Raw genomic sequence first — 144,179 nt, forward strand, 5'->3', positions numbered from 1 at the left:
GACTCTTGTTGAGATTTGGGTTTGTATTTCTTTAATGATTCATGTGAGAAGTAAATCATCATGCCACTTAAGAATTATTTTCCTTTCAGCATGATGTTGTAAATTTTAGATTAGTTTGCTATTTATTTTTATTTTTCTCTCCTTTATTGCTAAGGGACTAGCAATATGTCGGTTGGGGGGAGTGATTACTACTCAAAAAGTGCTATTTGATAGCCTTTAATTAATCCTTTTTAACACTTTTGAGTAGTAGTTTAGGCCTTTTAACTCAATTGGCATGTTAAGGATCCTTTAAAGCAATTTTGATCACTTTGTGCAAGTTTTGGTGTTTTTGTTAGTATTTCGATCACCAAAGCAAGTCAAGAATGAGGAGAGCTATGAGGAATCTTGGGCAAAGCTTAGAATTCAATTGCCAAGAGTGAATCCGGATTGCAAGGAGAAAAAGCAAAGAGGATCAGTCATGGAGCATATTCTTGATGACAGTCGTAGCAGCCACTTTTGGAGCACTTTCTGAAGTCCAAATGATGCAAGCTATATACCATTTCAAAGCTCAGGAAGTCAACAATCCAATGCTTCAAACGGTGTGCGATTCGGAATTGAAACGAAGAAGTTGCAGCCATTACAAGCCAGACACTCTAAAGTGTTGCGGAATCAGCCATGTGTTGCGAGAATTTCGCAGCACTTTTGTACAGTAAGGTGTTTCTCCTTCTAACGATGCACGAACCATGCCGCGAGAAGGGAGCTGGAAACTTCAAGATGGAAGCCAACTTTGCAGCCTAGTGAAGATAGCTCGGTCTTGCAAGATAATTTCGCAGCCCTCTTGGGTGTCTGCGAAATTTCGCAGGCCTCATTTTTCACCTGCGAAATGGCTCCTGAAGCCTCCCGAAGCTTGCTACCGACATTGGGAGATATTTTCCATTAGATTTTTGTTGTCTAAATCCCAAAATACTCCTTGTAAACCACCAATTACATGATTCCTTAGTTTTTAAGTTAGTAAAAAGACCAAATATCTTTGTAACAATTAGTTTTATATTTTGTTGTTATAAATACCTCTCGGGAGCCTGTTCTCAGGGAGGAGTTCCTTCTGTAAACGTTTGGTAAGCAAGTAAAGTCTATTTTCTTTCTACTGCCTTACCTTCTCACTTTGTATTTTCATTTTATTTCTAAGTTATGAATTCTCTGAGGAGTTTTCCCCAAAGAATGAGTAACTAAACCTCCAATTCCTTGGAGCTAAGGTTGCCGGGGAAGGTTCCAAGTGCAAGAATGCAAAGCTCTGTGGTTTTAGCTAGTAATGAAGAGGAAGTGAAATCCTTTAGTGATTTCAATGTTTTTAGTTAACTTAAAACACTTTGGAGTCACCTGGGCCAACACTTGGTAAGGCAAGTGATTTCCAACCATGGAAATGCACTAGTTTACCCCTTGCGAGCCTCTGGTAGGTGACTTCAAGGTAGGATTTTCTGGAATTACCAACACTTGGTAAGCTTTTGGACTCCTAGGAGACATCCATTAGTTATCTCTTGCGAGTTTGTGAAGGGAATCCAAGGTTAAAGATCACCTTGAATGGTAAGTGCTCGTGAGAGGCATGAACCATTGCAAGTTGTATCAGTGAGAGAATTAAAGTGAAATCTAATTGAAGGAGTCTTTGTACATCACCGGTTAGAGAATTGACTATAAGTTGAATCTCTAATGCGAGGAAATGAACCAACTGACCAGAGCCGTGTCTTTTGCATGAGGAACCACCCCAGTGAACCTAAATCTCCAAGGAATGTTTTTTTCTTCCTAAATTATTCCAAACTTCTGTTAAGTTAGTTAGTTTAAATCTCAACCTTTACAAATCAAAGTTTGTGTTTTATTCCTTAAGCTAACCGTGAAATGAAACAAGACCAATTCACTTGGAATTGGTATCATTGATTGCCTGCAAATCATTCCCAATGAACGATCCTAGAGCCACTATACTATAGTAGCTTTGTATTTACTACCCTAGTGTATGGTGTTATAGGTATAAATTTTGTTGATCACTTCCTCAATCAAGGAGCACCAGCTGAACACAAATCAGCTGAGACACCAATTAGGCATGAGTCAGTCATCTCCATTATTGTTTTATTTTTTCTTTCCACCACCCCATTTTGTTGTGGGGTGTATGGTGCAATGAGCTGGTGATCTATGCCTGCATCTTCACAAAATTTGTTGAATTTTTCTGAAGTATATTCTGTACCATTATTCGACCTTATAACCTTGATTCTGTATTCACTTTGATTTTCAACCATGGCCTTATATCTCAAAAACACATCAGCAACCTCAGCTTTGTAAGTGAGAAAATAAATCCAACAAAATCTTGTGAAGTCATCAATAAATGCAATATAGTACTTACTCCCTTTCAAAGATGGTGTCTTTTGAGGTCCACTCACATCTGTGTGAACCAATTGTAGTTTCTGTGTTGATTTCCATGCTGCTTTTTGAGGAAAAGGAAGTCTTGTTTGCTTCCCATATTGATAGGCTGCACATATAGGAAGTTCTTCTTCCAAATCAGGGAGTCCTTCTACAATCTAATTCTTCTTCATGTAGAGCACGGTATTGTGGTGGAAATGCCCTAATCTTTTATGCCAAAGCATTGTATTGTTCTCGTGTTGTGCAGCAGTAATTTGCTCATCTTCTAACATATTTAAGGCAAAACTTTTGCCTTTCATTTTTATGTTGAACACCTCTTTGCCTTCAGCATCCTTGATTATGCAATTTTTGTCTTCAAAACAAACTTTAAACCCTTTCTCAACAAGCTGTCCAACACTTAGCAAATTTTGGTCAATGTCAGGCACAAACAAAACATCAGAAATGAGCTTTAAACCTGTTAGGCTTTCAATAGCTAATGTTCTTTTACCTTTTACTGGAATATACTCACCATTTCCTATTCTAACTTTGGAAATAGTTGTCCTATCAATCTCCCTAAAGCGATCTTGATCATGTCATGTGGTTTGTGCAACCACTGTCCACGAGCCAGCTTTCAGAGGTGCTACCGTTTGCAAAACATGTTGCTGAAAATAGTTGTTCCTCCTGGTATTGTTCAGCTGCTACATTGGTTTCTCCCTGCTGCTGCTGAGTTCTACAGATCCTTTCTATGTGTCCATGTCTACCACATTTGTTGCATTTCACATCTGGTCTCCACCAACATTTTTGTTGAGGATGATTTGTTTTCTTGCAATGAGGACAGGGTGGATAGGTTCCAGTTTTTTTATTGTTGTTGTTGCTTGGCTTATTGTTGTTCTTTTTGTTCTTCCTCCTTCTTGTGTTACCTTCATTGGTCTGTGTCTTTGCTTGAAAAGCTCCTTCTACAGAACTTCCTTGCCTCATGAGTCTTCTTTGTTCCAAAGCTTGTAAAGCATTTAGTAGTTCTGCCAAGGTGATACTTGACAAATCTTTTGTGTTTTCCAAAGAAGAAATTGTAGCTTCATATTTTTCAGGAATTGTGACAAAATTGTTTTGAACAACTCTTTCATCAGAAAACTCTTTACCTAGCAACCTCACCTTGTTTGCTATGGTAAGAAGTTGTTCTGCATAATCTTTTATGGTTTGAGACTCTTTCATCCTCACCATTTCAAATTCTCGAATTAGATTCATTACCTGCACATTTCTGACTCTTTCATTGCCTTGATATTCTTCCCGTAGATGCTTCCAGATTTCTGCAACAGATTCAAGTTGCATGATTCTGGTGAGAATTAATGGTGAGACTACAGAAAATAAGCAAGCCTTGGCCTTAGCCTTCCTCGTCTTTTTCTCCTTATGGTTTTTCATCTGTGACACAGTTGGATTGGCTCCAAGTGGAGAAATTTCATAATCTTCCTCTATTGCTTCCCAGACATCAAGAGCCTGTAGATGAACAGTCATCCTGACAGCCTAAGTTTGGTAATTTTCTCCATTGAAGACTAGTGGTGCTGCTGTGAAGCTTGCTTCTTCCATTTCTGCAAGGTTTTCAGATTCAGGTTTGGTATACGGTGTTTAGGCTCACACACCTCACTGGTCCCTCAAGACAAAAATTGCTCTGATACCAAACTGTTGGAAGCAGGCGAGGTTAACACACCAAGCAACAGAGAACAGAGATATGCTGCTACTGATCTATATTTTTTATTTGATCATAAGGCTGAATTTATACAGATTGTGTAACATATATGACCTCAAAAAAAGCATCAAATCAAGCTACTTGTTGAACAAAAAACTACCTCCTACAAAATAGCATCAGAATTTAACTTAAAAGCAAAAACATAATAATAGCAACAGCAAAAACAGAAACATAAAAATAGCTTCAACATTCTAGTAATCTCATTGACTTCAATTGCATGTGGTTGACGATTTCAGCCTTTTCCTCAGCAGCTACTAAGGCATAACTCTCAACAGGGCCTCTTAATTTCCATTCTGGCATCTATATGACCTGATAAATAGAAAGAAAAAAAAACAGAAGAAAAGCGGCACCTGGGTTCATAGTAAGCATCAAGACAGGATGCTGAAAGAAGGGAGAGAGGAGATTGCAAGTCCAATCCTGATAAAATATCAACAAAGAGTATTAAATGGGGCCAACATAAAGACCCATTAAGGTCAGCAGATGGCATGGCATTTTTCTCCTTAAGTTTTCCATGATTAGGCTTGAAGTCAAAATTTCACATGTAAATTTGTATTTCTACATTTCCCACTGACGACACCCAACTTCAACTTGAGTTAGAATAACATTGTGTGAACTTATCTGGCCCTCAAAATTTACTGTGAAGTGCTTTCTGCGTGTGAAGATTCAGAAAAGCACCAAGGGAACATGTATGGTCTGCCTTTTTCTGATGTTATGTTTGTCTCTAATTCTGTTCCATGTCATGGTAAATGTTCACATTGCTTGTATGGAACACACCAGGATCACTTTTTCAGGTTTAGGGGGATACAAAAGGCTTCATATTGGGTTCAATGCTTTTAATGTGTTCATTGGACAAATCTGAATTATCATACGCATTTAGATAAGAACAATAATGTGAAACCCTAGTTACACCTCCCCTGCATAACCCCAACCCTGCTTGCTCTATTTCAGTTTACTCACAAGTTTTACTGGTTCTTATAAGTCAAGAAAAGGCAACTGATGTTGGATCGACTCTCTTCCATGTAAAAAATGCAACTTTTATACATATAAAAGAACTTCTTCCCCTCACCAATGTGGGATTTCATAGATTTATTCTGGAAACACATCAAAGGAACATCTTTTCTCTTGGGTGACCCTAAGTGGTGAGTCAGATCATTTGCATGCCATTGAGTTGCACAGTTGGATAAATGCACCTGCCTCCTGGGCTCCAGAGTTAAAAGGGTGGATCCCTGGATTGCAACCCTCTTGGCATCTTGGTTTCTATTCCAACATCCACATGACTTGACAAAACAAAAAACAGAATAAAATCAGCACTATATTCATGCTAAGCACCAATACATGATGGAAATCATTGCTTAAAGATTTGGGGTCGTTTTAGGTTTTGACTGCCTCCTACCACCTCACCTAATGACAAGTTTTTATGCTTACAAATCAAATATCGTTCTTCATTATATTAAAATCATTTTAAGATTTCAGATCCATCTGCTAATTATGATTATGATAACATTTATTCACCTGTGCTTCTCATTTTCGACACACAAGGCATCTAGGTTTGCAGGATTTCCTTATTAGATGAGATAAATGAGTACGTATGGTTATGTATCCAGCATTCATTAACCATGGTATGTGACATTTAGAATTAAGATAGCAAGCAAACTTTCCCTGCAGCTAGAGTAAATTGTGATTTCTTAGCCTCTATGAGTGGTTCCCAAATCAAATTAACATAGTGAAATATACGTAGTCCAGTGAAAGGAAATGTAAATTATAAACTAACAGCACTACACTACTGGTAACAATCGATACTCTCTATATAATGCAATAAACAATGTCACAATTGCCTACAAGCAAGGCACAAACACTAGAACAAGTAAAGCACAAACCTTTCCCAACAGTTCCCAGTGACTGATGCATATCATACCCTCAACTCACAGAAGGGGATGATATCAGTGCACTGCAGCACTTATTTTACACATACTACCACTACTACTACTACTACTACTACTCATTAGCCAAAGTCACTCAGTTGGGATGAGTGTGAGGTAGAGGTTTGTGGGGTGCTATGTGGAAAGGAGTTTGGCTTCTTCTCAGGAGATGGTAGCTTCTTTGCAGGAGTTGAAGGAGGCTTAATCTTCTGTGGTGGATTGATTGTATGAGTCTTTGGCACTCTCTTCTCTAGTACAGGTGAATACCCAGGGGTGCATCCATAATGCGGTGGCTTCTATCCCTTAGGTGGTTTGCCAAATTCAAAATCGAAGGATTTTTTTTTTTTAAGTATACGTATCTTTGAAAGCTTTTATTTTGTATGGCAAATGGAATGAGAGGAGCAGTCATATTCTATTTGGCCAGAGCAACATATCACAAATGAACAAGCTATTTACTGCCACACTGGGCAAAACATACATAATCCTTGTACTTCAAACATCCATGAATTCTCATCATTTTCAGGACACGTTGCATGGTCTATCATTCTATATGTCGGCATAGTAAGTGCAGCTAATAAGCCTATTCAGAGCTGAAATTCAAAATCTATTCACAGGATAATGACCTTATTATTGGATTTTGCTCACTGTCATACACACATATCAGATAAAGCCCCACATGCTCATAAGCTACAAGCAACCTACAAGCACTAAAATGAGTGTTAGACGTATGAAACATTCCCCAATACTAGTAGTATTACCTGTTCCATAGAACACTAAATTAGAAGAGAGAAGATGTGAGACTCCAGCTTTTCTTTCTACATATTACTCATATCAAGTTGGAATAGTTAGGCGGTAGAGGCTTGGGGTGGCTTGTGTAGGGGACTAGGCAGCTTCTCTCAGGAGTTGATTTCGTCTTATTCTGGATGTCCAGGTTTCGTCCTTTCGAATTTCCCATGCAAATCAGCATTCTCCTTGGGAAACTTCACTCCGTTGGGAAACTTGTGTGAATCTTTGGCATTCTCTACCAGAGAAGGCCCAGGGCAGTGACCATAAGGTGGTGGCCTTTTTTCAGGTGGTGGCTCCTCTCCCACTGGAGGCTTGTGGTAATCAGCAAGAGAGGCAGTGGAGAGAATCATCACCCCAAGGAACAGCACTAGCAAGTATTTGTGAGCCATATTTGGGATCTGATGATGAAGACTAGAAGATAGGAGTTGCCTCATATAATGGGTTGGAGACTATATCTCAAGGGGACGTGTATTTATGCATATGATCTATATAGGACCATCCTCCTAATATTTTCAAAATAATGTTATTGTCTCTCTTGGGTGACAGTTTGATTTGGTCTATTTCCATGCCACTGAGTAGAAAAGTTTGACAATTGGCTACACCACCTACCTGGATTACATGGTTGAAAGTGAAGATCAGTACAGTGTGATCACACTTGACCTCTTGTTCCCCATTCCAGTATCTAATTAACCTGACAAAAGTAAAAGGAAAGGAAAAAGGGAAAAAATAGAATAATGTTCAAATAAAAACGAGAAAAAATAGCATAATGTTGATGAATCATGATAAGCATCAAGGCATGATAGTGAGAGAGAGGAAAGAAGACAGTGTAATTTGCAATCCTGATAATCATTATATAGCAGTAACTTTAATCATTTTTCTATCACAGGGAACATGACACTCATCTTCCTATGGAGATATTGCATAAGTTTTTTTCTTTGTATGTCAACACTAACCAATGAAGCATGTTAGCTGGTTTGAAACTGAAACTGTAGCCCTCTGTTTGGTTCTTGAAAAACTTGAGAGAAAATGGAAGTAAAGTTAAAAGGAAAGAAAAAGTGAAAAAAAATAAAAATAGATTGAAAGTTAACAAATTATTTTTACATGTTCCCTCAAATTTCTTTCACTTATTTTTCCTTTTCTATATAAAGATTAAATGATTTAAAAATCATAAATTTCTAACTAATTATAACTATATTTGATTTTCTTTCATATTTTCCAAGATAAAGTCAGACATGAGAAAATCATTTTCCTTAAAAAAGAAATTCTTTCCTTTACAGTTTCTTAGAACCAAACCTGGCACAAAAGTCCAAATTGGGGTTTCTCCATGTTCCATTTTTTATGGCTACCTTTATGGACCATATAATATAGAATGTACTTCTGCATACCTTCAAGATCAAGCTGAACTATAAGAAAAAGACAAGCCATGGCCCACGGAGCAGGGATACCAAGCTGCCTTCTCCTAGATTAAGTTCCAAGATTTCAGTCTTCAAACCTGCTAAAAGCTAAAGGCATGTTTCCAGCCTGCGGCAGATAACATGCACTGTCCAACAATAAATTGCAAACACATTCGATGCAGTTTATTAGTACAATAAGATTAAATCCACCAAATCTTTTACAGTTCAACCAACACTTGAACTAGTAGCTAGCTTCACTACTGGGTAATAATATATAAACCAAACTCTTGATAGGAACCAACCTATCGCAGATCGAACTTCTTACATCCACCATGAATTACTGAACCAAAAGAAGAATCGAAGAGACTGCCAAGGAGGAAAGCCTTCCTATAACTAGATATTTATATTCCAAATTAGGGAGAGCACCCACTGCCCAGGCCTCGCCCAGCATAAACAGATAGTATACATATACATGCAAAAAGCTCCAACCTTCAAGATTTTAACTATTAACTTAACACAATTAAAAATGTATCCAAAAAGCAAATCCCCTTGAACTCCTGAAGCAATTACTCCAACCAAATAAAGATTTTAAGAGTTCCATGTTCATATCCTGCAAGGAAATCATTCAATGTTCAGACCTCTAATTTCTGTCTTTCTAAATGCCCAGCCAAAAGGCATAAAGTATCATCCAAATTGGATGCACAGCATATGTTCTTAAATCATGGGATTTCACCATAAGTTACTACACTCTAACAGGGCCCAGAAATTGACCTCCAGATATGCCTATCAAAAAATTATCCCCACATACATTTTTCTGCTGAAAAGACAATATTGTTACATTTGACATTCAACCACTACTTGAACTCAACAACCAGGGAAAAGAATATAGTATTTCTACCAATGAGGATGAGAGGGGCTGGTGAATTAACAGGTAAAAGTTTGTTTTGGGTTCATTGTTTGCATAATAATGTAAAAATGGAGTAGTATATTATAAATTAATGTAAAAATGGATTAGCATAACATAAATTGCCATAAGAGAACCACAAACTACAAAGAAACTTATTTTCCAAACAAGGAAAATTATTCATAGCCATTATTACATAAGAAAGGAAATTGATAAAATTATTATCCAGTTCCCCATCAGGAAATATGAAAGTACTCCTAAAAGCCTCAATTCTAACCAGAAAACCATAGAAATGTATTAGAAATATTGTACAGGGTTCTCTCCAATATTAGCTTCAGTTGCTAAGGAGATCAGAACCTTGAAAGTAAGTCACAAAGGTCGTGTGGGTTTCCCAGAGTCTTCAACAACCAGTATTCACATATGTACACATTAAAATTAAATAAAGCAGGTATCAATTCCACAGGCTTTAAGATTTGAATTGCTTCTCCCTGGAATCATACACCACTCATATTGTCACTGACTTTCAATTACTTCTCCCTGCGATCATATGCCACTCATATTGTCACTGCCTTAGGGAACAAAGTGAAAATCTGCAATTTCAATTAATTCCAACATAAAAATAAAAATCAATCCTCAAAAAATGGATTGCCAGGAGGTAAATATAATAGAAGACGAACAACTCTCACAACCAAGTTAAAGAAACCAGCCGCTAGGTACCTTTGAGTTCTATACTACCAGGAACAAATTGGATGAGATTATTTAAAGGCTATTCCACAGTGGAAATTCATTCGTTCAAAAAACATTTGTCATGCATATAGGCAATCTATCCTATGCATTCATACATCATGGTCTCATGCAATCTTAATAAAAGTGGTCCTGGAAAAAGAGAGAAAAAAGTAATTACAAGCCTGTGCGACCAGATTTCTTTTGTTTTTTTTTTTTTTCCTTTGCCAAACAACCATGTTCATAGTTTCAGAAGTTCATTCTGTCTTTAAGAGACCCATGGCAGTGACTTGGCCATTCAGCTAAGAAGGTGAAACTTCACATTTTCACACATAATCCATTTCTTTCTCTAACATAATTCAAATGAAAACCCTTAACAATTGGAGTACGAAGTTCAAATGGAAAACTTTCTGAAGAGAGGCACCCTAGCTTTCATCTATGAAGTAGCATGAATCCATCAACCTAATTCCTAGTCCAGCAAGGATATCAATTATCTGAAGATCTTGTGTTGCAACAGATACCATTTCCATGAAAAAGCACAAGCCATGGAGTAGCCTCAAATTGTTAATCCCTGTTGAGATACATGTGCTTTATGTCACACTCGATAAAAGTCGAACAAATTTGTGGAAATCCGGAGGAAATCCAGAAGGTACAGCTGTGTTAGAGCTGTATCACAGCTGTGATATAGTTGTTTCCTATTCTAATTTCATTTCCTGATTTTATGAGACTTTCTCCTAAAATCAAGGATTAGATTTCTTTTTCTAAGGCAAATGACCTCAGTCATTCATGTATAAATATCAATGCAAGAATCAATTTGAAAGATGAGAGAAAAATAAAAGCTCCCTCAAATTTCTTCATCGTATTAGAGCTAATTCTAACCCATTCAATCTGTCCATAACCAAATACGGAATGGTCACCAAGGACTCCTCAACCTCAAAATAATAGAGAAAGTCTAGGACACCATGTCACTACTGAGGACAACCCAACACCACAACATTTCAGTCCGTTCAAAAAGAGTAATTGGAATTGTTGCAAAAAATGTTCAACTAGTCCCAACAGGAGGCAAATTCCTCCATTTCTTCATCGGGTCCGGATCCTTTGCTCAAAAAGGTAATTTTCTTACTGCCCTAAAAGAAAAAGGGAAAATGTGAGTCATTGGATTGTTGACTCAGGAGCTTTTGATCACATGACTAGAGTGCCACAATTTTTCAAAATTATACACCTTGTTTTGGGGATGATACAATTCGTATGGCTGATGGTTCTCTCTCAAAGGTGACTGGTACAAGTTTTATTGTCATCTCTAAGGACCTAACTCTTGACTCTATTCTTTTGGTTCCAAACTTGGATTGCAATCTATTGTCCATTAGTAAACTCACTTATGAAAAGAACTATGTTACTAAATTTTTCCCAAACCATTGTGTTTTTTAGAATTTGAATTCGGGGAAGACGATTGGCAATGTTGAAGTGTGTTTAGGACTCTATGCCTTCAAAGTGAATTATTATATTGAAAGACAATCTTAACCAACAGTTGGTGAAAAATGGTGTCTTTTTGTCTTTAGTTCTAATAAAGATAGTGATGTTATGTTATAGCACTATTGTCTAGGACATCCTAGTTTCTTATATCTCAAAAAACTCTTTCCATGGTTTTCAGTGTGAAATTTGTCAACTATCCAAGCATCTTTGCAAGCCCTATCCATAGTTTTAAAAGACTTAAGGCACACCAAGACGCAAAGTCCTCTTGGAGCCTTAGGCGCAAGGCACACCTAAGGCGCGAACTTTAGTAAAGTGAGGTGCATCCTGTTTTACATATATATTTTTATATAATACAATCAAGTGCCCGAAAATTTTCCTCTAATTTTCCCCTTCTTCTTCATCCTCTTCTCTTCTTCACATTGTTCGGGAGGCTAGGACATTTTTTTTTTTTTACATGTCTAAAACAAGCATATATTGGGTTTTGGAAGAAGAACAAGCCAAAATGACATCGTTTTGGAGCCTAATCTTTTAAATAAATAAATAAATAAATAAAAACCAGCCAAAAATGACACCGTTTTGGCCCCTGTTCTTTTAAAAGAACAAACCAAACAACGTCATTTTGATCTCAGGAAATTAAAAAAACAAAACCCTCGTCATTCTCCCTTTGCTACTCTACAACTCATCGTCAAAGGGTAAAAAGATGACCAAAAGAAGAAGAAGAAAAAAAAAAAACGACGACAGAGGATAGAGGTGCACCTGTTGAGGGCGTTGCGCCTAGCCAAGAGGCGAGCGCCTTGCACACTTAATCAACGCCTCTGTGAAGGGGCGGCTCCTGCAATCAGGCGAAGCGCTGAAGGGTGATGTCACATCGTCTAGAGCCTAGGCGCACCTTTCACAACTATGACCCTATCCAACTCAACCATACAAACCATCTCATCTTTTTTCCATACATAGTGATGTTTGGAGGTCATCTAAAATAAAGAACATAACAGGGACTAGATGGTTGATGATCATACTAGAATTTCTTAGATATTTCTAATGAAAAAAAAATCAAAAATTAGTCAAATTTTCTAAAAGTGGACCAGAATTTCTTTATTGAATTAAAAAGTTGAAATTAATATTTTGGAAAAGTTAGGGCCGCTCAAGAGGTAGAAATAGCGCTCGAGTGGTAGAAATAGCGCTCGAGTGGTAGAAATAGCCCTCAAGTGGTAGAAATAGCGCTCAAGCGCTAGGACCGCTCAAGCACTTAACTAGCGCTTGAGCGCTCATATAGAATCTGCCAGAATATGGAAGAATATTTTTTGGATAATCATGAAAATTGGATTTGGAAACTTTAGAATATCAATCTCCTTCGGCCTAGAGGTTTATATAAACCCTATTATAACCCTTTAGGGTTAAGAAATTCACCAAGTGGTTTACCCTAACTTGTCATACCATTCCCGATCTCTCATCAAGGAATCAAAGTGTTTAATCTTGGGTTGTTTGAAGACCTGCATCCCTTCAACAAGGCTAAGGTGTATTCACTAGAACAATTGAAATTGTTGCATTGCGGACATGAATCAAGTTGCAGGTTCTAGAGAGTAAGTCTTTAGAATAAAGCAGACAAAGAGTTCTATGTGACTTTATCTCATATAGTGGATTTAGCTTTGAGGTCTTAGACCTCGTGGGTTTTTATCTCCATAGTTAGTGTGGGGGTTTTCCACATAAAAATTATTGTGTCTCTTGATCTTATGTTTGATTTTAGATATTCTATTTATCCCTGATATCTCACAGGTTAACTTTAGGTTAAAAATTCAACTCCCTATTTAATAATTTTTAAAATACACCCATTCACGAGTGTTATCCTACTGGACATTGGTTTTTCACCATATATAACACTCATACCAAAACCCATGCAACATGGACTCCAACCTTAAGCTTAACTTTCTACGAATGGAAAAAAAAAAAGACATAACATAAATAGACAGATTTAACAACATGCTCCTAATCAAGGTGAATGTCCCTCTTTTTGAAAGATATGACCTTTTCCATACGAGGAGCTTTCTTTAAAATTTCACCTCTACCAATTCCCATGCCTTTACAAAGTTGTGGAAAGCTCCAAAGAGAAGGCCCAGACATGTAATGGGTAGATTCCCTACCTTAGAACCTTACACCAAAGCTAAACCCCTAATATTTGTGACTTCTATAAGAATCAATTCATTTTTTTCCATATTTATTTCTAAATCAGACATTGCCTCAAACCACATGAAGTTATAACTTGGATGTTACAGATGCTCTTAATTAGTGTCACAAAAAAATAGGGTATCATCATCAAACAAGAAATGTGACACTTCCATCCCCTCCTCCTGTCTTCCTCCCACTTTGAAACTTGAGATGTAACCCCTTTTATCTAATTCTCCTCAAAATTCAATTGAAAGCCTTCATTGCCAATATGAAAATGTAAGGGGAGAGAGGATCTTTCTACCTCAAATCCCTTGAGCTCTCAAAGAAACTGAATAGGACACTATTTACTAGAATAGAGAATTGAGTAGTGGAAATGAACCATTTGATCCACCTCACCCACTTATGATCAAAGTCCATTTTATCCAACATCATTAACAAAAAGTTCCAATTTACATGGCCATCGTCCTTTCCAATGTCTAACTTGCAAATTACCCCACTATTGGGACTCTTTAACCTTGAATCTAGAGCATCATTTATGATTAGAACTGCATCTAGAAATTGTCTGTCTTCCACAAAAGCATGCAAATAAACTAAAACTATTTTACCCACCACATTTTTTAGTCTTTTAGCCAAGACTTTTTCCAATAGCTTGTACAAAAAAACCCCCAACTAAGCTAATCAATGTAAAAAATTTTAGGTTCTCTGCTGCACCTATATTAGGGATCAAGACCAAGAACATGACATTTAAATTTTGCTCAAAGGAACAATTATCAAAAAACTCCCCAAGCTCATTTGCCAAAATATTATAATAAATCCATTTGGCCCCTACAGCTTTATCCCCACTCAAGCTAGACAAGGCAACAAGAAATTCCTCATCAAAGAAAGGTAACTCCAATTTCCTAGAATCAGCACATAGCATAACTTCAAAGGTCATCCCATTAATGTTGAGTCTCCACTCGCCCATATCAGATAGGAGATTTTGGAAGGCCCTAAACTCCCCTTCCTTTATATTTGCTTCCCAAGCAACCATTTTGCATTCACTCAAATTTTAAACATGAAGTTTTTTATTCTTTGGGCATTGACCATTTCATGGAAAATTTTGGTGTTTTTATCCACCCCCTCTTTTAACCAAATTTCTCTTTATTTTTGCCCCCATACATATAGATTCTTCTAACAAGGCCCACTTGCTAAACTCAATCACCACTAACCTTTGGCCTCAACGATTTCAAGAGATAAGGTAACTGCTCTCTACTTTGAGTCCCAGAAGTTGATCCAGTTTAGCACCTCTAGGTTTTTTGTTGAGACATTCCCAAAACCTTCTTCATTCCAAGATTTTAAATCTCGTTTGACAGCCTTTAGTTTAACTTCCAAAATATGACCATACAAGCCATCCACATTATAACCATCAACCAACTCCTCACAAAATCTTTTAAGCCTTTTGTTTTAGGCTACATATTTTAAAATGTAAACTGTGTTTTCCCACTCCTTATCCTACCTCCATCTAAAACTATGGGGTAATGACCAAAAATTGGTTTAGGTAAAATACTCTAGATTAAAGTAGAAAAACGATTCTACCAATCATCTGACACTAGGAAATGGCCAAGCTAGCCTTGAAGAAGACAAAAGATTATGAACACCACTCCAAGTGAATAGCCCTCCAACTAGCGAAAGATCCCAAGGTCAAGTCCTCTATGTCCTCTGAAAAGAACCTCATATCAAACAACATTCTAAGGCAATTCCTCCTTTTCATGGGGAACTTGACCATATTAAAATCCCCTCTGAAGCACTAGAGGTCATCCCAAAGGCCTCTTATGGCACCCAACTCTACCCAGAAATCCACTCTTTCTCCCCTTTAAACCAACCCATAAACTCTTACGTATACCTAGACAAAGCTATCTTCACAATTCATAGACAAGCAATAGAGAATGCTTCCACCTCCTTACCAATTAACTCTAATACCCTACTATCTTGGAAAACCAAAATGCCTACTATCAAGCTTCTAACTTCCAATACCATTTCAAAAATTTTCCTACTCCTAAACTCCTTACCAGTTGAACGAACATCTATCGAACCTTGGTTTCTTGTTAACAAACTAGATCAACCCCTTGAGACCTTATCAATGACTTTATTATCATATACTTTTCCTCATCATTTGCTCATTTGACATTCCAAGACAGGATTTTTAGCTTCATCATGCAACCTATGTTGGATCCTAACTGCTACTCTTGGAGCCCTTTTCCTTTTTGTTGAGCTTTTATAATTGACTAAGCATCCCAACTTGTTGAGGTCCCTCTCAAACCAAGATATCGAGGTTAACTTCCTCTTCACCTCCAACGAAAAAACAGAAACCCCTCTCCTTAGCCTGCCACACAAGGGAAAAGATCTCTTTTTCAAATCCATCAACTGGCATTCTTGAGAAACTATTGAAATTTGCCAACTTACAAGATATACAATTGGAGGAGTGCTTCTCTACCAAACAACTACTAAAATTCACCTCAAAGGTGACCTTTTCCCCTGATCTCTCCCCGGCCTCCATACCCACTGACCCTTTCACAAAATTTTCTAGAATTTCCACTATCAAGCCGTTACGGAGAACCATCCTCAACAAACTCCTTTGACTAATGTGAAAAACCCCACCCAAGAGCATCTTCCAGAAGTTAACTTACAAGATTAACTATAATCTTGTGAAGACTCGTTACCTAATGGGTAAAAAATTTGAAATTCTATTAGTATAATTCTTTTTAGGCACAAAAGCTGTGAAAATAGCATTGGTGCTCTAATTAATAACCCCATAATTATTAAGCAATAAAACAACTTTTAATAAATTCTCTTTCACCACATCCCACCAATCCTAATGCAAAAAAGCTAGGAAAAAGTCATCATTGCTCTAAGCATTTCTCCTCACTAGTTGAAAGACTGCTTTATGAACTTCCTCTTCGACAAAAGGACAATCCAACCAATTAGCACCATTTTCCAAAATGAGAGACCAACCCCCACTCTTCTATCCTCTAAGGATCTTCATATAACCATTAATGCCTTTCTATACCAGCTAGTATATATCGGGTTTTGGGCAAGTCCTATAAATTGGTTTGAGTAAGATTTTTAATTACCCTGTTCTTTCTTTTTAGTTGATAAATATGCATATATGTAGTAATTCATACATCAGAAAAGATTTTGCTAAAACAAAAGAATTGACATGCAGATAGTGACTTCTTGATAAGAGTAATAGCTTAAGGGAGGAAAATGAACTCCTCCAGTGGCCCCAAAGTGGTAAGTTCCTTCAGATCCCATGTTGCTATTCTGCATTTCTTTGTGTTTTGGCATCAGCCCTCTTAATTAATTCACTATCCAGCTTCTCAAATTCCTCGGATTCTTCCCTTGTTCTTGTGGAAACATCTGCATCTTGTCCTTGCATTGTTATGGATTGGTGATTATCATTCTTTGAGAACTGTGTGGCAGCTGCTCGTGCACCAGCTATGGCTGCAAGGAGACCTTCTGGTTTCTTGTCTTCAGCAGCTTTGGAGCCATCAAAGCAAGAAACAAGTAATCCTGGTTTCAAAGAGAGGGGATCTTGTGGTTCTGGAAGCAGAAACTTGACAGGTAGTGGAGCTTGAACAGGACGAAGACCCCTAACTGCTGCCTCATATATCTGCAACAATTTCAGGGGGGATAAGTAATTAAAAATCAGTCACTCTATTGCATTAGTTAGACTTGCTTTCAATGCGATAGCAAAGAAAGAATCATCAATGAAAAAAGAAAAAATAAATGAAAAAGAACAAAAAGGAGAGGGAAAAAAAAATGATGGGTGCTCAATTTGTACTTTTCTTTCCAGGTTATAAATACGTTGGTACCCGCGCATCTCAAATGGTATGATTAATTTCTGCATCAGGTCAGGAGAACTAAGTCCATCAATATACTAAAAAGCAAATATACCAAAAGGCAAGCAAAAATGTTTAACCATCTTGAGTGTCAAACTCTCCAAGAAACTATATACTTTTAGCTGAATGAAAACACATGCCTGTGGTTGCTCACAGAGCCAGCAAAACTCTGTTTGCGCTTCTAGCCTTACCTACAAATAGAGTTTAGGTTATCCAACCAAAATGGAGATACATCACACAAAACAAACTGTACCTAATCAGTTTACGAAGGGGACGGGGGGAAGCAAAAAGCAAAAGTAAATTTCTAAGATGCCCACCCCTTCAGGTACCTCCTTCCAGCACGCCAGCTCTTCACATTTAACACAACCAACTACTTCAATACAACCTGTGGCAAGAATAGAGTTTGTTGGATTTATTGTAGCATGCCATACAGAAAAATTTAGCATTTCAGTAAGAATAAGAATAAGAGAGCTACTTTCCACTAAAATACGAATCACCCATCAACTGTTGCAAACAGACAACAATGTGAATAACAGGTTTTATATATATATATATAGAGAGAGAGAGAGAGAGAGAGAGAGAGAGAGATAGATAGATATAGAGAGAGAGAGAGAGTCAAATAATAATAAAGGACAAAAATATTTCTTTGAGAAAGACTAATTAGAAAGAAGAAACAAAGAACCCACATGAAATCAATTTAGATAAGAGAAATACCTTTAAGAATCTAGTTCTTTTTGCAAATTGCAACTTAGAATTGGAATGCCACATATTATTATAAGGTATCACAAGAGATTATTGCTTCATTTTTTTTCTTTGCCAGATCAGTTTTAATAAATATAAATATAAAAATATAAGCATGTACACACACACACGCAAACACATTATGTGTGTATGTTTATGGATATGTAGATATAGGTTTTTAATAATAGAGCATGAAAACATATCTAGTCAGAAATTCCAAAAATCCAAAACCATTAGCAACACCTAACAGTCTTGAAACTGGGTAATGTTCTGGAAACTTGAGGTCTGCTATCCCATTCACAGCATAGATCTCCCTGTAGAAATTCTCCATTGCTTTGATTGTGTCTGAATCTGGGACCTTACTAGCAGCATGAATCCAGAGTCGGCCTTCATAAAACAAAACATGTATATTAAGAAATATCCTTGTAGAACAGTAACATTTTTGCCAGCATGCAATTCGTGTTAATAATCCTTGGTTCTCACCACTCATTGTACATTACAATGTAAAGACCTAATAAGCCCTAATATAGGTAGGTGTCTGTGCAGAGAGAGAGAGAGAGAGAGGGGAGGGGGGTGAAAGGAAAGATGATTATAGAACAAATACAAGTTGAATCTCCTGAAATAATGTCCATCAAGTTATTTCCTAGCAACAAGTACTGATTATGCTTTTCCTGATAACATGATTTTCTTTGCTAACAACCATACTATATTTTATCAAGAAAGAGTAGTGCATGTGGCGTGCATCAAGACCCATTAGAGTTCCGCTAAACCTATAGTTCTGTCAACGTTATCATTTACGTTTCCTCTAGATAATGGCATTTTCCTCTAAAACTCTTGCACCATTAGGCTTCAAGTCAAAATTTCACATGTGAACTTTGGAAATTTTCTCCATTTGCCCCTAAGGATACAGTTAGAATTGACTTAAAATCCTGATTGATGTATACTTTTAACCGAAGAATATTGTATATAATAATTGAAATATTGTTGATTCATCGTGGAAATACATTTTGTAAGGAAAGTTGTTAAGAATTTAGTATGCTATATGGAGAAAAAAGTCATGACTTAAGGTTGAGTATGTATATTCTATATCAAATATTAGGTAGGAATGTGGAAAAGAGCAGAGTGTAATTATAAGAAACAAAGAAATATAAGATATTCTTGAAAGTGGAAAATGTAAAATGGCTAAAAGTCAAATTTATGATGCATAAGGGGGATCATGTCACATAAGAAACTCATGGCATACCAAATACGTGTGGTATGGAGTAACAATTTTGTTAAAATAAGTTTCTCGTTGGAGTACATTAGGTGACAATTTTTTAATATCAAATTAAAGAGTCAAGTGCATCAATGAAGTCATATGTAGAAAATTTGTTTGTGACATGTACCATAAAGATAAGATTGACTTGATATAATTTAGTCCAGGTAGGAGTTGTTAAAGGTGTCTCAAATTTCTAATTGATATATATTTTTTTCTAAAAAAATATTATATAGATATTTCAATAAATGATTAATTCTTTGTAAAAATACTTACATAATAAAAAACATCATTAGAAATATCTCTATAAATATTTTAAATCACAAAAAGAAAAAAAAAATCACTATGAGATAATTATAAACATGCAACATTGTACCAAGTAAACAGAAATGTGATAAAAAAATTTTGAGAAACACTAAATAAAGGAAGGGCTTGTATATCAAGATGTAAATATAGAGAGCAATATTTTTAATCATATGATAGAATTATTTTCTCTCATTCATGATTATAAGCAAAATTGGGAACCATTATAAAATCTTGTACACCTCGTGTAAATTGATGTTTGTCTTCATATTTTACACCAACAAATGACATTGAAGTTGTCATTGATAAAAGGGAAAAGGCATGGCCTCCACACCATGTGCTTGAATCGTATGGTTCAAGTTTAAAGAATTTTCTCCATAATTTGAAGATCTAAAACATTTTCACCTTTAAATTTCATTTAATTATTAATATCTACAAAAAATAGTTAAATACTCTTTCTATTTTTGAGTTGTTGAATTTTTTGAAAGTTTTTATATTTGTTATCAAGAATTTATATTTTATTAAGTGTGAATATTTATAAATAAGATATTATATAATATTTGGATAAGAGAGAATGGTGGAATATAATAAAGTTTTAATCCTTCCCAATTTTTATCTTTTTTTTTTTTTTTTTTTATAATCGCCTTTCTCTTTCAATCCTATTATCAGGTACCTTATATTTGCTGATGCTATCTGGAACTAAATTCCAATCAGACATTGTCCAATTACTAATAGGACAGATCATGTCTCTCTGTTTCTAAACTAACATGTATCGTAATGTGGCCTCATAAGGAAGGCTAGGAAGATGGAGGATTTTGTGGGAAGCGACCAGAATCAGATGGAAGAGAGATAGCCCTGTTGACCTAATGGCTGTAATAGGAGAAGCGTGTGGATTTATGGGACTTAACTGATACTAAACCTATATGATGCTTGGAGTGGTGTTTCTTTCATTTTGTTAAGAAAATATGGCAGCATACATCCTTTCAATTGAGTGCATCAGAGCATCCATAATAGATGGTCTGCAACCCTAGGTGCATGCCACTTTCTGACTGATAATGAAACTGTCAGGTACTTGGCCTTGACTAAGCTCAACAGCATCACATAAAAAGAAGCTTTCATACTTAGATTACTGTTTAAAGCTTTTGCTTATTTGCTTTCTTAATGCCATTATGACATTATTGTTTCAATTCTGCTACCGATTTTCGAAGTTCTGGGCATCTACTGATTGCATCATTATATGAGAAGTTGCATGAGTTTATGTATCCTGTTATTGCTCCTTTGCGATTTCACTGCTCACGGGACTAACCTCTCCATTCAGTCGAAATGAATTGTAATTTCTTTACTGGTAGCAGTAGTACTTTTCATAGCAAAGATAATAGTAAATATGAAATATAAATAGAAGGAAATCTGAATTGTAGATGGCACTATAAGTAACACTCAATATTCACTACATAATAAAATAGACAGTGTTACAAAGGTAGAGAAACCTACAATGAGTACTCATCACCATTCTCAAACAGAAACATAGCAGCGACTTATACATAGAACCTATAGGCTTGCAGGGAAAGAAGGGAAAGAGTAACATGATAAGTTCACAGCGGGTAGCAGCTCTTATTTTACGTATTACTCAAAATCTCAAACTAACCAAAGTCACTCAGTTGGGATGGGTAGGAGATGGTGGTTTGTGGGGTGGCTTCTGGGTAGGAGCTGGTGGCTTCTTTGTTGGAGTTGAAGGAGGCGTAATCTTCTGAGGTGGCTTGTATGAGTCTTCGGCACTCTCTGCAGGAGGGTGCCCAGGGTTGTGACCGGAAGGAGGTGGCTTCTGTCCCTTTGGTGGTTTGCCTAATGGGCTTGGTGGCTTGTGCTCCGGGAGTTGTTTCTCTCCCTCGAGTAGGTTTCGAGTTTTGTCAGATGGCTTGTGTTCTGGTGGTGGCTTCTCTCCCTGGGGTGGTTTGCCGAATGGGCTTGGTGGCTTGTGTTCGGGGAGTGGCTTCTCTCCCTGGAGAAGGTTACGAGTTTTGTCAGATGGCTTTTGTTCTGGTGGTGGCTTCTCTCCCTGGGGTGGTTTGCCAAATGGGCTTGGTGGCTTGTGTTCGGGAACTGGCTTCTCTCCCTTGGGAGGTTCATTTGGTGGCTGGTGTTCCGTAGGTGGTTCCTTCACCGGCGGCTTGTGCTCCGGAAGCGGCTTCTCTACCTGGAGAAGCTTACGAGTTTTGTCAGATGGCTTGTGTTGTGGTGGGGGCTTCTCTCCCTGGGGTGGTTTGCCAAACGGACTTGGTGGCTTGTGTTCGGGGAGTGGCTTCTCTCCATTGGGAGGTTTAATTGGTGGTTGGTGTTCCGTAGGTGGTTTCTGAAGTGGGGGATGCTTGGGGTAGTCAGCAAGAGACGAGGTAGTGAGAACCACCAGTCCCAGCAGCAACACTAGCAAGGATGTGGAAGACATCTTTGAGTTCAGGCTGAGATCTGTGCAAGGATAAAAGATTTAGGTGGCCTTTTATAGAGGGATGGACCCAACACCCATATGACACGTGTCATGCACTCATGGTGACACATAAATTCTATGGAACCATTTGGGTCCTACAGAAGTTGCAAAGTTGGACTATTGAGGTGTGATCACAACTTTTGTCCTTCTTGCTTTCTCTGCGGCCATTGCCCAATTTCCTTTAGCATCATTTTCTTGGCTAAATAAGCGTATTATATTTGTGGCAGACCGTCCACGTGTCATAGACAGATATATTATAATAATGTAGTATGCTTTTCTTCAACGGAACATGACACTCTTCTAAGTCTTGTTTTAAATACTGTGCAGTATTACGTTATACGTTGCTTGTTCCAAGTCAAAATTGGTGGGCAAACGTTGGCCTTTTTTCATTTTCCCTAAGATTAATGCTCACCTGGGATAGGCACTACATGATATATCTGCTCTTTTACTGTGAAGTTGCTTTGTGCATGAGTTACACCTCCCCTGCACACCCTCAACATTTGTTGCTCTGTTTTCCTTGTGTCCAGACGAGGATATTAATTGGAGGCTGACAAAACGACTGCTAGCCAAGGATTTACAAGGTCCTGGTTTGACGCTTCCGCGAAAGTATTTTTGAAAAGATACACATAGAGATTGCGCGTTCGGTGCAATGCAACAATGTGAGCCATTCTGAAGTTTTTAATTTCAGATTAATGAATGCTACAAAATTCTAAGAAGGGCCGTTTCCAAATATTTGAGTTCATTTATCCGAACATCGGATAAGTAATGATCATAGATTATTATCTGACGTTCTTATAATGGTTGGCATTATAAGAGGGTATATGCTTCTTTCTCTAGCCCCTCCTTCAAGGGAGGGACAATGTGATCTGTATCGTTAGAAGCTATTCCATGTCATCATCTTTGGGCTTAAGTCAATACTAAAATATATGGGCGGGGCCCCTGTCATTTTATATTTCTTCTAGAAGGTTTGTTCTGGAAATCTTTCACCGAAACATATCTTTTTCTTCTCTACGTGATCCGGTTTGAAAGTTGGAAAAATGGGTCCGTTAACAAGACACCGAGTTGAAAAGTTGGAAAAATGGCAACACCGCCAACCTCTTGTATTCGATGGTTAAATAAAAGGTCACTGGAAGTGAGATCCCTTTTGGCCTCTTGATTTTCATTCCAGCATCTCTATGGCCTGATAAACTAAAAAACTAAAAAAAAGACAGTACGTGGGTTGGTGTTAAGCATCAAGAGTCAAGACATGATAATGGAGAGAAAGGATATTCAAATTCCAGTTCTGACAGCATGATTTTCTTTGCTGAACAACCATATTATATTTGATCAAGAAAGAGTAGTGCATGTGGCCAGGATCAAGACATACATTAATTTCCACATGATCAAGACAGTTTCTTCTAAAGCTCTTGCGCCAGTAGGCTTCAAGTCAAAATTTCCCATGTAAACACTGGTTTTTCTTTAATTGCCACTAAGGATGCAGTTAAAATTGACTTAAAATCCTACGTGATATATTTTTTTAACAAAAGTATATTGTATATAATATTTGAAATAATGTTGATTCGTTGTGGAAATATGTTTGTAAGGAAAGTTGTTGACAATTTAATATAGTATAAGAAGAAAAAAGCTATCAGCTAGAGATGAGTATGTAAAGTGAGGCTCCCGATTCAACGCGTAAATATAAGATATTTTAAGGCTCAATAGTTATGATATCTATTTTATTTTTTGTATCTCATATATTCAAAGATATAGTAAAATGATTTTATATATATAAACATAGCTGATTGTATCATGTTAAAACCTGGTATGACTTTTTGTGCCAATTGATTTTTATCTTTATTTTGTATATTAGTAATTAGTATTAAAGTTTTTACTAATATAATAACTAATATAAAAACTTTTTCTAAAAGAGTCAACAGAGCAAAACATTTATTGTAAAAAAAAAATTAAAATATTATTTTTTCTATTTAGAAAAAGTTATATATTTTATTTTTTCTATTTAGTAAAAAGTTTATAATAAGTCATAAAAAAAAGTAGAAAAACAAACCACCTAAATTCTGAAAACAAATTATTTTCAATAAAAAGTCAAAAAAATAAACACTATCTTAACTAAACAAGCATATATTATATTTGGTTAAAGAGTAGAGTGTATATGGCACACATCAAGGAAGAGAAACAAAATAAGTGGAAGACAATCAAGGGAACATGTATGGTCTGCCTTTTTCTGATGTTATGTTTGTCTCTAATTCTGTTCCATGTCATGGTAAATGTTCACATTGCTTGTATGGAACAAAGGCTTCATATTGGGTTCAATGCTTTTAATGTGTTCATTGGACAAATCTGAATTATCATACGCATTTAGATAAGAACAATAATGTGAAACCCTAGTTACACCTCCCCTGCATAACCCCAACCCTGCTTGCTCTATTTCAGTTTATTCACACAAGTTTTACTGGTTCTTATAAGTCAAGAAAAAGCCACTGATGTTGGATCGACTCTCTTCCATGTAAAAAAAAGCAACTTTTATAAATATAAAAGAACTTCTTCCCCTCACGAATGTGGGATATCATAGATTTATTCTGGAAACACATCAAAGGAACATCTTTTCTCTTGGGTGACCCTAAGTGGTGGGTCAGACCATTTGCATGCCATTGAGTTGCACAGTTGGATAAATGCACCTACCTCCTGGGCTCCAGAGTAAAAGGGTGGATCCCTGGATTGCAACCCTCCTGGCATCTTGGTTTCTATTCCAACATCCACATGACTTGACAAAACAAAAAACAGAATAAAATCAGCACTATATTCATGCTAAGCACCAATACATGATGGAAATCATTGCTTAAAGATTTGGGGTCGTTTAGGTTTTGACTGCCTCCTACCACCTCACCTAATGACAAGTTTTTATGCTTACAAATCAAATATCATTCTTCATTATATTAAAATCATTTTAAGATTTCAGATCCATCTGCTAATTATGATTATGATAACATTAATTCACCTGTGCTTCTCATTTTCGACACACAAGGCATCTAGGTTTGCAGGATTTCCTTATTAGATGAGATAAATGAGTACGCATGGTTATGTATGCAGCATTCATTAACCATGGTATGTGACATTTAGAATTAAGATAGCAAGCAAACTTTCCCTGCAGCTTGAGTAAATTGTGATTTCTTAGCCTCTATGAGTGGTTCCCAAATCAAATTAACATAGTGAAATATACGTAGTCCAGTGAAAGGAAATGTAAATTATAAACTAACAGCACTACACTACTGGTAACACTCGATACTCTCTATATAATGCAATAAACAATGTCAATGCTCATTGCCTACAAGCAAGGCACAAACACTAGAACAAGTAAAGCACAAACCTTTCCCAACAGTTCCCAGTGACTGATGCATAGCATACCCTCAACTCACAGAAGGGGATGATATCAGTGCACTGCAGCACTTATTTTACACATACTACCACTACTACTACTACTACTACTACTACTACTCATTAGCCAAAGTCACTCAGTTGGGATGAGTGGAAGGTGGAGGCTTGTGGGGTGCTATGTGGAAAGGAGTTTGGCTTCTTCTCAGGAGATGGTAGCTTCGTTGCGCGAGTTGAAGGAGGCTTAATCTTCTGTGGTGGATTGTATGAGTCTTTGGCACTCTCTTCTCTCGTTCAGGTGAGTACCCAGGGGTGTATCCATAATGCGGTGGCTTCTATCCCTTAGGTGGTTTGCCAAATTCAAAATCGAAGGATTTTTTTTTTTTTAAGTAAACATCTCTTTGAAAGCTTTTATTTTGTATGGCAAATGGAATGAGACGAGCTGTCATATTCTATTTGGCCAGAGCGACATATCACAAATGAACAAGCTATTTACTGCCACACTGGGCAAAACATACATAATCCTTGTACTTCAAACATCCATGAATTCTCATCATTTTCAGGACATGTTGCATGGTTTATCATTCTATATGTCGGCATAGTAAGTGCAGCTAATAAGCCTATTCAGAGCCGAAATTCAAAATCTATTCACAGGATAATGACCTTATTATTGGATTTTGCTCACTGTCATACACACATATCAGATAAAGCCCCACATGCTCATAAGCTACAAGCAACCTACAAGCACTAAATGAGTGTTAGACGTATGAAACATTCCCCAATACTAGTAGTATTCCCTGTTCCATAGGACACTAAATTAGAAGAGAGAAGATGTGAGACTCCAGCTTTTCTTTCTACATATTACTCATATCAAGTCGGAATAGTTAGGTGGTAGAGGCTTGGGGTGCCTTGTGTAGTCTAGGCAGCTTCTCTCAGAAGTTGATTTCGTCTTAATCTGGATGTCCAGGTTTCATCCTTTCGAATTTCCCATGCAACTCAGCATTCTCCTTGGGAAACTTCACTCCATTGGGAAACTTCACTCCATTGGGAAACTTGTGTGAATCTTTGGCATTCTCTACCAGAGAAGGCCCAGGGTAGTGACCATAAGGTGGTGGCCTTTTTTCAGGTGGTGGCTCCTCTCCCACTGGAGGCTTGTGGTAATCAGCAAGAGAGGCAGTGGAGAGAATCATCACCCCAAGGAACAGCACTAGCAAGTATGTGTGAGCCATATTTGGGATCTGATGATGAAGACTAGAAGATAGGAGTGGCCTCTTATAATGGGTTGGAGACTATATCTCAAGGGGACGTGTATTTATGCATATGATCTATATAGGACCTTCCTCCTAATATTTTCAAAATAATGTTATTGTCTCTCTTGGGTGACGGTTTGATTTGGTCTATTTCCATGCCACTGAGTCGAAAAGTTTGACAATTGGCTACACCACCCACCAGGATTCCATGGTTGAAAGTGAAGATCAGTACAGTGTGATCACACTTGGCCTCTTGTTCTCCATTCCAGTATCTACTTAACCTGACAAAAGAAAAAGAAAAAGAAAAAGGGGAAAAATAGCATAATGTTCAAATAAAAACGAGAAAAAATAGCATAATGTTCATGAATCATGATAAGCATCAAGGCATGATAGTGAGAGAGAGGAAAGAAGACAGTGTAATTTGCAATCCTGATAATCATTATATAGCAGTGACTTTAATCATTTTTTTATCACAGGGAACATGACACTCATCTTCCTATGGAGATATTGCATAGGTTTTTTTCTTTGTATGTCAACACTAACCAATGAAGCATGTTAGCTGGTTTGAAACTGAAATTGTAGCCCTATGTTTGGTTCTTGAAAAACTTGAGAGACAATGGAAGTTAAAAGGAAAGAAAAAGTGAAAAAAAAATAAAAATAGATTGAAAGTTAACAAATTATTTTTACATGTTTCTTCAAACTTCTTTCACTTATTTTTCCTTTTCTATGTAAAGCTTAAATGATTTAAAAATCATAAATTTCTAACTAATTATAATTATATTTGATTTTCTTTCATATTTTCCAAGGTAAAGCCAAACATGAGAAAATCATTTTCCTTAAAAGCTGAATTATTTCCTTTACAGTTTCTTAGAACCAAACATGGAATAAAAGTCCAAATTGGGGTTTCTCCATGTTCCATTTTTTATGGCTACCTTTATAGACCATATAATATAGAATGTACTTGTGCATACCTTCAAGATCAAGCTGAACTATAAGAAAAAGACAAGCCATGCATGGCCCACGGAGCAGGGGTACCAAGCTGCCTTCTCCTAGGTTAAGTTCCAAGATTTCAGTCTTCAAACCTGCTAAAAGCTAAAGGCATGTTTCCAGCCTGCGAGAGATAACATGCACTGTCCAACAATAAATTGCAAACACATTCGATGCAGTTTATTAGTACAATAAGATTAAATCCACCAAATCTTTTACAGTTCAACCAACACTTGAACTAGTAGCTTCACTACTGGGTAATAATATATAAACCAAACTCTTGATAGGAACCAACCTATCGCAGATCGAACTTCTTACATCCACCATGAATTACTGAACCAAAAGAAGAAGAGGCTGCCAAGGAGGAAAGCCTTCCTATAACTAGATATTTATATTCCAAATTAGGGAGAGCACCCACTGCCCAGGCCTCACCCAGCATAAACAGATAGTATACATATACATGCAAAAAGCTCCAACCTTCAAGATTTTAACTATTAACTTAACACAATTAAAAATGTATCCAAAAAGCAAATCCCCTTGAACTCCTGAAGCAATTACTCCAACCAAATAAAGATTTTAAGAGTTCCATGTTCATATCCTGCAAGGAAATCATTCAATGTTCAGACCTCTAATTTCTGTCTTTCTAAATGCCCAGCCAAAAGGCATGAAGTATCATCCAAATTGGATGCACAGCATATGTTCTTAAATCATGGGATTTCACCATGAGTTACTACACTCTAACAGGGCCCAGAAATTGACCTCCAGATATGCCTATCAAAAAATCATCCCCACATACATTTTTCTGCTCAAAAGACAATATTGTTACATGTGACGTTCAACCACCACTTGAACTCAACAACCAGGGAAAAGAATATAGTATTTCTACCAATCAGGATGAGAGGGGCTGGTGAATTAACAGGTAAAAGTTTGTTTTGGGTTATTGTTTGCATAATAAATGCAACCTATGACACAATGCTTCAAAACCAAGCTAAGTCAGTCACATGGATGGGCAGGATGCCATTTAGGATTTGTCCAAAAGCATGAAGACCACTTGAGTCAGCCTGGTTGCCCTCAATTCAGAAATCAGCAAGTAATACAGTGTAATTCAGCTTCATCACTGTAAAATAACTATTTATATTCTAGCTAAAGTTACCAAATTGTAATTCGTCTTGCGTATTTTTCCTCATTCTCAACCTATTTGATGTACCTATTACATTTCATATATACATTTGTTCTTTTAAGATTTTCAATCACTCCAATTAACCAAAATTTTCAGAATTTAATACACCAGGCAATAATAGAGTAATTCCATTGTTGACCAAAGGCACAAAGGCATCAGCGCTATTCAAACTTCATGCTCTTTCTTATGCTATTGAGTAGTATATTATAAATTAATGTAAAAATGGATTAGCATAACATATATTGCCATAAGAGAACCACATACTACAAAGAAACTTATTTTCCAAACAAGGAAAATTATTCATAGCCATTATTACATAAGAAAGGAAATTGATAAAATTATTATCCAGTTCCCCATCAGGAAATATGAAAGTACTCCTAAAAGCCTCAATTCTAACCAGGAAACCATAGGAATGTATTAGAAATATTGTACAGGGTTCTCTCCAATATTATCTTCAGTTGCTAAGGAGATCAGAACCTTGAAAGTAAGTCACAAAGGTCGTGTGGGTTTCCCAGAGTCTTCAACAACCAGTATTCACATATGTACACATTAAAATTAAATAAAGCAGGTATAAATTCCACAGGCTTTAAGATTTGAATTGCTTCTCCCTGGAATCATACACCACTCATATTGTCACTGACTTTCAATTACTTCTCCCTGCGATCATATGCCACTCATATTGTCACTGCCTTAGGGAACAAAGTGAAAATCTGCAATTTCAATTAATTCCAACATAAAAATAAAAATCAATCCTCAAAAAATGGATTGCCAGGAGGTAAATATAATAGAAGACGAACAACTCTCACAACCAAGTTAAAGAAACCAGCCGCTAGGTACCTTTGAGTTCTATACTACCAGGAACAAATTGGATGAGATTATTTAAAGGCTATTCCACAGTGGAAATTCATTCGTTCAAAAAACATTTGTCATGCATATAGGCAATCTATCCTATGCATTCATACATCATGGTCTCATGCAATCTTAATAAAAGTGGTCCTGGAAAAAGAGAGAAAAAAGTAATTACAAGTCTGTGCGACCAGATTTCTTTTGTTTTTTTTTTTTTTCCTTTGCCAAACAACCATGTTCATAGTTTCAGAAGTTCATTCTGTCTTTAAGAGACCCATGGCAGTGACTTGGCCATTCAGCTAAGAAGGTGAAACTTCACATTTTCACACATAATCCATTTCTTTCTCTAACATAATTCAAATGAAAACCCTTAACAATTGGAGTACGAAGTTCAAATGGAAAACTTTCTGAAGAGAGGCACCCTAGCTTTCATCTATGAAGTAGCATGAATCCATCAACCTAATTCCTAGTCCAGCAAGGATATCAATTATCTGAAGATCTTGTGTTGCAACAGATACCATTTCCATGAAAAAGCACAAGCCATGGAGTAGCCTCAAATTGTTAATCCCTGTTGAGATACATGTGCTTTATGTCACACTCGATAAAAGTCGAACAAAATTTGTGGAAATCCGGAGGAAATCCAGAAGGTACAGCTGTGTTAGAGCTGTATCACAGTTGTGATATAGTTGTTTCCTATTCTAATTTCATTTCCTGATTTTATGAGACTTTCTCCTAAAATCAAGGATTAGATTTCTTTTTCTAAGGCAAATGACCTCAGTCATTCATGTATAAATATCAATGCAAGAATCAATTTGAAAGATGAGAGAAAAATAAAAGCTCCCTCAAATTTCTTCATCGTATTAGAGCTAATTCTAACCCATTCAATCTGTCCATAACCAAATACGGAATGGTCACCAAGGACTCCTCAACCTCAAAATAATAGAGAAAGTCAAGGACACCATGTCACTACTGAGGACAACCCAACACCACAACATTTCAGTCCATTCAAAAAAGAGTAATTGGAATTGTTGCAAAAAATGTTCAACTAGTCCCAACAGGAGGCAAATTCCTCCATTTCTTCATCGGGTCCGGATCCTTCGCTCAAAAAGGTAATTTTCTTACTGCCCTAAAAGAAAAAGGGAAAATGTGAGTCATTGGATTGTTGACTCAGGAGCTTTTGATCACATGACTAGAGTGCCACAATTTTTCAAAATTATACACCTTGTTTTGGGGATGATACGATTCGTATGGCTGATGGTTCTCTCTCAAAGGTGACTGGTACAAGTTCTATTGTCATCTCTAAGGACCTAACTCTTGACTCTATTCTTTTGGTTCCAAACTTGGATTGCAATCTATTGTCCATTAGTAAACTCACTTATGAAAAGAACTATGTTACTAAATTTTTCCCAAACCATTATGTTTTTTAGAATTTGAATTCGGGGAAGACGATTGACAATGTTGAAGTGTGTTCAGGACTCTATGCCTTCAAAGTGAATTATTATATTGAAAGACAACCTTAACCAATAGTTGGTGAAAAATGGTGTCTTTTTGTCTTTAGTTCTAATAAAGATAGTGATGTTATGTTATAGCACTATCGTCTAGGACATCCTAGTTTCTTGTATCTCAAAAAACTCTTTCCATCATTATTCACTAAAAGCTCAGATGGTTTTCAGTGTGAAATTTGTCAATTATCCAAGCATGTTTGCAAGCCCTATCCATAGTTTTAAAAGACTTAAGGCGCACCAAGACGCAAAGTCCTCTTGGAGCTTCAGGCGCAAGGCACACCTAAGGCACAAACTTTAGTAAAGTGAGGCGCATCCTATTTTACATATATATTTTTATATAATATAATCAAGTGCCCAAAAATTTTCCTCTATTTTTCCCCTTCTTCTTCATCCTCTTCTCTTCTTCACATTGTTCGGGAGGCTGGGGCTTTTTTTTTTTTTTTTTTTTTTTTACAAGTCCAAAACGAGCATATATTGGGTTTTGGAAGAAGAACAAGCCAAAACGACATCATTTTGGAGCCTAATTTTTTAAATAAATAAATAAATAAAAACAGGCCAAAAATGACACCGTTTTGGCCCCTGTTCTTTTAAAAGAACAAACCAAACAACGTCATTTTGATCTCAGGAAATTAAAAAAACAAAACCCTCATCATTCTCCCTTTGCCACTCTACAACTCGTCGTCAAAGGGTAAGAAGATGACCAAAAGAAGAAGAAGAAAAAAAAAAAAACGACGACAGAGGATAGAGGTGCACCTGTTGAGGGCGTTGCGCCTAGCCAAGAGGCGAGCGCCTTGCACACTTAATCAACATCTCCGTGAAGGGGTGGCGCCTACATTCAGGCGAGGCGCTAAAGGGTGATGTCACGCCGTCTAGAGCCTAGGCACGCCTTTCACAACTATGACCCTATCCAATTCAACCATACAAACCATCTCATCTTTTTTCCATACATAGTGATGTTTGGAGGTCTTCTAAAATAAAGAACATAACAGGAACTAGATGGTTGATGATCATACTAGAATTTCTTAGATATTTCTAATGAAAAAAAAAATCAGAAATTAGTCAAATTTTCTAAAAGTGGATCAGAATTTCTTTATTGAATTAAAAAGTTGAAATTAATATTTTGGAAAAGTTAGGGGCGCTCGAGTGGTAGAAATAGCGCTCAAGCGCTAGGACCGCTCAAGCACTTAACTAGCACTTGAGCGCTCATATAGAATCTGCCAGAATATGGAAGAATATTTTTTGGATAATCATGAAAATTGGATTTGGAAACTTTAGAATATCAATCTCCTTCGGCCTAGAGGTTTATATAAACCCTATTATAACCCTTTAGGGTTAAGAAATTCACCAAGTGGTTTACCCTAACTTGTCATACCATTCCCGATCTCTCATCAAGGAATCAAAGTGTTTAATCTTGGGTTGTTTGAAGACCTACATCCCTTCAACAAGGCTAAGGTGTATTCACTAGAACAATTGAAATTGTTGCATCGCGGACATGAATCAAGTTGCAGGTTCTAGAGAGTAAGTCTTTAGAATAAAGCAGACAAAGAGTTCTATGTGACTTGATCTCATATAGTGGATTTAGCTTTGCAGTCTTAGACCTCGTGGGTTTTTATCTCCACAGTTAGTGTGGGGGTTTTCCACATAAAAATTCTTGTGTCTCTTGATCTTATGTTTGATTTTGGATATTCTATTTATCCCTGATATCTCACAGGTTAACTTTAGGTTAAAAATTCAACTCCCTATTCAATAATTTTTAAAATACACTCATTCACGAGTGTTATCCTACTGGAAATTGGTTTTTCACCATATATAACACTCATACCAAAACCCATGCAACATGGACTCCAACCTTAAGCTTAACTTTCTACGAATGGAAAAAAAAAAAAAAAAAAAAAAGACATAACATAAATAGACAGATTTAACAACATGCTCCTAATCAAAGTGAATGTCCCTCTTTTTGAAAGATATGACCTTTTCCATACGAGGAGCTTTCTCTATAATTTCACCTCTACCAATTCCCATGCCTTTACAAAGTTGTGGAAAGCTCCAAAGAGAAGGCCCAGACATGTAATGGGTAGATTCCCTACCTTAGAACCTAACACCAAAGCTAAACCCCTAATATTTGTGACTTCTATAAGAATCAATTCATTTTTTTCCATATTTATTTCTAAATCAGACATTGCCTCAAACCACATGAAGTTCTAACTTGGATGCTACAGATGCTCTTAATTAGTGTCACAAAAAAATAGGGTATCATCATCAACCAAGAAATGTGACACTTCCATCCCCTCCCCCCGTCTTCCTCCCACTTTGAAACTTGAGATGTAACCCCTTTTATCTAATTCTCCTCAGAATTCAATTGAAAGCCTTCATTGCCAATATGAAAATATAAGGGGAGAGAGGATCTTTCTACCTCAAATCCCTTGAGCTCTCAAAGAAACTGAATAGGACACTCTTTACTAGAATAGAGAATTTAGTAGTGGAAATGTACCATTTGATCCACCTTACCCACTTATGATCAAAGTCCATTTTATCCAACATCGTTAACAAAAAGATCCAATTTACATGGCCATCGTCCTTTCCAATGTCTAACTTGCAAATTACCCCACTATTGGGACTCTTTAGCCTTGAATCTAGAGCATCATTTATTATTAGAACTACATCTAGAAATTGTCTGTCTTCCACAAAAGCATGCAAATAAACTAAAACTATTTTACCCACCACATTTTTTAGTCTTTTAGCCAAGACTTTTTCCAGTAGCTTGTACAAAAAACCCCCCAACTAAGCTAATCAATGTAAAATTTTTCAGGTTCTCTACTGCACCTATATTAGGGATCAAGACCAAGAATGTGACATTTAAATTTTGCTCAAAGGAACAATTATCAAAAAACTCCCCAAGCTCATTTGCCAAAATATTATAATAAATCCATTTGGCCCCTACAGCTTTCTCCCCACTCAAGCTAGACAAGGCAACAAGAAATTCCTCATCAAAGAAAGGTAACTCCAATTTCCTAGAATCAGCACATAGCATAACTTCAAAGCTCATCCCATTAATGTTGAGTCTCCAATCGCCCATTTCAGATAGGAGATTTTGGAAGGCCCTAAACTCCCCTTCCTTTATATTTGCTTCCCAAGCAATCATTTTGCATTCACTCAAACTTTAAACATGAAGTTTTTTATTCTTTGGGCATTGACCATTTCATGGAAAAATTTGGTGTTTTTATCCACACCACCCCCCCCCCTCTAACCAAATTTCTCTTTATTTTTGCCCCCATACATATAGATTCTTCTAACAAGGCCCACTTGCTAAACTCAATCACCACTAACCTTTTGGCCTCAACATTTTCAAGAGATAAGGTAACTGCTCTCTACTTTGAGTCCCAGAAGTTGATCCAGTTTAGCACCTCTAGGTTTTTTGTTGAGACATTCCCAAAACCTTCTTCATTCCAAGATTTTAAATCTCGTTTGACAACCTTTAGCTTCACTTCCAAAATATGACCATACAAGCCATCCACATTATAACCATCAACCAACTCCTCACAAAATCTTTTAAGCCTTTTGTTTTAGGGCACATATTTTAAAATGTAAAGTGTGTTTTCCCACTACTTATCCTACCTCCATCTAAAACTATGGGGTAGTGACCTAAAATTGCTTTAGGTAAAACACTCTGGATTAAAGTAGAAAAACGATTCTACCAATCATCTGACACTAGGAAATGGCCAAGCCTTGAAGAAGACAAAAGATTATGAACACCACTCCAAGTGAATAGCCCTCCAACTAGCGAAGGATCCCAAGGTCAAGTCCTCTATGTCCTCTGAAAAGAACCTCATATCAAACAACATTCTAAGGCAATTCCTCCTATTCATGGGGAACTTGACCATATTAAAATCCTCTGAAGCACTAGAGGTCATCCCAAAGGCCTCTTATGGCACCCAACTCTACCCAGAAATCCACTCTTTCTCCCCTTTAAACCAACCCATAAACTCTTAAGTATACCTAGACAAAGCTATCTTCACAATTCATAGACAAGCAATAAAGAATGCTTCCACCTCCTTACCAATTAACTCTAATACCCTACTATCTTGGAAAACCAAAATGCCTGCTATCAAGCTTCTAACTTCCAGTACCATTTCAAAAATCTTCCTACTCCTAAACTCCTTACCAGTTGAACGAACATCTATTGAACCTTGGTTTCTTGTTAACAAACTAGATCAACCCCTTGAGACCTTATCAATGACTTTATTATCATATACTTTTCCTCATCATTTGCTCCTTTGACATTCCAAGACAGGATTTTTAGCTCCATCATGCAACCTATGTTGGATCCTAATTGCTACTCTTGTAGCCCTTTTCTTTTTTGTTGAGCTTTTATAATTGACTAAGCATCCCAACTTGCTGAGGTCCCTCTCAAACCAAGATATCGAGGTTAACTTCCTCTTCACCCCCAATGAAAAAACAGAAAGCCCTCTCCTTAGCCTGCCACACAAGGGAAAAGATCTCTTTTTCAAATCCATCAACTGGCATTCTTAAGAAACTATTGAAATTTGCCAACTTACAAGATATACAATTGGAGGAGTGCTCTTTTACCAAACAACTACTAAAATTCACCTCAAAGGTGACCTTTTCCCCTGATCTCTCCCCGGCCTCCATTCCCACTGACCCTTTCACGAAATTTTCTAGAAGTTCCACTGTCGAGCCTTTACGGAGAACCATCCTCAACAAACTCCTTTGACTAGTGTGAAAAACCCCACCCAAGACCATCTTCCAGAAGTTAACTTACAAGATTAGCTATAATCTTGTGAAGACTCGTTACCTAATGGGTAAAAAATTTGAAATTCTAAGATGTGAAAATAGCATTGGTGCTCTAATTAATAACCCCATAATTATTAAGCAATAAAACAACTTTTAATAAATTCTCTTCCACCACATCCCACCAATCCTAATGCAAAAAAGCTAGGAAAAAGTCATCATTGCTCTAAGCATTTCTCCTCTCTAGTTGAAAGACTGCTTTATGAACTTCCTCTTTGACAAAAGGACAATCCAACCAATTAGCACCATTTTCCAAAATGAGAGACCAATCCCCACTCTTCTATCCTCTAAGGATCTTCATATAACCATTAATGCCTTTCTATACCAGCTAGTATATATCGGGTTTTGGGCAAGTCCTATAAATGGGTTTGAGTAAGATTTTTAATTACCTTGTTCTTTCTTTTTAGTTGATAAATATGCATATAAGTATTAATTCACACATCAGAAAAGATTTTGCTAAAACAAAATAATTGACATGCAGATAGTGACTTCTTGATAAGAGTAATAGCTTAAGGGAGGAAAATGAACACCTCCAGCAGCCCCAAAGTGGTAAGTTCCTTCAGATCCCATGTTGCTATTCTGCATTTCTTTGTGTTTTGGCATCAGCCCTCTTAATTAATTCACTATCCAGCTTCTCAAATTCCTCGGATTCTTCCCTTGTTCTTGTGGAAACATCTGCATCTTGTCCTTGCATTGTTATGGATTGGTGATTATCATTCTTTGAGAACTGTGTGGCAGCTGCTCGTGCACCAGCTATGGCTGCAAGGAGACCTTCTGGTTTCTTGTCTTCAGCAGCTTTAGAGCCATCAAAGCAAGAAACAAGTGATCCTGGTTTCAAAGAGAGAGGATCTTGTGGTTCTGGAAGCAGAAACTTGACAGGTAGTGGAGCTTGAACAGGACGAAGACCCCTAACTGCTGCCTCATATATCTGCAACAATTTCAGGGGGGATAAGTAATTAAAAATCAGTCACTCTATTGCATTAGTTAGACTTGCTTTCAATGCGATAGCAAAGAAAGAATCATCAATGAAAAAAGAAAAAATAAATGAAAAAGAACAAAAAGGAGAGGGAAAAAAAAATGATGGGTGCTCAATTTGTACTTTTCTTTCCAGGTTATAAATACGTTGGTACCCGCGCATCTCAAATGGTATGATTAATTTCTGCACCAGGTCAGGAGAACTAAGTCCATCAATATACTAAAAAGAAAATATACCAAAAAGCAAGCAAAAATGTTTAACCATCTTGAGTGTCAAACTCTCCAAGAAACTATATACTATTAGCTGAATGAAAACACATGCCTGTGGTTGCTCACAGAGCCAGCAAAACTCTGTTTGCGCTTCTAGCCTTACCTACAAATAGAGTTTAGGTTATCCAACCAAAATGGATATACATTACACAAAACAAACTGTACCTAATCAGTTTACGAAGGGGACAGGGGGAAGTAAAAAGCAAAAGTAAATTTCTAAGATGCCCACCCCTTCAGGTACCTCCTTCCAGCACGCCAGCTCTTCACATTTAACACAACCAACTACTTCAACACAACCTGTGGCAAGAATAGAGCTTGTTGGATTTATTGTAGCATGCCATACAGAAAAACTTAGCATTTCAGTAAGAATAAGAATAAGAGAGCTACTTTCCACTAAAATACGAATCACCCATCAACTGTTGCAAACAGACAACAATGTGGATAACAGGTTTTATATAGATATATATATATAGATAGATAGATAGATATATATATATATATATATATATATATATAGAGAGAGAGAGAGAGAGAGAGAGAGAGAGAGAGAGAGAGAGAGAGTCAAATAATAATAAAGGACATAAAAATATTTCTTTGAAAAAGACTAATTAGAAAGAAGAAACAAAGAACCCACATGAATTCAATTTAGATAAGAGAAATACCTTCAAGAATCTAGTTCTTTTTGCAAATTGCAACTTAGACATGGAATGCCACATATTATTATAAGGTATCACAAGAGATTATTGCTTCATTTTTTTTCTTTGCCAGATCAGTTTTAATAAATATAAATATAAAAATATAAGCATGTACACACACACGCACACACGCAAACACATTATGTGTGTATGTTTATGGATATGTAGATATAGGTTTTTAATAATAGAGCATGAAAACATATCTAGTCAGGAATTCCAAAAATTCAAAACCATTAGCAACACCTAACAGTCTTGAAACTGGGTAATGTTCTGGAAACTTGAGGTCTGCTATCCCATTCACAGCATAGATCTCCCTGTAGAAATTCTCCATTGCTTTGATTGTGTCTGAATCTGGGACCTTACTAGCAGCATGAATCCAAAGTCGGCCTTCATAAAACAAAAACATGTATATTAAGAAATATCCTTGTAGAACAGTAACATTTTTGCCAGCATGCAATTCGTGTTAATAATCCTTGGTTCTCACCACTCATTGTACATTACAATGTAAAGACCTAATAAGCCCTAATATAGGTACCTGTGCAGAGAGAGAGAGAGAGGAGGGGGGTGAAAGGAAAGATGATTATAGAACAAATACAAGTTGAATCTCCTGAAATAATGTCCATCAAGTTATTTCCTAGCAACAAGTACTGATTATGCTTTTCCAAAAGTGTCATTTTTAATAATTCAATAATGTAGATACTTGAATTTCGCATTCACACATACACACAAATATGTATATACACACAAGATTATGCACCACGTGATCAGGGTGAATGCTGGGAGGCGTGGTCCCAATAAGAGGCACATGGTCTCAGGTTCGAATCCTGCAACTGATGATACCCTAATTTACCCGGTGCTGATTTTTACGGGCTCGTTCAGCACCCCGAGGTTTGGGTCCCCATGGAGAGTCCTAAGGGCTTGGCCATGGAAGGTTCCTCGATTATCAAAAAAAAAAAAGTTAAATGAGGAGGTCACATCATTAGTAGCACCGCTACAAATTGCAAACTGTTGAATATAATGAATTTATAGTGTACAATCTTTCCTTTTTTTTAATATAGGTCACATGTATGGTTGTTAGGACTCCTAGCCTTGTATATATATATTTTCTCAATTGTAAGTAGATACTATATCAATGAGAATCAAGGTTTTCTTCTCTCTCTCTCTTAACATGGTATCAGAGCCAAGGGAGAAAACCTAATTCTTTCCAATTTCCCCGTGTCATCAATTCCGGGAAACCTTCCTGTGACCGTGTTTCATTCCAGTCACCTTCCCCAGACCCCAAAGCTTTCCGATCGGTCGAATCGTTGTCAGAAAACATTCACCGCCGACGACATTTCCGGCGACGTCTTTTTCCAACACTGCAAGGAGCGCCTAGAAGAGATCTCCAATTTTTCCCAAAGCACCGAAGCCAGAAAACCACCCATGCGTCGGCCACGTGCATTTTTCCGACCGGCGACTGCATCTCACGCGCCAGCACATGAGGGCGCGTGAGCCACTTTCCGGCGACACGCTTCCTCCTCCAGCCTCGCCCGACGCCGACTAGCCACCCTTCATACCTGTTTCTGCCATCCGAGCCCTGCACGTGCCTCTTTTGGGGTTCTTTTGCCTCCGTCGGCCCTCCGAACAGTTTTTCCGGCGTCCTCCGGCTATTTTTTCTCAACCCCAATCCCTGCACGTGCCTTGGGAAGTGTTCTTCTACCTTTCCGGTGGTGCCACGGTTGTTTTTCTTTTCTATTTGGTCTCTTACACGGGCGATTCTTCAGTTTTTCCTTCTTCAGCAGCATATGAAGCCGTATTAAGGCTCTCTTCGATCCAAATATACTTCATTCTCCAGATAAGTGGATATGGCTACTAAAACTTCCATTTTTTCCTCTGTCATATCTGGATCTCCTATGATTACTTCAGAGAAATTAGTTGGCAGTGAAAATTATCTTTCTTGGTCTGCCTCTGTTGAACTTTGGTTTATGGGACAAGGATATGAGGATCACTTAGTTACACAGGAGGCAGATATCCCTGAGGTTGAGCGCGTACAGTGGAGAAAGCTAGATGCCCAGTTATGTAGTGTATTATGGCAATCAGTTGATCCCAATATCCTTCTTCATCTTCGGGCCTACAAAACTTGTTTTAAATTTTGGACTCAGGCCAAAGGATTATACACGAATGATATCCAGCGTCTTTATAAGGTGGCTTCTGCTATTATCCATATCAGCCAACAGGACTTGGATCTATCTACTTATATTGGCCAGATTGCCTCTCTTAAGGAGGAGTTTTTGACTGTGATGCCTCTTACTCCTGATGTTGGGGCTCAACAAACACAGCTTGATAAGTTCTTCATGGTCCTTACTCTTATTGGCCTCCGTCCGGATCTTGAGCCTGTACGCGATCAAATTCTTAGTAGTTCATCAGTTCCGTCCTTGGATGATGTGTTTGCTCGCCTCCTTCGTATCTCGTCCACTCAGACTTTGCCATCTGATAGCATTTCAGATTCTTCTGTGTTAGTTTCTCACACTACCTCTCGAGGAGGACGCAGTGGTAACCAAGGTAGAGGCCAACGTCCTCATTGCACCTATTGCAATTGTTGAATATAATGTATGTATAGTATACTATCTTTCCTTGTTAATATAGGTCACATGTATGGTAGTTAGGACTCCTAGCCTTGTATATATATATATCTCTCAATTGTAAGTAAAGATTACAATGAATGAGAATAAGGTTTTTCTCCTCTCTCTCTCTCTCTCTCTCTCAACATGGTATCAGAGCCAAAGGAGAAAACCTAATTTTTCGGTTTAGCCGTGTACTCAATTTCGGCGAACCGTCCAGTGACCATGTTTTCACTCCGGTCCCCTCACTCTCTTTCCGAACCACCCCGGACAACCTCATCGTCGTCGGATCTCCACCACGCCGGCAACCTTTTCCGGCGAAATTTTCCGGCGACCTTTTTTCCGGGCAAAGACCACATATTCCGAACCGCCGGAGGCTGATCTACACGCCAGTGGAAACCCCACCGGCAACCGGCATCTCACGCACCCCCACGCGCCGCCCTTCTCCTCCGGACTATCACCCACGCGCCGGCGCGTGACGGCGCGTGGCTCACTTTCCGGCCACTTCTGACACCTCTCCAGGCTCGTCCGGCGCCGTCTTGGCCTTCTAGCCCTCCGGCAGTCCTCCCCGAGCCCTGCATCTCCATTTTTTCCCTGTTTTTGGCTTTCTTGCCATTCCGGCCACCTCCGACAGGGCTCCCCCTCCATCCCCGAGGCTTGGGTGTTGCTTCTCTTCCTCTCCAGGCACGTCACGACCTTTTTTTCTCCATTGATTGCACCTCTCACAGCCGTGGTTTCACTGTTTTTCTCTCTCCGCCGAAATCTGAACCCATCTTAGGGCTCTCTTCGATCCAAATACGTGAATATGACCACCAAAAATCAGATCTTTACGTCTGTTCTCTCTAGATCTCCTCTGATTACCTCAGAGAAATTGGTTGGCAGTGAGAATTATCTCTCCTGGTCTGCCTCTGTTGAACTTTGGTTTATGGGTCAAGGATATGAGGATCACTTGGTTACCCAGGAGGCAGATATCCCTGAGGTTGACCGCGTACAGTGGAGGAAGATAGATGCACAGTTGTGTAGTGTATTATGGCAATCGGTTGATCCCCGGATTCTTCTTCATCTTCAGGCCTATAAAACTTGTTTTAAATTTTGGACTCAGGCCAAAGGATTATACACGAATGATATTCAGCGTCTTTATAAGGTGGCTTCTGCTATTGTCTATCTCAGCCAACAGGACTTGGATCTATCTACTTATATTGGTCAGATTGCCTCTCTTAAGGAGCAGTTCTTGACTGTGATGCCTCTTACTCCTGATGTTGGGGCTCAACAAACACAGCTTGACAAGTTCTTCATGGTCCTTACTCTTATTGGCCTCCGTCCGGATCTTGAGCCTATTCGTGATCAGATTCTTGGTAGTTCATCAGTTCCGTCCTTAGATGATGTGTTTGCTCGCCTCCTCCGTATCTCGTCCACTCAGACTTTGCCATCTGATAGCGCTTCAGATTCTTCTGTGTTAGTTTCTCAAACTACCTCTCGAGGAGGACGCAGTGGTACCCGAGGTAGAGGCCAACGTCCTCATTACACCTATTGCAATAAACTTGGCCACACTCGCGATCGTTGCTATCAGTTACATGGAAGACCTCCTCGCACTGCCCATATGGCCCAGTCCTCTGATTCTCCGCTGCCTTAGCCTTCGAGCTCCTCCGCATCTCAGACATCTCAGGCTTCTATTGCCTCTGTTGCCCAGCCTGGTAATGCCTCTGCCTGCCTTACCCACACATCTTCTCTTGGACCCTGGATTCTAGATTCTGGAGCATCTGATCACCTATCTGGTAATAAGGATCTTTTCTCCTCTATTACTACTACCTCTGATTTACCTACTATTACCTTAGCTAATAGTTCTCAAACTGTGGCTAAAGGTATTGGTTTGGCCCTTCCTCTGCCTTCTCTACCTCTCACTTCTGTCCTTTATACTCCTGAATGTCCTTTTAATCTTATTTCCATCAGCAAAATCACTCGTACTCTTAATTGTTCTATTACCTTTTCTGATAAATTTGTGACCTTGCAGGACCGGAGTACGGGGAAGACGATTGGCATAGGACGTGAGTCTCAAGGCCTCTATCACCTCACCTCAGATTCATCTCCTGCAGTTTGCATTTCCACTGATGCTCCTCTCCTCATTCACAATCGTCTGGGCCACCCTAGTCTCTCCAAGTTCCAGAAGATGGTTCCTCGTTTTTCAACTTTGTCGTCGCTTCCGTGTGAGTCATGTCAGCTTGGGAAACATACTCGTGTCTCGTTCCCAAAGCGTTTGAATAATCGGGCAAAGTCTCCTTTTGAGCTTGTCCACACTGATGTTTGGGGTCCTTGTCGGACTGCGTCTACTTTAGGATTTCAGTATTTTGTCACTTTCATTGATGACTATTCTCGATGTACTTGGTTATTTTTAATGAAAAATCGAGCTGAGTTATTCTCTATTTTCCAGAAATTTTATACTGAAATCCAAACCCAGTTCAATATTTCTATTCGTGTGTTACGCAGTGACAATGCCAGGGAATATTTTTCAGCCCAATTTACTTCGTTTATGTCTCATCATGGGATTCTTCATCAGTCTTCTTGTGCTCATACTCCTCAACAAAATGGGGTAGCTGAACGCAAGAATCGACATCTTGTTGAGACAGCTCGTACTCTCCTCCTCCATAGTCATGTTCCTTTTCGCTTTTGGGGGGACGCTGTTCTTACCGCTTGTTATTTGATTAATCGTATGCCCTCCTCTGTCTTACACGATCAGATTCTTCACTCCCTTCTTTTCCCTGACCAACCACTTTATTTCCTTCCTCCTCGTGTCTTTGGTTGTACTTGCTTTGTTCATATTCTCACTCCTGGACAGGACAAGCTTTCCGCCAAAGCCATGAAGTGCCTCTTCTTGGGATATTCCAGACTTCAGAAGGGTTATCGTTGTTATTCCCTTGAGACTCATCGGTACTTTATCTCCGCTAATGTCACCTTCTTTGAGGACTCACCATTCTTTTCCACCACTTCTGAGTCTCTTCCTGTTTCTGAAGTCTTGCCCATTCCCATTGTCTCCCCACCTGATGCTATGCCCCCTCGACCACTTCAGGTTTATCATCGTCGCCCTCGTGTCGTTGCTCCTCTCCCTTTTCCTGAGGCACCTGCTGACTCACTTCCTATCCCTTCAGCTTCACCTGCCCCGGCTCTGCCTTCTCCTAATGACTTACCTATTGCTGTTCGGAAAAGTACTCGCTCTACTCGTAATCCTCATCCTATTTACAATTTTTTGAGTTATCATCGATTATCTTCACCCTATTCTGCTTTTGTTTCTGCTATATCCTCTGTTTCTCTTCCAAAGAGCACCCATGAAGCTCTTTCCCATCCAGGCTGGCGACAGGCAATGGTGGATGAAATGGCTGCTCTGCACTCTAATGGCACTTGGGATCTTGTTGTTTTACCCTCTGGTAAATCTACAGTTGGTTGTCGTTGGGTCTATGCAGTTAAGGTTGGTCCTGATGGTCAGGTTGATCGCCTTAAGGCCCGTTTAGTTGCTAAAGGCTATACTCAAGTTTATGGTTCTGATTATGGTGACACATTCTCCCCTGTTGCCAAGATTGCTTCTGTCCGCTTGCTTCTCTCCATGGTTGCTATGTGTTCTTGGCCTCTTTATCAGTTGGATATTAAAAATGTCTTCCTTCATGGTGATCTTGCCGAGGAAGTTTATATGGAGCAACCTCCTGGTTTTGTTGCTCAGGGGGAGTCTGGTTTAGTGTGCAGGTTACGTCGTTCTCTATATGGCTTGAAACAATCTCCTCGAGCATGGTTTAGCCGTTTTAGTTTTGTTGTTCAAGAGTTTGGCATGCTTCGCAGTACAGCAGACCATTCAGTTTTTTATCATCATAACTCCTTGGGGCAGTGTATTTATCTGGTTGTTTATGTGGACGACATCGTCATTACAGGCAGTGATCAGGATGGTATTCAAAAACTAAAGCAACATCTTTTTACCCACTTTCAGACCAAAGACTTGGGGAAACTCAAGTATTTCTTGGGAATTGAGATAGCTCAATCCAGTTCCGGTGTGGTCCTTTCCCAAAGGAAGTATGCTTTAGACATCCTGGAAGAAACCGGTATGTTAGACTGTAAACCGGTAGACACACCTATGGATCCGAATGTCAAACTTGTACCAGGACAGGGGGAGCCTTTAGGAGACCCCGGGAGATATCGACGGCTCGTAGGTAAATTGAACTATCTCACCATTACTCGTCCAGACATTTCTTTTCCTGTGAGTGTTGTTAGTCAATTCCTACAGTCACCATGTGATAGCCATTGGGATGCCGTAATCCGTATCCTTCGATATATCAAAAGTACACCAGGCCAAGGTGTATTGTACGAGAACAGAGGTCATACTCAAGTTGTTGGTTACACAGATGCAGATTGGGCTGGCTCACCCACAGATAGACGTTCCACTTCAGGGTACTGTGTTTTTATTGGAGGTAATCTAATATCTTGAAAGAGTAAGAAACAAGATGTAGTGGTCAGATCTAGCGCTGAAGCCGAGTATCGAGCTATGGCTTTGGCAACATGTGAACTCATATGGTTGAGACATCTTCTTCAGGAGTTGAGATTTGGAAAGGATGAACAGATGAAACTCATCTGTGATAACCAGGCCGCATTACATATTGCATCCAATCCAGTCTTTCATGAAAGGACCAAGCATATTGAAGTTGATTGTCATTTCATTAGAGAGAAGATCGCATCAGGATGTGTTGCTACAAGTTTTGTCAATTCAAATGATCAACTAGCAGACATCTTCACTAAATCTCTCAGAGGTCCTAGGATTAAATATATTTGTAACAAGCTTGGTGCATATGACGTATATGCTCCAGCTTGAGGGGGAGTGTTAAATATAATGTATGTATAGTATACTATCTTTCCTTGTTAATATAGGTCACATGTATGGTAGTTAGGACTCCTAGCCTTGTATATATATATCTCTCAATTGTAAGTAGAGATTACAATGAATAAGAATAAGGTTTTTCTCCTCTCTCTCTCTCTCTCTCTCTCTCTCAACAGCAATAAACTTGGCCACACTCGCGATCGTTGCTATCAGTTACATGGACGGCCTCCTCGCACTACCCATGTGGCCCAGTCCTCTGATTCTCAGCTGCCTCAGCCTCCGAGCTCCTCCGCATCTCAGGCATCTCAGGCTTCTGTTGCCTCTGTTGCCCAGCCTGGTAATGCTTCTGCCTGCCTTACCCACACATCTTCTCTTGGACCCTGGATTCTAGATTCTGGAGCATCTGATCACCTATCTGGTAATAAGGATCTTTTCTCCTCTATTACTACTATCTCTGCTTTACCTACTGTTACCTTAGCTAATGGTTCTCAAACTGTAGCTAAAGGTATTGGTTTGGCCCTCCCTCTGCCTTCTCTACCTCTCACTTCTGTTCTTTATACTCCTGAATGTCCTTTTAATCTTATTTCCATCAACAAAATCACTCGTACTCTTAATTGCTCTATTACCTTTTCTAATAAATTTGTGACCTTGCAGGACCGGAGTACGGGGAAGACGATTGGCATAGGACGTAAGTCTCAAGGCCTCTATCACCTCACCTCGGATTCATCTCCTGCAGTTTGCATTTCCATTGATGCTCCTCTCCTCATTCACAGTCGTTTGGGTCACCCTAGTCTCTCCAAGTTCCAGAAGATGGTTGATTACTACTCAAAACATGCTATTTTGTAGCTTGTAATTAGCTCTTTTAAACACCATTGAGTAGTAATTATTACCTTTTAACCCAATTAGCATGTTAGGAGCCCTTGCAATCGTTTCTAACAATTGTGTTAAGTTTTGGTGCTTTTTGATAGCTTTATGCTCACCAAAGCAATTTAAGAATGAAAGAGAGCTATTTGTAGTTCAGGGCAAAGCTTTTGAAAGCTTAAATTTATGAAGAAATCAAGCTATGGAGCCTCATAATCCTTTGCCTTAATCGTTCAAAGTTTACAAGGGAGAAACAATGGAGAAGAAGAAAACAGGGGATGAAAACAGGGGACACAGCTGCAGTCTTTTAGTGCACTTTTGGAGCACTTCCCAAAGTCCATTCTTTACATTCTATATACCATTTCGAAGCTCAGAAAGTCAAGAATCCAATGGTTCAAACCACGTATGATTTGGAGCTGAAATGAGGAAGTTATGGACTTCGGAAGACAACAGCATCAAGCTGAGGGACAATTTCGCACACCACTGTTTAAGGTGCGAAATCCTCAGTCCACTGTGCGAGAATTTCGCACACCTCAAACCAACATGCGAAATTGGAACTCAGCATGCGAAAATTGGATATTTTTGCCGACTCTTTTTCTTCTGATATTTTTGTGTTTAAAGTTCCATTTTCTCCTTGTATTCAACCAACCATGTAATTCCTTAGCTAGGAAGTATCCAAGGAAGGGTAAAACTACCTTCCTATATAAATTCTCTTGTAATCACTGAAAATATATCTTTCGGGGAGCTTTCTCCAGGAGACCAACTATTGTAAATTTGTTACTTAGTGAAATACAGAGATCTCTTTTACTTTCTTTTCTCTTCTATTTTCTATTTTCTTGCAAGCCAAACACCCTCTGAGGATGTTTTCCCAGAGGATGAGAGGCTAAACATTTAGTTTCTTGGAGTGAAGGAAGCTAGGTGAAAAGTCCAGATTAAAAGGTGGAAAGTTTCCGTGCATTGAATTCAGGTGGTTGGAGTCCATAAATGGCTTTTAAAGCCAAGGTTTTGCCTTAAATCCCTTAGGATCACTTTGACTGGCCAATACATGGTAAGCTTAAGGTCTCTGTGGATGCTTATTGCTAGATCCATATCAGTCCATTAGTTATCATGTACGAGCCATTGGAAAGTGATTCAAGGTGATAGCCCATAGTGTCTTAAGCCATTAATGGACCTTGACTACCATCTCTAGTGACTTTTTATGGATTAAAACTTCATTGTCAAACCTATACCGGTTCGGGAAATAACTATAGGTTAAATCCCCAATGCGAGGAGAAAAATCCGGAATTTTCCACTTTGCATCTGGAACTTAAACCTAGCAACCTTTAGCTCTGGGAGACTTTCTTTCTTCTACCTTTTTACTTAGTTCTATGTGAGTTTAGTTTAAATTACCACTTTCAAAACAATTTTATTTTCTTTTAAATTTCAAGTTTGTGCTAAAGGAAATCATCAGAATCAATTTCTAATTTAGAGTCTATCATTGGTAGAGTGAAAACCCATCCCTGAGTTCGACCCTAGAACCACTATATTATAGTAGCTTTGCTACGCCAGTATAAGGTCATAGGTTTTATAAATGTTTTTGATTAAAAGATCCGGCTGGGAAGTCAAGCAACACAGCAATCAATGGTCCCTCGTTTTTCCACTTTGTCGTCGCTTTCGTGTGAATCATGTCAGCTTGGGAAACATACTCGTGTCTCGTTCCCAAAGCGTTTGAATAATCGGGCAAAGTCTCTTTTTGAGCTTGTCCACACTGATGTTTGGGGTCCTTGTCGGACTGCGTCTACTTTAGGATTTCAGTATTTTGTCACTTTCATTGATGACTATTCTCGATGTACTTTGTTATTTTTAATGAAAAATCGAGCTGAGTTATTCTCTATTTTCCAGAAATTTTATACTAAAATCCAAACCCAGTTCAATATTTCTATTCGTGTGTTACGCAGTGATAATGCCAGGGAATATTTTTCAGCCCCATTTACTTCATTTATGTCTCATCATGGGATTCTTCATCGGTCTTCTTGTGCTCATACTCCTCAACAAAATGGGGTAGCTGAACGCAAGAATCGACATCTTGTTGAGACAGCTCGTACTATCCTCCTCCATAGTAATGTTCCTTTTCGTTTTTGGGGGGACGTTGTTCTTAGCGCTTGTTATTTGATTAATCGTATGCCCTCCTCTGTTTTACATGATCAGATTCCTCATTTCCTTCTTTTCCCTGACCAACCACTTTATTTCCTTCCTCCTCGTGTCTTTGGTTGTACTTGCTTTGTTCATATTCTCACTCTTGGACAGGACAAGTTTGCCACCAAAGCCATGAAGTGCCTCTTCTTAGGATATTCCAGACTTCAGAAGGGTTATCGTTGTTATTCCCTTGAGACTTATCGATACTTTATCTCCGCTGATGTCACTTTCTTTGAGGATTCACCATTCTTTTCCACCACTTCTGAGTCTCTTCCTGTTTCTGAAGTCTTGCCCCTTCCCATTGTCTCCCCATCTGATGTTGTGCCTCCTCGACCACTTCAGGTTTATCATCGTCGCCCTCGTGTCGCTGCTCCTCTCCCTTTTGCTGAGGAACTTGCTGACTCACTTCCTATCCCTTCGGCTTCTCCTGCCCCGGCTCTGCCTTCTCCTGATGATTTACCCATTGCTATTCAGAAAGGTACTCGCTCTACTCGTAATCCTCATCCTATTTACAATTTTTTGAGTTATCATCGATTATCTTCACCCTATTCTGCTTTTGTTTCTGCTATATCCTCTATTTCTCTTCCAAAGAGCACCCATGAAGCTCTTTCCCATCCAGGCTGGCGACAGGCAATGGTGGATGAAATGGCTGCTCTGCACTCTAATGGCACTTAGGATCTTGTTGTTTTACCCTCTGGTAAATCTACAGTTGGCTATCGTTGGGTCTATGCAGTTAAGGTTGGTCCTGATGGTCAAGTTGATCGCCTTAAGGCCCGCTTAGTTGCTAAAGGTTATACTCAGGTTTATGGTTCTGATTATGGTAACACATTCTCCCCTGTTGCCAAGATTGCTTCTGTCCGCTTGCTTCTCTCCATGGATGCTATGTGTTCTTGGCCTCTTTATCAGTTGGATATTAAAAATGTCTTCCTTCATGGTGATCTTGCCAAGGAAGTTTATATGGAGCAACCTCCTGGTTTTATTGCTCAGGGGGAGTCTGGTTTAGTGTGCAGGTTATGTTGTTCTCTACATGGCTTGAAACAATCTCCTCGAGTATGATTTGGTCGTTTTAGTTCTGTTGTTCAAGAGTTTGGCATGCTTCGCAGTACAGCAGACCATTCAATTTTCTATCATCATAACTCCTTGGGATAGTGTATTTATCTGGTTGTTTATGTGGACGACATCGTCAGTACAGGCAGTGATCAGGATGGTATTCAAAAACTAAAGCAACATCTTTTTACCCACTTTCAGACCAAAGACTTGGGGAAACTCAAGTATTTCTTGGGAATTGAGATAGCTCAATCCAGTTCCGGTGTGGTCCTTTCCCAAAGGAAGTATGCTTTAGACATCCTGGAAGAAACTGGTATGTTAGACTGTAAACCGATAGACACACCTATGGATCCGAATGTCAAACTTGTACCAGGACAGGGGGAGCCTTTAGGAGACCCTGGGAGATATCGACAGCTCGTAAGTAAATTGAACTATCTCACCATTACTCGTCCAGACATTTCTTTTCCTGTGAGTGTTGTTAGTCAATTCCTACAGTCACCATGTGATAGCCATTGGGATGTCGTAATCCGCATTCTTCGATATATCAAAAGTACACCAGGCCAAGGTGTGTTGTACGAGAACAGAGGTCATACTCAGGTTGTTGGTTACACAGATGCAGATTAGGCTGGCTCACCCACAGATAGACGTTCCACTTCAGGGTACTGTGTTTTTATTGGAGGTAATCTAATATCTTGGAAGAGTAAGAAACAAGATGTAGTGGTCAGATCTAGTGCTGAAGCTGAGTATCGAACTATGGCTTTGGCAACATGTGAACTCATATGGTTGAGACATCTTCTTCGAGAGTTGAGATTTGGAAAGAATGAATAGATGAAACTCATCTGTGATAACCAGGCCGCATTACATATTGCATCCAATCCAGTCTTTCATGAAATGACCAAACATATTGAAGTTGATTGTCACTTCATTAGAGAGAAGATCGCATCAGGATGTGTTGTTACAAGTTTTGTTAATTCAAATGATCAACTAGTAGACATCTTCACTAAATCTTTCATAGGTCCTAAGATTAAATACATTTGTAACAAGCTCGGTGGATATGACGTATATGCTCCAGCTTGAGGGGGAGTGTTGAATATAATAAATTTATAGTGTACAATCTTTCCTTTTTTTTAATATAGGTCACATGTATGGTAGTTAGGACTCCTAACCTTGTATATATATATTTTCTCAATTGTAAGTAGATACTATATGAATGAGAATCAAGGTTTTCTTCTCTCTCTCTCTTAACACAAACCTATGCACCTCACTACCAATAACAGTGCCTACTATCAGTTTTTCTACAATTGCTAGTTTGACAACATAGAGAATACATGTTATCTCCAACTCAATTCATGAGAGAGCATTCATATTGTGCTATAAATGAAGGGTGGGATACATCAACATGCTAAGGTGAGCAATGAGAACTCACTTTCCCACCTTCAATTGATGGCTTCTCTACCTTTCTCTTACTCCATCAAGAGGATATTTCTAATGGTTGGTTCTACACAGTGATAAAAACTGATTTCATTGATGCTGAACAATTGAGATTACATTAGGATATATACACAGCTGTTAGTATGTTCTAGGAAACTACAAATTCTATCTATCCATAATTCTAGGGTCAATGACATATATACAGCTCTTAATCTATTCCAGGATATTACATATCCAATCTATGCATAATTCTAGTGTCAACAACAGCCTACATGTTTTCTGGATCATTACAATTAAAGACAAAATACATATAAGGAAAGATAAAAAAAATTAATATGGCAGAATTTCAACACACACCCCTCCAAAAGGGGTTTGCCCAGTCAAGCTATCATTGTATCAAGAGAGCTTCTCCACTTTCACTGAATTCTCAGAGGCATGCCACCCAGATGCATCATGCCAACCCAAATCAAGAGTAGTGCTAGGGAAGCCCAAATGAGCTTGGTGCACATTGGTGATGGACTTACCCTCCCCCGTCATCAAGAATACAGGATGGTTCAATGGTTTCGGTTTAGAAGCTACAATTGGAGGTCCACCAAGGCAAAATTAAGCCAAATATCGTTGATCTTGTTTCTGCCTAATTAGGATGGAGAGGGCCCACTTAGCAAGACACATGTAGTTGCTATTACATGCTTCTCCAATGAATCCATCAAGTGCACACACGATAGCATGTGCAGTCCACCTATCATACTCGAAAAGGAAAGAAGCCCCACTTTGGCCCCATATTCACAAGGGTTTATATTTGTGTTCAACATGGCACTCCACTCATTTTCAACTAACCATGTAACCAAAAAAAAAAAAAAAACCAAGAAAAAAATAATCATAGGGAACATTTGAGAATTAAGAATTTGTTTCTTTTAATGAGTTGGGCATGCCCAGCAAGCATCCACCAGATAAGAGGAATAATAGGCATTGAACAAATCCATGCAAACCTTGCATCATGTTTGACATGAGTATTTCATGCACTTTGAAGTTTCCAAATAATATTCATGTAGGACAGTAGAAAGAAACGAATGTAGAGAAGAGAGAGAGAAGTAGAAGAGAGGATTCTAAGTAATTATAAATATTATTGTTAAAAAGTTTCCAGTTTTTAACATCACTGGGCCCATGATAGATGGACAATCATAACTCTAGTAGGAAACTAATTTTAATAATCCTACCTCCAACAAAACTTTATCACTAATAATACTAACCCTAAAACAAATATTAAATAAAAAAAAAATATCATCACTTCCCATATTTGCATCTAATCTAAGTGTGTAATTTAACATCTTTATCTCTATCATTTTCTCTCATTTGAAAATAACTTGATTCTGGTAAATTGTATTTGCAAACATTGATCTAAAAGATCAAGATCCAATCGACAAAACTCCTCATTAGTAATTCAAGTATGATTAATAGGAGGACCTTTCCATTGAATGAGGAAGTGTTGACCACCACTAGATGGGAAAGTAACACACCCTTATAGTTTTAAAAAGAGCAAGGCACACCTAAGGTGCCAAAGTTTCCTACAGCTTAGGTGCAAGGCACAACACAAGGTGCGCGCCTAAGTGAAGTGAAACGTGACCTAGGATGCATATCAATTTTCTAAATATGATCCAAAATCTAATCCAATCAATAAAATACTTAAGATTTAATATTTAAAAGAAGCATTCAATAAAAAATTAATGAAATTATATAAATTCCAATATATAGTTAGAAATTTCAAGAATAAAAGTATTTAAAAAGTAAAATAAAGTAGACAAGGCGCGTCTCTCAAACAAGGTGCATACCTTGGCAAGTGACCCATGATAACAAGGGAGTGGTTGTGCCTCGGGTCTAAGTGCACCTTTCAAGACTATGAACACACCAATCCACTAATAAATCCACAATCACATTAGTTAGCACCAATAAAACAAAGGAGCAAGAAGCACCAAATTGGAGGAAGGCTCTACAGAAACAGAAGAAGGTAAAACTCGAGGCTTGAATGTGCCTCAATATGGAAATAAATTTGCCACACCGAAAATTGGACTTACAATTCTGTGTGATGGCAAATCAAGTAAATATACATTAGATCCAAGTAATTGAATGATAGGGAATGGGCCAAGTCAGTGGACAAGAAGTTTCTTAATGGAATTTTTAGGTAACGCTTAGGACAAATGAAACCATAGCATAACCACTAAACTATTTATACCTATGATGTGCATCAATAGCAAATTTATAATCTTCACTAAAGGCAATTTTTCATTATATCTCAACATGTAAGTCACAAATATGGTCCTAAGTAGAATCAGAAGGATAGTAATCAATTGGCAAAGGAACAAAATCAATGGGTTGACGAGGCAAAAAACCATTAACAACTTCAAAATGACTTTTTGTTGTGGACCGATTAACCGAGTTATTATAAGCAAACTCAGCAATAGGTAAAACAAGATACGAATTGCCAAGTTTCCCACCAACTTGGCACCTAAGCAAGTTAATCAAATAATGATTAACAACTTTTATCTGACAGTCTATTTGAGGATAGAAAGCAAACGAATACTTCAAAGTAGTATCAAACAATTTTCAAAGTGACTTCCAAAAATAGCTAAGGAACTTGACATCCCTATCACACACTATTAGAAGGCAAACCACTTAACCTTCAATTTCATTCAAAAATAGCATTGCCACATAAGAAGCATCAATGGTCTTAGAACACGGGATAAAATGGGTCATCTTAGAAAATCTATCCACAATTGCCAAAATGGAATCATGACCTCTAGTAGTCTTTGACAATCCTAAGACAAAATCCATGCTAAGATGACACCAATGTGCACTTATGTTAGGCATAAATATAAGACGTCATAATATTTTATTTTATTATTTACTATTTATTAAGGGTAATTATTATTTAGTGATAAAAATTTATTAGAGTTATTAAAATTAGTTTCCTACAAGAATTAGGATTATTTATCTGTATATAAGCCTAGTGATGTTAAACACTAGAGACTATTGATCAATAATATTTATAATTATTTGGAATTCCCTCTTCTAATCCTATTTCTCTCCTCCATATTCTTTACTCGCAATTTTAAGGAATGTTTCCTCAATAAGGCTAAAGAGCAGCTTAATATACATATGCAACCCACACCAACATTGGCAAATATCTGTAGCAATAGCCACTAGCCAGTTCTTCTTGATTGGTTTAAGCTCAAAAAAAGAATGGTGCACAACTTTCCTAGCTTCACAAGAACCCTAATTGATTGCTCTAAGCTCAAAAAAGTAGTGTGCACAGTTTTCCCACGTTCAGAAGAACACTCACTGATTGCTTTAAACTCAAATAAAGAATTATGCATATTTTTCCTATCTTCTCAAGAACACTCACAATATCTAGTAGAAAATGAAATAGTGGAACTTTCATGGCTTCTTTGGCTCAAGGGGTTCATGCCCTCACCTGAAAAATCAAAACAAAACACCAAAAAGATCATGGTTTGATTGATCCGCAAGAGCCAAATTTGCTTGCCACCCAACTAAACAATGCAGTTGTATTAAATTTTTCCTCCACTGAAATAAATCTCATTCTTTTCCACCTCCCACCTCACCTGCCCTAGAATGAATTCTTGGCTCTGCCACTGTCCTTGGTCCTTAGGAGCTAAAACCCATGCAAATCTCCTAGTATCAAATCCTATAAATTTGCTGGTGGGGTGGTGGTTGCATTTTCAAAACTGAGTTTCCTAGGTGTTATCATATCCGAAAATCAAGAATATGAACTATGGAAACAAACTACAGTGAGTCTAGAAACACAGAAATCAGCATGAGCAATCAATATGGCCTAACAGGACTGCTAAAAACTTAGAACTAGCTTAGGGCATATTTGCAAACATATTCACAGAAAAACAGCTTCTAATGACCAAAACTTATGCCAGTAGCCTATGATAGGTGAGAGATTTCAAGGGCTACAATAGATCATGAAAATGTGAAGTAACCTGAACCAATAGCTCTCCTTCAAACTCAATAGCGACCCAACCAAAGCAGCAGAATAGCCAGTAATTACAGCATAACTTTAGACACTATTTTGAACAGCTAATAGCATATCCTTCTCCTTTTCTATCAACATTTCTGCAATCAGAGTGGACACACTGCAGTCCAACGCAATTCTCAAGTCAACAAAACCTTTGCCCCAGTTGTTTTTGTTACGCCACTTGAATCCCAATTAACAATTCCACTTTACACAACGCCCACTCTCCCAAAAACCATACCCAGATCACCAATATGCCTTTCCTCTCCTATCTTGCCCTTACGCAAATAATTAGCTTAGAGCTTTCTTTGAAGTCTAAAAAAAGAGGTTATTGTACGCCTGATCACTATTAAACTCTGTTTTGAATTAAAGGGTCTTTGCATATTCAAGAGTCACCAACAGGTTGAAGACTCAAATTCTTGAATTTTCAGGATGAATTGAGAATGATGTGGGACAACCAAACATGGGGCGTTGCCGAAATTACCTCTGAGAGGAGCAGGCCACGATCGTCCTTCGACGCGCTTAATACCATAAACCAACAATGAAGCCCATGGTTGATGCAACGTGAGACATGGGTTTGTGTAGTTGCCCTTACTGCGACTTCCCATTTGCCCTCTTCACAAATTCTGATTGCTGGCAGATTGGCCTCCTGGTACTTTGCACAACACATCTATGGAACACCCCCGTTCCTTGAGCCTTAGGTTGCATTTGGCACCTAAAAAATATTAATGGAAATGGGATTAAATGAATCACTCTAGAAGAAACGAATCAAAATCCAATAAAAATAGGATTTGATTTCTATAGCAATCAGATTAAAACAATCCAAACACATTAATAAATAAATGGAAATGATATTAATTTTTTGTTAAAATAATTTATTAAAAGGGATGAAATATAAATATTTCTCATATTTATCAATTATCCATTCTCATATATTTATTTAAAAAGTACCCATTTTTGACATAAATATATTTTATTATTTCAAATATTTACAATATGTTTTAAAATAAATTGTTGTTTTTACAAGAAAATAATAAAGACATTTTTATCAAAATAAAGTCAAAAAATAATAAAGGGTTAAACTTTCAAATTTAGGTTTCTAATGACAATTTTAATTAAATAACTTCTTTTTATTTCCAATTATTCCAAATATAATCATACGGTACTATAATCTATTATAAATTTATTTTACTATGTTTTTTTTTTTTTGGTCAAATCATTTGAGGCCTTCTATCTATTAAAGTATGAAATTTTGGTTTAAAGTTAGGTAAATGTTTAATTCTTATCATTCCTTCTTCCATGTTGAAAAAAAAAATAAGAAGAAGGAATTCTATGAGTGGAGTATTTTATAAGGTGTATGTTAGCATTAGCCATTGACCTAAAATTTATTGAGATATAATATATTGCATATATATATTACCATTATTTTATCCAGTGGTATATGTCATATCATATTTATATTTAATTTATGAAAAAAAAAACATATTATTTTTTAATTTTAATGTTCAATAATTTGTTTAAAATGAAAATTAAATCATGCCTTAGTATTTATGATTAAAAAATATGAAATTTCTCATATATTTAATATTATTTAAAAATCATTTTATAATAAGTAATTTTTATTTCTTAATTAGTAATATTCATGATTAAAATATTTAAAATTTATAAATTAAAAAAAATTATATTGTGTTGTTAAATATACAAAAATAGTATATTATCTATATATATATATATATATATATAGATATATAGATATAACTACTAGTATTTTTATTGACAATGCTTTTATGGTGAATATTTTTATTGAGGATTAGATAATAATTTGATATAAATAAATAAAAAATGGGTTCTAAAATAATTTTTAGTAATAGGATACATAACAAAAAAGATGTAATAATTCCAAAGAACTCAACTAAGCACTAGTGTTTACATTACTATTCAACTCTCTCCATCTAACTTTGATTTGAACTCAGCATTGAAGTATGAATGAGAGTCCTTTTATAGATGATCTAAAATAGAATTAAAAGAGTCTAAAATATGTGGGGTTGAAGTAGTTTGAAGTTTGTGGAATTAAAACGCTTTTAAGTTTGAAAAAAAAAATTGTAATATCCATTGTTAAGTTCTAAAAAAATTGTAATATCCATGAATTAAAAAACTCTTAAGTTTAGAAAAAGTTGTAATATATAAGAATTCTACCTTTTGAAAAGTCTTTTGTCTCTTCCCATTTTTTTTTTTTTATTGTTTAATCATTTCGCCTTAATAAGGGATATCTAGAGTCATAGGTAAAAAGTATAGAGAATGTAAGGTTAAAGTATTTGTTAAAAGTTAGAAAATTCTTTAAAAACTAGGTCTATGCTTCTAGAGAATATTCAAAGTTAAAGTATAAAGATGGCATGAAACATTTGAAGCATATGAGATAATTATAAAGCAATTTTGATCAAAACTAAAGTCAATTGTTCTCTTCTAAAAAAATGATATTTGAAGCATATATTTTATTATATGAAACCAAGGCTTCTTTCTACTTATTAAATTTTGAAAGGTGAAAATTACTAGATGCCTAATTGGTTATCATATCACTCACACACACACACACACACACACACATAGTGGAGCCAGCAATTTGATTTGAGGGGGGCAACTTTTAATGCATATATTGGTTTTAGCCCAATAGTCACGACTTGTCATTGTTAGGGGGGCATTATCAATCTTATGTTCGAATCCGCCCCCTAGACCCTACCTGGCTCCACCAATGTAAATAGACAAAGATATAAAAAAGAGTATGATAAAAAGAAAAGAGAGATTTGTGAAAAAGTGGAATGTGTGAAAGAATATATACCATTTAAAGTAAGAGATACCGCCCCCTAGACCCTACCTGGCTCCGCCAGTGTGAGTAGACAAAGATATAAAAAAGAGTATGATAAAAGGAAAAGAAATATTTGTGAAAAAGTGAAATGTGTGAAAGAATATATACCATTTAAAGTAAGAGATAGAAACATAAAACATATTTTAATACTTGGAGATTATATTTGTTTGCTTATTATATAATAATCTTAGTACATGGGCCTTAGCCCAATGGTCTTAACCCAACGAGCCTTTTAATGCATACATGGGTCTTAACCCAATGGTCAAAACTTGTCATTGTTAGGAGAACATTATCAATCTTATGTTCGAATCCACCCCTTAGGCCATATCTGACTCCGCTAGTGTGAGTTGGCAAAGATATAAGAAATAGTATGATAGAAGGAAAAGAAAGATTTGTGAAAAAGTGGAATGTGTGAAAGAATATATACCATTTAAAGTAAGAGATAGAAATATAAGACATTTTAATGGTCGATGATTATATTTGTTTGTTTATTATATAATAGTCTTACTACATGTTAAAAAAAAAAAAAAAACTTCTCTTGTTATAATTAATATGCCAATGGATGGTATTAATGATATTTTATATTCAATAAAATGTTACATGTTTTTTCTTAATAATTAAAACATAAAAAAAAACCTAAACTTGATTTGATCACAAAAAAGAAGAAAGAAAACGAAATTGTTTAAGAAATGTTTTTTTTTTTTATAATAGTTCTCAAAAAGTAATTTTTGAGAACGATTCTATGATGTTTTTTAAAATGAAAGTTTTGCTTGAAAATTGGACCCATTTGACCATGTTTTTTGTAAAACTTGTTTTTAAAAACTGGTTGTTATTCTTTAACTTAAAAACAGTTTTTAAAAACAAATTTAAAAAAATATGGTCAAATAAGTTTATATTTTTCTTTTGTTTTTAAAAACTAGTGAAAACAATTTCCATTTATCTTCTAAAAATTGTTTTATATTTCATTTTATTTTTAAAAATTATTTTTCGAGAACAAAGACCAAACAATATTAGAAAATTTTAAAAATAGTTTTCTATTTTTAAAATTAAAATTGTTTTTAAATCACATAACCAAACAAACTCTTAGAAAAAAACTCATTTTTTATGTTTCCAAATATTTTTAAAATTAAGCTTTATTTATAATGTTTTATTTTTAATCATTGTCTATATTTATATAATTATTTTTTAAGTTAACCCCCCAAAAAATGAAAATAAATAAAATATGTTATAAGAAAATATCCAATTTTCAAAAAAAATATTTTTTGTGACAAATTGTTTAACATGTTTTCAAATATGAAAAACTATTTTAATAACAATTACTAAATGATATTTCACCTTTTTTTTCATAATAGAAATAAAAAAAATATAATTTCAAATGGTTTATATTTCTAGGAAGAAAGAATATTACCCTTTTTAATACTTTAAACCACACAAGGCCACATACTCCAAGAAAGATTTGGGAATGGTTTGGGCCTCTCGATTGATCAGATGCTCTTCTCTTTTTCTTATTTGGGGAAGTTGACAAATCTTATTTGCATCCAATATGATTGTTTTGGAATTTATTCTGCCAAAAGGATATCAAATTCGGATGGGAAGGCATATATTTAATTTGAGTGTGACATATTAAATCATCACCCAAGATCGGATGAAAGGCACTGGCCCAAATGTACAAAAAAAAAAAAAAGTGGCCGTGATTAAAATTCAAAAGCATCTCCCTTTTTTAATTTTTCCCTTGCATATTCTTGGGAACACTTTATTCCACACCCTAAAAAAGCTGACACAGAACAAAGTTATGAAAAAATTGATTGATTGTGGTCGCATTGTGAAACGATTGGCTGTGTCTGTCTCTCAACCAAGCATCTGTTACATGGTACATCCACAATGGGTCTCTTTTTGAGTATGATTAGAACTTTGGAATATTTTAGGTAGTAGCATCTATGGGCATGACATGTGTGATAGATGAAAAAAGATGAAATAGGGGATGAAAATGAATATTTTGTTTTTATTTTTAATTTTTTAAATAAAAGAATTTAGTGATTTTAATTCTTATATTTAGATTAATTTAAAATATTTAGTAATAGTAAAAATAAGAATGAAAATGAAATAAATTGAGAATAATACATTTATATTTGAAAGTTTTTTAGAATAAGTAAAAAAAAAAAACATATTTGAAAGTTAATTTTTTTTAATCAATAAAGTGTTTTTTTTAATTAACTTTATATTATAAATATATAAATAAATTTCATATGCATAATTCCTTTAAATTAAAAAAATTATTTCATTTTGAAAATTTTACATTAGTTATAATTTTTTTAAACAAATGATGACTTTGTAACTATATGTAAATATATTAATTTCAATAATTTAAGGAAGAAGAAAGAGTTTGTGGGTGGGGGTGTGGTGGTTGGGTAGGGCTCACTTTTATGGAAATATAAAAAACAGTTGGGAAAATATAAAAAGAATAAGGGAAAAATATGAAAAATAATCTATTATTTGAATAGTAAAAAAATAATGAAAACATATTTTTATTATTCTAAAAAAAATGGTTTTTGAGAACACGAAAAACAAAAAAAACAAAAACACACATCTTTCTACAAACAAATTTTTTGTTTTTAAGAACAAAAAATAGTTATTGAAAACAGTATCCAAACAAAGCCTAAAAATATCAAATATAAGTCGGAGTGAAAGCTATGGTAAAATGACTTTTAGTTTCGCTTAAAAATCAACACAGATGAAAAGGGGAAAGTAGTCCAACCTCTTTTGAGTTGTGATGAAGTTGTTGGCTAATGGCCTTGTAGTCCAACAACATTTTTAAAACGTGACACTAATCTCATTCAAAGTTTCAATTTACATATAATGACAAGATAAGACGTTGACATTATCCAATTTTTTGCTATTTGATTTTTCAAGAAGGTTTTGTTTTTAAAAGTAGACGTAATGAGATCGCTAAAATGGAGAATAATTGAAAATAAATTAATACATATATAAATAACTTTTAATAAAATTTTTAAAATATAAAAAATAGGTTAAAGACATTTCATATTTTTTAACAGAGTTTTGTTTTATAAAACATTAAAAACGATTTAAAAACTATTCTTAAATGTCATGCTTCAAATTTTTTTTGAAAGGTGTTCCTAAATAAGGTTATGCAAAAATTGAAAACATGAATTTGATATTTTTAGAGTTATTTTAAGAAAAGTGGAGACAATTTTCTAAGAAGTAAAAATACAAAAATAAATAAAACAATTTAAAACAAATAAAAAGAATATGAATGTTTACAATAATATTACGTTCTTTTTTTTGTCTTTTTTTTACTAATAAAATATTATATTTTTATATTAAGATCAAAATATGCCTAATTAATCAATTCATTTATTAATATAATTTAGTTATTTCATTAATCCATGTAAAAAAGAATATAATTGGTCAATTCCTTGGTTAATTATAGCTATAATATATTTTTCAATTATACTATTAAAATAACTAATAAAGAAAAGAAAAATAAAAAAAATATTCATTATTTCTCATATAAAAAAAAAATCAGTACCAAATAAAGTTCACCAATTTTCGTTATTTAAACCAAACGTTAAGAAAAAAAAAACATAGAAAATAAAAACTGCTTTTAAAAAATAAAAATAGAAAATGAAAGCTTCAAGGAATCAAACGGCAACCTTAAAATGCAAGGTTTTGAGAATAATATTCCGAGGCCCAAGTATTTTAAGTTCAAATTGAGATGGGCCCAAACTCATATTTGGGCTTATCGTCTTCTCACCCATTTGGTACCCCGTGACACAATATTAGTAATTTTAATATATAGTCAATGCGGCTATGATAATTTAATAAGATGCAAGAAGAAAGATTCCATTTCACCATTCCCATGAGTATCTCAAAGCTTCACACTCAATGGCTAAAATATTTTATTTTATTTATAAGAAAATTTCGATTCCTCGACTTCATCCCATTTTATTATTATTATTATCTTTTTGTTATGTTCTGTTTTGAAAGTATCAAAGAAAATGTAAGAAAAAAATAAGAATGGACAAAAAAAATAAAAAGTAGATTTAAATCAATAAATTATTTTTATATATTATTTGTAAAGTGTGTAATAGAATTTGAATAATAGATTTTTTTATATTTTATTATTATTATTTTATAATTATATATTCTAATTAAAAGGGAAATAAAAGGAAAGAGATATTTTTATAATTTAAATTCGATTTAATAAGAAAATGAATGTTATGTTTCATTTAAAAAAAATATAAGAGTGAAGACAAAATATAAGAGTGAATACCTTGCAAAATAGAAAAAAAGAAATAAAAAATAAATTTAAAATTATTAAATTAAGTATATATTTTAAACTAATTTTATTTATTTTTATAAAAAAATAAATATTTCGTTAACCAAACACACCATCAAGGAAAGAAAGGTTTTTCACCTGTAAAATATGATTATATTTTTGTAATTAAAAAAAAAAAAAAAAGGGAAAAAGAGGTGATTGCCGATTGGTTGGGCGGGTGGAACCGGGAACAGGAGGGCGATCGCACCTCGGTTTCAACATGTGAAAGAGGAGTCATAGACGGCCGCATTATATTGAGGGTGTGCGTACTACGCACCACAGAACCCCACCCACACTCTGACTGAGCTCTTTCTGTTTCTTCTCTCTATAAAAGAATCTCTCTCTTTCCCTCTTTCTTCCCTTCTCTCTCCCTATTCTTTGCTTTTCCTATTCAGCTCTCTTCAAAGCCAGGAATGTTTCTCAAAGCTTTTTCCACCACCGACCCCTCCTTTCTTTCCCTCTATCTCTCCTTCTTTGAGCCATGCTAATATTCACACTCCAAACCCCGGACAATATCCAGGACCACCCTCTTTCATCCCCTCTTCTGCTTCTTCAATTTTGGAATCCAATTTGCTGCTAATTTCCACACCCAGTTATGGAACCTGCCGTTCTTGACGATATTATCGAAAGGTTACTTGCCGTCAAAGCCAGGCCAGGGAAGCAAGTGCAGCTTTCTGAGGCCGAGATCAGGCAGCTTTGTGTTGCTTCCAAGGATATTTTCCTGAGACAGCCCAATCTATTGGAGCTCCAAGCCCCCGTCAAGATCTGCGGTACTCCTTTTCTTATTTATTTATTTTTAAAGAATGACTATGGTTGTATTTATATGAATTTCATCTTTGCTTTTTTTTTTTTTTTATGGGTATTGTTTTGAAGCGGGTCTTCTTCAATTCCTCAATTTGCCTTGAGGAAATTGGTTGTGTAAGTGTATTGTTTTGAAGTGGGTTTTCTTCAATTCCTGAGTTTGACTCGGGAAATTTCTTTTTGGTGAGGTTTAGATGGCATTTTCTCTAGTTTATTGTGTTCAAACTTTGAGTTTGGTGGTAAAATTGCAAAGGGTTCATGAGATGTTTGGGTTAATCTGCTAAACGTGAAGGGTATCTTGCCCATTTCTTGTTAAGGGTGTGGGTCGAATTGCATCTTCTGAAGGTATATTCTGTCTGAATTGTTCATAATATAATTTGTTAAGCATACTGATTAAAATTGAGTTTTCTCTTAAACTGTCTTAGTTTTGCAATGGGTATATGGTCTATTTTTGACAGATAATATATCCTGATCAGTTCTCGAGTTTGACCTTCGAATTCCTATTATACATGTCAGATTACCTTACAACTCGTGTGGTGTATTAGCTTGATGCTACAACTTCAATAACATAATTAAAATGATGTACATTTCTTGAAATTTATCAGCGGTTTCAGTCTTAATTGCTAATTTTCAAATTCATTGTTTTGATTTTGAAAATTTGGGGTTAGGAAATCTTCTTCTTTGTTGTGTCAGACTGCATCTTCCAAAAATATGCTGGTTTTTGACTTATTTCAGCCATAAAAATTTGTTTGTATCAATGATAAATTGCTTCTGAAATTTTATAGGTAGACACCAAGGGTTTAATCTAGAAATCTGTCATTATAATGAGGTTTGCTTCACATTAGAATGAGTTGTGATGTTATTCTAACAATATTTCCTCTTGCGTGACTTCCACTGCTAAAACTGCCCTATTATTCACTAATTCAACTTATTTTTGTTTGAAAATTGGCTATGCATAAATTCCAAGTGGACAGAAATGTGTTATTATGTTGATGAAGTCACCTTCCTTTTAAAAGGCACAACTGCATAGAGACAGGGGGCATATCTATTATTATTTCAAACAAAAATGCATGGGAGTAGTTTTGATGGTTGTACTTAGATTATAATTCTTTGATCTGCATATTTGTAGAAAAAAAATTTCTATCTACTTTTGGTGCTCATGGAGTGAAAATTATTTGGTTTGTCCCTGGCCTTAGAAATGTTAACGATCAATGGTATGTAGGTGCTTATGATAATTGCCATACCTTACTTGATTCCTTTGAAAGTGTGGAATAGAGCCTCCCTCTTTCTCTGTAACTATTAAAAGGAATTACGTGAAAAGCATGCTTGTGGGAAAGATTAAACAAACAACAAAATAAAAAGAAAAAAAGCAACCAACAATGTATGGAGAAAACAGAAAAAATATAGATTTGTATGGATTCACTTAGCTTCAAGATTGGATGCTGTTTATTCTGAGAATCCTTCAATGGCACTTTTCAGAGGCAGGATGAACTACCAAGTGTTTTATTCCACTTGACTAAGCCAAAGATTTATTGTCTATAGGTGTCAAAGATTGACTCTTCTTAGATAGTGTTCTACAATTTGGATGCTAGTTTGCATTTTAACTTATGTAGTTAATGATTCTCAGCAGCTCTTATCGATGGTGGCTTGATGTATTGAGACAAATTGTTGGTTTTCTCTAAGCATTAGGAATATTGCATCTGGGTCTGCTTTGGGGCTCAACCTTATGAGTTTATGCTACATCTCTGCATGCATCAACCTGGGTGCTTCACATTTTCCTCATTGATGAACCATATTGCAGTAGGATTTATTATCTAATAAAATATAAAAGATCATTCATACCAAATATATTTACAGCACCTATTCTTCTTTGCCCCATCTCCACTTGTTACAACCTGTCAGAGAAATGAACTTTTCACTACTTTGGCGATCTGCTTTCAAATGCATGTTGTTGTGCTGATCAATCTCTTGGATGATGCTGACTCCAATTTTCTAGAGTCTGCAGCTGGAAGCTTCACTTAACCCTTGAAAAAATTAAATTTTTTGATTCTCTGTCCAGAGGATGCAGCGCTTAATGTGAATTTGCATAGCTTGTTGAACTGTAAGGTTTGGAATTCTCCAAAGGGAAATATTATATTTTCTAGAGTGTAGCAATCGATGTGCATTTAATACTGTTTAGGGAAACGCAATGTTTGAATTTCTTTGGGACGATCCATTTATCTAAATAAATTCATTTTTTAAGGGTTTTTGCCCCTTTTGTCTTCCTAACTAGAGTTTGAAACACATTGTTCTTGAACATATTCTAACATTCTTTGTATCTCCCAGGGGACATTCATGGTCAGTATTCGGATCTTCTAAGGCTTTTTGACTATGGTGGACTGCCGCCTGAATCCAATTACTTGTTCTTAGGGGACTATGTAGATCGAGGAAAGCAAAGCCTGGAAACTATATGCCTTCTGCTTGCATATAAAATAAGATACCCTGAGAACTTTTTCCTATTGAGGGGCAACCATGAATGTGCTTCTATAAACCGTATCTATGGATTTTATGACGAGTGTAAGAGAAGATTCAATGTCAGATTGTGGAAAGTGTTCACAGATTGTTTCAATTGCCTACCTGTGGCTGCTCTCATTGATGAAAAGATACTCTGCATGCATGGTGGGCTTTCCCCTGATCTGCGGAGTTTAGATCAAATAAGGAATTTGCAGCGGCCTACTGATGTTCCAGATGCTGGTTTGCTATGCGATCTTCTCTGGTCTGATCCTAGTAATGATGTTCGAGGTTGGGGGATGAATGATAGAGGCGTTTCTTATGTCTTTGGCCCTGATAAGGTGACAGAGCTTCTTCAGAAGCATGATCTGGACCTTATTTGTCGTGCCCACCAGGTTTCAGCTCTGTTTTAGCTTTTTGCATTTTTTTTTTGGTCACCTTTAAACCTCTCAGGCATTTTTCTCTTACTACATATTTCCTTGTTGTGCAGGTTGTGGAAGATGGATACGAGTTTTTTGCTAATAGACAACTTGTAACCATATTTTCAGCACCTAATTACTGTGGTGAGTTTGATAATGCGGGTGCCATGATGAGTGTGGATGACACTCTCATGTGTTCTTTCCAAGTATTAAAACCTGCAGAAAAGAATAAAAAATTTAGCTTTGGAAGCACTACTACAGCTAAGCCTGGCAGCTGTCCTGCAAGACTCAAGGTACATTCATCATTTCACTTCAAATACAGAGAAGATTTAATCTAGTGATTATATCATTATACTAAGAAATGTGAAATTTTTTCTATTTATCTGCAATTCACAGTAAACAGGGAGGCATGTACATTTTAATGAATCTTAAGTGGATGCTGGATTTGTTGGAAACATAAGAATGGAAAGTGCTTAGAGTTAGAGCTAAAGAATGGACACGCTCAAAATTTGTTAATAGTTGCAGTATGAATTAATGAAAAAGACCTACCAGCCATTGATGAAAATCAAAATGAAGGAGAGCAACATGAAATAACAGGTCAATGTCACCATGAGAAATAATAAAATGTCATACTACAATGGATAATTAGAGCATATTTCCTCATGTTATCCTTAACCATCCAACCATATTCTATTGCCATTCTTACCAAAGGATGTCATATATTGATATCCTATGATCTTGGGTATTGATGACATTTTTTGCAAATTACAACTCATGCTCATATAGATGTTAGGATTCAGGGTATACTGGCTGCAAGTGTCTTTTCGTGTTGGATCCTAATTCCTACTCTTAAGGTATAGGAACGGAACTGAACAGGCAAGGTTTCTAAATATATATATATATATATATATATTTTTTTTTTTATACTGGGTTAAGATCTCGTGTCATTGTGTCAATGCCTAAGGAGCTTCTAGTGAACAAATGATGTGTCCCTCGCCCTTTTCTTACATGCCTATTGGGTCTATTTGTGTGAGAGGTGGCATGTTTGACAGATATCCTTACCTCATCATTCACACCGTGCTCTGTTTGACTAAGGTGCTTCACACATTTTGAAATGTCTACATAATGTGGCTCAAGCTTTCTCATAGACAGGTCATCATTGTCTTTGTCATAGTCCTTTGTCAGAGAAGCTTCTTGCCTGAGTTATAAAATTGATGGATTACTGTGCTGTTGTCCTGTCCCAGGTTTTATCATTCTTCTTTGCCAAGGGGAAGCTTCTCCTGTCAAGCTGTCCAATGTGAATAATGTTAGCAACTTTGTTTTGTTTCTGTTTGCACTTGCTCTTCTTTAAGGATGGGTGTTTGATACTCAAGAGTGGGTATCTCTTTTCTGGAGATGTCCTTGTTTATCTCTATTCCTCATGGCTTTTTAGCTGGTATTTGGCAGAACTTTAACTCAAATAGATTGCATCACCCTTTACAGTTTGCTTTTAACTTATTTTGATATTTCTTTAAGCACGACAATTTTTGTTTTCCCTTCCAGTCTATCCTTGGTGCAAAAGTATGAAAGATGTGGTCTTTTTGAAGGAGAGAGCTGTCCTGGATCAGAGGTGATGGTAATAACATAGCCAAAGTGACTGTTCAAGAAATTGGGGTTTCTGTTCATTTCATTATGAGTAAGTGTAAAAATTGGGGATCCTTGTAGGCAAAGAGTGCAGATGATTTTCAGCCACCATGCACAGAAGTTTGGAAGGCTGTAATTTATCTGTCTCACTCTTCTCATGTATAATACTAGTTGCTACAACAATGGATTCGTGTTTCTTTACCCCTTTCTTGTTCCCTTGTCTCCCTTCTCTTGCTTCTATGATTCTATCCCACCTGTTCTCCTTATATTATGACCAAAACATGAAACTCTAATGGGGATCCCTTGGAAAGTTTCAAATCGTGGAATTTAATCTTGCATTTGGGCTCTGTCCATTGTGCTTCTAAATGAGTATTACGTTCTTCTAACCCTTCTTTGAAATGAGATATCCTTAAAGCTTCGAAAGTTAAATCATTTTTATCGGTTATTATTGTTTTGGCAATTGTATAAATCCTTCAAGAACTGGCTGGTAACTGGTACACATTTCTGATTTCATGTGTGGACATTGAAATCAAAGGCCGTGGCACACGCTACTATGATGTGTTGCAATCAGATTTACAATTTGGTTCATAGAACACATGGATGAAGCAATCAATACAGCCATTATGAAACAACGCCTGGTAATGCTTACCAGGAGTGACGCACAAAAATTGAAATTGTGTGCTTATTGGTCTTTAGCCACAAATAAGTTTCTTTTGTGGAGTAGCTGAACTAGCATACAAGACTGCTGGTGGAGAATGACCTATATTAAAAAAGAAAAAAGAAAAAAAACACCCAATAACAACAATAAAAGCTGGTGTAAATGGGAAACAGTAGTGTGAACTTCAATGTAATTTTCTCTATTATTGGCAATGGGTTGTTGAGAAGTAAACATAGAGTGGATAATATGTCATTATTGGTGACCTTTTGTGTCCCCTTGATACACAAAGTTGGCCTATCAGTTTAATGGTACTCGTCACTGTTTCAGTGAGAATCCCTTTCAGTGCAAATCAAAAGTAAGTTGTATAACTGTCATGACTAGAGTGCTACCAAATATTCAAAGTTTGAACAAATCAAGTTGAGTTACAGTCTTGCTGCAGAACCAAACATGGTTAAGTGTTAGGAAGTTAGTGTAAGTGGGTTTTGGATAAACTTAATAATTATTAATTAATGAATTAAGTTGATTTTAAATTAAAATTTTCTTTTAAGTTATTTATTTATTTTTTACTTCAAATATTGAAGTTATTTGATAATATTAACTTAAATTTTTTATTTTATATCATCAAATTGACATATTTATTTTTATTAATTTAAATTAATATTTATATTTTTTAAATATGGTTAAATGAGGTAAAACGTTTTTAAAATTAAAAATAAGTTAATTTATTTTTATTTAATATTTAAAATTATTTTTAATTTTAAATTGAGATATTTATTATTAAGTGATTTTATCAAAATTAAGTCATTAAATCGTATGGAGCCATTAAATTGATTTGATGGAATGAGTGGCTAGTTACTAACCTGATAATGATTTATGAAAAAATGATGTTGCTTCCAGGTCTTGCGGATGTAAGTCAAATCAGAATCCCTGCTTCTCATCTTCTTCATCTGCATGATTCTCTTCTAGTGGAGCTGGCAAGAATTTAGTCCCAAGTCTTGGAGGAAGAGCTCGTGTTTCTCCAATGGAGGACAAGTCCAGCAAGTTGGTTGTGCATCTTTTTTTATGAAATAGACCAGACTCAACTAGATGATCGAACTAGTGACAACAGTGATGGTGTGCATTACACCATACATGTAATCAGTTGATGAAGTCTTCTTGGTTCAAATACTAAATTTCGTGGTCCCAATTTGCAACCTTGTCGGCTGTGAATACTGCCAATTGCCAACCAATTATTATTTTTGAAAACTTCGCCCCCTCTGAACCTTAGTTCAATACTTCTTGTATGGTGGCGGTGGAGGATTCCACATATTTCCAATTGTCTTTACATCAAAAGACGATAATAATTATAACTACTAAAAATGCAATGGTTAGTGAGAGGAGACGGCTTCAAGTAGATTGTGTGATATCTAGGAAGAGGCCTTGCTTTTCAAAGCACAACCCAGAAAGTGTATGAATTGGAGCTGGTTGGCCTGTCATTTTGTGTTACAAGCTTTCTCGCGTGATCACAACGCCCACACGACATTGACCAACTTCGTCACTTCATAATTCATATATCCCTTTTTATAACCTTTCTTCTCACTTGCCCTTTGTCTGAGTAACGCCTTTTCACATCCTATGGCATCAGTTCATACCCATTATCAGATTTTTCGTGTTTTATAGTTTCAACTTTGGTATTGTGTATTTTATTTCTGCATTTCGTTGAGATTCTTTAATTGATACACCCAAACTTCTGAAACCATTGCATCGAACCGACCCTTCTCATAGTGTCATCCCTGCAATTTGCAATGCAGCAGCAGACTTTTTTAGTGTAAAGATTACAATTTACTTTTTCAAGCAAATACAGTACAGCAAAAAAATATTTTTAATTTTGTATAAAAAGTATATTCCATGCCATCGGATCCATCAGAGAAATAAGTTGAAAAATACCAACGGAATTTTTTTTTTTTTAAATTGATATGAACTGTAATCAAATGTCTTAAATTAAAAGAGACGTTGATCCCCACGTCTAAATCTAAAAGTCAAATAGTTTTATAAGAGAGAATTTGGCAATTTGCCAGCGGTTTGATTGCTTTGAAGTACGCCATGACCGAGTAGTGTCGTCAGACAGAAATGTTATACCATTTGAGCACCCGGGTTGGTTTCATATGCGCCTTTCGAATGGCTAACCCTCTCATCATCGTCAAATTGAGGATTTTGACTGGCCATTGGAGTGGAGAAAGGTTGGAGTTTATGGTAGGTGACGCGGTTGACTTTTTGGAATGCAAGCAAAAGTGTAGTGTCATTTGGGTTTTAGTTGCCGGATACAGCGCAGTCGCATATCCACTGGATTGCAGATCAAATTAATTAATAATCATAAAATAGGTCAACTTGTGTGGATTCGGTACACCAGAAACAAAGGAGATGTTTATAAGTAAGATGGATAGACATTCAAATGGAATCAAATCGGAATATCCGAGAGACAAAATAACATTAAATATTATGGTAATCAGCTCAGCCTCACAGACATCTCAGCTGACCAATAGACATTCAAATGGAATCAAATCGGAATATCCGAGAGACAAAATAACATTAAATATTATGGTAATCAGCTCAGCCTCACAGACATCTCAGCTGACCAAAACACAAAATCAACCAGCATTTGAGGTAACTTACCTTACGTACCCATTACCATTTCAAGACAGAAAGAAAACAGAATATAATATCCTATAGCTATTTATGAATTCTGAGAAGAGGAAATTGTAACAACAGCTCAATGATTTTTATAATTACCCACATTGTGGATTGAAACCTATTGTCAGATAATTACACAACAATGAAGCCAAGGAAAGGCGTGTAAGTTGTGGAGGAAACAAGGCGTATTGTCACGGACTTAGTCGTTCACTAAGCTCGTGCGGCACTTAGGCAAGTCAAGACGCTTGATCTTGCTAAGTCAGTCTTGATCCCCCCAATGCTTAGCTTGCTCGGCTAAGACACTCGCGACTCGAAAGCTAAAGAGCTTAGTAGGTAACTCCTTAAAGAATGGAAGCTTTATTATCTCAAGAAAGCCTTTACAAGTGCTTGGATGCTCACTTGCTTGGTGCCTTGGCCAAATGAGGCCCTCACCTATTTATAGGCACCAATGGAACTCTCTAGAACCTTGGAGGGTTCCTTACAATTCATGAATATTCTAGAATGTCCTACACTATTCTAGAATATTCAAGAGACTTCTAGATTTCTCTAGAAAGCTTTGGACCCTTCTCATGCCTTCTACCATAGTGTAGAGTTGTGTGGACTTCTCTAGGCATTTCTAGAACCTTCCACACTCTTCCCACTAGTGGCTAAGTGTGGATGTCTCCAAGGGTCTCTAGAAGCTTCTCACCTCCTATATAAGCCATGGGGAGGGTCATTTGAAGCATCTTGTGACACTCTCCCCCACCGATGCCGTCGACGTCCTCGTCGTTGCCTCATTCTGAAACTTCTCGATGTGTTTCCAGAATTTTCTCAAGGCATCCGCATGTTCCCAGCTTACCTGCCTCTTAGGTAGTCCTTTCCATCGGACTAGATACTCTATCACAGGAGGGACCCCTTGTCTCCTGGTGACTCGTTCAGCCAGGATATTCTTCACCTCCTTCTCCCGTGAGGCTTCAGATGGATGCAGACCCGTGCGTTTCCGATGCTTAGAGTGTTGCTTCCTCTTACCCATTGAGTTCACCTTTCCCTTAGTGACCTCTTCCATGTGTGTGCGGGCTACCTCAGCTCGCTCTCCTTTTTCCTCCTTTACTTGCACCCCTGCTAATAAGGAGGTCTCAGGCGTACTAGGTTTCGGGTTGAATTGGAGGGCACCTAGTAGCTGCATTGAGCCCATATGTGCTTCGTCCTCCTGCTCCCTCTCCTCAATCATGGCACTGAGCGCCTTCCGCTTTGGATAATCCCGTGCCCAATGTGGACCGTCACACAGGAAGCATTTGATTTTAGGCGTAAACTCCCTCCTTTCCGCCTTATCCCTTCTTTCTCGGACGTTAGACGTCTTGCTTGATCCCTTTTTAGGAGCATTGTGGTCCCTTGGAACCTCGTCTCCCCCACCCATGGCGTGGCTATCCTCTAAAGACTCATCCTTGGAGGAGCCAATTTGTGGACCCACCTTTTTCACGTGCGTCCCCACTCGATCGGCGAGACTCGCTTTTTATTTGTGAAAAATTAATTTTAAAAAAGTTGGAGTCGCCACTTATTTTATTTTTATTTTTGAAGGGAAAATAAAACAAGAAATAAAACCCTAAAAAAAATGACTCCATAATTTTTGGAAAAGCGTGTCTTTGAAAACCCAAGTCTTGGTCCGGGGATCAGGTTACTTATTGGGAAGGTACCTCTAGGAGGTAGCACCCCTCTAAGCCCTAAAGAGGTCTCTACTGACTAAGTTAAGGGAAGCGTGGCCATTAATCAGTTAATTATGGATACCTAAGCAGACTAGGTGATTTTGAATATTGCATGCCTAACAAGAAAACCAACCACAAGAGAGAGTCGAAGTGCATACCTGAATGGCTTCTCAAGCGCTATCATGAAACATAAGAGATTAGTTTGGAAATATGACACAACATTTGTTTTATCTAAGCAAATCAAGCATATATCAAAACACCCAAATATCACATCATGTATGGATATAGTCATCAATAACACATGTGTCCATGGAATTCTCAAAAATAGGTGTGAAGGAGCGTACCTGGATAGCAAGCTAAAACGCCACCATGGGAAACAAGATTGCTTAATAATAGGTGCATAATAATCTCACGTATCTCAAAGAGAAAGCACAATTAATCAAATGTCAAACAAACACTATTGAAGAGGATATCATGAATGTCGGGCCCCCACCAAAGCCCTAATCAATTTCGCATGAGTTGATTCCATAAATTCCATGACTTGGAGTTATGGAATTTGTTCATGCTTGTTGAAAATCGAGAAAACCATGAAAAATAAAAGAAAATAGTGAAAATGCATGCCTGAAGGAAAGTGGCAGTAAAAGATCATTGAAATCTAAATTTTATGCCTAGAAATCTCTAAGGATGGAATTTGAAGAAAACTGAAATTGTTTTAATGAAAAAGATTTTGAAATCCAAATTTAAAATGTATAAGATCACAAAAAAAGAAGAAGAAGAATCATTGGGAGTATGATGTGTGGCAAGGTGACCAAGAGGGAGTAGAGCTTGGGAATTATGGATAGAAGAAGCCAATTCACCATGAAGGTGTTTAGTTGTCAAATGCTTCAATCAAAAAGGCAACTTGATTTGTAAACTCGACTGGATTTTCCCAACAGGGGTTAAATACTGAACAGAAGGTCCATAATTCCCAATTTTCTGCATTGACAAGCTTTTTGCATTCCAAATTAAATTCTCACTACCAAGGTTTCATCACTTCTCTTTCTCAAGTTTCACACTTTCTTTCTTAGCAAGACCAGCAAACTCATCATATATAATAGTTTTACTAATAGACCTCTGATTGCAGATATCATCCAAATTATCCTCCTTTAGTTCACTAACCTGAGGACTTCTCTGTCCACGGTTCACAAGAACTTCCACCCCCACTTCCATAAATTCAGATTTAATTGACATACTTAATCATCACCATGTCGATCTTCTTGGCGTTGTACATCCTATGGAACATGAGATTCAATGATTACGGGAACCAATACTGCAGAGCTCTCATTTTCAGCAAAAAGAGACTTGGAAGGTCACTCTGTTCTCATGTGTTTTGATAAAGGCTGCAGGTCTTCTGAGGTTTGACACCTTGGTATGCAGGTAATGGGGGAATGAACATTGTAGCAGATTACATCTATCCATATGCTTCCACAACTTTTGAACAGTAGTGCAATCTTGACATTTTCCTTCCGGGTTGTACAAAGAGCATATTGCAAGAACGGAGGTTGCTTCTTTTGATTCTTAAAGTGCTGTTCCTAGTTTGTGTTTGCTGATTTACGGGTGGCGTAAATTTTGAGACATGGATGAACACTCATACTGTGTTCTAGATGATAGAGAGTGCAACTAAGCACCTCTAGGATGGTCTTCATAAGGCTTCTGCTGGGATTGATTTTGCAACTCGGAAAGTTAAAACTGGTCAGAAACTTGTGAACTCAAAATTTCGTTATGGTGCTCTCTTCCAGACTCAACCCTTACTTGACTGCTTAGATCACATGTCTGCTGAAGCTGACCAGAGGCGTCGTTCTTTATCAAAAGCTGGTGCTGCTGACTTAGTGGCTTCTTTTCTGATTGACTGACCGGTGATGGCTTCATATGTACAGCTTGTTGTGCATTGTGCAAATTCGACTAGCTGAGTGTCAAAGTAGAGTTGGCTTTGGATATCTACTGCAAGCTAATTGGATTCAAATTCCTGCATATTCATCATTGATTCAGCTGGTGTTACAGTATTATAGGAGGTTGCAGATCTTGAAGGATTAGCAGCGTTCATCCCATATCCATCGCCCTGAATGAGGGGTTGCTGATGTTGATCAGACTACTGTTGCAAAGGTTTGGATGAATTATCATACAGCGTGTCAGTCAGTCAGCCATCAGAAGTGTTGGGTCCCTTCGCCAGTTGCATATCGTTCCCAATATACCTACCATTTAAAGCTCCATCTGAAGAACCACAAGTTTTCTACTGCATATCCTGACTTAATTCCAATACCTCTTGAATTGCCAGTAGCTTTAGAGCCTTCACGTTGATGTTTACATATACAATTCTTGATGCCATCAATGAATACCTCATACTGTTTTCAGGACGAATACGGGCAAAGCCATACCGACAACAACAACCAGATTTTTGGGGTTCATAAAAATGAAACTGCAATTCATTTTTCTAGCATTCCTCTTCTCTGATCAACCTCAAAGATTTTAACTGTGGAATAGCGTGATGCATTTGATTTGGCTGTAACTCGATTTTCGAGTTCTTGGCATGTGTCCATGGAATTCTCAAAAATAGGTGTGAAGGAGCGTACCTGGATAGCAAGCTGGACAATCTTGGTTGCAATTGCTCTTCTCCGTTTCCTCTGTTCTTCTCCCTCAAAAATTCTCCAATGCGTGCTGCTCCCCTAAGAATCTCCTCTATTTTATTCAAATGAATGGAGAGATTTTCTTTCTCTCTCTCTTAGAAGGGACAAGAGCAGCAAAAACTTGAGAAATTACATGTTTAGTGCTAGGTGACATTACTTTTGCTAACTTCTAGAAATAACCCATTCAAAACAGAATCTTCAAGGAGGAAACTAATCTGCATGCTGAATGCTCCTCTCATAGCCTTCTATAATGAAAACATCTCGTCTAAGATATTCCAGATTAACTCGATACACAATCCCAGAAACAAGGGGAACATCAAACATGTTACAGAAAGCAGTGAATCCCCAATTAAAAGAAAGCAAATCTCTTTTTCGTTGTATGAGCAAGGCTGACTCTTTGTGTTGAAACCTTCCACAGGGCCAAGGAAAACGAAAATAAAGATTAAGCAACCTTGAAGATTCCAACATACAGATATTCGGTGAAGAAGAAAAAGATTGCTCCTTTAGAGATAACATTTTATATCTCAGCGCATTTATGAATGACGCTGTGATCATTGGTGCCTTCTTTTCCCTCAATCAGATACTCAGCGGTGCCATTCTTGCTGGAATTAGAGAACGAGTTACGTTTTGGAGAAAGCTTGACGCCATAGACCAGAATCCACTGAACCTCACAAGAAGATAACCCCAATGAAGACAGTCTGACAAACTCTGGCGCTGGAAAACCAATATTACGAGAACACGAGAGAGAATGAAGGAGTCGTCTTTGGCTCTGATTCTCTCACTCTACTTCACCATGATGCTTTAGTTTCAGAATCAATTTCTAGTTGGTATAAAGGACAATTTCTGAATTGATTTCCGTTGGATGAAACACCGGGTCCTCTCTATCCTTATCCTCTCCAAATTTCCACTCATATGAAACGTTTGTAGACAGCCACCAGGGAACCAGGAGGAATGATTCAAAACATGTATAGTGGAGAAACGAGGAAACGGGGAGAGAATAAACAGGAATAATAAAAAGAAAATCAGATAAAGCCACGTCTCATGATTTTTCAATGGGCTCAGACTTGTGGGGAAGATCATGAACAGGTTTGAGGCAAACAAATAAGCAATCAATATCAACAAAACAATTTGTGGCCCTTTGCGTCCACACCAAACAACACTACATCAAATATTCTGAAACGAAAACACACGGAGAAATCGAACACGGGTAATAATTTCAAGAGTAACCAGCAACATACCTGGACAGCCTTGATTGCAATTAGTCTTTTCCCGCTTCGTCTGTGCTTTTCTCCAAAAATCCTCAGAAATCCTCCTCCAAGACTCCAATACGTCTCGTTCAATGCATCCCCCCTTCCTCAAATCTCTTTTCTCGCATACATATATCACCCCTCAAGACCTAAATTTGTTTCCAAAAAGGAAAACTCTCCTATTTCCTTTCTTCTTTTCTTCTTTTTTTAAATCTTCCAATCAAAAAGCAATCTTCCCAACTTCAAATTCCCCTCCAAAACCTTCCAAGAAGAGTCCCACCTTCCTTAAACTCCAATGGTAAGTTTCCTTGCAAACACATGAAATTTTTGAAGTTAAATAATTGAATGAATAGATAAGCAAGTAAATAAATTAGGAAACGGTAAAAATAAAATAAAATAAAATAAAATAAAAATAAACCAATAAACAAAAGTCGAGCCCAAAAGCCATGTAACCATGCAAGTCATACAAGTCACGCTAAAAATGTCCAAATGGGCCAAGTGTGCCTAAACGGCCTATGATGAGACTAAGTGGGCCTAGGGTGGTGCCTAATGGGTCAAGTGTATCTAAAAGCTATCCCAGAAAAGCAAGAAAAGCCTAAGTCTAAGTTAGGGCTACCAAGGGTCACAATAAGGGATCAAATAATCCCTCAACCAAAGTCTCCGAGGTGACTCAGAAAAAGGTAAGTGGTATGAGTAGTAATGGGCCACCAAGGAACTACTGTGGAGTACTGGAAGTGGATTTAAAGACATGTGCTAAAAGGACAAAATTGAGGGTCTACAAATATGCCCCTCTTCGGTATAGATCACGAGTGTAGAGAATGTGAGTAGAAACACGAGTAATGAGCGAAATGAAGTGAACTATACCGAAGAATTAAAGAAGGACCAGAGATTTTGTCCTAGCACATGAAGAGGTAAGGTCAAAAGGTGGGGTCTCAATGACATGGATGGGACAACTCTATGTGGGGAGGGAATGACAATAAAGAGAGAAAGATATGTGACGAGTAGCACCAAAATGGAAAGAGGTGAAAATGATGACTCAAAGTCATGGATGAGATGAATGAATCTGGATCACGGACAAGGTGAACGATTCTGGATCTAAAATAGGATAAAAGACTCTAGGTCATGAGCTCAGGGCTTTAATTGAAAAGAATGACTCTAGGTTAAGATGGAGAACAACTCTAGGTCGAGAGCCCTAGGCTCTAAATGGAAAAGAAATGACTCTGGGTCAAAATGGAAAATGACTCTGGGTTGAGAGCTCCAGGCTCTAAAATGGGAAGGAATGACTCTGGGTTGAGATGGAAAGTGACTCCGGGTCGAGATGGAAAGTGACTCTGGGTCGAGAGCTCCGGGCTCTAAATGGAAAGGAATGACTCTGGGTCGAGATGGAAAGTGACTTTGGGTCGAGATGGAAAGTGACTCTGGGTCGAGAGCTCCAGGCTCTAAAATGGAAAGGAATGACTCTGGGTCAAAATGGAAAGTGACTCTGGGTCGAGAGCTCCAAGCTCTAAAATAGGAAATAATGACTCTGGGTCGAGAGCTCCGGGCTCTAAATGGAAAGGAATGACTCTGGGTCAAAATGGAAAATGACTCCGGGTCGAGAGCTCCGGGCTCTAAATGGAAAGGAATGACTCTGGGTCAAAATGGAAAATGACTCTGGGTCAAAATGGAAAATGACTCTGGGTCGAGAGCTCCGAGCTCTAAATAGATAGCCGATCAGGATACTTTTCGACTCAAGGTGTCGGGTCGAGGCCACTCACAAGTGGCTAGAATGATGAAAACGAAACATCTTAGGGATGTGAATGATGCAAATGACTCCGGGTCGTGAGCTCAGGGCTCGGGGTGCTATGAATGACTCTGGGCCAAGATGAAAAATGACTCTGGGTCGATGAATAGCTCAGGGCTATGAGCTCCGGGCTCTATGACTGATCGGCTAGAAGGAGAATGCGATACGCAAACTCCAGGTCAAACCACTCATAGGCGACCAAGTGATGAAAGCTCAGCTAAGAGCTGGAAAGACTCTGGGTCTATAGGAAATGATAGCTCAGGGCTAGCGGGCTCAGGGCCTAAGGGAAAAAGGATAGCTCAGGGCTATAAGACTCAGGGTCTAGAAGGAATGGATAGCTCATGGCTACGAGGCTCAGGGCCTAAAAAAAGGATAGCTCAGGGCTAGCGGGCTCAAGGCCTAAGGGAAAAAGGATAGCTCAAGGCTATAAGACTCAGGGTCTAGAAGGAATGGATAACTCATGGCTGCGAGGCTCAAGGCCTAAAAAAAGGATAGCTCAGGGCTAGCGGGCTCAGGGCCTAAGGGAAAAAGGATAGCTCAGGGATATAAGACTCGGGGTCTAGAAGTAATGAATAGCTCATGGCTACGAGACTCAGGGCCTAAAAAGAAGGATAGCTCAGGGCTAGCGGGCTCAGGGCCTAAGGGAAAAAGGATAGCTCAGGGCTATAAGACTCATGGTCTAAAAGGAATGGATAACTCATGGCTACGAGGCTCAGGGCCTAAAAAAAAGGATAGCTCAGGGCTAGCGGGCTCAAGGCCTAAGGGAAAAAGGATAGCTCAGGGCTATAAGACTCGGGGTCTAGAAGTAATGGATAGCTGATGGCTACGAGGCTCAGGGCCTAAAAAGAAGGATAGCTCAGGGCTAGCTGGCTCAGGGCCTAAGGGAAAAAGGATAGCTCAGGGCTATAAGACTCAGGGTCTAGAAGGAATGGATAGCTCATGGCTACGAGGCTCAGGGCCTAAAAAAAGGATAGCTCAGGGCTAGCGGGCTCAAGGCCTAAGGGAAAAAGGATAGCTCAGGGCTATAAGACTCAGGGTCTAGAAGGAATGGATAACTCATGGCTACGAGGCTCAGGGCCTAAAAAAATGATAGCTCAGGGCTAGCGGGCTCAGGGCCTAAGGGAAAAAGGATAGCTCAGGGCTATAAGACTCGGGGTCTAGAAGTAATGGATAACTCATGGCTACGAGGCTCAGGGCCTAAAAAAAAGGATAGCTCAGGGCTAGTGGGCTCAAGGCCTAAGGGAAAAAGGATAGCTCAGGGCTATAAGACTCGGGGTCTAGAAGTAATGGATAGCTCATGGCTACGAGGCTCAGGGCCTAAAAAAAGGATAGCTCAGGGCTAGCGGACTCAGGGCCTAAGGGAAAAAGGATGCTCAAGGCTATAAGACTCGGGGTCTAGAAGGAATGAATAACTCACAGCTATGAGGCTCAGGGCCTAGAAGGGAATAATAGAGAAGACCAACTCGAGAGTGGACATGGAATAAATTGGCTCAAAGCCACATACTCAAAATGTCAAGGGTCGGACTACTGAAACCAGGAAGGGAAATATGCCCCAGTATCCAGGGTGCTCACACTGCCAAAACAACCAGTAAATCAATCATCCGCTGAAATCAATAGGTCAGAAACTGATGCATCGTGACAAACCTCTGAAAAGTCTAAACTGAAGGAACCCTCTATGTCTGAAAAGCTGCTCTGTCGATGAATCTCAAAAGGTAAATCTTAAAGAGTGTATATCATGGCTCATCTAAAAGTAAACCTCAAAGTGCGTAAAATGCTGCTCATCTGGATAATCCAATCTGCAAGGTAACAATGACGAAAACAAATCTGTCTCATGAACATCTGACTAAAGGATCCACCCACACTCCTCGGGTGAAACCTGATGCGATCCGTCTCTATCTCAACAAATCCATGTAGGGAGGCCCTGATACAGTCGATCGTCGGAAGCTCTGGGCTAGTACTCAATCTAAAACCAAGCTGGTCACTGTCTCAATCTCAAGGATACTCAGAAAGTAGGGAAATATGCCCCAGTATGAGACCTGATGTCACAGTCATAAGCTAAACAACCGACACCAATCATCCATCCTCATATCACTGCCCAAATAACATCTCGTCAAGGAGAGGGGAATATGCCCCAGTATGGATATCCGATGTCAAAGTCATGAGGCAAACAACAAACAATGATCATCCATCCGCGTACCACTACCCAAACACAATCTCATCAAGGAGAGGGGAATATGCCCCAGTGTGGATAGTCTAATGTCGAAGTCGTGAGGTGAACAAACTAACAATGATCATCCATCCTCGTACCGTATACAATAACAGATAAGAATCTCGGAGGAAGGGGGGAATATGCCCCAGTGTGAATATATGATGCACAACCAAAGGATGAATCCAACATCATCAATCAACTATCCTCAACTCAACAATAATCTGCTAAGAAGTCAAAATGATGTATCAACCAATGCCTCAAGGGAGACACTCTAAATCTAATCTCAAATGAATAGCCAAAATGATGAGGAATGTGGTAATCTCAAAAGTAGAAACATGTCTCTGATGAATCCCTGACTGAATCTGATAGGAATCTGGTAACCTCCAAAATGGGGAAATATGCCCCAGTATGCCTGGTCTATACCCTGCACTGAAAACTGCCTCCAACTCAGTAATAATCCACTAGTCTATCTCAGAAGTACTCCGGGAATGGAACCACTAGGGGCTCAACGATGCTCCACTAGAACTGATATAGTCTCAACATACCTCACTAGGGATCTCTGATCGGTGAAAATACCCAGACTCAAAGAAAGTGCTCCACTAGAACTGATATAGTCTCAACATACCTCACTGGGGATCTCTGATCGGTGAAAATACCCAGACTCAAAGAAAGTGCTCCACTAGGGGCTCATCTCAGCCAAATGAAAGGGGAATATGCCCCAGTATGGATATCTAATGCACAACCAAAGGATGAATCCAATATCCTCAATGAACTGTCTCCAAACCCAAAAATCCATCAAACATCAATATGCCAAGCAAGAGAGAGACCAAATGCTTCCAAAAGTATCTTCCATAAAAGAGAACATAGTAACGACCAAACTTCAACCAATCTACCAAAAACCTGTCCAAGTGAAGACTGTCAAAGATAACGTCTGATCTCGCGGCCTCAGGGTGGTCTTAAGACACGGGACTTAACGTAGGCCAAGGTAATAGGGTGAAAGAAATGAAGGGAAACTAGGCTCAAATACCCAATGATCAAACCCATACCCTCGTGTATAAGATGTAATGCATAGAAAAATCTCATGAGCCATGGACCTAAAGGTAACTAAAGGAAATGTCGATGGTGAAATGAGAGAAAGATGAGTAGTCAAACCATCAATGAAATATGTGAATGATGTGAAGAAGGTATCAAATCAGTAATGAGTATCAATATGTAGGGAATGAATAAAAGGTGGAACAAAGATCTGGAATGCGGTAATGGGATACAAAAGAAAGCAATGAGAAAGTGGAATGAGTGATGATCAACCCATGTTAGTACAATAAAGGAAAGTCATATCACCAATGATGGAATGGTGGGTAAGGCAATGATCCGGAGACCTTAGTAAAAGGTCACTCATCTCTCATACCTAATACGTATCAACCATGGTCCAAGAAGCATAGGATACCATAGAACTCTCACATGAACCCTCAACACTCCAAATGCATAACAAGAGTGGCTCAAGGAGTGAAAACTCATATAAAAGTCTCACAAGAACCCACAATGACAAATATACCCAGTAAACAGACCTCAAAAGGTGATATAAGTGCCCAATGGAGCAAGATACCATACATAAACATGTCATTGCGCTTTTTCTATCTTTCTTTTTTTTCTTCTTTTTTTTTTCTTTTTTTTTCTGTTTTTTTTTCTGTTTTTTTTTTTGTTTTTTTTTTGTTTTTTTTTTTTTGCTTTTTTTTTTTTTGGCGCATACTCTAATCATCAATAAGTCAAACTCCAATGGGAAAGATACAAGAAATGAATAAACTCTCTCAAATCACTGATGAATACATGAACCCCAACCCATGAGACAACCTCTCAAACTAAAATCTCCGAATCAATGCCAAATGATGAGATGAACGGAGTGATATGACTGCCCTCTTTGCACTAAGATGTGAAGAATCATCAACCCAAGGAAGAGAAGAGATAAAATGAAGCAAATAATGATAAAAGCAAGAAAGAGAATGGAAATGTGATAATAGCAAAATAAAACAAACGGGGTGATAAGGAGATGATGACAAGAATGAGAAGATAGGCCTATAAGTCTAAAGCTCATGAGACTTTCATAGCAAAGCATGCATATACACCAAAGGGTCCCAACCCGGGTGTAGAAATGGTAATCAAGGCTATAAGAAAGAAATAAGGCTATAACATACCACGTGAGGCTCAATGGGCTAGTAATGGTTTAATATATCAATAAAGGTGATAAGGTGTAAGGCTAACCGAAATGATGGCCACCCATCTTACGACCACGGTCTCAAACATAATACTTCTTCAGCTGATCCACATTGGTAGGCTTTGAAAATTGGTTTCCATCTAAGTCTGTCAACCATGCAGCCCCTTCTGGAGTCAACTCTCGGATGACAAGTGGTGTACTCCAAGTAAGTCCCTAGGGTCTCCTGGAATAGATGAATCTCCATAATCATAACTGGGCTAACATCGTCCTCAAACACATCATCAACATAAGTGGAATTCCCCAACATAAATAAATCGAATCTCTCCTGAACTCTCAACAATGAATATCTCAAGCATATCAAGAGAGTGAACCATCTCTGGCTAATCTGTGCTAGTCATCCAACTATCATCCAACACATATATCTCAGGCTCATCATGAAGAAAACCATGTCAATCAAAGCTCCCATCTGAGAAAAACTAACGTCCTCTATAAGAACTCTCATCTGATAAACTTTGACTCATAATCCACTAAACTCATCATATGTACGAAGTCATCCTCAACAATGTCACTGGCTAACTGGGTGGTGGGGGTGGGTGGTAATGAATCATACGACATCTCATCCTGAACTGGATACTATCTATCTCACTGTCCATCAATCATCTGGCTCAAACCTGCTAATGCATCTTGAATAGAGTCATAGTGACTATAAGTCGATCAACTGTATCATGCTGAGGATCCATACCTGACTGCTTTGAAACCTTGACCAATCTATCTCCAACTCTAATATAAAGAGTCGAATCCAAACTGAAGCGAATAACATTCCTATAAGGTACAAAGGCACGGAAAGAGAAATGACATGAAGGAAGCTCAGAAGAGGTGGAAACACACTAATCACAATGCAGAAAGGTGGCCCAACTGAGACTCAAACATGTACTAATCTCTGAGCACACCAAAAGGAGACCATGAAGAGGATAACTGAACCCAATTGTGACCAAGGCAGCTCTGAAGGTCCACAGATGCACCCACGTGTAGGAATGAAATCTTAATTGGGTCTAGGCTAACCTACAAGGTTGAGGTGGCTCTATAAGATAAGATGGGTGGATTAAAGGATCCCTAGCAGAAGCGATCGTACCCTCCGGCGGTACGCAACCCTCTGCACGCCTCCAAGGAGACGGGGTGCTTCCATGCAAGGTGGTCATCACCTCCACACATGCATTTCCTCGCGTTCCCAGGGGGTTTCTTAAAGGTGAAGGCTCTCCCATCTCTCAACACTCATGGATAATCTAAAGTGCACAATGAAGGATGTGGGTGCATCCGAAAAAACCTAAGATCTAAAGTGAGATAGTGAACGAAGACAAGCAATCATACGAACATGCAAGAGAAAGGGTTGTCATGCAACAAGCAGTCATGCGAAACAGATAAATATCAAACAATCAAAGTCCTATCTAGCATATGTGAGAGTGAATCATGCTAAAGTGAGCAAGCAATCAAGTGATCATTCAAGGCAATCAAACATGTTAGGACAACACACCGAAGAGGCAAGCAAATTGAATCACTTTACCTAGAAAAATGGGGTACCCTCTAATAGACCAATTAAACGCCACATTTTCCATAACTAGTGTTCAAGCTTGATCCTCAAAATCCCCAGTGGAGTCGCCAATTTGTGGACCCGCATTTTTCACGTGCGTCCCCACTCAATCGGCGAGACTCGCTTTTTATTTGTGAAAAATTAATTTTAAAAAAGTTGGAGTCGCCACTTATTTTATTTTTATTTTTGAAGGGAAAATAAAACAAGAAATAAAACCCTAAAAAAAATGACTCCATAATTTTTGGAAAAGCGTGTCTTTGAAAACCCAAGTCTTGGTCCGGGGATCAGGTTACTTATTGGGAAGGTACCTCTAGGAGGTAGCACCCCTCTAAGCCCTAAAGAGGTCTCTACTGACTAAGTTAAGGGAAGCGTGGCCATTAATCAGTTAATTATGGATACCTAAGCAGACTAGGTGATTTTGAATATTGCATGCCTAACAAGAAAACCAACCACAAGAGAGAGTCGAAGTGCATACCTGAATGGCTTCTCAAGCGCTATCATGAAACATAAGAGATTAGTTTGGAAATATGACACAACATTTGTTTTATCTAAGCAAATCAAGCATATATCAAAACACCCAAATATCACATCATGTATGGATATAGTCATCAATAACACATGTGTCCATGGAATTCTCAAAAATAGGTGTGAAGGAGCGTACCTGGATAGCAAGCTAAAACGCCACCATGGGAAACAAGATTGCTTAATAATAGGTGCATAATAATCTCACGTATCTCAAAGAGAAAGCACAATTAATCAAATGTCAAACAAACACTATTGAAGAGGATATCATGAATGTCGGGCCCCCACCAAAGCCCTAATCAATTTCGCATGAGTTGATTCCATAAATTCCATGACTTGGAGTTATGGAATTTGTTCATGCTTGTTGAAAATCGAGAAAACCATGAAAAATAAAAGAAAATAGTGAAAATGCATGCCTGAAGGAAAGTGGCAGCAAAAGATCATTGAAATCTAAATTTTATGCCTAGAAATCTCTAAGGATGGAATTTGAAGAAAACTGAAATTGTTTTAATGAAAAAGATTTTGAAATCCAAATTTAAAATGTATAAGATCACAAAAAAAGAAGAAGAAGAATCATTGGGAGTATGATGTGTGGCAAGGTGACCAAGAGGGAGTAGAGCTTGGGAATTATGGATAGAAGAAGCCAATTCACCATGAAGGTGTTTAGTTGTCAAATGCTTCAATCAAAAAGGCAACTTGATTTGTAAACTCGACTGGATTTTCCCAACAGGGGTTAAATACTGAACAGAAGGTCCATAATTCCCAATTTTCTGCATTGACAAGCTTTTTGCATTCCAAATTAAATTCTCACTGCCAAGGTTTCATCACTTCTCTTTCTCAAGTTTCACACTTTCTTTCTTAGCAAGACCAGCAAACTCATCATATATAATAGTTTTACTAATAGACCTCTGATTGCAGATATCATCCAAATTATCCTCCTTTAGTTCACTAACCTGAGGACTTCTCTGTCCACGGTTCACAAGAACTTCCACCCCCACTTCCATAAATTCAGATTTAATTGACATACTTAATCATCACCATGTCGATCTTCTTGGCGTTGTACATCCTATGGAACATGAGATTCAATGATTACGGGAACCAATACTGCAGAGCTCTCATTTTCAGCAAAAAGAGACTTGGAAGGTCACTCTGTTCTCATGTGTTTTGATAAAGGCTGCAGGTCTTCTGAGGTTTGACACCTTGGTATGCAGGTAATGGGGGAATGAACATTGTAGCAGATTACATCTATCCATATGCTTCCACAACTTTTGAACAGTAGTGCAATCTTGACATTTTCCTTCCCGGTTGTACAAAGAGCATATTGCAAGAACGGAGGTTGCTTCTTTTGATTCTTAAAGTGCTGTTCCTAGTTTGTGTTTGCTGATTTACGGGTGGCGTAAATTTTGAGACATGGATGAACACTCATATTGTGTTCTAGATGATAGAGAGTGCAACTAAGCACCTCTAGGATGGTCTTCATAAGGGTTCTACTGGGATTGATTTTGCAACTCGGAAAGTTAAAACTGGTCAGAAACTTGTGAACTCAAAATTTCGTTATGGTGCTCTCTTCCAGACTCAACCCTTACTTGACTGCTTAGATCACATGTCTGCTGAAGCTGACCAGAGGCGTCGTTCTTTATCAAAAGCTGGTGCTGCTGACTTAGTGGCTTCTTTTCTGATTGACTGACTGACCGGTGATGGCTTCATATGTACAGCTTGTTGTGCATTGTGCAAATTCGACTAGCTGAGTGTCAAAGTAGAGTTGGCTTTGGATATCTACTGCAAGCTAATTGGATTCAAATTCCTGCATATTCATCATTGATTCAGCTGGTGTTACAGTATTATAGGAGGTTGCAGATCTTGAAGGATTAGCAGCGTTCATCCCATATCCATCGCCTTGAATGAGGGGTTGCTGATGTTGATCAGACTACTGTTGCAAAGGTTTGGATGAATTATCATACAGCGTGTCAGTCAGTCAGCCATCAGAAGTGTTGGGTCCCTTCGCCAGTTGCATATCGTTCCCAATATACCTACCATTTAAAGCTCCATCTGAAAAACCACAAGTTTTCTACTGCATATCCTGACTTAATTCCAATACCTCTTGAATTGCCAGTAGCTTTAGAGCCTTCACGTTGATGTTTACATATACAATTCTTGATGCCATCAATGAATACCTCATACTGTTTTCAGGACGAATACGGGCAAAGCCATACCGACAACAACAACCAGATTTTTGGGGTTCATAAAAATGAAACTGCAATTCATTTTTCTAGCGTTCCTCTTCTCTGATCAACCTCAAAGATTTTAACTGTGGAATAGCGTGATGCATTTGATTTGGCTGTAACTCGATTTTCGAGTTCTTGGCATGTGTCCATGGAATTCTCAAAAATAGGTGTGAAGGAGCGTACCTGGATAGCAAGCTGGACAATCTTGGTTGCAATTGCTCTTCTCCGTTTCCTCTGTTCTTCTCCCTCAAAAATTCTCCAATGCGTGCTGCTCCCCTAAGAATCTCCTCTATTTTATTCAAATGAATGGAGAGATTTTCTTTCTCTCTCTCTCAGAAGGGACAAGAGCAGCAAAAACTTGAGAAATTACATGTTTAGTGCTAGGTGACATTACTTTTGCTAACTTCTAGAAATAACCCATTCAAAACAGAATCTTCAAGGAGGAAACTAATCTGCATGCTGAATGCTCCTCTCATAGCCTTCTATAATGAAAACATCTCGTCTAAGATATTCCAGATTAACTCGATACACAATCCCAGAAACAAGGGGAACATCAAACATGTTACAGAAAGCAGTGAATCCCCAATTAAAAGAAAGCAAATCTCTTTTTCGTTGTATGAGCAAGGCTGACTCTTTGTGTTGAAACCTTCCACAGGGCCAAGGAAAACGAAAATAAAGATTAAGCAACCTTGAAGATTCCAACATACAGATATTCGGTGAAGAAGAAAAAGATTGCTCCTTTAGAGATAACATTTTATATCTCAGCGCATTTATGAATGACGCTGTGATCATTGGTGCCTTCTTTTCCCTCAATCAGATACTCAGCGGTGCCATTCTTGCTGGAATTAGAGAACGAGTTACGTTTTGGAGAAAGCTTGACGCCATAGACCAGAATCCACTGAACCTCACAAGAAGATAACCCCAATGAAGACAGTCTGACAAACTCCGGCGCTGGAAAACCAATATTACGAGAACACGAGAGAGAATGAAGCAGTCGTCTTTGGCTCTGATTCTCTCACTCTACTTCACCATGATGCTTTAGTTTCAGAATCAATTTCTAGTTGGTATAAAGGACAATTTCTGAATTGATTTCCGTTGGATGAAACACCGGGTCCTCTCTATCCTTATCCTCTCCAAATTTCCACTCATATGAAACGTTTGTAGACAGCCACCAGGGAACCAGGAGGAATGATTCAAAACATGTATAGTGGAGAAACGAGGAAACGGGGAGAGAATAAACAGGAATAATAAAAAGAAAATCAGATAAAGCCACGTCTCATGATTTTTCAATGGGCTCAGACTTGTGGGGAAGATCATGAACAGGTTTGAGGCAAACAAATAAGCAATCAATATCAACAAAACAATTTGTGGCCCTTTGCGTCCACACCAAACAACACTACATCAAATATTCTGAAACGAAAACACACGGAGAAATCGAACACGGGTAATAATTTCAAGAGTAACCAGCAACATACCTGGACAGCCTTGATTGCAATTAGTCTTTTCCCGCTTCGTCTGTGCTTTTCTCCAAAAATCCTCAGAAATCCTCCTCCAAGACTCCAATACGTCTCGTTCAATGCGTCCCCCCTTCCTCAAATCTCTTTTCTCGCATACATATATCACCCCTCAAGACCTAAATTTGTTTCCAAAAAGGAAAACTCTCCTATTTCCTTTCTTCTTTTCTTCTTTTTTTAAATCTTCCAATCAAAAAGCAATCTTCCCAACTTCAAATTCCCCTCCAAAACCTTCCAAGAAGAGTCCCACCTTCCTTAAACTCCAATGGTAAGTTTCCTTGCAAACACATGAAATTTTTGAAGTTAAATAATTGAATGAATAGATAAGCAAGTAAATAAATTAGGAAACGGTAAAAATAAAATAAAATAAAATAAAATAAAAATAAACCAATAGACAAAAGTCGAGCCCAAAAGCCATGTAACCATGCAAGTCATACAAGTCACGCTAAAAATGTCCAAATGGGCCAAGTGTGCCTAAACGGCCTATGATGAGACTAAGTGGGCCTAGGGTGGTGCCTAATGGGTCAAGTGTATCTAAAAGCTATCCCAGAAAAGCAAGAAAAGCCTAAGTCTAAGTTAGGGCTACCAAGGGTCACAATAAGGGATCAAATAATCCCTCAACCAAAGTCTCCGAGGTGACTCAGAAAAAGGTAAGTGGTATGAGTAGTAATGGGCCACCAAGGAACTACTGTGGAGTACTGGAAGTGGATTTAAAGACATGTGCTAAAAGGACAAAATTGAGGGTCTACATCTCCCCTCTTATAATCCGTTAAAGATTCTGCTATTGCCATAGCAGTGGTTAAGTCTTGAACGCCTCGGCGCCTTAATTCCTGCTCGGCCCACCCTTGCAGGTTGTCCATGAAGTTGAATAGCAACTCCTCCTGAGTCATGTTAGGAATCTCAAGCATGAGCGAAGAGAATTCCTTGACATAGTCGCGTATTGAGCCTGTGTGCTTAAGACGCCGCATGTTTTTCCTAGCCAGGTAAGCCACGTCCTCCGGGTAGAACTGCCTCTTGATCTCCCTCCTGAAGTCCTCCCACGTCTCTATGGTGCAAATGCCTTTCTCCATATCGGCAAACCTTCGACGCCACCATAGAGTAGCTGTGTCAGTAAGGTAGAGGGTCGCAGTTCTCACCTTAGCCGCCTCATCCGTCAATGCGATAGCTTCGAAGTATCGCTCCATATGCCATAAGAAGTTATCCAACTCCTTGGCATCCCGCTTGCCACTAAACCCATGTGGCTTCGGCACCTCCACCCTAGATGCCTCCTGTGTGGCCATGACCCGAGCTGATACAGCGGTCTTATAGATGGCCAACTCTTGTCGAATCTCTTGGTCTCGGGCCTCCACTCGTGCAGTCAAGGCCTCCATCCTTGACTCCACACTAGCGAACATGCTCATGACCTTGTCTTGGAAGGACATGAACTCCTCGTGTGACACCGGCTGAACTTGCGAGACCAGGACCCCCTCGCGAAGGTCTTGGATCTGCTCCCTTAGATCCTCTAAGCCCTTCTCCATGCCTTGCTCGATCAAGTCCACCCCTTCATGGGTGTCTGCCATGGCTAGCTCCACCTTGGCTAACCTTGCCTCCATGTTGGCAACAACATCACGAGATGTATCCTTCTTACCTCTGCCCCTGCCCCGTGCAGTAGGCTCGGCCTCCCTCCCACGGGTTTGTTCGCTAGTCTCCTCCACGTTAGAGCCCGACATGCTTCCCTTATGCCCGCTTCGTAGCCACGCTCTGATACCACTTGTCACGGACTTAGTCGTTCACTAAGCTCGTGCGGCACTTAGGCAAGTCAAGACGCTTGATCTTGCTAAGTCAGCCTTGATCCCCAATGCTTAGCTTGCTCGGCTAAGACACTCGCGACTCGAAAGCTAAAGAGCTTAGTAGGCAACTCCTTAAAGAATGAAAGCTTTATTATCTCAAGAAAGCCTTTACAAGTGCTTGGATGCTCACTTGCTTGGTGCCTTGGCCAAATGAGGCCCTCACCTATTTATAGGCACCAATGGAACTCTCTAGAACCTTGGAGGGTTCCTTACAATTCATGAATATTCTAGAATGTCCTACACTATTCTAGAATATTCAAGAGACTTCTAGATTTCTCTAGAAAGCTTTGGACCCTTCTCATGCCTTCTACCATAGTGTAGAGTTGTGTGGACTTCTCTAGGCATTTCTAGAACCTTCCACACTCTTCCCACTAGTGGCTAAGTGTGGATGTCTCCAAGGGTCTCTAGAAGCTTCTCACCTCCTATAAGCCATGGGGAGGGTCATTTGAAGCATCTTGTGACAGTATACTTAGTTATTTTCAAAGGATTGCGGTGAGGATATTAATTTGGAGCTTTCTGGCATGGCAGTATCTTCCTTTCATGTCGGTCATTGCTGGCCTCCACAGAATTAGACAGCCCAATAAGCCCATTGTGATCATTATCACATTAACAATCCAAATAGTACCGAATTATTTTGAAATAATAAGAGGGCGTAGCATCAATCCTTTTCTTGTAAACAGTTTGATCCATCCGAAATCTGTGGTATGATTTTTGAGTACGTGACTCTTCAATTATTGCTTCCAATGAAATTATACACTCAATGTCTTCAACTGTTTGATAAAAGATATGCTTTCTTTTAGAAAAATGGTTGAACCAGCTCTCCTTCATAACTATGCGGCACATGCAATGTCTATATACATCCATACAGATCACAACAAGTACAAATTAGATATCATATGCCCCAGAACTTCACTTTAGTTTCTTGATTAAGTGCCATAGCAGAAACAGCAGTGACTGTAAAAATAACTCCTATAATCGCCATATTTCAGTTCCTTGAGCCAAAATGAAGAAGTAGACAAACTTACATGGTCTCCCATTTCCCAGCAGATATTTTCTCTGTATCTCCTTTTTAGGTCTGATTGCGTTACTGTTCCTTGTGTTAGATATATCCTGATTATTGGATGTGCTTATCTGAGATGGAAATAAAATATCATTTTTCAAACTAGTTGTCTTGGTCGAAATTGCAATCCCTTAGTCGTGATGGGGTTGCCAACCTAATGTAGAAAGATTCAACAATAAAAAAATAAAAAAATAAAAAAATAATTGAAAAAGAAAGATGGGGAAGTAACCAGTCCAGAAGTCTCAATAAAAAAAGAACAATGAAAAAAAAAAAAAAAAAGAAGAGGAGGAAACAGGTGAGATGAGGCGAATGGAAAGAGTTAGCAAGAAGGAAATAAGGGCTGCGGAAGTCGTTGACATAAAACAAGGGTATATGCCATAATATGCCGGGATGATTCTGGGGTAACAGGGAATTATATAGCGGACTACTCTCTTCATTTTCTCCATCTCCAGGACAGCCTTGTCTATGTTCCTTCTCCTCCATTAGTTCTAAAAGCTGGTAAGACTATCACTCATTTTCCTAATTAAACTTTCTTTTATATATGTATATATAAGAAAAACGCTATTCCTGTCAAATATTTTTGCCAAATAGCTTTGTGGATGCAGACGATGGCATGAAATATGGGGCGTAAGGTCTTTCGCAAAATCAAATGCATTTTGCCACATTTATATGATAAGTAGACCTATACCATAAAAACAATTCGGGATGCATTGCATTGCGTGATATTAAAAACATTGTAGCGATTTCCTTGTTTACTGGTGCAGGTGAGACCCTGGCCCTTATCGGGTAATGACAATGAAGGTGACCATAAGATATACCCCACCCTTTCTCTTATGGGGATTTCAGAGCTCTATATCCAACCAAAAGATATCTTTTTCATGGCCTTCCTTTTCAAACCTTGGCATGAATATGAATATATGATGCCGTTGGTATACTAGCTTTTGGTTTGTAGTCTTTTAAATCTTCTTACGGGTTCATGTATCTGGATTGATAATATAAGGGGGGAGAACGCAAGACTAAATGAATGTAATAGACTTCATCTCCTTCTTGTTCTTATGCAGGATATCTTTATAGATCTGTTGGAAGAGGACTACTAGTAGTAGATATAGCCATGGCTGGAGAACAATTGCAAGTGCTTAATGCACTCGATTTGGCAAAGACTCAATGGTACCATTTCACTGCAATTGTGATTGCCGGAATGGGTTTCTTTACAGATGCGTATGATCTATTTAGCATCTCCCTCGTAACCAAATTACTCGGCCGTATATACTACCATGTTGATGGTGCAGCAAAGCCAGGCATATTACCTCCCAATGTTTCAGCTGCTGTCAATGGCGTTGCACTGTGTGGCACCCTAGCTGGCCAGCTCTTCTTTGGCTGGCTTGGTGACAAAATGGGCAGAAAGAGCGTCTATGGCATGACCCTTATTCTCATGGTCGTTTGCTCCATTGCCTCTGGACTTTCCTTTGGAGATGAGCCGAAGGCTGTCATAGCCACACTTTGTTTCTTCCGGTTCTGGCTTGGCTTTGGCATTGGTGGTGATTATCCCCTTTCTGCCACCATCATGTCGGAGTACGCGAACAAGAAGACTCGTGGGGCCTTTATTGCTGCAGTTTTCGCCATGCAGGGCTTTGGAATTTTGGCTGGTGGAATAGTTTCACTCATTGTCTCAGCTGCATTTGATCACAAGTTCAAGGCTCCGTCCTACCAACTAGATCCAGTTGGCTCCACTGTGCCACAAGCTGATTATATCTGGCGCATTATTTTGATGTTTGGAGCTGTGCCTGCTGGTCTGACTTACTACTGGCGAATGAAGATGCCTGAGACAGCTCGATACACCGCCCTCGTTGCCAAGAATGCGAAGAAGGCAGCTGCTGACATGTCTAAGGTGTTGCAAGTGGACATTGAAGCCGAAGAGTCCAAGGTGGAGAAGCTGGCAACGGAACCTACCAATTCTTTTGGTTTATTCTCCAAGGAATTTGCCAAAAGACACGGCCTTCATTTGATTGGAACCACTACTACTTGGTTCTTGCTGGACATTGCTTTCTACAGTCAAAATCTTTTCCAGAAGGACATTTTCAGCGCAATTGGGTGGATTCCAAAAGCCGAGACCATGAATGCAGTTCAAGAGGTTTATAGAATAGCAAAGGCTCAAACCTTAATTGCACTATGCAGTACTGTTCCTGGGTACTGGTTTACAGTGGCTCTCATTGATTATATGGGAAGGTTTGCTATTCAACTCATGGGTTTTTTCTTCATGACCGTCTTCATGTTTGCGCTTGCTATTCCTTACCATCATTGGACTTTAAAGCCCAACCGAATTGGATTCGTCGTAATATACTCATTCACCTTCTTCTTTGCAAATTTTGGACCCAATGCAACCACCTTTGTTGTGCCAGCAGAAATTTTCCCTGCAAGGCTAAGGTCAACTTGCCACGGAATATCTGCAGCATCTGGGAAGGCTGGTGCCATAATTGGGGCGTTTGGCTTCCTATATGCCGCCCAAAACCAAGACAAAACCAAGACAGATGCAGGCTACCCACCTGGTATTGGAGTAAAAAATTCGCTCATTGTGCTCGGGGTAGTCAACTTCTTGGGGATGCTCTTTACTTTCTTGGTCCCGGAACCAAAGGGAAAATCATTGGAGGAGTTGACAGGAGAGAATGATCAAGAGGATAGACCTCAAGTGGACCAGCAGTCCCCTTCTACCAGGACTGGTCCAGTCTAGTTATTTGGTTGAATTTTACAAGCATGGAGACCAAGATAGATCAAAGCTACGTCTCAAGTTGCTTTTATATTTCTGTGCAATGAAATAAGGTAAATATTTGCTTTGAATACTTGAATTCAGAGCAACTATATCCCATGTTTTTTACTTTGTTTGGAAGATGGTATATGTAATTATATTTATATACGTTTCTTTACTTCTCTTCTGGTTTGATGGATTTTAAGAAAAGTACTTAATTGGTTTGTGTGGAAATATATTCTCTTCGTAATTATGTATGTATATATGTATATATAAGACTGCGCATGCATGTCTACCTAGTTAGATGAGGGTAAATAGATAGTCCTAGATTTAATCCCAAACTCAAATTTGATTATCAATTTTGATTTATCCCTTTTGGATTAATTATTTAGTGAGAGTTCATCAATCTTACATAAATATAAATAAAATAGATCACACAAAGTTATATGAGATATAACATGGAAAAACCATTTAGCAACTTATTATATCGTATCTCTCACTTGCTAAATAATTCACCAAATATGATAAGATAATACACAAATTTACCTAATTGAATGTGTCTATCTCTAGGGTCTTAGATCAGATCGGTAGCACTCACACCAATTTTCCACGCCTCTAATGCAATACTCTCTTATGCCCCTTTATGGATCATTTGAAGCCCTCATAGAAGTTTTACACCAAGAATTTTTTACCTTTGCTGAATCTGAAAGGTACTTTCAAGATAGGTTTTGAGAGTTTGACAATCGGAGGTTCAAGATTTTGATAAATGATTATCTCACAACCCTAAACATCAAATATGGAGTTTCCCCACTTTAAAACATTTCAAACGCAGATATTTTAGAGTCAACTAAAGTGGGAACACCAAAAACTAGTTGGGCGTTCAAATGCTTGAGTATTTGAATGCTCACCCATAAACCTATCTTTCTCTCTCTTTCTCCCTCTCAATTTTTTTCGATTATTTCCATTACTCTATCTCTTTTAATTTAGAACCATGCATTAGTCATTCTAAAGTTAACTTTACTAATCCAAAAAGGGATACTTAAAAAAATTATTTTATGATGTTTTTGTAAAACAAGAGCCTATTTATGAATTTGAAACGTTTTTAATCTGTTTTTATATTTATATAATTATTTTTTTAAAACAACCCTTAAAAAATAAGTAAAAACAATTAAAAGATATTATGATATATATAAAAGGATAAAATACTATTTTATATTTTTTGACTGGAAACATCACTTAGCAAGAAAACTTGGTTTTTAAAACAGGAGATGTAGAAATTAAAGCCATGCCTATCATTTCATGTTACGCGCTTTCCCATGTGGTGACAATGGCCATAAGCCGTCGACTAACTTCTCTCTTTCACTTCATATGATTATGAAGTATATAAGAAACATTGGTTTATTATTTGACATACTTCCAAAAATCATCTCATCATGGTGCCTTAATACTTTCCATTTTCCAGATTCACTATTCCCTTTCTTTGAATATCAATGCTTATACATCCATCATATACCAGAATGACATTTGTCCCTTCGACATACTTCTCCATCTATGGACATTTTTGTTGCTCTCTTATGCCTATTTGTAAGTTTTTCTTAATTTGCTTCTAATTGGATTTAGTGGCGAAACGAACAATTTGATTCAAGGGACAACTTTTAATGCATATCCAATGGTCAAGACTTGTCATTATTAGGGAAGCATTATGAGTCTTATGTTCGAATCCTCCTATCCCAAGAAGTTAATTTTTTTTTTTTTCAAACGTTTTAGATCATACTTGGCTTCACCAATGATTGGATTCCTTATCGAAATTTAATCAAATAAAAGAAGTGAATCTCACAAGAAATCCATGTTGAATTTGGAGGAAGAAATAAATGATGACTATGTGTGTTTTTTCTTACTTAAATCTAAGCTAATAATTAATACAAAACAATTCCTCCTTAAAGTCAGAAATAATGACTTTAAATAGATTGCGTAAGCCTCTTATATTAATCATCTGTTCTAAAATAAGACTTGTAACTTTTTTCTTTTTTACTAATTATATTATCCCTTCACAAGCATCAATGCTTCCAAAAATTTAAATTCCAAACCAAATCTCTTAGTTTATGGAAAAACCAAATGCCGCATTTGACTTCCAAAGATGTTTAGGTGTAATTGGTTGATGCTGAATAATTTGTATGCTGGTGTGAAACCTCAGCAAATATGCTAAATGAAAATAGTTGTTTATCATGCCCACCTCACTCCAACATATCAATAGTCAATTCTTTGGCAAGAAGCTTGGCGTGGATATTATGCAATATGACAATGACAATTGAGTAGATTATTGTGTCATCATCACCAAGTTGCGTCGTCAGGCCGCAATGCTATACCATTAAGCAACTGGGTTTGTTACATCTCAACCGCTTGGATTAGCTGAATATCCTCACCATCGTTAATGATGGTGCTTTGACTGCCCATTAGTATTAACATGGGGTGAGGTCAACTGGTTGTGTTTTTACGAAATATCGAGCCAATGACGTTGAGTTAATGATCACAAAATTGGTCAACCAGTGTATATATATTTCGTACACAATCAATACAAAGAGGGAAACGTTTATCAATAAGATAGATAGGCGGGGAAGGTAATAATATTAGAAAATCTAAAAGGGAGAACGACTTCAGAATTTCTGTGATAAACTCAGGCTGTCCATATCTCAACCGAGGAACGAACGAAACCACCTGTACCAAAATCAGAATGGATTACCAAACTTTGAGATATGTTGACTCCAGATTATACTAATATTTGTACCTTCATCTTTGTATTCGCCCGAAGCGGTTAATGTTGATTAAGTGGAAGAAAATATAAACAACTTCCCTACGGCCCCATGGTTTCCGAAGACCATTGTTTGATTGCCCCAAAGGTCCATATCTCCCGAATGGAGCCTACTGTCCTTGACCATGAGTCTCCACATGAGACGACAATGAAATAAAACGAGAACGCGTTATCTGTGGAGAAAGTAAGGGTCCCCGCCCCTTTTTGTCTTTGTTTTTGGAAAGGATTGAGGGGGAAACACAGCACTTTCGAGCCTTGCAACTTCGGGGTAACTTCCTATCATGTCTGCCCTTGCCGTCTTCGACACAACTGCACCACTCAAGCAATCAAAGTCCTTAAAATTAGGAGCAAGTAACATCAATCATTCTCTTGGGTAAAGTTTTCGTGGTTTCATACGGGCCTTCCCATATCCTTCCCATGTCTCAGAGTTACCATAGCCATACATTTGGATACATGAAATGATAATTTTTGTTATAATAACAATCTAATATGGATTATGAATCATATGAGAAGGTAGGCAGCATCTGTGTACGTCATTTTCTTGGAATGATATTGGTCTTACACCGCGTCCTTCCGCTATCATTCCGGAATATCTATTTCATTGAAGTTTATTTTGTATGATGTTGAGGGCCAGAATTCACAATTATTGCTCCTACAGACACTCATTCTTGCATTTTTTATTTACAGTTTTTTGACTAAGACATGCTTGTCCCAGGAGTTAAATGGTTGACCCAGGGTCTTGCTCATTACTGTGTCAGCACAGGCAATGTCCTAGGGGGACGGCGAGGAAGAGGAGGTTAAAAAAAAAATGAATAATTACTTATTTAATTTTTTTTAATTAGATTTTTTTGTTCGTCCTAAACAAATAAAATTTTAAGTTAACTTTTTAAAAAAAATATAAATTTAGATTAATTTTTTAATACTACCTTAATACTTAAAATAAAAATTAAATAATAAGTTTAAAATAAAAATTAAGTAAAAGTTTAAGTTCTTTTCTTAAATATAATTTAATTTAAAGTTAATTTAAGTCATTAAATAATGAGTATTAAATTTTACCGAACAACCAAGTAATGATGATATTTAATGATCCAAATTTTTGTATAATATATGTGTTAGGATTTTTTTTAAATAGTTTTATAAATTTTAAATAAAAAATAACAAAAAAAAAATATTTTATAAAATTAATTTAATATTCATATTTAATATCAATTTTTTTCTTTTTATATTTTTTATTCCTTCAATGTATTGAATATAACTTTTCATTTTCTTTTATGTGGATTTTATTCTTTAAAATTTTGTAGTTAGACCTTTTACTATTATTTATTTACTAATCAAAACACTATCTGACTACTGCTTAATATATATTAACTTCTAATTACAAATAAAAGATTTAACTGTTACAACTAATATCAATCTGAAAAGTCTTCAGATGTCGTCAGGGCCACAACAGAAGCTTGGATAACTGAAAAAAAAAAGAGAGAGAAAGTGAAGAGTGAAAGATTCTCTGGGCCAAAGTGGATAGTGGCATAACTGAGAAAAAGGCTCCCACTACACTTTCTACATCAGTTCTTACAGAGCCAAGAGGAAAAGGTGTACAATAATTACGTGGTCTCCTATTTGTCAGACATTTTCCTCCGAACTCTTTTCAGGTTTGCTGGCATCACTATTCCCCGCGTTACTCTGATTATTATTTGCTAAGTTTATCTGAATTATATAGATATATATACATATATATTGCAGGACGTAAACAATGGATTATTCCGTACATGATGTATATCCATTACCTGAAGTTTATGGTCAACAATTACGTGTCTTGGTCCCAAATTGCAAACCCATCTGTTGTGATGGATCGCCAACCCATTCTACAAAGTCTCAGACGAAATTAATTAAAACTAGAAAAAAAAAAGGGAAAATGAGAAGAAAGTTGTCAGATAAAGGCAAATAGATAAATACAAAAGGAAAGCAGCAAAACCTGTGAAAGCGTTGACCCAGTAAGGGTATATACTACGATATGCGAAAATGATTCTGAGCAATTTCAGGGTAAGGAGCGCTTAAATAGCAGGCCACAATCCTGGTCATCCTCACCACAATCACTTCCCTTTCTCTCCTCTCTCCTCTCTCCTCTCTACTCTCTCCTCCTCGAGCTCTAAAGTCAGGTACGGCTCTCTTTCTCTGTTCCTTTTCTAAACTCCCCTTTTAGACTAAGAAGCATGAACAATATAGAGACACCGGGGGCAAGTTCCTTGCCTCTTGGAAATGGCTTCTTTTGAAGGACCACCTTAAAGGATGGCCTTTACCCTTTTATGAAAAGAAAGGTTATGACGATAAAGCTACTTTTATTGCGAATAGTTTTTTCTATCTCCATCCAAAAAGAAGGTGCCTAGCTTCCTTCAACCCTCCATGCGCATGACCACCTTTCTCATCTTTGTGCATGGCCGGCCCACCCTTTCTTTGAACCTTGTCATTGATCGGTTTGTTTCATGTATCCGGTGCCTTTAGCCTTAACCTTTCTCGTAGTTCGTTATAGCCACAGTTTTCAGGGTGCTTGATGGGTTGCCTAAACATACCGTGAGAGACCCGCTATTTCTTTCGGACCATTATCAACTGTTTCTGACAAAGAGAAACTATGATGTTTGTGACGTCGGTCATGCCAGTTTTTTCATGAAAAAATCATGGATACTCTTATCTTTATTCATTCCGTAGACTTACTCTAGCTCCTGTTTTAGTTATTTTGATTACTGAAATTGTCACTATTAAGGTCGTCTCTTACGGAAATGTCATCATTTTTGGCATCAGAGATAGGGATAACAGTATATTATATTATATGATAAAAAGTTTATTATATAATTAATGCAGACGGCAACGGTAGTTGGGCCATCTATTCGGTCAGTATAGTAGTTGGGGTAAATAAAATATCCACGTCCTTTGAGAAGAAGACTTTATCATGCATACTCTTCTCCATTGGAACAGTGGTTCAAATCAATCAATCTCCCAAATTAAGCTATTTAGTTTTCTATGGGTTATGTCCTTGATCATAAGAAAATTATCTCTGGTATCTCTGGTTATGTATCTATACATGTAGAAAAACTGAAAATTCTAATTCAGTCAGCATCCTTTCAACCCATGGCTTCCCCTTGGCTTCATAGTGGGACCAATGTGAAGCTATCATCATGGGGTCCACGGATGCAAACTGCCGTTAAATTCTGCACTGCTTACATCAACATGATAATATTCTTAGCTATATAATGTCTGAAAATATTCTTAATTATGAATATATATTAATATTTAGATTTTATGGATATATAAAAAAAAAATCAATGGATATTTTGATATAAAATATTGATAAATAAAATTTAATAAAAAAATTTATAAAAATATAAGAAAAAACTAAAAAAAAGAACAAATAATAATAAAAAAAATTATTTTAATAAAAAATGATATATATATATATATATATATTATTTATAAATTTATATTTTTCTTGCACTTAATTACTATAATTAAATTTAACTTATTTACAATAATTTTATTTTAATTAATTTATAATATATATATAATATGCATCTTATGAAATCAAGATTAACACAGCTTTACTAGCAAGTAACTTAAATTCCTTGTAAAATACAAGGGTTGAAGTCCAGTGGTGTGCTTTGAGTTTATAATTTTTTTAATTTTTGTGGAAGTGAATCCTATTTCGGAAATGGGGCGCAAAATGAAGTTGTATATAAGAAAAGGGATGGTCCCATCTTGTGCACTAGGGATGATCCCATCTTGTGCACTGTTGAGGTGTGGATTTGGCTGCAGCAAGGATGCATGCTTTTGAAGGCATGGATGGATTGGGCTGCAGCAAGTTGGAGAAAAAATCGGATGGCCGATATTTCCATCCCGTATATGTGTCGGGATACTCGACATTTCGGCATTTCGGCGATGTGAACATGATAGTTTACAATTTGTCTTGTCCTTAGAACATATCGATGATGCTGGAGTAGTTCTTTTAAATTTCCTTTAGTTCTTTTAAATTTTGTTGCAGGTCCATGCATCAACATTGATGATATAGGGGAGAAGTTATGCGGGCCCTGTAATAATTTTTCATATTCTTCTTGTTGTTGCGCAGGAAAGCTTTCCAGAGCTGTTGGAAGAAGACTACTACTAGTAATACAAGTAGTAGATCTAGCCATGGCGAGAGAACAATTGCAAGTGCTTAGTGCACTTGATTTGGCGAGAACCCAATTGTACCATTTTACTGCAATCGTGATTGCTGGAATGGGTTTCTTTACGGATGCTTACGATCTCTTTAGCATTTCTCTCGTCACGAAATTACTTGGCCGCATATACTACCATGTTGAGGGTGCACAAAAGCCTGGCACATTGCCTCCCAGTGTTTCAGCAGCAGTCAATGGCGTCGCCCTGTGCGGCACTCTGGCTGGCCAGCTCTTCTTCGGATGGCTTGGTGACAAAATGGGAAGGAAGAGCGTCTATGGCATAACCCTTATTCTCATGGTTGTTTGCTCCGTTGCCTCGGGGCTTTCTTTTGGAAATGAACGAAAGGGTGTCATGGCCACTCTTTGTTTCTTCCGATTCTGGCTTGGCTTTGGCATTGGTGGTGATTATCCCCTTTCCGCCACTATCATGTCGGAATATGCCAACAAGAAGACCCGCGGGGCCTTTATCGCTGCAGTGTTCGCCATGCAGGGGTTTGGAATTTTGGCTGGCGGGATAGTTTCACTCATTGTTTCAGCTGCATTTGATCACAGCTTCAACGCACCCTCCTATGAAAAAGACCCAGTTGGCTCCACTGTGAAACAAGCTGATTATGTTTGGCGAATTATTTTGATGTTTGGAGCTGCTCCTGCCGCTCTGACATACTACTGGCGGATGAAGATGCCTGAGACGGCTCGTTACACTGCGCTCGTTGCCAAGAATGCAAGGAAGGCAGCTGCTGACATGTCTAAGGTTTTGCAGGTGGACATCGAAGCCGAAGAGACCAAGGTGGAGAAGTTGGCAATGGAACCCGCCAATTCATTTGGTTTGTTTTCCAGACAATTCGCCCGTCGACACGGCCTTCATTTGTTAGGAACCACCAGTACTTGGTTTTTGTTGGACATTGCTTTCTACAGTCAGAATCTCTTCCAGAAGGACATCTTCAGTGCAATTGGATGGATTCCAAAAGCCGAGACCATGAATGCAATTCATGAAGTTTTTAGAATTGCCAAGGCTCAAACCTTAATTGCACTATGCAGTACTGTTCCAGGGTACTGGTGTACAGTGATTTTCATTGATTATATGGGGAGGTTTGCTATTCAACTGATGGGTTTCTTCTTCATGACCGTGTTCATGTTTGCGCTTGCTATTCCTTACCATCACTGGACTTTAGCGCCCAACCGAATCGGGTTCGTCGTAATGTACTCATTGACCTTCTTCTTTGCAAATTTTGGACCCAATGCAACCACCTTTGTAGTGCCAGCAGAGATTTTCCCAGCAAGGCTAAGATCAACTTGCCATGGTATATCTGCAGCATCTGGGAAGGCTGGTGCCATAATTGGGGCGTTTGGCTTCCTGTATGCTTCCCAAAGCCAAGACAAAACTCAGACGGATGCAGGCTACCCACCTGGTATTGGAATGAGAAATTCGCTCATTGTGCTTGGAGTAATCAACTTCTTAGGAATGCTCTTTACTTTCTTGGTCCCGGAACCAAAGGGAAAATCATTGGAGGAGATGACAGGGGAGAATGAGGATGATAGCCCTGAATTGGACATGCAGCCTCCTACTAATAGGACCGTTCCAGTGTAATTTGTGTGGGTTTCATAAAGATGTCGAAGTACTACTACATTCAATATTCAAAGTCAAGGCTGGCTCTTATGTTTTCATTGTGCAATACAATTTCGTAGATGTTTGCTTTGAATACTTGAATTCAAAAGCAACCATATGTATGGTGAATTTTGTTAAACGTACGTTTATATACATTATCCATACTTCGTGTTCATCTTCTTCTTTTTCCGACCTTTGACTCTACAAAAAAAAAATATTGTAACAGCTAAATATATGCCTATACTTGCGCATGCATGTGTGCATGTCTGATCTTCCTGGACATGATAATCGGCTAGAAGAAACCTAGTGAATACAATTGTGAGTGTGACTTGCGTGCCACTTAACAGCTAGCTAGCCAAATGTGATCTGTGGCCAAGTCACCCTCATAAGATTCCGTTGGTATAAATTATAATTCCATTTATGTATATATAAGAAGAAAAACGAAAACATATTATAAACTTATATATGATATCCTTGTAAGATAATCTATTTAAATATTATATTATATTGAAATAAAATTATTATAAACTTATAATGTATAATCCGTTTAAAATAAATTATTTCAATATATGTCATTAATATAATATTAAAAGTTCGTTCCAATGTGATTTTAATAAATATTTTTAATACTTGAAAATTTTTATTATTTAAGTGTTAAAAAGATTAAAAATATTTTCTAAAATCATTATCAAAAGCATTTTAAATCATGTGATTATAAAAATTTTATATTCAAATTTTAATAGAATACTCATATTTTTATTTACATATATAATATTAAAATTAAAATTGTCATCATATAAATATTTAAAATATAGACATAAAATACCAATTTGATTAAAAAAAAAAGTTATGATCCGTAATCCTTAAAAAAAAAAAGTGATAAGTTCCAATTTTTTATTTTGTATTTATGGTTTTATAGAATAAATATTTTTATTATTAAATCACTTTTATAATAATATTTAAGGTTAAATTTGTAAGATAAATGATTTTCATATTTGAACCAATTCTGTTATTAAACAATCAAATTAAGTTTAACACTTGCTCTGATGATAATAAATGCTTTTAATTTCTTTTAATTTGATAATTATAATTTGTGAGCCCATCATGAGATCCGAGCTACTTTAAAAAGCTCTCAATCTTTTATTCGAAACCTTTAATTTCGGTTTCTTCCTTCCACCCTTACTTTAACAAAAGCAAAAAGAAAACATATTCTCAATATTCTCTTTAATCATAATTTGATCTTACCCCTATCCATTCATCAACTTAAAGAAGACGCTCAAGAAGAAGCTTGAAACCAATTGGTTAAGAATTAACAATATCTTTCTCCTTACACAACTTGAAGTGCGGATAAGAAATGGAAGACATACTTGAGAAATTCAACCTTATTGTAGGATGATACTTACGGGGTAAGTAACCCACAAAGGTTTTTAATACGAAGTGCCTTAACTAAATGCCCAAAAGAGTTTCCTATGGATTCCTATTGAGCCACATTGAAAAAGATTTCCTTGAAAAAAAAGTACGAGAGCTTACTTTTTGCCCGTTTCAAACTAAAGAGCAATCGATTTTAAGTAAAGGAAAAGAGTCCTTGGAAAAATACTATACTATGGTGAGACAACTAAGTTAAACACATGAGACTTGAATGAAAAGTATCAATTGAAGAAAATTTGAGGGGAACTAAGGGAGATATTAAACATGGATGCAAGGTATGAGGGGATAAGTTGAGAAACTAGGAGATTATCTATCTTGGGCATCTTTCTCAATTCTAAAAAAAAAAAAGGAAAAATTGATCAATTGTGTGATGATTTAAAATAAATATTTGACATATTTACCCTCACTATTTTAACTAACATTTATGGTCATTGAATTTAATTAATATTTACTTCCAATAATCTTAAACAAATAAATTTATTTGTTCAATATCTATATTTAAAATATTGTAGATATGTCATATAACTATAAAGTATTTGTTATAAAGGATGAATCATGAATATAAAATACACTCTCTTTAGACGCGAGTAAACAAGATAAAAGAAATTTAAAATTAAAGATAAGTTACTTATTTTGATTTAATACTTAGATCATTTTTTTACTTTTAGTTATAATATTAAGTTATTTTATTAAATATATTTAATTTACCTTATAACTCAAATTAAATTATCAAATCATAATAATTCATTAAATTGATTTATCAATCACCCTTTTAAATATTATGGAATAAGATCCAACAAAAGGGGATAGGAAGTATGTATTTTCTTTCTTAGTTCATTTTTTTTAAAGAAATAGAAACAACGCTTTAGGAGACCACATTCTAATTTGTGAAGATCATTGATGAAAAGGAAGTCTATTTGAGTCCTAATCACGTTGTTAAGTGAAGGATTATTTGATTAAAAAAGATGAAATGATGTTAATTTACAAATCTAATCTTTTCTTTTTTCTTTTACCCTAAAAACATATCTATTTTTGACAAATATATATATATATATATATATATATATATATATATATATATATATATATATTCTTGTAAAAATAAACTTATTTTTTAGAACTTATATATAAATAATGAAATATTGAAATGCATTTATGCTAGATTGCTTTTCCTATATCTATCGGAGTTCACTGCATAGAGAGATACCTAAACATTTCTTCCTTGGTGTTTAGGTTTCTTAGTGTGCGCCACTGTATAGAAACGTATAAGTTAACTTATGACACAGAAAATGTCCCTCAATGGAAACAAACCTTAATCCAATTCTTCTTTTTTTTTTTTCATCACTTTTCTTTCATCGTCATCCTCGATTTTTTTTTTTAACATCTAAATAAGAAAAGGGTAAAACCAATCAAGGTCATGACAATGCAGTAGTAATTGCTAATTGCTAATTGCTCTGGGCAACTGCTCTATCGCCAGCATTGCTCTTAGTCATTGCCAACAACCTAGCTGGAACCATTATTGTATTTTTTTTAATGTTAAAAAAAAAAATTGAGGAAAAATACAAAATGGAAGGAGAGGAAATGGGAAGAAAAGAAAAAGGAAAGAAAATTGAGAAGAAAAAAATTAGTGATGGGTGAGGTTAAAGAAGACCACATTTTGAGATTGAACATGTAAATTTTATGTTTAAAAAAAATAAATAAATGAATGTATAGAAAGTTTTGATGATTGCATTTAAACCCGATTCGAATATTATATATATTTTATTTAATAAAATGTTAAACTATTAATATATCTATATATTTAATTTGATAATATCAAAGATTAAAAAAAATATTATTGATTTTTAACTTCTTTATATATATTTATAATTTTCTATAAATATAATAATATATAAATCAACCACAAGCACTATCATTGAATTGTGAATCAATGAACGTGCCAGTTTTTAAAAATATTGTTTAAAGACTCTCAAATTTTAAAATTCACTGTCCTAATCTTAATTTATTTATAACATATTCAATGATTGAAGTAATTTTCATATTTGAGTGATTTCAAATTTATGCTGTCAGTAACACACATCAAATTTCGCACTTTTCAACACACACACTCTCTCTCTCTCTCTCTCTCTCGTCGAACACTCCTAAAAAACCGCTTTGTCTCTCGGAGCTGTCCGCAAGTAACAAAGAGGCCTTAGCCTTATAACGGTTACCCCAGTAGGCCCAGAAGCCGACGGGCTCCTTTTTCCAAACCAAAATGAACCAATTTACAAAAATTTTCTGAAAGCTAATAATCAATCCACTGAAATTACATACTCCGAAATGCACCAACATTTGGATTGGGTAAAACAGGCGAAGGATATTGATGAGATTAGGTCTTATGTTCATTCGCTCCTTGCTCGCGGAGCGGTATACCGGGAAAAAAGTATTATGTACTTTAGAGCTCCCATAAAGCTTCTTTAGGCGCTCTTCTTTCTTTGCAGAAGAGTTTAATTTGATCACTAAAAAAGAGGATTCTAACTTTCTGAGTTCATTATTCTGTTTATCTCACATACAACACAGGGTGATGATGACATAGAACGAGCATAGGTTAAAACAACACGAAAGGAATATTAGAGGCCTTTCACTTGCTTGAATATCTCTCTCCCCCCCTTGTTGAAGTAGAGAAAAATAAATCTCATTGACTTCATGGTGATCACAGATGATCGTCCATGGTATCTTTGACTCGTTGGCGGCACCTTAGAAGCAACCCGTGACTCTCTCTCTGTTCTTGGAGTAGTAATGAATATATCTTATTGACTTAATGGTGATCACAGATGACCGTGTCCTATCTTTCACTCGTTAGCAGCTTAGTCACAAGCAACAAAACCACCTTCCATGGTTTGTGTCTGCAGCCACCATGACAGTTTTGGGGCAAAATAGCCCTTTCATGTAAAGAAATATAAACTTTAGCACCCTTTTAAAACTTATACTCAAACTAGCCCCTCTTTTGTTATTGTCATAATTTTTTTTTTTTCAAAATTTAAGTTGCAACTGAAACTTTATTTTTTAACTAAAATTGTAATTGATAATTGAGACTTTATTTTTTAACTAAAGTGATAATTTGTAAAATATTAAATTGTAAATTATTATTGAAAATTAAAAATATATATTTTAATAATAAATTTCATATATTTAAACTTAAACACCTAATATTACTTCAATAAAGATAAATTGATAAATATAATAATAATAAATGAATATTTATTTATTAATAAATTAATAATCTTAAAATAATAAAGTTATATGAAATATAAATAAGATACAAAATTATATAATCTATTAATTTAAAATATTTAATTTATTATATTTTTAAGATAGTAATTTATTTTTATTTTAATAAAATTATCTTTATTGAAATAACAGTATACTTTTAAATTTTCGTATATAGATTTTTTATTATTTTAAGTTTCCTTATTATATATGTGTGTTATGTTTACACATATAACATATATGCTTTGAAGATACATTTCGAAATTAATTAATAAAATTAATTAGAAAAAATCTACTACAAAATGTTATTTTTAGTAATTTCATTAATATCACAAAAAATACCCACTAAATATTTACATAATGGGAAAAAAAAAACGCTTTTTTCTAACTGTAGCAGGTACATGTATATATTTATCAATTTATCTTTATTGAAGTACTACTAAATCCTTAAGTTTAAATATATAAATTTTTTATTATTAAAATATATATTTTAAATTTAATAATAATTTATAATTTAATATTTTTAATTAAATTTTAAAGTAATAAAAAAATTAATTGAAACCTCAATTGTCGGCTTCAACTTAAATTAAAAAAAAAAAAAAAAAAAAAAGAGGATATAATATGGCTCCTATGTGACCATAAAAAGAATAGTTTGAAGTTTGAACATAAGATTTGAAAACGGGGTGAAGCTTATAATTTGTTTGTATGAAAGGGGATTTTTTTGTCTCAAACTCGTGCGATTGACTAGCACTACAAGGAAGTCGTGTCGACATTATTCGATCCCTGGTGCACGCTACTTAGTTTGAGGAGATCGATGTCACCGAATACAAGATAAACTTCTTTCTCCCTCCATTGACATTTCTACTTTGTATACTAATCCCAAGTAGACGTACGTCCAAAAAATCCAAAAAGACATATTGCTAGCTGGGCTATATCATATATGCCAAAAGGGTTCCTTCATATCTTTGTAGCCTTACAGAATTCTGTGAACGATGGTTGCTGGACCACATCAAAATTGGAACTTGGGCGCATGCTGGCCGAACAAAAATGAAATTCGTCTAAATCCTGGACCACGTCGTTTCTGCCTTCAAATTAGGACATTTTGCATACTTTCACTGCTAGAGGACAGGGCTTCTGGAAATATTCTACGGTTCCGTGATCATTGATCATCCAGCGATTCAGTTCCTTATTCATTTATTTTGGTACCAAACGCATGATTGTAAATTTGTTTATTAATTTAGTTGACTTGTTTTCTTGAACAAACCAAGGGAGTGGGCATTGTATTTGTTAGGATGTGGATGAAAGTTGGTAGTAGAGATTTCCTTTTCATGGTGCCTTGGGGGCATGTACCTACGGTCGTTGTTGGACCAAAGGTATGGGGCTGTGTCCTATGGATGTGATGTGGGTCTGGTTTTGGCTCCTCTCATTCTTCACTAAACCTTATCATATATATCCGGGGTCGTCGAAGTCAGCAACCACCAACACCCACCGCTAAATTTCCCTGCTCATTTGTTGCCAATCTGTTTATTTCTTTATTTGAGTTGACCTCCTGCACCCAATCCAAACGAACCTTATAGGCCATTTGAGATCAAAATTTGGGTTTTCAACGATGAGGGTTTGGCCGATCATACTCCCAAGAGCCAAACATGATAAGATGGAGACTATTATATATATGACTGGAGTGGCTACGCCGCAAAATGGGTTCAAAATCGTAGGATGGTACCACTCTCCAATATGGTTCTAAATGGAGAGAGTTCAGTTGAGATGGTGGGTCGAAAGTCTTCATCCTAACCCACTTACAAAATGTGGCTACCTTCTAGATTGATGTGTGCGCGCACCTGCATTACATACGTCAAAATTTTATATATGCTTAATAACTCTCTTTTGATTCCATTTTGTCAAGAACCAATTACAAAATATAGAAAAAAAAGGTCCGGGTAGTTGTAGTCTTAAAACTGCTCCTCCAATTAATCATCCGAACCATTTCATACAAGGTTGATTTTCTGAGGGAAAACGTCACAAACTTTCCTGGGACTGGCTCAAGTGGAATGCTAGTATGAAACAAATTATCAAAGAATCTTAAAAAATGGGAATGCTTTTCAGTTTTCACATCTTTGGCTGAATTTTCTGCAAAAGCAGCGAAATTTCCACAAGGACGGACCATTTTCTTATTCAATTTGGGCTGGCTAGCCTACCGCACAAGTCAAAAAGGTTCCTCGTTCAAAGTCTAGAGATATACGAGAGCAAACCAAGGGCGAACTGAATGGTGGTCCCTGCTAGGTCATCTTTCGCTTTTGACTTTGGGCTCTTTCCCATTACTTTCAGTTTTAATTTTTTCGATTTTCTTTCAAAAAACTAATGCTGGGGGTATGGAATTCCAAAAAGGGAAAAGTGTTAGAATATTCAAAGGTTGCTATTCCATATCGTACTGGTTACTTCGTCCACCAGTGTCTTTCTCAGACATAGTAAGAGAACAGGTAGATGGGGGCCAAACACACAATCAAGCACACAATGACACCAGGCGTAGCTAGAAATGGAGTCCTTGAGTCCACACCTCTCTTTTTCTGGTTTTCATCATGGATGATCTAATGGTCTCGCGTTCTAGAAGCTGGCGTTAGGTTTCGTAGCATTACGTCTTCTTATCTATTTTTATTTGTTGATTTTGTTCTCCATGATAAAACAAAAACAAAAAATTGAAAGTATAATTAAATCTAAAAGAATTTAAAACTAAATATATAAAAATAAAATATTAATTTTTATTACAAATTAATCTCCTTGTTTTTTTGTTTATTCTTTTATTTTCTATATTTAACTTTCTGATTTTTTTTTATACCTAATTCTCCGGTGAAATTTTTTAAAAGAAATAAAATATTAAAATTAGAATTAACAATAAAAATTTAAAAAGTAAAAATATAAAAATAAAACACCAATTCCGCTACAAATTATTTTTTTTCTCTTTTTATTTTTTTATCTTATATATTTTTTTTTCTATTTTTAAATCTCATCTAGTTAATTTCTTTTAAAAAAAAAGGATTAAAGAAAATATGAAATCAAATATAACTAAAAGTGAGACTCCGCAACTCAAATATTTTAATTCTTTTTTTAATACTAAAATTAAAAATAAATTTAAAAAATAAAATTATATAAAATTTTAGTCCTGAATTAAATTATATTTTATTTTATATTTTTCCTTTTATGTTTTGGGTCAAGAATAAATATTTTTCCTTTTTTATATTTAGTTTAAATTGTTTTTTTGATATTTTATTTTTATTAGAGCTTTTATTTAGTTTTAATGAAAATAGATAAGAATACGAGGTGTTTTAGAATTAGGGAAGATTTTTCCACTTGAGTTCATTCATGCCTATTTCCATTAAAAATGAATAAAATCTTCAGTAGTTTCGTCAACAATAAAATAAAAATAATTAAAACTTAAAAATAAAATTAAAAACTAATAATGTAAAAATATATATTTGTTTCTATCAAAAAATAAAATAAAAAAGTAAATAATAATAAAATATTGGTTTTGCCCTAAAAGTCCATCACTCTATCAATGCTTATTTTTGTTTAAATTTTTTTATTCCACCTCTTTTTCCATTTTTTATTTTTCCACATGGAAAAAAATAAACAAGTTACATTGGAATACGAATTTTGGGTCAAAATAGGGTAACAAAAATATAATTTTTATGCCCCTTTTAAAACTTATATTCAATATGTCATCTTTCCAAATAGGTGAGTATCATATTATTCTCCAACGAAAATGAAACCTCAATTAATAATTATTATTTCAATTAAAAAATAAAATTGTAATTGACAATTAAAACTTTAGTCATAATTGGCAATTAAAACTTCAATCTCAATTAGCAATCTAAGATTTCAACTTAAATTTTCTTTTAAAAAAAATAATAATATGGTTCTTGCATGGTAATAAAAGGATCATTTTGAATATAAGTTGACAAAATAATTAAATTTAATTTATTTTTCTATTAAAAGGGTTGTTTTGGGCTACCAAGTAGAATAAGTAAATCTAAAATATTTTTTTTTTGTTTAATACCCATGTGGGGCATGTCATGCATTAGTTTCTATAAACATTTTGCCTTTGTCTATATAGTTTACATATCAATAAGGAGTTGGATTAATTTCAGATGATAGAAGAATTATTTTTATTGACTCGAATGATTTATTTCTATATAAATTCAAATTCAAATGGTGTTACATATTCTTATATTTTTATTTTATTATAGATCTTAATTATCAATTAGGTGATTTACTTTATGTATATAAACAATTACAAAAACAACATACAATTTAATAAAATTTATATAAACAACTCAAACATTTTATAGAACTTATTGTCACCATTTCATAAGATAAAACTTCTAAAGATATATTAGAATATACCTTAGCATTTAAAGAAAATTAACAAAATATTAACATTAAAAAAAGGTTAAGTTAAAAATTAATAACAAAAGAGTATAAATTACGTTGTATGAATTACTCTCACATATAAAATAATAAATTCATGAAAAATAATAAATAAAAAAGGAAGATTAAGCCTTAAAATTTATTTAGAGAAATAAAATTAAGAATAAAGGGATATGAATAAAAGAAGTGATGCATTTCAAGTTAAAAGAGCAAAATTTTTTATATAATTTTGTTTTTAAAATTTGATTGAATTGAAATAGCTTGTACTAAGATTTCACAGTTTCTTAACTTTAAAAAAGAAGAAAAAAATAACAAAACAAAAAAAAATAACAAAAACTAAAACAATCAAGCTTAGCGTAGGGATGGTAATGAGGTGGATTTGAGATTGTCCTTCCATTTATTCAAAATAATTCTCATTCTCATCCTATTTAACTCTTTTTTTAATTTAATTTTTTTTAAATGTATTTACTTTTTTTTAATTACATCAAAATAAATATATTGTATAAATAATTAAAATATTATAATTTTTTATAACTTATTTTATTGAAAATATTTATTTATTTATTTATTATTATTATTATTATATATTTAAAAAAATTTAATTTATATATAATCGGGGAAAGATGGGACAGGATAATATCCAAACTCGAAAAATTCACCTCTAACCTATTTATTTAAATTTCAAACTCATCCCATTAGAGACGGGTAGAGCAGGTATCCAGAAAAATCCGTCTCATTATCATCCTTATTAGTGCTAGATATAGAAAAACATATACAAGAGAAAATATATATATATAAATATTGAAAAATGGATCGGTTGTCACGAGAAATCAATAAAAAATATATAGATAATCATGGATGATGTATAACAACCAATATTTTTTATTCCGTTTTAGTTTATTTTTATACTTTTATTTTATTTTTATATTTTACTATTGATAGAATTAGGGGTGTAATTTGGATGAGTTGACTCGAACAACTCAAACCCAATCCAATATATAGGCAGATTTGAACAATCATTTTCAATATTCAAGTAGGTTTGGGTTAGGTTTTTTTAAACTCAAACCCTATTTAATATTTTTATAATATGTATAATGCATATTATCTCATATGATAATATTCATTTTTTCTATTTTTTAAAATATTTATTTCATATATATATTTTTTATTTTTTTAGAAAATATATAAATTTATGTTTATTCTTTTGTTGCTATCTTGAAATTTTGTCCTAAAGTCTAACCCAACAATCCAATTCTAACTTGAATAACATGAACTCAACCCAAATTTAAAAAAATAAAGTTGGGTTAGGTTTGGGTTGAGTACCCCAAATTAAAGTTCCAATTGGGTTAAATTTGAGTTGATTATTTCTTAATTTAGGTTGGACTCGAGTTAGTTATCAACCTAATCAACCCATCTAAGTTGCAACTCTCGATCGGGGATTTTGAATATAAATCAATATTTTATACTTTTTGTGTTTATTATTATTTTTTTACTATTTTCATATTTTATTATTGAGAGAAATGAATTTTGAATAGAAATATCTTTAATCATTTGAATTCATTTTTAGTTTTATTTTTATATTTCTATTTTTTATAATGGTGTATTTTATTATTATTAATCATACTTTTTAGTTTTATTTATATTATTAATGCTAATTAATTGAGTTTCTATTAAATTTAAATATGAAATGATGAGGAAATGATTTATTTTAATAAAATTCATTAGATTATTAAAGTGATAGGTGTCCCATTATTATGGAGCAATTAAGGATTTGGTAATAATTTTTTACTTAAGTTGATCTGTTGCCAAATAAAATGACATAAAATTTAATACTATTTATATACATAATTCAAAAATTTATAGAACTCATTATTACTATTTTACAACACAAACCTTTCTAAGAATATATTAAAATTGAAAAGATGGTCTTTAAAAAAAATTAACAAAAATACTAACATAAAAAAATACTTGGAAATAGGGAATTATGTATTAAAAATTATTCACACAAATAATATTAAGATAATAATTTCATGAAAAATTAAAAAAGAAAAAAAAAAAAAAAAAAAAAAAGAAAGAAAGAAAGATATGAGGAAGAAAGAAAGGTAAGTATGAATAATTGATATGTTTTAAGTTTACTTTTTAATATAAAGTGTATTTTTTAGGGGGTGTTTGGCAAAACTTAATATTTATTATTTAATGACTTAAATTGAATTTAAGTTAAATTATATTTAATTTATTGATTTAAAACTTATTACTTAATTCTTACTTTAAGCACTAAGGTCGTTGGATAAAATTAACTTAAAATTTATTCTAAATTATCAAATTAACATATTTATCCTTATAAATTATAATTAGGATAAAAGAGATCAAGTAACAATGGAAGTTGTGTAATAATAAAAGAGATCGTAAAGAAAATTAAGGTAAATAAAGATAAAAATGTAAAATGAAGATATAGATTTAAAAATAAGTTAATTATTTTTACTTATTACTTAAAAGTTATTTTTTTTGCTTTAAGTAATACCATTAAGTTATTTTATTAAATATACTTAATTTATTTAATGATTTAAATTAAATTATTAAGTCACTTTAAGTTATTAAATTGGTTTACCAAACATCTGGAACAAGAATTAATAGATAAAAATAATTGCAATACATTTTGCAAAAATTATAAATATCTCAATTTTGATTGAATTTAATTTAACTTTTGTGTTAAAAAAAATTAATTGAAAATTAAGATATGGAAAAAAGATCTACAAGGAAACAAGAAGACAAATAAGATATGGAAAAAGATCTACAAGGAAAGACAAAATAAAATAAATGTTGATAAAATGATGGATTTGGACTTGAAAACTAATATTTTGTTTTTACATATGGAAAATTGAAAAGTGGTTTTTTATCCTAGGAAACTAATAGTTTGAATGAAAATTTGGTCAGTGGAATTTAAAAAATTGTTTTTGAAAAAAATATATATAGGTATTTAAAAAAATTTAAGAAACACTTTTAAAAATTTTAAAAATCATTTATAATATTTTTTGGAAAAACATTTGATAAGTGATTATTTTAAAAACACTTATGAAGAAAATACTTCCATTAAAAATTGTTAAAAAAATTAGGTTAATCCAACATAAGGTAATCACCCTAGAGGAGGGGGTGAAAAGGGTGATAGTCTATTTTTCTAAATTTAAACCATGTGAATGTAAGAGACAATTATATATAAGTATATAATAAAATAATATAAAGACAATTGCATATAAAATAAAAGAGTAGTGAAGAGAGAATACAAACACAAAATCTTATAGTAGTTCAATGCAACCCAGCCTACATCCACTCTCCTCTAACTTCAATCACAAGCTTGAGGTTCCGCTAATTCAAGGCTTTCAAACCAAGCCTTCAAATAATACAATTGAAATATGGTTTCAATTCACCTTCTTAGACTTTTGGCTCCAAGCACCATTTACACTTCTCAATAAATACCCCACTCTTGAACAACCTCTCAAGTGATCACCCCACACTTGAGAATCCCTAAGTGATACCTCACACTTGAGAATCCCTAAGTGATACCTCACACTTAGATTCTTCCTCTCAAAGATGTACAAATAACTTCACAAAATCCTAATATAAAACTTTAGGCTCAAATGATACAAGAAAAACTAGGATTAAATGGTGCACTAAAGATATGCTAGTTTTAAAACAATGGTATACTCAAAAACACTCTTCGAAGACTCAAATATATTCAAAAGTAGTTTGGGATGGTTAAGTTCTAGAAACAATGAAAATTGGAATCTTTTTATAAAAGAAAAAGGTCAAACTAGCTGTTGGGGGTTCGACTGGTTGAGTTGTGAGTCGATCGGTTGACTAGCCACCAACATTTAATGTTTAGTAGGTGATCGTTGGACCTCGACCACCCTTTGACCGGACCTCGACCGGTTGAGGTGGGGGTTGATCGGTTCTTGTTCACTCTTAACTGGTTGAACAATCGTTCTGAAAGTGAGAGAAGGTTTTTTTGCACCATTAGACCAATTCCTCATCCGGTTCAACCGGTTAAGCCGTTTTTGGCTCAACAACAAACTTTTTCAACTTAAAACCTTTTAAACAAGTTTGGAAAACGTTTGACACAAAGTTTTAGTTGAAAACACGAAATCATCCAATTTTAAAAATATTTAAAATAAAATAACTCTTGGATGATTTTGGTATATAAGTAAATAATATAATGTATGAAAATCCTAATGTACCAACAACCTTACAAAGAGATCTTATAAAGCTTGGATCTTGAAAAACACTTCTCTTTGAGGTGGCCTTCTTCTTCTTCATAATTTTCTCATTGGCTTGATTTGTCTTTGTAATTACTACTTTGGAAATCGTTTTATCTAATCATACTTGAAATATAATCATTAGTTCTAAACTTTATTTTGTTATCATCAAAATCGAGATTAACCAAATCTTGGTTTCACAAAAATGTTTCGAATAAAAACACTATGAAATATACTCTTAAATATATAATTCTCCTAAAAACACTTTCATTATAAACATCTCGAATATAAACTTTTTCAAACGTATTCTTATTCTTAATGAATATAATTAATTAAAAATGTGTTTGATAGTGATTTTAGAAAACGTTTTTAACATTTTTAACACTTGAATGATAAAAAATTTGAAGTGTTCAAATATTTAAAAACACTTCGTAAAATCACTGTAAAAAAACTCTAAGAAAGTTGATAGGTAGTCTCCCAATTTATCCCAAAATTAATATCGAAAATTCAAATTTCTTAGAGCTTAATTTTGATTAATTAAATTTAATTAAATTATCCTTTTTTATTAGTCCTATGTATATCCAATATCAATTCAAATAAATTACTATATAAACCATCAACAACACGAAAGAATAATATTTTTCACTATGAAAAAAATTCACTCAATAAAAAGAAAAATAGAAAAAAAAGACCTTCAAAATAGATGATTATAAACACCCACTTATTCAAAATGTTATAATTGATGTTAGGTGGGCGGGTGGGTGAACAAACTAAATAGAAGTGTGGAAACTGAAAAAATGGAATCCCAAGATGATCATTCAAAATCTCTGACCATACAAAGTCGAACTTGGACTTTGCCACCCATGCCCCCCAGTTTCCGGTACGACATGTGTTTCACAATATTTTAAAGGTTCTAAAATATTAATTATTATTATTATTGAAATATTATAAAATTTTGTTAATGCATGTGCCCTTCAATATTTTGTGATTATCATAGAGTTGAATCGACAACTCCTACTAGAGGAAGAAACGGAATTGTTAATATCTGAATCTGTCCCTTTAAAAAAAAAAATATATATATATATATATATATATATATATATATATATATATATATATATATATATATATATATATATATATATATTTTAAATAGTAATGTTTAGCCACCTGTACTGCAACAAAATTGGGATTCCCAAAAAGTCAACGCATCTTGGGAGTTGCAAACAACCTTAAAATAAACATCATTTCATTTCTCCGAAAACTGCAAGCTTAAAAAATTTGTTTGGATGAGCTCAAGCCATCCTTCCTTTCCAACAAAACTCCTAACCGATACCGTTTAGGGTAGATTTTGAGTTCTATCTTTTATAATAAAAGAATTATTGCTATTTTTCTACAATTATGTTTTATAGTTTTCTTTTTAAATTACTAAAATTGTAAATAATTTTCAAAATTTTAAATTTTTAATAAGAAAGAAGAAATATTTATACATAATCCTCGTATTTAAAAATCATGTTCCACTTGTTTAAAATTTAATTTAACATTTTTAACTTTGTATTAAAAAAAATACTTTGATTTAAAATAGAGATAAAAAAAATGGTGAAGGTGTTTTTATTAAAAAAATTATTATTTTCTTGTTTTTTACTTTTTATTTTGTCCTTGACAAATAACTTTTAAATATAAATCGTGTTAAAGAGCAGGAAAACACAAGTGCTCTATTTGGTTACGAGAAACTAGTAAAAAGAGAGAAAAAAAAAATAGTAATGAAAAAATAATAATTTTCTTATATTTAGTTTTATGATAAAATACGATACAAATTCTTAAAATTTTGAAAAAAAAATATAAATAAAAAATATATATATATATATATTTAAATTTAATAAATTATTTTTATATCTTTTTTTAAACTCATTTTATTTATTTATCTCTATTACAATAAAATTAAATAATTTAAAAATATATAAATTTTAAATTAATTTTAATTATATTTTATTTTCTTCTATATTTTTTTTATTGTGAAATCAAATATGAAAAACTATTTTTTAAATAATTTTTAGGAACTAAATATAGTCTAAATAAATTAATTAAATTTTAACTTATTTAATTTTCACATAAAAAATTAAAATAAATTTAAAAAATATATAAAAATAATTTATTAATTTAAAATCTGTATTCAAATTTTTTTTTTCTTCTAATTTTCTTGCTTGTTTTCTTTCCCCCTCAAATTTTCTAGAAACACAAAAAATTGTGATGGTATAACGGCATTATAGTACAGAAAAACTTAAGATGATTGAAGTTTTGTGACAATTGCTATAGAAATCAAGGTTTCAAAACCAAGTATGCCCCACCCAATAAAAATCCACATGTATGTCATACTCCCACCGCATATGATTGGGGTCGGACGCGTGGGACTGTCCCCTTGTTTCTCACTTCCATTACTGAACCGCGCAGACTCCTTTGACTTCGTTTAGCCCGTTTGAAGGCTTTGTGGGCATTTTTTTGTTTTGGTAATTCAAAGTTGAATTTAGTAGCTTATTAATTTAATCGACTTAAAAAGGTTTTACCATGACAATTTTGGAATGCACATACTTAATAACTTATCCATTAATTTATTTATTTCGGTATTATAAATAAATAATCTATAATAGTAAAGTGGCAAAAAGTTACAATGTTTGGAAACTTGTCATTAAAAATTATAAGGCAACAATATAATGTTTGGATTAAAAAGTCATATATTTATTTCTACTTGTCACCTGCGAATAACGTGAGAATATTCGGAATCCTTTGGAGTTTGTACCAATCCGATAAAAAGGAAAAACGGGAAAAACGTGAGAGATTAAGGAAAAATTAGAAAAGTTATAAAGGAGTGTAGGAGTCAGGGGTGATGATGCGAGGGAGTCCAGAGGAGTGACGAGACCGGGTCGGAAGATGAGTTGGAGTAGAATTGGAATTTTGAATTTCGAAAAGGTGGTAACTGTTAGAAGGGTAATAGTGTGTTGGACTGGTAATTTGTGATTCTTTGGGAGTTTCAGAGAGATAGGATTGTTTGCAGTTAAATACGCGATCACCCACCTGCCGTTCTCCCTGCCTTTCCATCCTTGTCACACAACTCACAGTTTCGCATACATGCACCCTCTCTTATCCTATTTGCTCTGTAACGCAGGCTAGTGGTAGTACTTGTACCACCGTCTCCTTCAATTGTGTACGTAACATCTCGTCTTCTTCAGTTCTTCCTCTTCTGATCATTCATCTCTTCTCCATCTCTGCTTTTATTTATTTAATATTAATATGACTTTGTCCTTCTCTGATTCTTCGCTTCGATTGCAGCCTTCTGGACCTCTGGCAGGGACTCTGGTTTGTTTCATCATCTCGGGTATACTCTATTCGTCCTTGTTTCTTAGATTTTGGTTGCCTTTTTCCTTTTCTTTTTTTGGTATTTTTTAATTCATACTTTCTTGTCAGAGAAAGCGTCCTTTTTCAAGTGGGTCTCCTCGATATCCAATTCTTTTTCAATGATTTTTTTTTTTCCATCAACATAATCGGGGAGGTTCAAAACCAAGCAGAGTTTCAAAAGATTCACTTTCGTTGGATTTTTTTATATGTTTTCTTACCTTCCCCCTTCTGCTTTTGCTTTTTCGTTTGTTTCCATCCTTCCAGAAACAACAAAACGTTCTAAATCGCTTTTTGATTTTTAAAAATATTGGGGAGTTTCCAGGGTTTTAGGTTGCCCCTTACCCTTCATTTAGATGCTTGAAAATCAGAGGAGAAGACAGGTTTAATTGAACAGGAACACAACTATTGCAAATATGGATTAGTTGAAAAGGGACCTTTTCTTATCACGGGTCGTATGAAAAATCTAGGATTCGGTACAGGGTTCTTTGATTTTCGTTTCTGGCATTTTCTCAGCAGCCAAAGGAGACTTTAGTAATATTGTCACAAGATCAAAAGGAGGACACGAGGCAAACAATTCATTTGCATCGGGTGATTTGTCTGGTTTTGTTAGTATAGTCATCTTCATGAAGCTCCCGTTTACCAGAAGGGAATAAAACATCATTTTATCCCTTCTTTTTTTTCCTTGCAAGTTTTGTTCTTCTTCTAGTACTCCATATCGAGAAAAATAAAAAGGCCTGATTTTCCACTGCTCAACTCTGAAATAAAAACAGAGTGGGTGTGGCAGGGGAAGCAGATAGAGAGTTGACCCAATCCATTGTTAAATCACTGCAGGTACCACAGTCTCAATAAATGGTTTGGTTAGGAGGCCTATTTATTATTCCTGTCCATGCATCTACATGAAAAAAGAATGACTAAAAACCCTAAGAATCTGGGGTTTCTATGATTACAGCTAAAGCTACTATTTTATTATGGATATACTATATATTTTCTTTAAACTTGATTGATTTTAAAGTCTCTTAGCCGTTTTGTCATTTTCCTTGTAGCTTCCATCATCAATCCATCTCGGTCATTTTGTTTGGTCGTCATAGTTGAAAAGTCATTTGTTTACATTTGGCCTTTCAAAAGTGTGGAAAAGCTGGTCCCCATATTTTTGTCTTCTTCTCATGTGCCTGATCTTTTTGTGTTTGTTCAGTTGCCACACATTAGCTGATCTTCTAAGCTGATGAGTGACTCCCTTGTACTTGGTGAGATTACAATTTACAAATACTGATAATTCTCCATTTTTCAGGGAAGGTTTGAAGACTAGCCATGGCCAAGAATCAATTGCAAGTGCTTAACGCACTTGATGTAGCCAAAACACAATGGTATCATTTCACGGCGATTGTCATTGCTGGAATGGGCTTCTTCACTGATGCATATGATCTCTTCTGTATATCATTGGTCACAAAATTGTTGGGTCGCATATACTACCATTCTCCTGGGGATGCTAAGCCCGGCACTTTGCCTCCAAATGTGTCGGCTGCAGTTAACGGTGTTGCGTTCTGCGGTACTCTTGCCGGACAGCTCTTTTTTGGATGGCTCGGTGACAAAATGGGCAGAAAACGTGTGTATGGCATGACCCTCATGCTCATGGTCATATGCTCAGTTGCCTCTGGCCTTTCCTTTGGCCATGAAGCGAAAGGTGTTATGGCCACTCTGTGCTTCTTCAGGTTCTGGCTGGGCTTTGGCATAGGTGGAGACTACCCGCTTTCTGCCACTATTATGTCTGAGTATGCTAATAAAAAGACTCGTGGAGCCTTCATTGCTGCAGTTTTTGCCATGCAAGGTTTTGGGATTTTAACTGGTGGAATCTTTGCAATTATAATTTCTGCCTCGTTTAAGGCTGCATTTCCTTCTCCAACTTATGAAATTGATCCAGTTGGGTCTACTGTTCCACAAGCTGATTTTGTTTGGCGGATAATTCTCATGTTTGGCGCCTTGCCGGCTGCTCTTACTTATTACTGGCGTATGAAGATGCCAGAGACTGCTCGTTACACAGCCTTGGTTGCCAAGAATGCGAAGAAGGCTGCAGCAGATATGTCTAAAGTTCTCCAGGTTGATCTAGAAGCAGAACAAGAGAAAGTTGAGTCGATCCAACGGCAAGGTAAAGATTTTGGGTTGTTCACCAAGCAGTTTCTTCGTCGCCATGGACTTCACTTGCTTGGGACCACTAGCACATGGTTCTTGTTGGACATCGCCTTCTACAGTCAGAATCTGTTTCAAAAGGACATCTTCAGTGCCATTGGGTGGATTCCTGCCGCCAAAACCATGAGTGCCCTTGAAGAGGTTTACAAAATTGCAAGGGCCCAAACTCTCATAGCCCTCTGCAGCACTGTTCCTGGGTACTGGTTCACAGTAGCGTTAATCGACAAGATGGGAAGATTTGCCATCCAATTGATGGGCTTCTTCTTTATGACCGTCTTCATGTTTGCCCTGGCTATACCTTACAATCACTGGACCCATAAAGAAAACCGAATTGGGTTCGTGGTGATGTACTCTCTCACATTCTTCTTCGCAAATTTTGGTCCAAATGCCACCACATTTGTTGTGCCAGCCGAGATTTTCCCTGCAAGGCTACGCTCCACATGCCATGGAATATCAGCAGCGGCTGGGAAGGCAGGGGCCATTGTTGGTGCCTTTGGCTTCTTGTATGCTGCTCAGAGCCAGGACAAGTCTAAGGTAGATAAAGGGTACCCAACCGGTATTGGTGTAAAAAATTCACTCATAGTTCTGGGTGTCGTCAACTTTCTGGGAATGTTATTTACCTTCTTGGTGCCCGAGTCCAAGGGAAAGTCACTAGAGGAAATGTCTGGTGAGAACGAAGAAGAAGAGAGTCCGTCGGAGGAGTCAAGACAGCAGGCTAGGACTGTTCCAGTTTAATTAGACCTTTTATATTAATGTGATCATTTCCTGTAATATGGGGAATTTACTTAGATATATTTTGTCTTTAATGTGTTTTATCACATAAATAAGCTTTTATCCATGCTGCTTTATCACATATTTGCTCCAAATTCTCTGCCATTCCTTTCTTTTATTTATCCTTCATCTCTCCTGGGTATGGTTGATTTTTCTTTTTCTCTTGGTGATGTCTTGTTGGCAAGGAGTTCATTGGTGGCAAAGACTTCCGCTGGGGAGCTTAATAATTTATTGGAGTGAAAGGGCTTCCACATGTTGACAAGGATTGAAAGGGCTTCCAGCGCTGTCTCTACATAGCCTTAGCTGTCCCAACTACACTTCTGAAAAAAAATCTATCCTAATTAGATTTCCAGCTAGACTTCTAAATAGAAAAAGATGTGTATACTAATTAGATTTCTGGAAATAGAAAAAAAAAAAAATCTGTATCATATACTTCCTGAAAAGAATATATACTAAATTTTGTGAAAATAAAATAAAATATGTAGCTCAAACACATAACCTCGTATTGGTACAAATTGCTTAGATTCTCATTACCTTAATCATTATCTATTTATTTTTATTTTATTTTACTTTCATTTTACTTCTCATAATTCCTTTTTATTTAGTCATGTTATTAATTCAAAATTGTGATTAATTATCATCAATACTTTATAAATAATTATCTACACATTCCTTTAAATCTTTAAATTTTACTTTTATTTTAGGGATAATTACTATATAAGGTGGGCCATGAAAGATAATAACCTAAAAGTGTCATCAGTTTTGATAAGTCTTCAAAACGCCTTAAAATATAAAAACTCAAGTATGTCCTTTTATCTTCCATTTTAAAGTCAAACATGTCCCCACTTTGTGTTTTCTTTATTTTATCTTTTCTTTAATTTAAATGATTTATTCAAAATAATAATAATAATAATATAATTTTAAAAATTATTATTTCATTATGATAATTAAAAAATAAATTTATTTTATTTTTTATTATGTAGATTTCATAAGAAAACATTACAATAAAAAATTTATTTTTTTATTTTTTATTACATAGATTTCAAAATTTTTGAATGGTTTAACTTTACATTATAATTATTAAAAAATATTATAATAAAAAATTGTTTTTATAATGGTTAAAAAGAGAAATTAAGGTATGTCTTAATATATTGTACTTTTAGAATACTTATTGTTGGAAAAATTAGGGTAATCACCTTGGAAGAGGAGTGAAAATGGTGATGGTCTTTTTTTGTAAATTTAAACTAAGTGAATGTAAGAGACAAATATATGCAAGTATATAATAAAACAATATAAAGACAATTTGCATATGAAGTAAAAAAGTAGGGAAAAGACCCAAGCTTGAGGTTTCACTAATTCAAGGTTTCTAAACCAAGTCTTCAAGCAATACAATTGGATTATGGTTCCAATCCACCCTCTTGGACTTTTGACTCCAAACACCCTTTACGAACCTCGAGGGATATCTCACTCTTGAATAACCCCTCAAGTGATACCCCACATTTGATAATTTTTCTCTCAAAGATATACAAATAATTGATCTCACAAAATCCTAGTACATAAACTTTAAGCTCAAATGATACAAGAAAACTATGATTGAATGGTGCACTAAAAATATGCAAGTTTTAGAACAATTGTACACTCAAAACACTTTTTCGATGCTCAAATATATTCAAGAAAAGTTTAAGAAGGTTAAACTTATGAAACAATGAATATTGGAGTTTTTTTATAGAAGAAAAAAGTCAAACTAGTTGTTGGGAGTTTGACCAGTCAAACTGGGGTCGACCGATTGACTAGCTGTTTTCATTTAATACTTGGCAGGTGACCGTTGGACCTCGACTGAACCTCAACTGGACCTCGATCGGACCTCAACCGGTTGAACAACCGTTCTGGAAGAAAGAAAAAGTTTTTTGCACATTCGACCGATTGAGTTAGGGGTCGATCGGTTCCTTATCCGGTTCAACGGGTTGAGCCATTTTTGGCTCAACAACCAAGTTTTTCAATTGAAAACCTTTTAAACAAGTTTGAAAAACATTTGACACAAGATATTAGTTGAAAACATGAAATTATCCAATTTTAAAAATATTTAAACAAAATAACTCTTGAATGATTTTGGTGTATAAGTAAAGAATGTAATGCATGAAAATCCTAGTGCACCAATAATCTTATGAAGCTTGGGTCTTGAAAAACACTTCTTTTTTAGATGGTCTTATTCTTCATGATTTCTCCTTGACTTGATTTGTCTTTATGATTGTCACTTTGGAAATCGTCTGACCTAATCATACTTGAAATATAATCATTAGTTCTAAACCTTATTTTGTTATCATAAAAAACGATATTAACCAAACCTTGGTTTCACACTTATGGAATAAATTCAATACATAAATGTCGTACCTACAATTTATATTTTTTTTCTAATTATTATTATTATTATTATTAACCTATCAAATAAGAATAATATTAATATTAATACATATACATAATATAATAATTAATTATAAATTATTGTTTCAAAATTATTATAAAATAAATTATCCAAAATAATAATAATAATAATAATAATAATAATAATAATAATAATAATAATAATAATAATAATAACAATAACAATAATAATAATAATATATAATATAATTATTTTAAAAATTATTGTTTTATACTCATTATTAAAAATATAAAGTTATTATTATTTTTTATTATATAGATATATAGATTTCATAAATTTTGAAATGTTTAATTTTGCAATATAACTATTAAAAAATATTACAGTAAAAATATTTGTTTTATATTTTTTAAAATAAATTTCACAAATTTTGTTACTAGTTTTACAATATGAAAATATTATAATTAAATAGAATTCAAAATTTTGAATTTTTTAATTTTACAATATAATTATTAAAAAATATTATAATATTTTTTTATATTTGTTAAAAAGCGAAATTAAAACATGTCATAATGTATTATACTTTTAGTATATTTATATTGTAAGTTCAATATACAAGTGTCATACCTATTAAATAAGAATAATATTAATAGTAATACATATAAATAATATAATAAGTAATAATTAATTATAAATTATTGTTTCTTTAATTTATTATTTTAAATATATTATAAATAACTTATCCAAAATAATAATAATATAATATAATAATTTTAATTCATTTCATTTTGATAATTAAAAGTATAAAGTTATTATATATTTTATTATATGGATTTCATAAATTTTGTAATGTTTAATTTTGTAATATATATAACTATTAATATATAGTTGTTAGCTCAAGGGTTCTTCTAATTGTGTTTTGATGATAACAAATCATGGTTAAATTATTAATTTGTTTGAATTATAAAGAATTTAAGGTGTTAATTTGGAAATTTATTAAATGACCTAATGGATGCAAGATCAAGACTTCTGAAAGACTTTTTAATCATAGGAAACTATGTAAGATGAATGCATGAGTGTACTTAGGATTTTCATATCATTTCATGCATCTTTGAAAACTCGGTTTATGTATTAAAGTCATATTTCCATAAAAAATCTAAATTTTGTCAAACAAACCTTAGGAAAAATGTTTCAAATTTGACAAATTATTTTACCTAAAGACATTGTCTAAGTGCTAGAAGCAAAAAGACAAAAAAAAAAAAAAAAAAAAGATATGTTTTCGAACCAAAAATGGTGAATCGGTCGAAACATTGACCAACTGACTCAATTGGCTAAAGTATCGATCGATCAGTTACTCTTTCCCAATCGAGAGATGCAAAAAACCTTCTCCCTCTTCCAATAGCCCTCCTTTCCTAGTCGAGGGATATGTCTTCCTAGTCAAGGGATATGTCTTCCCGGTCGAGGGATATGTCTTCCCGGTTGAGGTCTGATCAAGGGTAACGATCACCTGTCAAGCAATAAATGCTCTAACGGCTAGTGAACCAGTCGACCTCCAGCTCAATCAATCAAGGTTGCTTTTTAACTCCCAAGGTTAGAAACCTATAAATTGAGAGTTCCACTTCATTTATGAAGTAAAGAACACATGCATTTATTTATTTACCTACTTGTTCTTGTCATACAAGCTCTCATTTTTTTCTTGGTGTATTAAATCTCCATTTGCATATTCTTTAGTGCACATTTGTGATTCATCATAGCCTTGAATTGTATTTAAGCCATTGTTGAGTTAGGTTAAGAGATTAAAACTTGTTAATTGAGTGTTAAAACCTTCAAGTGAGTATAGACTTGAAGAAGTTGCGTAAGAGCTCATTGGAACCAAAATCCAAGTGTAAAAAGTGATTAGAAGCTTGGTTGAAGCTTCAAGTATAAGTGGAACCCCCTCCCCCCCTCGATTAGGAGCTTAAGGAGAGTGAAGGTAGACAAGAAAGTGTTGAACCACTATAAATTTGAGTTTGCTTTCTATAAACTTATCTCTTTGTTTGTGTGCTTCTTGTGCTTAATTTTATTGTGTTTAAAAATAATTTTTTTTTAACTCCAATTCACCCTCTCCCTCTTAGGTGTTCTTATCTATTTAGATTAGTCTTCTATTTTCTCAATAGTAATACCATGTTTGAAAAAATGAAGTAACAGAAACGATTAGAAGAAGAGAAAGAGAAAACAGAGTAAGCGAAAAACAGTGTAATGCTTCTTGCTCTTATTTCTCAATTATAAAATCATTACACTTTTGTAGTTTTTATATATGTAGTTGTTGCTACCTATAACTAACTTGAGAGATTGGTTTTAATAGAAACGATCAATTGAAACTAACTGAATCTGGTAACAAACTTAACTAAGTTCACTAACAATCAAAAATATGGAAATAAACATTATATTTATATGGAGATATTAAAATCTAATCTCTTTTTAAATGCATATTAAAATATTTCTTTTCCTTATTTGAATCTTGAGGATACTTACTGGAATATGGAAATATTTCACTTTGAATATTGTAATATTGAGAATATGTATTTTTTTTGGTAAATCTTAGAAAATATATGTGACATTTCCTAAGATTTTGTTCATGAATATTTATATCAACATATTTTAAAATTTTTAGAGATTTGAGATTAATAGAACAATATTGTTTTGATTTTATGACATGAATGTAAGGATTTTTTTTTTTAATTCTAGTATAAATATGGTAATATCATGTTTGATGAAAAATAGAGATCTTGTTTTGATATATTTAAAATATAGTACAAATATGTATGAAGTATATATTCCATTTATAATTGAATTTTCTAAAGACATTTTTAAAAATCTTGATTACATCATTTTTTTTATTTAAATATATGTGAAATATATGATTTGGTCATATAATTAACATATTTTATTTTATTTGTCAATTTTATTCTAACATATATATTTTTCACATTTGGAAAATTTTGAATTACACAAAATAATATATATTATTGCATGTTGTAACATATTGTATTCTTATTAATAAAATAATTGTACTATCTAAAAATAATTTTAAGATTACATTAGATTTAACTATTGTTTTAAATATATTTCGTTATATCTTAGCATATATATTTTTATATATATATTCTTGCAATTTCAATTAAAATTTTTAGGATATGGACAAATTGCAAGATGTTTTAGATCATAATATGTTTACTTGAAATTTTGATCTATGAATTAAGATTTGCATATTAATTTAGATCGTAATAATATTTGAATAAAAATTATTGATTCATCATTACAATTGGTTGGATTATGGAATTTTTTTTCTTACTTATTTCATGTATAAATTACTTCACACTTATAAAATCAAATGTGTGTTATATATGTTCTCATTACTTTTACACAACTTATTCTAGTGTTTTTCTGCTAATTTTAAGTCTTCCTCTATAATAAGATTTCTTCAACCTTATAAGGATAAGGTCTTTATGACGTGTCTTATGGGTTATCATTTTGATGAAATTTGTGTCTCATTAATAATACAATATTAATAGCAAACAAATGCTTGTTTATCTCACTGTACGTTATACCATTTGAGTTAGTGACGCAATAGAGAATGGTCTCCATTTCTTCTCTCGGTGATGTGAAATTTGGACGTAGAAATTTTGTTTGCAAGGAGGCCCATTGATGGGAACTTCATACCCACTTAAACGTTAATAATTTGAGTGCAAAGACTTCCACATGTTGACGAAGAGGCTTCCATGAAGCAACGCAGTCTTTGTAGCCTTAGCTGTTTTTGACGTTTCTTCTACTTTTTCATGGAATACAAAGAATAATAAATGAATACATATATAGTAAAATAGGGGAAAACGACATAATAACAACCTCACTCGTACGTGGTCCCATCTATTTACCACCGTTGCTCCACAAAGATCCGATGATAATTGTTCTCAGCAAACTACTTTTATTACAAATATAACAAGTGATTGCCAACTACAAGTCCAAAAATCACCTTAATTGTTTTCTTAGATTTCTAAAAGTTAACCTAGATAGAATTTTTTTCAATGTTATCATAATCAGATCAATCATTGAATCGAATCGGTGTTCAAATTGTGATTTATGATCATTGATTTATGGTTTATTAGTTGAACCGTGATCGAATTGATGATATCTTAAATATGTAATTTATATTTTATTAAAATAAAAAATATTTATAATTTTTTTAAAATTTGTAAAGAAATTAAAAATCAATAATATTTATTTTTTTTCATATTTAATTATCAAAATAATATATGTAGATATATTAATATTTTAATATTTTATTAAATAAAATTTATATGATATTTAAATATGAAGTCATCTATGCATTTATATTATTATAACAATTTCGGTAAGAATCTTGTTTCGTTTGTATATTGTTGTGGAAAGATTTACATCAAAGTATAAACAGCATGGTGGTAGTGTCTTTAAACCTTAAGCTTGAGGTCGAATCCCCATATTGTATTCTCCCTCGTGAGTTTTCAATACATGACTCGGGGGTTACGTGATTAATGTTGAATGTTCTACCTCACGAGTTTTCTACATTCGGGGGCATAATGTGTGGCAATAGTCATAAATGTTGAATGTTGGTGCCTTGATAGGTTTCCTAAGTTGAAATTTTCAAGTGGAGTATTTATTTTCGAATTTTTATAATTAGAGAAAATCTATCATGTAGATGGAAATGGCTCAGAATTCTTTTTTAAGGAGTGGACCCAAGGGCCACATTAAAGGCACTCCAAGCCTATTCATAGACACATGTAAAAGCACTATTAGGCTTTCACCTACCCAAACTTGGGTGAGTGGACACAGAGCTATGAACAAAGTAGGCACTTGACAGACACGAGCTATCTCGCTAAGCCAGGGTTTTGGATGCAGGCAACTTGGTGTAGAAGTTGCAGATGGGCAAGGCTATGTGCATGATCATGAGACCCAATAGCACGTGATGAAAGGCTTTATCAAGGCTTAGCATGAGCATGAATGCGGCCCAAGAAAGGGGTTGATGGGCTAAAGCATGCGAGTCCTAGGAAGGGAAGCTTGCAAGGCACATGGGCCGATTAGTTAAGGCTCATGGCTCATGGTTGACATGTGTGGGCCCTTATCAAAGGGGTTGAAGCATGAAGAAGTGGCCCCACTCATCTTAACATGGGGGTCTGCACGCAAAAGTGCATGGGCTTTGTTGATCTTAACGTTATCCCATTAGAATGGATTCATTCTAAAACTGATGGAGCTTCCTATGCAAATTATTGAATTTTCAACTACAAATTAATTGGGAAAATGAAATGATGCGATTCCCTGATCTCATCAGTGGACTCACGTCTTCAAGCCCGTTTAAGTAACATGAGCCAGAAAGTGCACGAGGTAAGCCCAAGCTTCACCACAAGAATAGGTGTTTTGGAATTGCCCAACAGAATAATTTCAAAAGTGGGTTTCATTTGGGCCTCACCAATAGTGAGAGCATCCCAAATGGGCCATTTGAAACTGGGTCTCCTTTTCTTGATAGGTCCAGTGGCATCCAAGAAGCCCAATTGCCTCGTCATACCATTCAAGTCGCCCTCTTGGAGATCACCATTTCGACATCTTCAATCACCACAAAATAGGGAACAAACAAAGAAATAAATTGAATCTCCCCTTGGATCTAGAAAGTAGAAGAAAAAGAAAATAATTTTTTTTAATTATTTCTTCTTTTCTTTTTTTACATATTTTCCAAATTTATTTCTCTTTTTCTCTCTCTTTTATAAATAGAATGAAGACTTTGAAATTCATTTTTATATTCCTAGCACTTTCTGTGGTGCATAGTGTCTGAATAAAAATTTGGTGAATTGTTACTTTGAGGGGAAATCTTCAGTCAGATATTTGGATGCCTTGTGATAGTCAAAAAGTGAGGAGGTGGGTAGCATTTGGCACGTAGGCCTGCAACTTGCATGGACCGAAGCCCATCCAGTTTAAAATTCAATCCAACTTCACTTGTGAAGTGGGTTGGGTTCAACTACAAAAGCGCCAATATAAGTCGGGTTGGAATATTATATTTACCATTTAATAAGGTTATCTTTGATTTATATGATAAGATAAAATATGATATGTATATAATAAGATATCATATTATAGTAGAAAGGAAATGCATATTCTAAAATATGATTTCTAATAGAATGTGATCATTTATATTTATCTTATTTCATGTTTGACTGAATATAAAATATAATAAGTGATGAAATAATTTATCTTATCCCATCAATAACCAAACATGTGATAAAATATAATATCTCTTCTTTATCATATCTTATATTATATTTATCAAAATAAGCATAATTAAAGTTTTCCCATCTTTCTCCACTAATTCCATTTATTCAACCTAGTTTCAATTCTAACTTGAAAGTAGATTTTTTATTTTTTTGCAGTCTTCCATTGAAGAATTCAAATAAATAAAAAATTAAGGATCCGTTTGGTCATGTTTTTTTAAATTTATTCTTAAAAATTATTTTTAAATTAAAAAATAACAAACAATTTTTAATCAGAAAATATGGTTAAACAAGTTTATATTTTATTTTTATTTTTTTTAAACGGATGAAAATAACTCTTTTTTTTTTTTCTATTTTATTTTATTTTATTTTCAAAAAACAACAACCAAACCATGTTAGAAAATTTTGAAAACAGTTTTCTATTTTTAAAAGTAAAAAACTATTTTTAAATTATATGTACAAAGAGACTCTACATTTTTATTTTTTTTTGTTTCAAATTAAGACAAGAAGATTCTAATTAAAGTTAACGTCAGTGTATTATATTTTATTCCACAAAGCTAGTGAGAAAAGAGAAAAAAACTCAAGAATCTTACAACCAAACAGATAGATATAATCTAAAGGGTTTGATTCCTTTCCCCATCAGAGAGCACAAGGCATTCATGATATCAATTCTCATGCTGGAATCCTGCTTCGATAGGAAATTAAAAAAGGATTCCTTGTACTAACAAAAATATAGAATATAGGTACCACGTTCGAAAACCATGATTCCCATCCATGGTTTGCTAGCCCTATGTGTGAAACTATGGACATGGGAATAAAGATTCGCTAAACCATGGTGCCTGAGCTCATCACTTCAATATATTAGTTACTAAACAATACCATTATTAAAAAGTGGTGACATAAACAAAGGAATGATTCAGTTTGTGGCCCCCTCCATTTCAATATTCCTTTATTGATTGATGGAATACCTAGGAGGTCCTTGGTCCAGCTCAGATGGTGCCATGTTTCATGATTCAATTGATTGGCGACCAAACCCACTGTGCCATATGTCGAGTGATGCTTGCCTAAATTTGTTATTATCTTATCCTAGCCTATGCAAAGTTGACCTCCTGTTGCCAACTGAATGGTTCAGCCTGATTTAAGTAGCACATTGGCATGTGATACACCTAAACCTTGAATCCCGGGATGACAATTTGACGGGTTTTTGTCAGCATCCACTCGTCCTGCAATGATGAATTACATTAACTTGAAATATCCACAATCAATGAATCACAGATGAGGCAAAGGATATTTTTACCTTCTTAAGAGAACTCTTCTAATTCACATATGTAGAAGGACACCTAATGGACTTAGAAATTTAAGAAATTTGTAAATATATGAAAATTTTTCATTTTTAAAATTTTTAAAAATTAGGAAAGATTTTTCCTTTTTTTTTTTTTTCCAAATCCCTTAAAAGATTTGGAATTTTTTTTCTTTTTTAAATCCTCAATTTAAAATTCTTCCTAACTTCTCAATTAAAAAAAAAAATCTTTTTAACTTCTTAATTTTAAATCCTAAATTTAAATTTTCTTTCCAAATTATTTTTATTATTGAAAAAAAAAATTTTTGAAATTTGAAATTTTTTTTAAAATTATTTTTATTATTTAAAAAGATATTTTTTAAAATTCTCTTTAAATTAATTTTCACTTTATATTTTTTATGTTATTGTTCTTAAATACTTCAACTATAGTTACATGTTTAATCCAAATTGATTTACAGTAACCTTAAATCTTTAAAAGAATGTAAATCACAAGAAAAGACATCATATCCTAAAGCAATAAAAAAATTTTCATGATGTAACCATAGAATAGGCACCTACCTAAGTAGCGTGGTACTATGTAAATGTATCAATAATTTGACTTTATCTAAACCACATGGATTTCGAATCTGGGTCCAATTAATTACCACGAAAAGCAAAGATTTTAAAAATGGATAGAATAAAATTGTCAACTTAATTAAAATAAACCTAACACACCGAGGATAATTAATCCATGTGCAGATTCACTGTATGAATGTGACATAACATTTTCATAATAATCCGGGAGAAAAAACTAGCATACAACTAAGAAAAAAAAGGATTTAAACATCAATTGATTTGGACTTTTTAATAATGAAAATTTTGAACATGTTATGATGACTTGGTGTTAGGGGCATATAGTGATGCACAGTCAGTTTAATTTTCCATGAAAGACACAGGAAAAGGACTGGTTGAAGCCCTTTTTCAAGAACATGCAATTAATGTTGTATTGCAGTATAATATTGGGGGCACTACTCTGCCCCACAAGCACATGAAACAAGCAAACAAGCAAACAAGCAGCCCCACGTAATACTGAATCCATGCCAGACATGTGGAGCTCTATTCATTTTCATTTCCATTTCTCACCAGTTCTTTTGATTGTGGCAGTGGCTCCAAGTTGGAAGCCCTGTACCTCGTCTTCATGTCACCATGAAAAGTTAGGCCTCACGGAAGCAGACAAGTCATGCGTCTGCAGCCAAGCACATACATCTTCCTATAGGCCGCCTAAACGTGCTCTCCAGATGATTGGCATGATGAAGTGGCTTCCGTAAACGGTCACAAACATTTCATTTAATATTTGATAGAACCACAAATCTATACTTGATAGAATGGAATGAAAATTGCCATAAATCCACAAATTTTCTCTCTCTAATAGCTATTTTGGAGCCACAGGAGATGTTGGTTGAAGGGATAAGGTTTGTGCCTAATCCGGATACCTATGAAGGTTAGCCGTCCTATCATAATCTCCAACTTATTTCCCAATGCCAAATCACAAGCCTACGCAATCCTAAAATTAGTTGTCGAGTAACCTTGAACACACCAAATTCTAGGTTATGCTTAATTTGAAAATAAATAAAAAAATGATTAAAAAAAAGAGGGAGAGATTTCTTATGCTTGATATTATTATAAAAAAAGTGAAATATAATTAAAATTATTTAATTTTTAAATAAAAGGTTAAATAAGTATAATAAATTTAAAGTTGAAAATAAAAATAATTTATTTTTTTTTTTTGACCTATTTTTTGAAAATCAAACATAATCCTGCTATAACAAAAACCCAAAACGAGAAGAAAATTATAATCAACATTGTTAGAAATGCTGATAATTCAAAGCAAATTTAGAATATGAAATACTTTTTGGTGAAATAATGAAAATTTAGTGGGCGGCTATATTATTTTCCAATCTATGAAAAGAGTGGAAGAAAGGGAGCAAAGTGGAGAGTGAGAGCGTATCACGCCTCTTGTCTGAATGGGAATCTAAAGCTAAAGGCTCCTTAAATTATGGTCCCAGCTAATAATTGTTAATTCCCTTTTTCAATGTCAAGTTGTGTCCAACACGTAAGGGAGACCTCCAACCCCACCTTAAATTTTGTCTCCTTTTTCCTAATAATTGTTTTTATCTTTTCTTAACCTGTCACACACTCTCGCTCTCCTATGTGCTTTCGTAAATTATAATGTTTATCAACTGATTATTTTCTGATTTTAAAAATAAATGCTCTGTTGTAAAGTCTGAAGTAAGCTTGAAGACTTTGAGACATAGGAGAGACTTGCAGTCCGCACCTGACCACCTTGACCAAGAGGGCCACCCTTGCTCTTTTGTAAAAAGAAAAAATTAACTGTAGAAAGTGACGCATATCCACCATGAATGAACGCCAGGTTCATATTGTTTCGGATTCAATAAAGGGTTTGGACACGTCACTGCATACTCTTGAGTTGGTGGGCATGTGGGTATATGCTGTGAATCTTCTGTCTCACATCCTTTTCTACTTCCAGAAAACGTTGCGAGGGCGCGCCACAGTTTACCTTTTTATTTCTTTTTGTTTTCAGATATTGAAATCAATTTTTTTTTTGAAAGATTAATATTGGTATTAAATTTTTATATTAAACGTGATATAGGTTTTTTATATGAATTAATTTTTTTAATGATGAGGAATGATATTTCATAGACACTGTAAAGACCTCCCCTTAGCGACCACGTGGCAGGTTGCCTCGAGCCCTCGAGGCGCCCTTCTATTGGACATGTGGCGTCCCTCCGCCCTTGTCCGAACAGGCGCAACCAGGTAGGACCCCCCAATCCGGCCCCAAGAGTTAATGGTCAACTATCTTGTACTCCTCTAAGAATGAATGACGCGTTCCGAGCAGGATCCCTGATCAACTTCCATGAGCAATCATTCTTCCTTCCACCAAAAATATGCTCAATGGAACGCCTTCCTATCCTTTCAGGCGACCTGCTACGCTCTGCACCACACTGCCTGTAAAGTGAGGTGACTAGCGAGCCACCAGGTCGTCCCACTAGCAATCCCTGTTAGTCGACTAAAGAGTGATGATTGCTCTGCCTCTATCTGTGTAGCCATCATGACTGTGAAAGTCAAAAGACCATCTCAACATAGATGTGACAGGGCTCCAAACACTATAAAAGTTTTTCCATGACTTAAAGGAAGAGGAAGGGGGAGTATACTAATCCATTCTTTCCCAAGCAACTAAAAAAAGAGGGCATTCTCTTTAACTACTCTTTTGACTTAAGTTTCGGAGAGTGTATTTGGACATCCTATTCGAACATCTTTTGTAGGAACAAGGAAGAAACGTTTCTTTAGATTGACTCAGCATCAACAAACATGCATCTAAAATTTTATTTAAACCATAATTTTTTAAATTAAATTAACTAAAGAAAATATGAAAAATTTTGTTAAATTTAAGAAATAAAAATATTAACTTATAAGATTTCAAAAAACGAAATATTATTCGAAAAAAGACATTAATGTATTTTTAAAATTTAGTGGGTCATCTTAGAATGTCTGTCTCTTTTTCATTCTTATCAGGCATTTTTCATCAGTCACTCATCGAAATTAATAGAAAATGAAAACAAACATTCATGTGCTATATGGATGTGTATTATACCAAAAATATTGAAAAAGAGAGTGAATGCTGTTAATGTCATGCTTTTTCCTTTATAGGAATTCTACATGTTGCATAAAGTTGGATCCTTTTCTATATTTATTGGGATAAATGCCCAATAACATTTATTTATGAGCCCCAAAAGTTAATTTTTATTTAAAAAAGAAAAAAAAAAGGTTTTCACGGAAGAGAAGTACGGGCAAGAGAGTTGCGTCCACACGCGAAAGTTACATTCCGTATCCACATGGGTCCGGTCAACTTTATGTTTTTTTCATTCTGGGATTCCCACGACCCTCCGAAACGGTAATTTTACAGTCCCAACTCACAGTGCTCTTATCAATTATCATATCAAAGCAGGTAGGAATTAGGATATTGTTGCGTATTTCGCACTATTGCCTCACTGCCCCCCTGCCCCCCTTCCCCCTCTCTCTCTCTCTCTCTCTAATCTTGACTCTTCAACCATGCTCTACACCATCCAACGGTGGTGCCGTACACTTTCACAGGACAACGCATCCCTAGATCCCTGGTTTTGAGGAAACTAAACGCAAAGCATATTCCAAATCTATACCGTGGGCCCCAAGCTTCAAACATCTTTATTTCCACTGACCCAAATAATTAAAAAGCATCTGCTTCTGGAGTCACAAGATTGGTGGAGAAATCGCGATAATAAGCACAGTAGCCAAATCCCCCAATTAAACATTAAAAAATAAAGAGAAAAGAAAAAAGATGAGCTCAAACCTCACAGCAAACGCAAAGCCTTCATGATTATCCGTCTCTATTACAGAATTTGTGTATTTATTTATTAACATTCGAAAGACGGTAAACACAGAGAAAAGGAATTAAAAAAAAAAAAAAAAAGAGAACCAGAGGGCACATCCAGCAGCTGCTTCAGTCTGTACTTATCACTACTTGCTATATTATAATATACTCTATACACTCTTCTCAAAGGTTGGAAGAAAAATGAGGCCTCTGGAAACATCTCCAACCTTCTCGGTCATATGGGATCTACAGGGAAGGCATAGGGGTTCCGTACACGTGCAGTCACGTTGCCACACCAACCTCACATCCTTTACACGTACATACATAGGCTTTAGGCATGTAGAAAATTTTCCCTTCCCCTTTCAAGTTAGATCTGCCTCTGTTCTTGTCTCACCAACGCTTGTCATCCATGGATGTCCTGAAAAATCACCCCATTTACAACGCTTAGAATATAGAGGTTACGCCGGTAAGAAAAATCCATAAGCACAGCGTCGCTTTCAAGTTAAAATACCTCCTTTATATCCCAAAAAAAAAAAAAAAATCCTATCAAACCCGCTAAAGTATAATAACGGCTAAACCGACTTCTATTTTTAGAGATTTTTAACATAATTCGTTCAAATTCCAGATTCTCGAATTAAAAAATATAAATAAATGAAACAACCATTGGTTGGTTGCTGAGAAAACAGGGAAGAAAGTTGTGAATACTGCAGTTTTATGTTTTTTTTTTCTAGAAGAAAATTTAAATAACTCACCCAAACCGACCTCTCGCACTGCTAATTTCAATCTCTCAATTTTGGATTTTATCTCTAGTTTAAAATTTTAAATTAGTTTCAATTTCCACACCTTTTCTCAGAGACCGAACATTCGCAACCAGGAATTTTAATTAAATGAGAATCTCAAGAAAACAGGGGACGAAATTTGTCATAATTCAAATCTGAAAATAACAAAGTCCATCACCACAAGGAAGCTTACTTAGAACTTGTTCTGCCGTGAAACGCCTTGAAACGTCCTTACAGATCATCCTCCTCAAGAGATCCTTTGCTGCCGTTGATACCGAGTGAAATATTCTCGCCGGGAACCGGAGATTCGCGCGAAGCACCGCCTCGAAAATCTCCATCGAAGACTCGCCGTAAAAAGGAGGGATACCGGCCAGCATTATGTACAAAATCACCCCCGCACTCCAAACATCAACCTTCTCACTGTACTCCCTTCCGGCGATTACCTCCGGCGCCACATAGTACGGCGTCCCGACGATTCCGCTCATCAACTCGCCCTCCCTAAAGCACTCGGCCGAGCCAAAATCCCCAAGTTTCAAACGATTCCACTCATCAAAAAAGATATTATCCGGCTTAATGTCCCGGTGAGCCACGCCTCGTCGGTGACAGTGAGCCACCGCTTCCATCAGCGGCTTCATCACAGCGGCCGCCTCTGCCTCGGAAAAGACTCGGTCGGCAATACGATCGAAGAGATCGGAGGAGCTACAGAGCTCGAGAATGATGTCGAGGTGAGTGTCGTCTTCGTAGACGTCGAAGATCTGAACAACGTTAGAGTGACCGGAGACAAGATGCATAATCTTCGCCTCCCCCTCGATGCATTGGCGGTCGATGGAATCGTCGGCAAGGATGATTTTATCGATGGATTTGCAAGCGAAAGAGTCGCCGGACTCCACCGAGATGCACCGGAAAACAGTTCCGAATCGCCCCCGGCCGATCTCTTCGCACACCTGGTAGTCTCTCCTCAATGCTTCGCTCATTACTCTCTTGTTTTCCCTTGTTTCTTGTCTGGTGGATTGTTTTTAATCATCAAACGAAAGCTATGGGTTCCATTTAAAGCCCAATCTTGAGTGGAATATTCGGTTTATTGAGTTAACCAATGGTATGTTGACACCTGTTTCCCAAGTTACCAGTTTACCCTCCATCTCTTTTCGCTTTCTTGCCTTCGAAGCTATTGTTGGTCATTAAATTCCCGTACGAAAAATGATTGTCAGTACCAACGTAGCATTACACTTGGTAATTTGCCTTAATTTGCACACTTATTACCCGAATTGCCACTGCTTTGCTTCAAATCTCGATTAAAAGTATTTAAAAAAGGCCATCAATAAGATGTTATTACGAACTACCACATTAAACAATTAGTAAAATAAAATATTAAACAGAAGAATATTTACTTTTATTTATTTGTTTCTAGAATATATTATTATACTAGCTTCAAGAAACATGCATGCCAAGTGCCTACAAACTATTTCGACACCAAATTATTTGAGTTGAAGGTGACATGTAGGTCCATGTCTCCGGAGATAAGTTTTTGGGTTTTTTTTTTTTTTTTTTAAATTATTTAAAAAATAAATTAAAAATACAGAATAATCCTTCCTTTTTCGAAAATAAAATAATCATTCTTTTTATGCGATTATGTTACAGTGTTACTGCCTACAATGTGCTCCAAAAGCCGACTTCAAATACATGCTCCTACCAGGTGGGCCTCGCAATTCACAAATCAACCCAACATCATGCCCCTATTGGTCCAGTGGAGTTGGTGAGGTGCATTCACGTCTAGGAAGGGTTCCTTTTTCCTAAATTTAAATCAAATTATTAAACTTAGGGAGAGTTGTGTAATGAGAAAAATATTATGTGTTTCATATATTATATATAGTATATATTTGTATTTTCGAAATTACCTTTTATATTTCTCAATCAGCAACCATTACCCATGTCCATGTCATCGGAAGCTATGCATTTAATAATCACAAAAATCTAAAACTTAAAGTTATCAAATTTGCAACCCACAGAACACCCGATCCAATAAACTTTGAAATTTAGGAAAACTCTCGGTCACTTCCTCTCATTTTGTCCTAACCCAATTTACATTTTTATGGCTCATTTGATCTTTCCCTAAAACTCATTGGAAAGATTGAGGAAGAGGGCGTACTTGAAGGCATCAACATTTCACATACTTAGAAATTGAAAAGAAGTCTAACATTGCACATACGTGGTCTTTTTATGAACGACATTTCAAAAGTAGTTGATAACGAAAGAGGGATAAAACCAAGAATATCCCGCCAAGCGACAGACAAAATTTGGGAGAATTAATTCCAGCGAGAGAGGATGATGACATGAGGAAAAAGGTGGTTTAAGTGGAGGCGATTGATTAGGATTAGGAGCCCAAGTGGCGTCCAGAATATGAGGCATTGCTTTGCCCATGGCTTTTGGATGAAGCAAAGGGTTGGATCCTTGATTTTCTTGGATATGATCCGTAGTCCGGACACTGTAAGGTACGTTGCAAGGACCATTTCAAAGCCAAAGTGTGTGGCCTTATGCTCCACCCCTTCCACAAATATGAGGAATATCAACACACAGGTGGCCTGGGGATAACAAAAAGCTTGTTGGGTGGATTCACAAAGATTTAACATGTGAAAATTTGGCAATAAATAATCATTGTCGCTTAGGCACATGAGAGAAAAAGGTAAGAATAGCATAGATTTTAACATATACTTAGCTTTAACTTTTTGAAGTGCAAGACTGTGCTGTGTGAGATGCCTTAATTTTAATATCCTTGAGGATATGAGGACACTTCTAAGTTCGAACTGAGTAATTTAAGTCGAGAAATGTAAAGTTGAGATGCATCAACTTTGCTGGATGTTAACGAATTAGAATATGAGAAAAACCAAAAGCCCAGCCCACGCAAACCCAATGGAGCCCAACTCCCTCCACGCTGTCTCCTTTTTATATCATTTTTGAGAATTTAAAATGCAAGTTTCCACCTTTTTAGACTACTATACTTGATTCCAAAAAATGTTAAGATTACACTCTAAAAATATATGAAAAAAAAGAATTAAAATTAATTAATCAGAAAAATAAATAAAATGAATTTGAAGAAAAATATAAAAATAATTTATTAACTTTAAATCTATTTTTCGTTCCTTTCGGTTCTCTCTCTCTATTTTATTTTCTTCATATTTTCCCTCAACAATTTCAATAACCAAACAAAAATTAAAAGAAATTTAAAAGAATATGATTTTTCTTTTTTCCTATACCATACAAAGTTTATTATTCTTTCTTCTTTCACTATATTTATATTTTTTTTAGTGGGAAGGTCATATTAATTGCACTATTATTATTGTTGCTCGGCTTTTGAAAATACACATAAAAGGAGGTGCAACAATAAGCTTGATGGGTTATATTTTGAATTATGAAATAATCCCCGAATTTGTAAATATAATCCCTTTCATGTTTTTATTTAAAAAGTAATCTACTTTTGACATAAATGACGTTTATTATTTTGGACATTTATATGTAAATTTTAAAAGAAATAATTATTTTTACAAAAAAAATAATAAAAATATTTTTTCTCAAACAAGGATAAAAAAATATGAAATATTAAATTTCAAATTTTGGATTTTTCAATAATCCTTTTAATCAAATAACCCATTATTAACCATAAGTACCATGTAGGAAATATATAATTCATATATTATTAAAATTAAAAATAATTATAAAAAACCAAAATATATATTATATAAATAATTAAAAAACCAAAATAATTAAAATTTAAATCAATGGAAGGCCCACATTGTTTGTCATTATTATTTTTATTATTTTTATTTCATTTGTTTGATATTATGTCAAACAATCTTGACCAAAAATAATTAAATTAAATATAAAAACAAAAAATAAAAAGCAGCTAAAGTATTAATTAATATAATGTCCTGGGACAGTTGGTTCCTGGGCGCCCCGCCGCATAAACCAAAGACCAAATGGATGAAGTAGAACAAGAGGTTTTTGTTTATTGATCCTTCTTCATCAATAATGGAAGTACCTGGATATAAATAATGAAGCGAGACTGAGAGCATGACTCAGTGGAATACGTTAGAATTTAAACGTGAAATATATTAAGAATGTGAATGTGCAGGCAGCGTTTGGTGTGATGTGTTGAGTCATTCAGATGTTTTGCGTTTTTTTAAATATTCTTGATTGATATCCTCCCACGCCTTTGTCCTGACTCCTAACCAAAACAATGATGAAGTTCTATAATCTCCACTTGTCACCTTCGCCTACTTTATTATTATTTTCTTTACAAAAATCAAAATTATCAATATTGTCCTTTGATGTTAAAGCTATGATATTATCCATTCCATGAATATCCAACAATATTTTCATTCATATTGATTCATACATAACTATGCAAATATTGTCTATTTTAGATCCAAAAGAACCCTCACAGTTTTCAAATGCCCTTCATACAAGTACAACGTTCTTATTGTATCCCATGAGGTTATACGGTCAAACAAACATACACCCCTCACGGGGTCAAACAAACATACACCCCTCACGGGGTCAAACAAACCCTCAGGGTCGAGAATCGGCTCTCATATTATTTGTAAGAACCCACACCCAGCCGTATATACATTATCCGCTTTGAACCTAGAGAGACCCTCACAGCTTTAAAACACATCAACTTAGTTAAATCCCAAATAGGTAAATCCCAACCCGAATTGAGTTTGGATTGGCATTGTTCTTACCTAAATCAAATCTCTACTGCCCAAGAATAGAGGTTGTGCAACCGTGCACGTCAAAAAATTTTGGCGGTGTCATGGTTGAGTAGAGTGAGCATGACCCTATTGGCTTAAATTTGGAAACCAATTTCCAAGACCCCAAAATGAAGGCTTATTGATGCATTAGGGAGAAAAACAAGATTGAATATTCAACAACCACAAGCATGCATGGAATGGTGTAGTCCAACATAAAGAAAGATGTATATGCAGCACTATCAATCTTGCACTGCCCAAAACTCTAGCAGTCAAGAGCTGGTTTTGTGCCCCATTTCAATGTGTGCAGCTGTATAACTTACTGCCTGGCAATACTAGAGCCAGCCAGCTCGGCCAGCTGCACCCAAACCCTACTGCTAAATGAATCATCCATCCTACCTGTCACTGTTTTTGGGCCCATGGCCCCATGTCATCCATTTCTATCAGCCTCATGCACTCTTCCATTATGATATACTACGTATGCAAGCTGTGTACAAGGATGAACAAAATTGATCATGGATTTTTTCATCCATGGAAATACAAATTTAAACATGTATCATCTGATAACTATGCTTACAAAGCTATAATACCGAATCCTGATTCCTGAATTACATGATTCCATAGAAGAGTAGATAGCCAGGGCATAGATGCTTTATCCATTCTACATGAAGTATGGTCTTCTGTAAATGAATGCATAAATGCATCCATATATAGACATTATACACATACATACAATGTCCTGACCCAAAAGGGAAAAATATATATATATGAGCTATATATACATATAAAAAAATGAGGTTAGGTGCTTCAAGCTTCTTGTTAACTGCTGGAATTTTCAAATTCTATCCTCAGAGAGCCGTGAAGGAAAGTATATAATCAGCCAGTAAGCACATATTTAAGTAGGTCGTACCAAATCATAACAGTATCAAACAGCTGCATTCATGCACTGAAAGTTCTTTGCCTTGATCAAACAATGCAGTTCTTGATTTGTGAAGCCCAGATGCTAACCTTCCATAGTTCCTGAACAAATTAATATGAAACTTAAACAATACATTAGAAGCAAAAAATAAAAATTGAAAATCCAAAGCCAAATTCAAGTCACAATCGTTTTCTTTTATAACTTGGAGCTGGAAAATTAGAACTTCCAAAACTTTAAATTCCCAAATGCTAAAAAACCAAGTGATAGATTTTAACCCGACAAAATGTACTAAGAAAGACAAATCAAACCAAATGGTACAAAGCCTATTCTTCTACGGGTCTTTTTCTCTTTTTTATGCTACCCTCCTCTATTGTACAAATACTTGAATAACATGCAAATTAATTTTGCAATTTATGTACATGTCTAATGAAACAGCAGTCTGTGTCATGCAACTACAAATAATTTTGCGTTTTAGGTACAACTACTATTTATGTTGTAAACATCCTTTTCACTCACAAGTAATTCTGAAACCTGCTCTGAAAAGACTAAATTACCAGAGACTAAATAGCCATAAAAGCAGTCTGTTTCTACCTAGGGTAAACCTGTAATGGCATGTCAGTCACATTAACTCCCCTTTGATCCATTTTTAATGAGGATTCTTAATCAAGTGACAAGAAGGTAGAACCTCTAGGTGAAACCTTAAGTGAAAGAGGCAAATCAGGCAAACGATAAGACAGGGATTTATCTTCAGCAAAAGCGACATCCATGGTTGTAAAAAAAAAAAATTAGAGGCAAGATGATAAAATCTATAACCCTTTTTGGTTGGAGAGTATCCCACAAACACACATTTTAAAGCTCGGGAATCAAGTTTGTAGCGATTTGGAGGATAGACATGGACAAACAATAAATAACAA

At 35.7% G+C, this 144,179-nt stretch overlaps 8 protein-coding genes across 16 annotated transcripts in view; 4 read left to right on the forward strand and 4 right to left on the reverse strand.

Annotated features, from left to right (window-relative positions):
* Positions 1 to 9,253: 9,253 nt before the first annotated feature.
* Positions 9,254 to 55,872, reverse strand: LOC100251064 (uncharacterized). 7 transcript variants are annotated; one of them, XR_009465593.1, is made up of 7 exons: positions 55,499 to 55,872; positions 18,333 to 18,476; positions 17,666 to 17,733; positions 17,489 to 17,539; positions 17,291 to 17,350; positions 16,667 to 17,119; positions 9,254 to 9,701 (listed from the first exon to the last, which is right to left on the reverse strand). XR_009465593.1 is itself a non-coding variant. In XM_059736627.1 (7 exons), exons 1-6 carry the CDS (start codon positions 55,620 to 55,622, stop codon positions 36,650 to 36,652), a joined length of 801 nt encoding a protein of 266 aa, XP_059592610.1. In that variant the 5' UTR covers positions 55,623 to 55,828; the 3' UTR covers positions 29,127 to 29,572; positions 36,606 to 36,649. The 7 variants fall into 7 exon arrangements, 5 of the variants coding, with proteins under 5 accessions (XP_059592610.1, XP_002281254.1, XP_010650082.1 ...); XR_785791.3 differs by lacking the exons at positions 9,254 to 9,701; positions 16,667 to 17,119; positions 17,291 to 17,350; ... (1 more) ...; positions 17,666 to 17,733; positions 18,333 to 18,476 and adding exons at positions 29,127 to 29,625; positions 36,551 to 37,003; positions 37,175 to 37,234; ... (1 more) ...; positions 37,550 to 37,617; positions 38,259 to 38,402 and having other exon boundaries at positions 55,499 to 55,828; XM_059736627.1 differs by lacking the exons at positions 9,254 to 9,701; positions 16,667 to 17,119; positions 17,291 to 17,350; ... (1 more) ...; positions 17,666 to 17,733; positions 18,333 to 18,476 and adding exons at positions 29,127 to 29,572; positions 36,606 to 37,003; positions 37,175 to 37,234; ... (1 more) ...; positions 37,550 to 37,617; positions 38,259 to 38,402 and having other exon boundaries at positions 55,499 to 55,828.
* LOC100249526 (early nodulin-75) lies at positions 21,044 to 22,115 on the reverse strand. The gene has a single exon (XM_002285046.5). The coding sequence runs from the start codon at positions 22,088 to 22,090 to the stop codon at positions 21,302 to 21,304; it is 789 nt and encodes a 262-aa protein (XP_002285082.2). The 5' UTR covers positions 22,091 to 22,115; the 3' UTR covers positions 21,044 to 21,301.
* A 6,526-nt stretch (positions 55,873 to 62,398) lies between the features above and the next one.
* LOC100240794 (serine/threonine-protein phosphatase PP1 isozyme 3) lies at positions 62,399 to 67,893 on the forward strand. 2 transcript variants are annotated; one of them, XM_059736904.1, is made up of 4 exons: positions 62,399 to 62,983; positions 65,340 to 65,899; positions 65,995 to 66,216; positions 67,168 to 67,437. In XM_059736904.1, exons 1-4 carry the CDS (start codon positions 62,809 to 62,811, stop codon positions 67,222 to 67,224), a joined length of 1,014 nt encoding a protein of 337 aa, XP_059592887.1. In that variant the 5' UTR covers positions 62,399 to 62,808; the 3' UTR covers positions 67,225 to 67,437. The 2 variants fall into 2 exon arrangements, with proteins under 2 accessions (XP_059592887.1, XP_002285139.1); XM_002285103.5 differs by lacking the exon at positions 67,168 to 67,437 and adding an exon at positions 67,466 to 67,893 and having other exon boundaries at positions 62,439 to 62,983.
* A 23,927-nt stretch (positions 67,894 to 91,820) lies between these two features.
* LOC100263056 (inorganic phosphate transporter 1-4-like) lies at positions 91,821 to 94,286 on the forward strand. The gene is made up of 2 exons (XM_010651784.2): positions 91,821 to 91,903; positions 92,467 to 94,286. Exon 2 carries the CDS (start codon positions 92,517 to 92,519, stop codon positions 94,131 to 94,133), a length of 1,617 nt encoding a protein of 538 aa, XP_010650086.1. The 5' UTR covers positions 91,821 to 91,903; positions 92,467 to 92,516; the 3' UTR covers positions 94,134 to 94,286.
* Positions 94,287 to 98,984: 4,698 nt separating this feature from the next.
* Positions 98,985 to 102,940, forward strand: LOC100245922 (probable inorganic phosphate transporter 1-3). Its single transcript, XM_002281228.5, has 2 exons — positions 98,985 to 99,113; positions 101,072 to 102,940. Exon 2 carries the CDS (start codon positions 101,134 to 101,136, stop codon positions 102,745 to 102,747), a length of 1,614 nt encoding a protein of 537 aa, XP_002281264.1. The 5' UTR covers positions 98,985 to 99,113; positions 101,072 to 101,133; the 3' UTR covers positions 102,748 to 102,940.
* Positions 102,941 to 118,902: 15,962 nt separating this feature from the next.
* On the forward strand, positions 118,903 to 122,544 carry LOC100257925 (low affinity inorganic phosphate transporter 1). 2 transcript variants are annotated; one of them, XM_002285117.5, is made up of 3 exons: positions 118,903 to 119,316; positions 119,442 to 119,487; positions 120,796 to 122,544. In XM_002285117.5, exon 3 carries the CDS (start codon positions 120,816 to 120,818, stop codon positions 122,424 to 122,426), a length of 1,611 nt encoding a protein of 536 aa, XP_002285153.1. In that variant the 5' UTR covers positions 118,903 to 119,316; positions 119,442 to 119,487; positions 120,796 to 120,815; the 3' UTR covers positions 122,427 to 122,544. The 2 variants fall into 2 exon arrangements, with proteins under 2 accessions (XP_002285153.1, XP_019075709.1); XM_019220164.2 differs by having other exon boundaries at positions 119,004 to 119,316; positions 119,442 to 120,338.
* Positions 122,545 to 136,793: 14,249 nt separating this feature from the next.
* LOC100252772 (phosphoenolpyruvate carboxylase kinase 1) lies at positions 136,794 to 138,630 on the reverse strand. Its single transcript, XM_002285126.5, has 2 exons — positions 137,798 to 138,630; positions 136,794 to 137,243 (listed from the first exon to the last, which is right to left on the reverse strand). Exons 1-2 carry the CDS (start codon positions 138,576 to 138,578, stop codon positions 137,188 to 137,190), a joined length of 837 nt encoding a protein of 278 aa, XP_002285162.1. The 5' UTR covers positions 138,579 to 138,630; the 3' UTR covers positions 136,794 to 137,187.
* Positions 138,631 to 142,846: 4,216 nt separating this feature from the next.
* Positions 142,847 to 144,179, reverse strand: part of LOC100247664 (cryptochrome-1) — a 12,093-nt gene continuing 10,760 nt past the window's right edge. The window contains exon 5 of the mRNA XM_002285133.5: positions 142,847 to 143,366. Within this exon, the coding sequence (XP_002285169.2) occupies positions 143,350 to 143,366 (17 nt within the window). The 3' untranslated portion in view covers positions 142,847 to 143,349. The remainder of the gene's footprint in view (positions 143,367 to 144,179) is intronic.

Source organism: Vitis vinifera, chromosome 5 (assembly GCF_030704535.1).
Source record: "Vitis vinifera cultivar Pinot Noir 40024 chromosome 5, ASM3070453v1".
NCBI classification, from domain to species: domain Eukaryota; kingdom Viridiplantae; phylum Streptophyta; class Magnoliopsida; order Vitales; family Vitaceae; genus Vitis; species Vitis vinifera.

Coding starts and splice junctions, on each gene's coding strand:
- LOC100249526 (XM_002285046.5), bottom strand. CDS start 22,090: ATGTCTTCCACATCCTTGCTAGTGTTGCTGCTGGGACTGGTGGTTCTC.
- LOC100251064 (XM_059736627.1), bottom strand. CDS start 55,622: ATGGGAAGTCGCAGTAAGGGCAACTACACAAACCCATGTCTCACGTTG. Junction 38,403..55,498: donor GTGGCCTGCTCCTCTCAGAG/GTAATTTCGGCA, acceptor TGTTTTATGAAG/GCCGACTTTGGATTCATGCT. Junction 37,235..37,372: donor GGCTCTGTGAGCAACCACAG/GCATGTGTTTTC, acceptor GACCTGGTGCAG/AAATTAATCATACCATTTGA.
- LOC100240794 (XM_059736904.1), top strand. CDS start 62,809: ATGGAACCTGCCGTTCTTGACGATATTATCGAAAGGTTACTTGCCGTC. Junction 65,900..65,994: donor TTATTTGTCGTGCCCACCAG/GTTTCAGCTCTG, acceptor CTTGTTGTGCAG/GTTGTGGAAGATGGATACGA. Junction 66,217..67,167: donor GCTGTCCTGCAAGACTCAAG/GTACATTCATCA, acceptor GTCCTGTCCCAG/GTTTTATCATTCTTCTTTGC.
- LOC100263056 (XM_010651784.2), top strand. CDS start 92,517: ATGGCTGGAGAACAATTGCAAGTGCTTAATGCACTCGATTTGGCAAAG.
- LOC100245922 (XM_002281228.5), top strand. CDS start 101,134: ATGGCGAGAGAACAATTGCAAGTGCTTAGTGCACTTGATTTGGCGAGA.
- LOC100257925 (XM_002285117.5), top strand. CDS start 120,816: ATGGCCAAGAATCAATTGCAAGTGCTTAACGCACTTGATGTAGCCAAA.
- LOC100252772 (XM_002285126.5), bottom strand. CDS start 138,578: ATGAGCGAAGCATTGAGGAGAGACTACCAGGTGTGCGAAGAGATCGGC. Junction 137,244..137,797: donor CACGGCAGAACAAGTTCTAA/GTAAGCTTCCTT, acceptor GTGATTTTTCAG/GACATCCATGGATGACAAGC.